The 142,487-nt window shown below is 37.0% G+C and overlaps 6 protein-coding genes across 7 annotated transcripts; 3 read left to right on the top strand and 3 right to left on the bottom strand.

Moving 5' to 3' along the window:
* Nucleotides 1–1,156: 1,156 nt before the first annotated feature.
* Nucleotides 1,157–36,877, bottom strand: ppap2d (phosphatidic acid phosphatase type 2D). Of its 2 annotated transcripts, XM_058769300.1 has the most exons (7): nt 36,221–36,360; nt 32,852–32,976; nt 11,574–11,731; nt 9,509–9,792; nt 5,648–5,705; nt 2,578–2,754; nt 1,157–2,481 (listed from the first exon to the last, which is right to left on the bottom strand). In XM_058769300.1, the coding sequence occupies exons 2-7, from the start codon at nt 32,886–32,888 to the stop codon at nt 2,380–2,382; spliced, it is 816 nt and encodes a 271-aa protein (XP_058625283.1). In that variant the 5' UTR covers nt 32,889–32,976; nt 36,221–36,360; the 3' UTR covers nt 1,157–2,379. The 2 variants fall into 2 exon arrangements, with proteins under 2 accessions (XP_058625283.1, XP_058625282.1); XM_058769299.1 differs by lacking the exon at nt 32,852–32,976 and having other exon boundaries at nt 36,221–36,877.
* A 7,727-nt stretch (nt 36,878–44,604) lies between these two features.
* Nucleotides 44,605–50,729, top strand: tnfsf18 (TNF superfamily member 18). The gene is made up of 3 exons (XM_058765963.1): nt 44,605–45,390; nt 47,733–47,796; nt 48,176–50,729. Exons 1-3 carry the CDS (start codon nt 45,211–45,213, stop codon nt 48,514–48,516), a joined length of 585 nt encoding a protein of 194 aa, XP_058621946.1. The 5' UTR covers nt 44,605–45,210; the 3' UTR covers nt 48,517–50,729.
* Nucleotides 50,730–58,345: 7,616 nt separating this feature from the next.
* Nucleotides 58,346–64,460, bottom strand: tnfsf14 (TNF superfamily member 14). The gene is made up of 4 exons (XM_058765954.1): nt 63,773–64,460; nt 62,051–62,090; nt 61,826–61,903; nt 58,346–61,501 (listed from the first exon to the last, which is right to left on the bottom strand). Exons 1-4 carry the CDS (start codon nt 63,974–63,976, stop codon nt 61,113–61,115), a joined length of 711 nt encoding a protein of 236 aa, XP_058621937.1. The 5' UTR covers nt 63,977–64,460; the 3' UTR covers nt 58,346–61,112.
* Nucleotides 64,461–67,190: 2,730 nt separating this feature from the next.
* tmed1a (transmembrane p24 trafficking protein 1a) lies at nt 67,191–75,497 on the top strand. The gene is made up of 4 exons (XM_058771437.1): nt 67,191–67,668; nt 68,995–69,092; nt 73,652–73,838; nt 74,934–75,497. Exons 1-4 carry the CDS (start codon nt 67,468–67,470, stop codon nt 75,150–75,152), a joined length of 705 nt encoding a protein of 234 aa, XP_058627420.1. The 5' UTR covers nt 67,191–67,467; the 3' UTR covers nt 75,153–75,497.
* Nucleotides 75,498–80,333: 4,836 nt separating this feature from the next.
* dnm2a (dynamin 2a) lies at nt 80,334–135,105 on the bottom strand. Its single transcript, XM_058771435.1, is given in 22 exon segments — nt 80,334–82,612; nt 85,965–86,107; nt 86,110–86,200; nt 87,555–87,778; nt 87,903–88,067; nt 89,484–89,595; nt 89,677–89,786; nt 91,842–91,952; nt 95,873–95,884; nt 97,174–97,222; nt 99,060–99,130; nt 99,221–99,307; nt 104,156–104,294; nt 106,685–106,752; nt 107,144–107,279; nt 107,366–107,508; nt 107,692–107,852; nt 108,728–108,826; nt 109,094–109,297; nt 109,395–109,544; nt 111,712–111,785; nt 134,620–135,105. Coding segments are annotated over 22 exon segments (2,580 nt in total). The 5' UTR covers nt 134,781–135,105; the 3' UTR covers nt 80,334–82,542.
* An 830-nt stretch (nt 135,106–135,935) lies between these two features.
* qtrt1 (queuine tRNA-ribosyltransferase 1) lies at nt 135,936–142,210 on the top strand. The gene is made up of 9 exons (XM_058771436.1): nt 135,936–136,338; nt 136,428–136,496; nt 139,422–139,560; nt 139,651–139,845; nt 140,710–140,848; nt 140,930–141,005; nt 141,364–141,473; nt 141,683–141,767; nt 141,862–142,210. The coding sequence occupies exons 1-9, from the start codon at nt 136,057–136,059 to the stop codon at nt 142,012–142,014; spliced, it is 1,248 nt and encodes a 415-aa protein (XP_058627419.1). The 5' UTR covers nt 135,936–136,056; the 3' UTR covers nt 142,015–142,210.
* The last annotated feature ends 277 nt before the right edge of the window (nt 142,211–142,487 follow it).

The following is a 142,487-nucleotide window of genomic DNA, read 5'->3' as shown; positions in this document are numbered from 1 at the left end:
AAAAAGCATTTTTTTCTCCATTGACAGCCATCCAGGGAGATATAGCCATGTATTCTAGAGAAACAGATTTTACATTTTTGGAATTGATAAGATTTTTGATCTCTGATCCTCACCAAGGCTGCATTTATTTGATCAAAATATATTAAAAACAGTAATACTATTGCAATTTAAAATAACAGCTTTCTATTTTAATATATTTTAAAACATATTTTATTTCTGTGATGCAAAGCGGAATTTTCAACTTCTTTACTCCAGTCTTTACATGAAACTTGAGAAATCATTCTAATATGCTAATTTGCTGCTTAGTATTTTTGTAGAAACTGATGAATTTCTTCCAGGATTCTTTGATAAATAGGAATTTCAAAAGAACTGCATGAATTTTTAATATAGAGTAATATTTTGTAACATTTTTAATGTCTCTACTGTCACTTTTGATCAGTTTAGTGTATTCTTGCTAAAAAAAAAAAGTATAAAAAAAAAAAAAAAGAAGATTCTTAATAATATCGCAAACCAATGCATTATTTTATTTTATTTTATTTTTTTAAATAATTTGGCTCTTAGAATTGAGCAGCAGACTTATGTTTTTCTATGTCAGCTGCCTTTGACGTCACATAAAAATGGTGGAGAACTGTGACCCGGGCGACTCTTGTTATATTTAAGTGCTGTATGTATCAAGACAATTCTTGCTGGTTAAATTGTATTTAATGTTTCCATGGTTGTCATTAGCATCACAGGTCAAATAACATTTCAGTCAAATGCTGGAAAATGTTGGGGAACGTGTTTACGCTGTACACCTGCGTAAACTAAAATGAGATTGAACTCCCAACGGTCGAGAAGTGTGTGCACTTAATGCAAGGCGCAGTACAATGGCGGACACAGCAATATAATAAAAGACACCTAGATTCAATAAATTAACATTTACACAAATGCATTTATTCATAATAATTCTACTGCTAGCTAATATATTTCATTAGCGAATATAGAATATTGTTCTGTAGGTTGCTCCAGCCGCAGAGCAACATAGCAATTCACTGCATTAATATAAAATCCAACTGATGCGCAACCACAGGTGTGTTTATCAGCAGATTTACTCATCAGTGTCTGTGTGGGTGGAAGCGTGGTTTGTTCTGTCATTACAGAAGAGGAGAAAATGAGATACAAAGATTGAACATTCATTTTATTGGTTTGGTTTATTAATACAGTGGTTATTTCAGCCGCATTGGCTTTTCACAGGGGAAACCAACAAATAAAATGAAACTAGATAAGTAGAATATAGCTTTCTGACAATCTGTGGCTCAGTCACTAGTCTCTTTAACAATTAGCAACAATAACTCTGCGTACCTGATCAACACAAACGATAAAAAACATATATAAACACGTAAAACAAGAACCGATGCTAATACTTCTGAAAATCTGGATCGTTTATAAAATGATTTATTTACATTCATTCTGAATAATTATAATTTGGGGGAAAACAAGACAAAACACAAAGACGAACACAAATGGCACTGACCGCAGGAAGGAAAGTAAAACACTGATTAAAGGAGACAAAATATAAAATATTATCTGTAGTAATTCGACGATTCCATAGTGTAGTTCAAGTGCTATGAGTAGTAAAGGGTACACAGGTATAGACCCCCGGTCCGCTGAGCGTTTAGGGCGGGATTCAAGCCCTCATCATGCGGAGGGGGGGTGAGGAGGTTGTCGGCTCAAACCTCCTTTCAGTCTCACTCATGCAGTGAAAGTGGTTAGTACAAACTTAATACAACACAAGCTTAATAGCATTAGCATCAAATCTGTGCTTTCATAAACAGAGGGTGTCTATAATCAGCACCGCTATGATTGTGCAACAGCGCACCAGAACAGTGGTCAAGCCAGGTCCAATAGCAAACACAAGGGGGTGTGGTCTGAGGCCAAAGCGGTGTTGCAATTGGTCCATTTTTGTCCAATGGAAATTCATTAGACTGGGCCTCCAACAGTCAACATGAGCCAAAAAGCTTGACATGTTGAAGTTACTGTGACGCGTGAATCTCTGAGCCTGGACTACAGGTGACAAATTATAAAACAACAATTATTAGCAGCTTCAACTATAACGTATTTCAAAAATATAAAGGATAAACTTTTTATATAAAAATATCATTTATCTATGGAGGGCTGATACATTGCGGACGGGTTTGTTGAAGGGTTAGACGTATATGTGTGTATATATATATATATATATATATATATATATAACTGTTCTTCTCTCAGAGTGCACAGGAAATGGTTCTCTGTGAGGACTTGTCAAGACATGAGCATGTTTCAAAGTTCTTTGTCCCATTCCCGTTCTTCGCTCGATCACTCCCATTTTCACTTTCTCATGTCTCTCAGGTGTCTCTGTTAGCAGACGGTCTGCTGGCTGGACAGGGGACTCTCCAGAGACAAGCTTGTTGGAGACATGTCTGGACGAGACGTCTTAAACATGGACGAAATATAAAAGGCCTGTAAGAAAATGTTAAAGTGAGCACACAAAAAGTACCTTACACTCCCAGCTTTATAATAACGGTAATCTAGAGCATGTGGCGACGTGATTCTTACCACCCAGTATGCGGTCAGTCCTCCCTGCAGGAAGCCGGTCAGGACGTCAGTGGGGTGATGGCGGTAGTCAGAAATGCGAGTGAGTCCTGTGTACACTGCTAACATCACCAACATGAACTGCAGCAACGGTCGCAGGAGCCGTGCCCCTCGCCATGACAAACGCGCCTGCAGGTAAAACTGCGCAAAGACAGGAAGTTTCAAGAATAATTAACATATGAGCTGATAAAAGAGTGTACAGACTGATAAATAAAGCTTACAGAGAGTGTGTGTGTGTGTGTCTGACCTAGCTAAACTTCTGATGACACATTTCCTCAAAAATTGCTCGGATGTTAGCTAAATCTGATAAACCATCCTCAAAAGACTAAATAATGTGCTTATTTTAGTTCAAAGATGCCAATAGTGTAAGTCTGTTATTATAAGTAGCCTAAGAATAAAGTCTGCATTAAAATCCACCCTATCTATTTTAGAAATGTGTGTTATCAATCTTTAATCATCTTTAAATTAGCTCGCGACGCTTGAGGGACGATATTATTTAGGCCTACTACAGTTATCTATTTTCTGTATCTCCAAACTAAAAGTGGAAGATGGTATTAAAATGGTTCTGTTCCCAAATATAGTGAGCATCATGGACACAGTCTTCACATTAAGTCTCTTCCAAAAGTTAAGGAGCAGAATTTTTAAATCATCTTGTCTCTGTCAAATTCAAAGGCAACAGAGTGGACAATGCCAGAATATACTACGACAAGCTTCATCCAAAATTACAGAATTGTTGCAAAAAATGTTCTATGTAATTAAAAATGTAATAACGAATATCAACATTTCTGTATGCTTTGTTTATTATGCTGCCTTCATGTGCTGTCGGAAATTTCCTATTTCACACTTTTGAAATCGTGATTACGAGCTTGTCGCATTCAAGTGCTTTGTTGTCGAAAGAATAAATGCAATATTCCATTGGTTGATAACCATAAACATTCACCGCGCTAGATAGTCAGCTTGCTGACAATTCTGGAATTTCGGTCAAATACATGCTTATTTGATTGTTTATAGTACAACATGCGTCAATGTAAAATTTATATATGTATGTATATATATATATATATATATATGATACATGATTGTTCATATATAAATAGGCACTACTTTAACAATAAGGTGATGTAGTTGTTGTTGAAAAAACTAATAAAGAATAGCACTGTCAGCAACAATCATTGTCCCCTCCACAATGTTGAAAGGTTATGGCCCGCCCAACTGGAAAACTCAAGTATCAAAATAATCTCAGAGTTTCCCAGTAGTAAATACTTGAGAAGCCATTCATGTCCAATTTCTGATTAGGAAGCTAGCATGTGAAGGCAGCATTAGAGTATCCTGTTGTTGGCTAACACCAAATTGAAATGAGTTGTGAGTCAAGTTTTCTTCATCGAAGATATACCATGATGATGCACTCAAATTACCATGACTGGGAGAAGTCCCGCCTTCTAAATAAAAGAGGCAATTGGCAATTGGTTAAGACTTTGCATCACTGCAGCTGTCATTATAAACTCTGGTTGTCCAGAGACTCGCTATGCACATTGGCTAGACCAACCCAAAATATACACTTTTTTAAACGCTATTTGAACATTTATGGGACAGTTGTGTTAGATTTTGTTATTTAGATCTAAGTTTAGCTAGCATTTTTTGAGAATAGACTGAGTTGGTCTTGCATCCTGGAAATAGCTGCCTAGAGGCATTGAAAATATGGACACCAAAGGAAAGGTACTTCAATGCTTGTGTTGCATTACACAGAGTGTTCCAAATCATCACTTTTGAGACTACATATTTCAGTTAGGATGCTGCCTTAGAAGTAAACACTAGCTTTGGGAACAGAGCCATATGGTGAAAAAAATTGTTAACACATGTTAATGATACCACCCTGACAAGCTAGCTTAGCTACACAACAAATATTAGGGAAGATGTATTGGGGTCGGTGTGAATTGGCTGTAGATGAACTTTATGGAAGTTGATGTCACACGAGGGACCGTGAAACATTCCAGAATTTAAGGGGTCTGGTACCCCTCCCATCAGCCCTGTCACAGGTGTTTGGCTTCCTGCAGTAAAGCCTGGAGCAGCTGGCGCTCAGAGCCAAAGCATGTGGCTGCAGGTCAGGCATGCAAGGCAGAGCCGAGCCTGTACAGTGCGGCCATTGGCAGGGACGGAGAGAAAAAACAGGCAGAGAGGACAAAGAGCCTGGCACGGAATTTCTATAGGCTTTTCCCTCACTCTGTTCATGTTCTCTCTCTCGCGCTCTCTAATGAGAGTTGAAGAGCTCTCCCGCTTTTAGAGCAGCCAGAGGTCCGTGAATTGAATCAGATGAATGGTAGAAAATAGCTTGTTTTTACACAGCGGGCGAATTTTCTTCCCTCCGTTCTAAACGTGATTGGCACACAAGGCAGAGTAAATTCTGATAAGGTTTGTGGGGCAGTTGAGTGAAAGAGAAATGTGAATGCTATTGAATGTCATGCTTTATGATCGTTTGCGAGCGTTTTGTCATTTTTTCCCCTTATTGTGCCCCTTCCCTAGGCCATAACAGCGAGTGAGAGAGAGGGGTTTAACTGAAAGAAGTCTGTCTATCTCTCAGCAGGCCAAAGCTCCCCCCCTCCCGGACCCAACCCACAACTAAACAAGGCCTCCTCTGTCTTCAGCTAGCTTTCACTCGCTCTCCCTCTCTCCGCTCATCTATTCATCAGGCCTCTGGAGAACATTCCCTCTTTCACTCAAGCCTTTCTTTTCCGCTTGAAGCAAAATGCCTTTTGGGAGGTTTTTTTTTTTTTGCGTTCTCAGAGCCTTCTTCTTTCAGTATGAGTTTATTTGTGTGCATTTGTGTGAGTTGAAGTTTGAGAGAGTTTCTTGTCAGTAGGAATTTTTTGGCATTTTTCCCACATGGCAGGGATGGGAAGTGAAAGCTGACAACAGAAAAAGCTCCTCACCAGCATCCGACAGCAAGCACAGGCATTCGGTGCTACCCTGACTTGTGTTTGAGTTTGCGTGTTTGAGTGTGCATGTGGTAAATATGGCCACACAAGGCGATACTCACTGCCAGGTAAAGCATGGTGTACATGGCGAAAGATGCATGGCCCGAGAAGAAGGACTTTCTGTTTGAAAAGAGCAGAAGGGAAATATTACCAACTAAATGTCATAATCTCGCAAATCATTAAACCGCTGCACTGCTTTATGGGCCATAACAATGTCTGCATGATGTTATATAAAGCAATCACAAGCATACATGTTATTGTAAGTAAATTCCTTTATATTTCCTTAAAACATACAATGTGATCAGTCAAAAAACATCCAATATTTGCACTTGAAAAACTGTACCTTTTATTAATCATAAACTGTAGCTCTGTTCCAAAATCTAGTGAGACTCCTACCTAGGCAGCATCACTAGATAGGGCTATTTTAAACACCCATTGAAGGGTTTACTCTCCAGAGTGAGAGCTTCAAAGGGTTTAAGGGTGTAGGGGACCAAAAAACCGTGCCTTGGAAGGCACTTCTGTGTCATCTTGCTGTGACAGTTAAGGAGGCGCCATCATCGCACAATTAAACCTCCTCAAGAAATCATGGGAGCGAAGTGTCCATCAGTTTCACGCTTCTAAGTGGCCAGTTTTGAGTAATTCGGTTTGGAATGACCCTCGCTCTGATCTGGCCTTTGGAGGTGGATTCTGTTTGGAACATAGAACAAGGTACCTTCTTTTGGCCAAATATTAAAAAACCATTTGTAAGAGCATTTATCATTCATACCCTTACCAAAAAGTAGTATACTTCAAGTTTATTTTATTAAGTATACTTAAGTAAAGTTCAAGTATATTTTTAAATATACTTTATGTAATAAGTATACAAATATCAGTGTACTAGTAGTATACTTGTAAGTGTACTATTTCCATACTCATTGGGACTAAATTGGCCCACTTTCTAGTATATAAAAGTATACTTTTAAGTATACTTTAAGTATAAAAGTAGTAGAATTTGAGTACACAACTAGTTTACATCAATGTTGTTAGCTTGTACTGCAACTATACTAAAAGTGAACTTATAGGTATACTGATAGTTTACTAATTAAATACTTGTAGTAGCATTTTTAGTACTTTGAAGTATAGTCTCAGTAAACTACTAGTTTAGTAGTTTTATACTGCAAGTATACTCACAAGTTTTCTTTAAGTGAACTTTACATCATACATTAAGTATACTACTATGTCCCTATTTAGGTATTAATTTGTATATATTTTGTTATATGAATATCTGAACATACAAAACATCCAAAGAAAGAACAGGGTATCTGCTTGAAAACAAAAACATTTTATTCTCGCTTCATGCATTCTTTTTTTAAACACTTGACTGGGTAAGTTTCATAAATAAAATTTAAAAATGTAAAAATAAACAACATTTTGAACAAAAAGCTGAAAAAAGACTATGAATTAGATTCAGAATGATAATCAAAATGTAGATGGAGTCGATCAACACCCCAAAGCTTGACAGTCATTATTACCTCTTCATTGGTCAACATTTTATTCCATAACTTTACACAGTTTTGATGCTGTTTTATATCTGATGATCGTGTTAGATTACATGTGGGAGTATCTGTTGTTTCTTTTTCTTCTTCACTTGTGTTTTTTTGGAAATTCTGTACAGAAAATGTGTACTAGCGCCCCCTACCGTATAACAATGAAAACACGGATTCTAGGAGCACAAGTATAGCTCAAATATATTTAGACTTTTTTTAAGTATAAATCAAGTATACTTAAATGTCATTTTAAGTATCTTTCTGAGAAGTACATAAAGCCCATTTCTGAGAAGTACATAAAAAGAAAACTAAAAGTATACTTTCCTATATTTAGTTTAAAAGAAGTATACTAATAGCACACAGACAATCCTAGAATGCATCGCAAGAAGCTGACCCTTGTGACAAAATGTGCTTCGTTGTACTGAATGTGCACTTTTATCATACTTCAAATCTTTTAAAATATAATTTTATTGTGCTGTTAGCTTAGCAACATGCTAACATCGAACTCCATCAGAATCAGTTGCAAGTCGAGTCTTCCATGTGGAGTACTCTTTGTGTCATGCATGTATTATATGTTACAAATAAGTCAGTTGTGAAGATCCATTTTGGTTAGGATGCTGCCTATGTGTATGTAGTATACAGCAAGACATAGTAGGTGAAAAATATTGCAGAAAAATGTAGTATGTTCGAATTCTTAGTATTTATAGCAGACAAGTAGTAAAACCAGTATAAAACCAGGCAGGGTAAACTTCACAGTAGTACTTAACACGGATTACTGTCACACTTTCAAAATCCTTCATCTCTTGAATTAAGATTATATTTCAATTTTAAAGTAGACATTGCATGCAAAATTCACTTTTACATGGTGTTTGCATATAAATGTATCTTAGCAGTGTGTGGAAACAACTACCCTACAAGGATAAAAATCCATTCACTCCTTTTTTTAATCCCCCAAAATCCTAAACAGTCTCAATTATCAAGCCGTTTTGATTTTCTAAGCAGTATGATATCATATTGCTCAGGCCCCGCCTACAACCGCTGAAGTACTGTCCAATATTAGCATATTTTCACCCTCAGCCATTTGTACGAAGTCCATCATTTTCTCCACGTTCCAGCAGCTGTAGCGACAATGTCTTGTAAGCAATGCAGATGTTTTGTAGTTTTGTGATGTAGAAGAACATAAGAATCTTAATTTTCTCCCGACATCAGAGCCACTGAGGATGCTGTGCATTCGTTTTGTTTTGAATGGTAATGTGCCACTGAATACACCTAAAATATACATATACATAAAACCTAAATGTCTGCACATTAATTTTACTCCAGACTGCTTTCTGAACAAGAGATAATTCAAGGCAGGTTTTGTTAAAAAGTTCAAACTTAAGGATAGATCAGTACCCATTATTCGTGATCCCGCTGCACCTCCAGAAGAAGTAAGTCGGACACTTTATATTTTTTATGATTATTTGCAAATTGCCTTTGCTCTTCCATGGAAGAGAGGGGCGGATGAACTGAGCTCATTAGCATTTAAAGGGGCATGACCCAAAATGAGTTGCTGTGAATAGAGCAAGGTAAAAAGGGTGTTGTTTTACATGACCACTGAGGAATTTTAACCTAAGTATGTTGCAGACCGTTCATAAAGACCCTAAAGAATCATACCAACTTGAGGAAGATCAATGTCCCCTTTGAAGCACAGCCACCACAAAATCAGACTTACTTTGAGATCATTCTGAGGTTAAATACATATTTAACTGTAACTGATTACAATTACTTTCATTTTGTAATTAAATAGGGGTTATGCGCAACAGACTTCCGTATTCTGCTAACCAGGTCTCGTTGCTTCCGGTTCACGTGTTTTGCAAATGCCCCGTTAAATATGAAGCTGTTTTACTCAAGATGCCTTCAAAGTAGACACTAAAGATAATCATTACCAATGTGCATCACATATGTGGATTGATATATAAATTATTTTTATTTTTATTCTTTTCAATAACATTTATATATAAAAGTCGAATAAAACGTCAACAATAAAAACAGCTAGCTAATTTAACTGATTACCTTAAAAGTCCATTGATAAGTTCTCCGACAAGCGGAAGCAATGAGACCTGTTTTCCGGGTTTGGTCAGGTGACGTTCGACATATACCCTATTACGTAATTCCGTTACATGTAACTAGTTACTCCCCAACACATGCAGGCAGGTGTGTTGGAGCAGGGTTGGAACTGAAGTCTGCAGGAACTGCAAGTCTCCAGGAGCAGGATTGGAGACCCTTGATATAGAACATACATTTTTAATGATCAATAAGTACTCTTTCAAAAGAAATTTTGTACAGAGCCTAGGTTTTGGAACAGAGCTCATCTCCCCTCTGTACCTCCCATTAAACCCCTTGTACTCCACTTACCTGGCCTCATCCACTATCTTGGAATTGTTGCCGCAGAAGACATTTGAGATGTAGGTTCCGGGTACGCAGTTGAGTGATTCATAGGTCACATTGCACGCTGACAGGAAGTGGGGACGGAGTCGGCCCACACTCAGCTTCGCCATGTTGGTCAAGGATTGCCCCACGCAGCAGCCAAACAGGAAGCTGCCCAGCTCCTTATACAGACAGGACACGTAGAGGTTGCGCACAAACGCCCGTGAGTGCACACTTCTGAATCGTACACGGTAACACTCTCCGACAGCAATCTGAGACAGACAGGGGATACCGCTAAGGTTATAGCCATGCAACACTGAGTTAAATACTACAAGGCTCAGGATGCCTTAAATAATTCACAGCACCTCATACACATGCTCTCTTACACAAAGAGAAACTCTTGTTCAATAGAAAAGTACATGAAAAGAGTAAATCAATAGCCTTCAGTAACAGGAGAACCGTGGGCTAATACTACTATGGACAGGACGTCTCGTAAAAGACGAAAATTAAAATTCTGTCACCAGTTATCCTCATGTTGTTTTAAATCCATGCAGTTTTCATTCTTTCAGGGAACATCAAAGGTCAATTTAAATGTACTGGTCACTCTTTTGCACAGAATTACAGTGAAAATATAACTTGAACGTTTTACATAAACACCATAGAAGTAGTTCTTCAAATAGTTTTTTGAGGGAAACAGAAAAAAAAATTAAGTTATTTTCTTGAACCATCTTGACATTCACCCTAGCTCTCCTTAGTATCTTCATGAGAGAAGTAGAAAGTATGAATTTTTCTTTTAAATCAGGGGTGTCGAGACCTGTTGCTAGAGGGTCACTGTCCTGCAGAGTTTAACTTCAACCCTAAATAAAGCCATCTGAACCAGCTATTCACTGTCTTCAGACTCACTAGAAAATTCCAGGAAAGTATGTTGGCGCTAAACGCTATAGGTCGTTGGACCTCCAGGAGCAGGGTTGGACACCCCTGTTATAAATTCATTAGTTGATCAAGTTCACAAACCCAGTGTAAATGACTGGTTCACAAATCAGCCATGATGCACCAATTCATCCATCATTGAGCCTATGTTGACTGATGAAGAGTGCTATACAAATAAATCATTATTATTATTATATGTTGGACTGGTGTGGTGTGTTCTGTACTACTGGCACTGGTCGGACCCCCATAGGTGGATCTGTAGATGCCTGAGCATGTTGAATCGGCTTTGGGCAGTTAGTGAGAATGATCACTCTGATTGGCTGTTTAGTTTGGCGAAGTAGTGGACGAGAAGAAGTGTCAAAGGCAAGCAATGACAAAGTCGAGGGAACAAACAGAAGACTGGTTGTTCATCTTTATCTCATTTACAATGATATCCGCAGTCCTAGCTCTCCATTTCTCTTTTTGAACGATGAATACAGACTACTGCCTCCTGCTGGTATGGAGAGTTATTTCCTCTCATGTCAGCGCAAAACGTACATGCAGTTTTGCTATTGGCTGTAGTCTATGCACTGTGTTAAAGTGCAAATTGTTCACCTAGATGCAGGTAACACGAGGCAACAACACGGTTTTCGTTACCACTAGTTCTTTGATTTGGTTTGGTGTGTCTGGGCCTTTAACAATTTTTGTTTTGCCATTCTTTCCCTTATTCACGTAGTACAGTTAGAGAGAGGTCAGGAAGCGAAGTGGGAGATAGAGGGAGCCAGGATTGGTAAAGGACCATGAACTGGGATTCAATCTTTGGTCGTCTGAAGTGCAATTGTGCCTACATGACGAAGCGCTGCCCACAAGGCCCATATGTGCTATATTCTTTAGTATTTTAAAGGATTGAGTTATATTGACCACCATTTATCATACTTTAATGTTGCTTTTGCACCCATTTTGATACTTAAAAGATGTTGCAGTTCAATGGAAAACAACAATTCTTGAAAATCTTTTGTGCTTTGAGAAGAAAATAAGTCTGACATGAGGCTGAATAAATGAAGACAGAGTTTACACTCTTGGGTGAGCTATCTCTTTGCAGTCATTCAACAAGTGATATTTCAGTTTATGAGTGCGTTCTCACCGTAAGTCCTGTGATTATGATGCCCCCGGCTATAAGCATGCTGTCAGGAATGGCCTCAATTTCTATGTAAGGGTAAGTGATGCTGGTGTCCCCGCAGAAGAAGCCCCTCATGTATGGTTTCACCGCTTTGAGCTCACAGGCGAAGAACGGAATGGAGGCTGTCAGGAGAGAGACAGAGGGGTTAATGTTTCTGTCGAAACTACCTGGATGAATGTTTTTCTGTGCATGTCAGTGTTTCTCTGGCACCACAAGATCAGACACAGATACGTCTTTAATGCTCTATTATGTGCAATTAGAATCGCAAGTGCGGCTGAGATATTGAGAATGTCACTGTCTTCCTGATGGGAATCGAGATCCAGCCTAAGGAGCTGACATTCCATGCATATCTCTGGCAGAAAGAGAGAAGGAGGGGGTGGGGGTTGAAAGAGAATGACAGCACGGACAGATGAGGCATGTGGAGAAGAAAAGACCCTAAAGAATACAGGATTGAGGTCAGAGACTATGAGGAGGAAGATGGAAAGTTTCTTGCGAGTTGTGCTGGGAATGCGGTAATATGGTTCACTTGGAGTGCGTAGGGGATTTTCTCTTTCAGGAAAATGCAAACAAATCTATTACACACCTGGATGGTTGCAGGCAGGTGTGTTGGACACTGGCTAGACTAAAGTGTAGAAACTAAAACCTGCACACTACTGTAGCTTGCAGAATTCCTTATGGTATTTATGGCAGTGTGTGGGACTTATTCTATGCCCTTGTTAAACAATTATTAATTTAAAAATTAAACATTGTCGGAGTAGGTCACAAGACAAGTTTCCCAGATAAGTAAACCAGGATGTTGTTCCAAATGGATGGGTGAACTCTCAAGGTATAAATCAGTAAGCAAATAGGTCATTTCCAAATAGAAATCAGTTGTGGCTTGGCAGTATGTGCATGTGCTCCAATACATTGCATAGTTTAATATTAATATTACAGTTCTGATAATTAGTTTCATGTTGTGGTCGATGAGTTATAGATATCATTTCTTTTTTTTTTCTTACAGATAAATATATTTTTTGCTTTCTTTGTTGCATTTTCTCCTTGGTACCAACATGTGCAAGTGACATATAAGTAAGCTGTCCTCTCATTGGTCAGAGTTCTCCTGTTTACGCTTTGGGATTCCACTCATTATGGTTATCCATCAAGATGGGTTGACAAATTAGCTCTGCGATCTAGCTCCTTGTTACACATACACATACACATACACATACACATACACATACACGAATGCATATAAGCCTTGATTCAATCAAGACTTTATCGGGACAGCATTCTTGTAATGCACCTGTTTTGTAGAAGAGCAATGACATTTTAAAATAAAGAGGTGCTCTTTTATTTTCAACTCATAAGTAAGATGCTTACCCACAAAATCAGGTAATGCATTACCTTATTAATTATGATACAGACTGACCCTTTAGTCCACTGGGTCGGACTGCTTTCTCACTGCAAGTGAGATGATTTAAGTTTGGCCAAGACCTGGTGTGGATCGGAAAATGCACCAGTTTCTGCTCCAAACATGCCAGGTGTGAAAACACCCTTAATAAATAATTCATTTTAAGTACTAAAAGTGAGTTTAGGCTTCATTATATTATAATGTACATTTTAGCATACAATTTGTTAAATATTACATTTAACACATATTTATTAGCATTTTTAAAGGTTAACCATAAGTGTTCAAGGACGGACAAAGGTCTAAATGAAAAGACAAATAAAATAAAATCAGGACATTACCATGTACAATTAAATATCACTTATGAATTATTAGCTGTTGTAAAGAAAGATATTAATGCTAATTTGCCAGTTTAACCATCTCTTCAAAACCCAAATGATTCCCATTCAGAGAGTGTTTTTGATTGACTAGTTTTCTGATGCTAAAAAAAGCATGGGTTTTTTGCTGTTTACAGAATCTAGTGTTCTCACTCAGGCAGGTGCCATTTCTCAGGACCTCTTTTCAGCGATATCTGTCAGGAAGTAGGAACATTTCATGTGTCAAGCAATCACTTACAACACCTTTAATGGACAGAGAAGTATTGGCTAATTATTCATTATATAATCATTACAGGAAATACATAATAGAATATACACAGTACTGATGTGTAAATATAGATCTGTACCAGGAGTTGAGTATGAATATAGAAGTGATGAGTGATTCAGCTGTTGAGTTCTTGGTTTTTGTTCCCTCTCTCTCTCTCGTTTCCCCCAGGCCCGGGGCCCGTACGGTCCCATGCCCTTGATCCACACAGAGCATGAGACTAATCATTAACCCTCCACTCTCTCCCCCAGCTGGAACGAACCCAGCCACAAACACAGCCTCTGCCAGGGAATCTCTCAGTGTACGTGACCGTTCGGTTTCCAGGGCACATACACATGCTTGCACGCTGCAGGGGGACCAAAACAGATCCAGAGATGGAAAGAAAGTGCAAAGTAGGTCACCGTTGGCTGAAATGTACCAGCAAGTTCACATACACTGATCGTGATCGTTCATCCAGAATATCGGGTATCGCACACTAATAATTTCGTAGTTGTACGTACAGGAGAAATTCTTACAAAAATTTGCAACACAACGCCTTATTCTGTTAATGAATTCTGAGACTTCTAGAATGAGTGACCACTCAAGGTTACTAATTTGCATAAACACACCCATCTCCATATAAGGGCTTTTCGCACAATCTTTCCTTGCAGTACTCCTGTAACGAAAGTAAGAACTTCGTTAGATCCTCAAGCAATGCCAAGTATGCCATTCTCAAAACCACTACAAACACTTTATATACAGTCAGTTTATATTAGCCATTATTATATTATATTATATTATGTACACAGCATATCTGCATTCTCATACAGAAAAAAAAACAAAAAAATAACTCAAGCATAAGCAATAAATCAATTTATCTTAACATGATTATATAAGGCCACCCAAAGTATTTGGTTTTGCGTATGTGTGGTTTCAGTTTAATTTTAGTACAAAAGAAATTGGTGAATCATGGTTGGTTTGTGAAAGCGTTCATACTCACATTTCACATACAAATGTATGCATACACATGAGACTCATTGTGTTAACAAAGGTCTCCCACACACTTCAGTTTTTGCTGCATCAATCAAATCCATTGATTTCAACAAAGATGGTGTGTCACAAACACATAGGAGCAAGAAATGCAAGGGTTTGCAAAAATTTTGTAATTTTGCTGTTGACCACTGAGAATTTCAGACAGGCTGATTTAGTTGCTCATAAATTCAATTCACTGTATTCCCACTTGATTTCCAGCATCTCTTTTTACATTCTTATCGCTCAAATGCCCCATAAGTGCCCTAACAAGCACACATACTGACCTGCATATCGAGATGAATGCTTATGAACGCTCCCCCTGAAAACACTGATAAGTATAATCAGAATTTAACACTAAATTTGTACTGTGCTGACAGCTGCTTTTCTCAGAATAAGTGGAGGCCAAACAAAGATAAGGTGAGACGCAACATCCTGCACTGCTGAATATGTAGAGGTGAAGAAGACATGCTGTTGACGAGATAGCACTGAGTTACACATCAGCACACCCTGATCTGACCCTGATCCCGCTTTCGCTCGGTCTCACCGTAGCACATGCTTGACATTTCATCCATGCTTTGGACAGGCCTGTACACTGTTACCCTTCAGGGTCCTCTCTGGGCCGGTCACATGTGCTTGTGTGTAATCGAGATCTCTATCATTAGCTCTGGTCACCATGCAGAATACAGATATGAAGGGCTGGTTACCAAGCTCCTGTTCAGCAGGCTTTTAAACAGAGTCCCTACATATTCTATGAAGCAGAATATTTTATAAAGCTGAAGATTTTATACATATTTTATACGACACTCCTTCAGAGAATTTATCCTTCCGATTTATTCTTTAAATGGTTATTGGTTACAGGCCACACTTGAGGTAAGTTGGAGGTGGACTGGGACAAAAAAGGATCAACGACATGGCACTCTTTTGTTATGATAATTTTTGGAGAAGCATAAAGTCAAAAATGCAATGATGCAACTGATGTCATAATGAAACAAGCCTCATTCAAAAATTATTGAATAGAAAACATTGAAGTATTATAATAAAACAAAATATTTTAATAAAACTGCTACTGCTTATTCATATTACAGTAATAATGAAAAAATGGTAACATGGTTCAACCAATAAGCAGAAATGATACATTATATCATAGAGACCCTCGTGACCTTGCAGACCCTTGTGACTATTTGTCAGTATCAATAAGTCAAATAATTTAGCCTTTTTATGACAAGGTGAGGTTAATTAAGTTACCCAAACCAAAAAAAGAAAAGAAAAACATAATTATATTTATAAATGAATATAATGCCATTTGTAAGCATTACGTTTTAGCTTGAAAAAATATATATATTCAAAAAATAGTTATTAAGATGTGTGCATTCACTGTATGTATTCAAGATGTAAGCAAAGTAAGTTATTATTTCCATAATTTTGGTGGTTGGACACAGTGTTATTTTAGAATAATTGACATCCTATTATAGTGTTTATTGATGTTTTGAATCAGTTTTTTTTTTTTTTCCAGTTTCAGTTTTTTTTCCAGTTTTAGTAGTTTTTGTTTTTGTATTTTTTTTATCTGTCTACATTGTTTTTATTCATTTTTATTTCAAAATTACTAAATAAAATGAGAAATGTTGCCTTGAAATAAAAAGTTTTTGAACACTTTATTTCAGTTAACGTTTATTTTATTTCAAGTAACAAATATGTTTGTTAATAGTTTTAATTTCAGTTTCAGTTTTAACTGTTGCATGACAGTTCTATCATTTAACATGATGAGTCATTAATTAAACGTTTCTTGAAAATGATAAAAACTTTTTTTTTTTTTCAAAACCATAAATGAATGACTTATGATTTTTTATTTATTTATTTTTTATCATGGACAATAAATATGTCATTGACCCATTATATAATTATATTGATTAAAGAGTCATAATAAATTGATGTTTATTGTTGTCTGATGAAGACAAATTCTCACATTTCAGCATTCTGGAAATCACCTAGGCCTATGACTGCATTTATTTTGTGTTTTTACTTGTTTAATTTGACACACAGTGAATGGTACTGCACTGAACATTCATCCCCCACTATATTTGTCTACTAGACGAAGAGCCAATGAGCGGGCGAGTTGAAATTAAAGCTGGTGCAATCCTGTGAAACTGCTGATAGAGTAGTAGACTGTGCGTCTGGGGACAACCGTGCCATGTTAGTAAGCATTATATCACCTACACCAGAATCTGCCACTGCACTTTAAATGGGCCGGGCTGACAATATTGAAACTTTTACTCTCATTTACTCTTCATCTTTGTAAATTTTCCTAAATCTAAATAAAATTTTGCAAGACACTCCACAAGTCTTCCTCTGGCCAGTTCATCTTTCAGGAAGGTTGGCCAACAACTGTCTGCATGGCAGGGATGGCAACTGTAACTCTGAACAACTTCTCGCTTTCCTGGTTTGCCTGTGCTGAGGAACGAGGCGAGGTTAGCAATAATCTTCCAGGTGTGCTAATCCTCTTATCGTTGCGTGCTCACACTTGGGGTGGGTTGGGAAATCAGTGGAGAAACTGCACCTTAAACTCAGCCTCAGTTGGGCACACTTAACACACGGCGACCTCACAGACCGTGTTCATGGTGGTTCATTAGCTCACACCCCCAAAGGAAGCTCCTTATCACCAAGACAGCATATTAGCCAGCGGCTAGCTGCTGTCAGCTGAGCTAATGATTAGCTAGATCAGTCGTGCTAAACTGGTAACACGTACGCACCTCATGCAGACAGGTCAAGGATTGAAAATCAGTCCAACGGCGCCTGTCCTTAAAAGACCTCCTAAAAAGAAAGACTTCTCAGTTTTTTCGTTTTATTTGGGGCCAGTCAGAATGATGGAAATGAAGCTATAGTTGAAGAAAGTTTTTTTTTTTTTTTAGTTCATGAAACACTTCATCACGTCATGTGGTTTTTCCATCATACCTTGAATACATGTGAGTGTATACAGCTTAATCGTTAAAATAAAAAAATATACCAAAATACATTATTATTTTTAAATGTAATAAGGTAATAAGTGTTTTTACAAATATTATGAATAATTAATTTATAAATATCATTCGTTTTGGGGGAGTTGCACCACATGACATTTTACAACCTGCCTTGTCTTAACATTTTATCTTGCCTTGTCTTAAAAATGTCAAATTATCTGATATTTGAAGAGACTTATTAACTTTTACACACATAGGGTCCATTCTATGACTTCATTCAGTTGGTTGCACCACATGACTTTGTCAGACAAAAGTTTTTCAAATATTAGTAAGAAGTAAATCAGTTTTGTTTAAATATAATTTATTATTTAAAAATAATAAAAGAAATAATAATAAAAGATTGTGCTAAATACAGGGTTCAAACAAGGTCGTTACAATTCTTGAATTTAGCTTTTAGAAATTTAAGATCAGAAATATTTGGAAATTTACCTTGTTTTGTGTTTTAAATTAAATAGAATATGGGTATGAGATTCACATCTATGAGAAACAAATATTTATTTTATAAAAAGTATTAAAAGTCTTTATAATTGAGTCTTTATAACAGTTAATGGATGGAAGACATTGACTTCCACAGTGGCTTAGCGGACGGGCACACACGTTAATGCGTGTGTCGTCAAATGCCGAAAGCGCCGTCAATTTTTACTTTCACTTTCACGGTGAAAAACGTTCACCGGCATAAGTCTTGCACAAAGTTTGCACGTTGCTTGTATGATATCCACTGGCTCGTCTTCGTGGTTTAAAACAGAAATATTTCCAATATTGTGACGCACCCCCTCTACCCCCATAGTATGTAAAAATACTATGGAAGTCAATGGCTACCATCAGCAGTTTGGTTACCATCATTCTTTAAAATATCTTCTTTTGTGTTCAGAATATGAAAGAAACTTATACAGGTTTGGAACAAGTGGAGGGTGAGTAAATTTTAGATTTGTTTGCTGAACTATCCCTTTAACATGAGAAATAGTTCATTAAGAATAACATATTGTATGCAAATCCTGGGGGGGGATTGTTTTGCCTGTATGAACAAATCTTTTTTCTTGATTATGATATCAGAAAAGTTTTACAGTATCAGCCTAACAATTGTGACTTTGTTACAAAACCATTTTAATTCAGAAATGTTCATAAAAGAAGAGGTGTAATGTGTGAATTTTTAAAAATTTAATAAAGCATCACCTCATTGACCAAGATATCAGCTCAAAATTAGTAGTTCTGCAGAACTGCCAAGGCTAAATGAGATAATGTCACAGAACACATATCAGGTGTCTGCTGTCATTAATGCTTCCTGTATCAGTGACACATCTATCGAATTCATTTAAGGAACAAGGCCAGAGGGGCTGGTGTGTAATAAAAATCGATGCCGTTCTGGACTATTGTGTAAAACGCAGCAAAACACTTCCATTAATGCTGAGGGACGATGTCAGGATCAGTGACCCACCCTAGCAGACTCACTTATCTAGAGGACATCGCTAATGGATCCGCACGGTAATGCAATAGCCCATATCCACCGGTCTCTTTACTCTGCGTTTATAACCTAGACCCAGTCGATGCTATTGATTGAGGTACATTCTACATGCTGTTCCATTAATGCGCCAGCGTGCCGGTGGAGTAGCGCATCAACACAAGTCCATTAGCAGATCACATCCAAAAAGCCATAACCCAGAAATCCTGGAATCCCGGAGACAAACACAGCCGTGATTCAGTCCTTACCGAGAAACATGCCTGGCTTTACCCAAGCCCAGAGCAAACACGCTACACACAGTAGACAAGCGCCTAACATGAGTCCAAATGAGTACTGTGAGGTCACTTCAACCACAGCTACAGAGCTTCACAACAAACCTCCAAACCACTAGCTGGCCGCACGTAATCTGTCAAGCAGCTGCGAGCAAACTCCAACACCTGGCTGGAGGAGAGAATGCAGCGAAGATGGATGGAGAACGTGAGAAAGCAGGCCAGAAAAGATAGGAGATAAACAGCACAAACAACTGCGTGGTGTAGCACAATCCGCTCTCGGTCTGGGCCATTTCTCAGTCACAAGAGCGAGGGAACAGAACATTAGATTCAATCCGTGCCTTGCTCGGAAAGAAAGGATCTGTTTCTAATTTACACTTCTGAGCACCACAGCCCAGAATGAGCTCACCGTGAAAGAATAACAATAAAATAAGATGGAACAAGAGACAGAACAACAGCAGAGAAGCAGGGGGCAGAACTGCACAAAAAGCAGCTGGGGCGTGTTTCTTTTTTCCATGTAGCTCATTTGTGTTGGTAATTGATAGAAAACACAAAAAATGCTATGCACTTTCCATCAACTTTTCTGTTACTAAAGTCATTTGAGAAGCTTTTTTTGCGTGTGCATTGTTATGAGGTTGCTAGTGTTCTGGGTGGTTGTTAGTGTGTTGTATGTGGGCACTAAGATGTTCTGTGTTCAACTCACACTTGTGATTTGTTAGCGTGGTCGATTTCTGCTGTCAAGAGTCACAAGAGCCCAATTCTGGTCATGAGATATGACTCTGGTCCCTCCCTGTTTTCACCCGTTTGAGCATCTACCAGACAAAAAGACCGACTGCTTAGAAAAGCAATAGAACATCTCTCTTCATCGAGATGTGATTTGAGATGCCATTCATATAAGTAAAGCACTAAAGTATTTGTATTTCTTTTTGTTATATGAAGGTCACACTAAACCTGTCATGACAACCTTTTATCACGCTTTTATCATTTTATATAATACTATTATTTTATTGTTTTATTTGTCCCAGACCCACAGTTTCAACCTTAAAATATGAATATCCATTATATACTGTATATAACAGTGTCTAGGTAAATCTAGGTAAGTATCACTTGTGTACAGAATATTTTTATTGTATCATTTCCAGTCAAACTTTGAATTGTTAAATGTGTGTGAAAATATTGTTTCATTGTGTGTATTTAGTATACATTAAATGCTAGTGATGCAATTAGCCTTGGCAATATAAAGGCGCTGGCTATTTTATTCCAAATTTATATACTTATAATTATTATATTCCAAATTCCAAAATTACATTTCTTTATATAAAAAAAATAAAAATTAAGAAATACACAAACAAATTACAGAATTCTATTGTGATGCATGTACACCACTTTTCAAGTTTGGGTCTGTAACATTTTTTTTTTTTCTTCTTTAATTCAGAAAGGATGCATTAAAATGATCACAGGTGACAGTAAAGACATTTAACATTATATAAGATTTTTATTCCAAATAAATGCTATTCCTTTGAAATTTATAATAATAAGAAATTATTTTCTGAGCAGCAAATCAGCATATTAGAATGATTTCTGAAGGACCCGTGACAATGAAGACTGAAGTAATGATGTTGAAAATTCAGCTTGTATCACATGAATAAATTACATTTTAAAATATATTCAAATAGAAAAAAGTTATTTTAAATTGTAATAATATTTCACAATTTTACTGTGTTACTGTATTTTTGATCAAATAAATGTAGCCTTGATGAGCATAAAAAAAAAAAAATTCAAAATCATACAAATCTTACCAAACCCAAACTTTTGAACGCTTTTTTTAGAACGCTGTTAAACTTTGTTACTGTATAAACTAAATAAACAACTGAGACATTAAAAAGTGTTTTTACTTTCTAAAGTCCACAAGGCTGAAAGTTTCCATAGTTGAAAAAACTCCCAAATATAAGGAAAAGTAAGCAATGCTTGCCTTAGCAAACACTTGCAATTAGCTAAACAGTCGAAAAAGCCCTCAGTGTTTGAGGGGATGGAGAAAAGAACGAGAAGAATAGTGAGTGTGAGAGATGAGAGAGAGAGTGAGAGTTTGCCAGACGGAGGCGATTATGGCGGTTCTGGAATGTGAGGTCAGTGAACGAAGCTCAGCTAAGACCTACTTCGTAAACAGGGCCCCTCCTCTACATAACAACACACACACACACACACACATCTACACAAACACCTCATTATGACAATATACACTTATTCCCGCAAAAACTACACAAACATCTCATCACCACCAGCCTCTACACATCCATACATTCATTATATAAAACACCTCAACATACGATACAAAACACACACCGCTGACAAACTTCACCATCAAAATCACCACAATACTGAATATCGGCTTACAAAACACGGCTGCAGAAACCACTGGTTCCACATGGACGCACTAGCATGTAGATACACAAACACCTCTCAAAACCACAGCAACCGCAGTGTCAATATACAACCACATGGACATCGACTCTACACAAACGCAGACTAAACCGACTGCGCCGCGCACGTTCACATACACGCAAGCGACCCCAGACGGCCTTGGAGTAGCTATATAAACAAAGAGCAGTGGAAACCCAAGCAGGTAGACAGTTTCTTCTCTGCGTGAAACGATAAAAATCTACAAGCACAAATATGGCTGACTAATTTGTTGAGGCAGACGGCGCTAAAAAAAAAAAGACTGGAAGTTTTCTTTCTGGGAACAAGAAGTAAAACATGTTCTCTTTATCACAGGAAGTGAGTGAGAGGTGGGATGTAATTACCCACCTAATCTTGTTTAATCTCCGTCTTTGTCTACTTTTTGTTTTCTGTGTCTTTCAATCAGATAAAAAGAGCCTTTGTGGAAAAATATGGTCAGGTGTGCATAAACTAGAGTCTGACAAACACACACACAGATGAGACAGAGCCGTACAGACGATATACCCTCTGGCACTGCGGCTGTGTTTTGGATCACAGGACCATCATCCACTAAACATCTAATTGAAGCCATTGTCTGGAAGAGCGTCTGTTTGGGTAGACAGGCAGAGCTGATCTCTGTGAAGAGAGAGATAGCTCAAGGGGTGACATTACTCTTTCTGTTGTTGGTTGGCGTTCTGTTGTGTCTACCCCGATGAGCTCACACTAAAGACAAATCACACCAAGAACAAAGACACAGGCCTGGAGAGGAAGACAGGAGCGACGCACGCACAAACAACCGTTTTCAAAAGAATTATTACCAACACAGCCTGAGGAACCTTTTTAAATTCTTATGATGTCACAGAACCTTTTTAAGTTCCAATGATGCCTTAGAACAGGGATCCAGTTCCTGGAGGTCGCCACAGCCCTGAAGAGTTCAACCCTAGGTTTAACCTAATCGAACACACCTGATCCAGCTAATCAAGTCCTTCAAGCTTATTTGAAAACCACATGGCATGTGTGTTGCAGTAGGGCTGGAACTAAACTCTGCAGGACTGCGACCCTCCAGGAACTCAGTTTTGCATCCCTGCCACAGAACTTGTTTATGTTTCCATGATGCCACAGAAACAAAAGTTCACTTAACTTTTCTTTTACTATTATTATTTACTTAATTTTAAGGCAACGGGTTTCCTCAATTTTTTTAAGTTAAGTCAACTTATCACTTTTTACAGTGTGTGATGTCAAATGACCTTTTTAGGTTCTTATGATGTCACAGAATGTTTTGAATGTACACAATACATGCCACAAGAGAACCTTTTTTAGCAAAAGTAGTGTCACAAGAGAACCTTTACAAAGCCCTGATTGAACAGAACTTAGGTAAATTTGGGTTTCACAGACATACTTTTTAATTCCTTTCTTATACCGCCTCTGTAAAAATGATTAAGCAAATTACTTACTGTGTTTCGACTAACTCAGCGGTCCTCTGAGACAACTAATCCCACCAGCACAGGAATGTCTGTGAATGCAGTTTTTCTGTCACAATGCTTCTCAATTATTTTGACCTTCATTAGATTCCCTAACAAAAGCTAAATTTCCTCTTGTGTTGCCAGGACGGCTTCATCTTTCTTCTGTTACCAAAAAGTACTATGCTTGGCTGTAACACAATTAGCATTGAACCATATGGCCAAGTCAAGAACTCTACACAGCAAAAAATCGTTCGTAATAAGATACTTCTAAACATAAGCTGCTACCAAGAAAGAGTGCACATCTACTTTAACATTTCTGCATCTCTATGAAACACTGCCAACTTTTCCTATATACCCTTCAAGCATTCTTATAAATGCTTTCTTCACACCTAAAAATAATGAATCTGTCAGGCAATTGAGGTGATGGGGAGCAGAACCACAGGGAAAGATGAGTTGAAGCTTGCTTGAGTTTTCCTCTCTGACCCCCACCGCTAGCAATGCTGCGTCTCTGGTGTTACTGTAGCCGAGTCCAGACATGCGTCCTCAGGCTGGGGGGATATACTTTACCCTGTCTTACAACACGCTGTGCACAGGAGACAGTAAACAGCTGAGGGGGTCAGCGGTGCCTCCAGACTCTTTAAGAGTGTGTGTGTTTTTGGGAATGAGGCCATGTTGAGGCAGGTCAGTATAGAAGCTTATTTGCCCCATGGAATAATATAGAAAAGGTAATTGCGATTTTATATCTCATAATTCAGACTTTTTTTCTCACAATTGCAAGTTTATATCTCACAATTGCACAACCCTAACTCAGAATTCTGATGGAAAAAAGTCAGAATTGCAAGTTATAAATTCACAATTTTGACTTTTTTTCTTAGAATTGCAACTTTATATCTTGCAGCTGTGAAATTTAAACTCAAAATTTTGAGAAAAGTCAGAATTGCGAGACGTAAACTCACAATTTGTACTTCTTTCTCAGAATTGTGAATTTATATCCCACAGTTTGGAGTTATCAGCTGCAAGATGTAAACTCACAATTGCGAGTTTACATCTCACAATTTTATAAATTCGCAATTGTGACTTTTTCGAAGAATTGAGAGTTTATTGGTCGCAAGTTTGTGCGAGTTATTAATTGCGAGTTGAAAATAACTTTAAAATTCTAAGAAAATATGTCAGGATTGCGAGACGTAAACTCAGAATTGCAAGTTTATTTTTCAAAATTCTGACTTTTTTCTCCAAATTGCAAGTTTACATGCCACAATTGCGATTTATTAATTGTGAGATGCTAACTTAAAATTTTGACAAAAAAAGTCAGAATTGCAAGGTTTAAACTCACAATTGCGAGTTTATATCTCACAATTTTATAAATTCGCAATTGTGACTTTTTCTAAGAATTGAGAGTTTATTTGTCGCAAGTTTGTGCGAGTTATTAATTGCGAGTTGAAAATAACTTTAAAATTCTAAGAAAATATGTCAGGATTGCGAGACGTAAACTCAGAATTGCAAGTTTATTTTTCAAAATTCAGACTTTTTTCTCCAAATTGCAAGTTTACATGCCACAATTGCGATTTATTAATTGTGAGAAGCTAACTTAAAATTTTGACAAAAAAAAGTCAGAATTGCGAGTTTAAATCTCACAATTGTGTTTTTTTTTTTTCTCAGAATTGAGTTGATATCTCGCAAGCTTATATCAGAACCTAAAAAAAAAGTTTTATAAGTTATTAACTTTGAACTGAAACTCAGAATTCTGAGAAAAAAGTAATAATTGCGATACACAAACTTGCAATTGAGAGTATATCACAACTGTATCTCACAATTGTGAACTGTTAATTGCGAGATGTAAATGCGGGAATGAAAAGTCAAAAATATGAGACAAAAATTCACAATTGTGACTTTATAACTTATGAGATAAAGTCATAATTACCTTTTTTTTTATATTTTTATCCCATGATGGAAATAAGCTCCCATTAATCAGTGAGTGAGATGGCTTGACAAAAGCTGATGTTATATACAGTTATTACAGTTATTATGACACATCTTAAGGGGAAACCCGTCTGTCTGATTCAAAGAGGTGGAGAAGAGCAGGGGGAGTCATTAGTTCATACATTCCTCTGATACGGTTGAGACCACAGTATAGGCAACAAAATCAGACAGGAACAGACAAGGCTGCATATTTTCAGAGCATCATTTTCAGTAATAGAGCTGTGGTAATTGTGCTGCTAACTGCCACTCATTTGCTCCTCTCTTGCAAAAAAAGCAGTGTAATCCTCTAATTTGTTGTGTCTCTCAGCAGGATTCACTCTGGTTTCCTTTCACTCATGAGGGAGACGAGCTGCTATCATAGATCTCAGCAAGCACTGTCCTTTAACCTCTGACCTTTCACCAAATCCATAACAACAGTATTAATCCACCAACAAACTCACACAAACTCTCAGTCTCTGACTGCCTTGGGCGGTTTCCTCATTTAGAGCTGTAACCCTGTGTACAGCTGAGAGTTGGCAGGCTCCAGCAGGCTGCAGTGGATCAGCGTTGAGTAGCTTAGAGCGAGTCTGATGCTAGACTAATGCACTTTAGCCAGAGGGGAGAACACAGACAGAGATAATGGCAGGGTGGTCTCTATGGTCATTTATTGAACAAATGAGGGCAGATAGTACAACTACACTCCCTCTGACAGGATGATTATTTGCTAATAAAACAGGTGTAAAGCTTTATGAAGTGTGTGTGTGTGTGTGTGTGTGAATTATATTGAGCTTTTATTTCATTATTTCTTTTTAAATTATATGAATAAAATAATGAAATAAAAGCACAATATCATTCAATAAAATATGAACAATAATAGTTTAAATATTTAATTGTAATTTATTATACATTCACATAAAACATATAAAGCCTAATATAAATAAAAGGTAACTGAATAAATCTAAAGCTAAATATTTATTTTACAGATAATTATATAATGAATTGCAATTTATTTTAAAATAAATTATATAAACAATCAGATATATTAAGATTAAGAATTATGTATTTAATGTAAAATGTATTTTATTATAGAAATGTAATATACAAAGACTATATCATATTGGGGATTTATATTATGTTTATTAGAGAGAGAGAGAGAGAGAGACAGACAGACAGACAGACAGACAGACAGACAGACAGACAGACAGACAGACAGATAGATAGATAGATAGATAGATAGATAGATAGATAGATAGATAGATAGATAGATAGATAGATAGATAGATAGATAGATAGATAGATAGATAGATTTCTAAATTACATTTACATATAAATTTACATTCATAGATTCAAACCTATATTTTTAGGATTTACTTTTTTACTGATTTATAAAATTGTGTTTATTATGTATCATAACATGTAAAATATTTTCTTATATGTGACCCTGGACCACAAAAACAGTCATAAGGGTAATTTTTTTTAAATTGAGAATTATACATCGTATGAAAGCTGAATACATAAGCTTTCAGTTGGTGTATGGTTTGTTAGGATCGGACAATATTTGGCCGAAATACAACTATTTGGAAATCTGGAATCTGAGGGTGCAAAAAAATCAGAATATTGAGAAAAGTTGTCCAAATGAAGTTCTTAGCCATGCATATTACTAATTAAAAATTAAGTTTTGGTAGATTTACAATAGGAAATTTACAAAATATCTTCATGGAACATGATCTTTATTGATATTGTAATGATTTTTGGAATAAAAGAAAAATCTATAATTTTGACCCATACAATGTATTGTTGGCTATTGCTACAAATATACCCCAGCGACTTAAGACTGGTTTTGTGGTCCAGGGTCACATATTTTATTTTATACTTATATCTATAAAAATATGTATTAGATTATCATTTTCACGTATTTAGTTATTTACAATTATATTTTAGGTTTACATTTATATTTATAAATTCAGATCTATATCTTCATGATGTTTACTTTTAGAGATTTATAATATTATCTTTTATTATAAAATGTGTAAAAAAATGTATCTTATACTTAGATTGTATGTATATTTTACTTACGTTTAGACTTATATACTATATATGCAGTGTTGTGAAGGTTACTTTGGTAATGTAATAGGTTACAGATTACAAGTTACCCTATTTAAAATGTAATAAGTAGTGTAACTTTTCAATTACTTTATTAAAGTAATGTAACTTATTACATTTGATTACTTTTTGATTACTTTTCTAAATTTCTAATATTTTCAACTGTTAATCATTTTCAAACATTTAAACCAGACAGGGTTAACCTTACAGTACTCAACACTGATAACTGTCACACTTTCAAAATCCTTCATCACTTGAATTAAGATTATAATAAGTAAGGGATAATGTACAACTTTATTTTGCAATAGGCCTTTATCACAGTCCGCGTGTCGTCACATCCGGCTCCGATTAGTAGCGTAAAGGAATTTCCGCCCGCTTTATAGTCAATGGACAGACGGCATTTTTGTAACTAATTTAGTTTAGTTGAACATTGATGCAATAAACGTCAATGTTAAAACTGCATATTTATACCGTTTCCATACCATGTATCATGTCATCCTTCATTTTAATGTGTAACATTGCCTATCTGAGCGACGAGACTGTCAGCTGCGGTGTTGCCAGTCAGATTAATGAAGAGCACGCAGCTCAAGTTACTGCCAGAGGAATACTCGGACTGATTTAATTTTAATATTATTTAGTTTATTTTTGAATTATATTTATTGTGATTAACCTCCCGCTCTTTTTCACAGTATATGATATTCAATCGTTGCACGCAATCACAGAGAATAACTCGATTAAGATGATCAAACTTATTTTTAATTATTGTCTATGGGCTGGAAATATTTCTTTATTTGAACAACTTAAATTTGATGCAAATATAGAGGATTGCATCATAAAGTCAGCGCGTGAAATAATATGAGCATGTTTAATACAAGTTTGCCCTAAACCTTTAATTTAATCATACAGCCTATAGTAATGTTTTAAGCTTTGGCTATTTCTAATGCTTAGAAATGTGATATGTTGTTTATATAGTTTTCTCGCTGTTGTGTGTTGAAATAAGGTGATCAGACTATGAAGAATTGCCTGTACACATACAGTATGGCTCGCGCGCTCCTGATTAAGTCACGAAATACGCATCTGGATATATTCCTTCGTTTCATAATACTCAATTAATTGTTGTAAACTGAGATTGGTGTCTTTAGAAGACGTATCTGTGCTGAATTCTACATAAATAATCCACAACAATGCCGTGCTATGGGCACAGCCATTGATAGAGGCTGCAGCTTTACGCTACTATTTGAATCTTCCGCTTTTCGAACGCGGATGTGTGATAAAGGCCTATAACAACTGACTGAATGTATATTATCCAGCTTATTACATGGCTGCTTGCCACAAAAGTAAATAATTACACATGAAATACTGATCTGAGTTGAAATATTTGAACGCAAATTGTATACATAATATTGAATTGAGTTTTAATATTTAACTAGCTAACCAAATGCAAAGCTTCCACCAAGAAAAACTGTTCCTAGCAAGCGTAAAGCACCGACTTAAGTCACCCAGATGAGTCTGTGTTATTTACCAGTTGTTATCGAGGAATAACATACCTTAGAATGTCACGACTGACCAATCAGCATCAAGCATTCCACAGAGCCGTGTAATAATTTAATTTAAAGCACAGCCACCACTTAACACCTCTTATTTACTTTGAGATCATTCTGAGGTTAAATACAGATTTAAAATCATAATAAGAAATAGTTTAATAGCTATGATACTGGTTTTGAAATCAAATGTTTGCATAATTATGACAGGAAACACTGGCATCTAACAATGCCTTGGGAAATAACTATTAATCTTAAAAAATAAAGCATATGCATAAACCCAAATAGGATATAAAACAGTCGAATATGTGTCCTATTCTGTGTCCGAAACTCCTGAAACACTGGTATCTCATTTTGAAGCAGTCGATGCAATTTATGAAAGAAGTCAATTAAATCTGTATGTGTGTGTGTGTATAAATTCAGATGTAACCCCCTTTGTAATCATTAACATTTTCAAAAGTAACTGTAATTTAATTACACATTTTTCTCAGTAACTGTAACTAAGTACAATTACATTTATTTTGTAATTAAATTACGTAATTCCGTTACATGTAACTAGTTACTCCCCAACACTGTATATATGAAATATATATTCAAAATGTATAAAACTATAACAAATATTTATAGTTATTGTTATTAGCATCTTTATTAAATAATGTATACTGTAGATGTGTATGCAGATTTCTAGCAAGAGCATACAGTATTATCCAATACCATATTTGATACTGTCACACTAACATTATAATTGAGCTATTAATGTGAAGAGAACAGAGATCCAATTGCTGTGTGCATTTATCAACATGAAGGAGCATGTGGAAACGGCAGACACCATGTGCTCCTGAGCAGGCCTGAATGTGCTGCCGCCCACATAACTGACATGCTGCAGCGTGCTGCAATCTCACTGTCTCACTTGACAGCTTTCTCTGCCAACTCAGTGGAAACACAAGACGTTTTATACAAACAGACACTTTATACACACACACACACCTACAGGCCTCACACCGACGCACACTCCACTGGCTTTTTGTAAGAGCGCCTTCGATTAGACGCTGTATGTTGTGGCAGAGAAGAAAGGTGAAGGAGAGAGAAGTGATAAACAGGAAGAGGGGCTTCATTCAGGTGCAGCATCACTCCATCTGATAGGATGCCTGTCCTCCCTGAATAAATGCTTTACTCACTCAATGAGATGTTAACACACATACACACTCACTGCCATGTCTGTGTCTTTTTGCTTTGATGTCTCAATCATTTCCTTGAGATCAGAGCTGCGGGTGTCTGACCTGTACAAATCTGGAGAGGCACTCAGGGTTCAAATGAATACTGAATCACCGAAGCAGCGCTGAAACCAAATCATTCACAAAAACACTATCACTGTCAGTGCCATTGTTCACTGATGTGTTCACTGATGTTATCAACGGCACATTTTAAAATATTTATATATCATTAAACCAAAAAAAAAAAAAAGTGTTGTGAGGTATTTGAGAGAAAACCATATGCTTCAAGGTGGTACTGATATATTTTCATGGTACTACCACTTTTTCGGTAACACTTTACAATAAGGTTCCATTTATTAACTATTTTAATGCATTAACTAACAATGACCGATACACTGTTATTACACTGTTGCACTGTACAGTATAATCTTTGTTAACATTACTTAATACAAATCCATACATAAAGTGTTACCAGTTTTTTCTAAGGGACTGCCATTACACTTGATTTGATTTGACAAAACACTTCATAAAAAAACATAGCAGCTACATAAAACCCACAGAAACATCCTAGAAACTGCCTAGCAACCAGACAGAACGATTTAGATTTACATATATGAATTTAAATTTCAGATTTACTTTTTTATATACAAATTGATAAAAATCATAATTTGTATTATATGTGAAAATATATGTACTTATTTAGACTTATTTACTGTATATTCAGGATTTACATATTTACATCTATAAAAAGTATAGACGTAAAAAATATTTATTTATATAAAAAAATAAATATGAGATTTTTTAAATATAATTTAAAGTTCATTTTCTTTTTATAGATTTATAGATTTATAAATTCAAAAATATTTAAATTGTATGTACTTATTTAGACTAATGTACTATATATTCATTATTTATATATCTACATCCATAAAAATCTAAATTATAATTAAACAATTTTAGAAATTCAGATCTATATATTCAGGACTTACATTTTTAAACAGATGTATGAAATAAAATTACATTTTATTATAGGTATTATTATTATTATTATTTTTAAATCAGATCTATCTTATATTTAGATTGTATGTACTTGCCTATATTTAGACTTAACTGAATATTCAGGATTTATATATATATATATATATATACACACTGTAAAAGTGATAAGTTGACTTAACTTAAAACAATTTAGGAAACCTGTTGCCTTAAAATTATTAAGAAAATAATAATTTTTAAAAAAAGTTAAGTGAACTTGACAATTCACTTAACTTATTTTTTAAAATGATTATTTACTTAATAATTTTAAGGCAACGGTTTTCCTCAAGTTAAGTCAACTTATCACTATTTACAGTGTGTCAGTGTGTGTGTGTGTGTGTGTGTGTGTATATATATATATATATATATATATATATATATATATTGGATTGTTTATGTTAAAGCTATTTTATTTAATTAATTGAATTAAAGTATTTAAATGTAAATTTCCAATTATATTATAAATTATAAACCAGCCAGCAGCTACACAGAAATCTATCCGTCCGTCTGTCTGTCTGTAAAGCATATGACCTTCAAACTTCATGACCTTTTAAACTTTGTTGTTTATTTTCAGATGAGGCAAAATGCAATCTTTATCTTGGCAAACTTTCCTTACTAGTTTCAAAGTGAGATCTGGCACAGTGCTGTCCTGCAGCCATTTATGACCATATAAGATGATCCAACATAAAAAAAACTTTTTTGTTTTTTTTCCAATTTCACTGCTATATGAGGATTGTGAAATTGTGGGAGAGGGTGATAGGAAATCAGTAGTGCTTGTTTCAGCAGGCTCTCTCACAACACACACTCAGGTATGCCTGTGACCTTTCTTTCACACTTTCACCTTTGACCCGCTCAAACCACAGGTACTCAAGCATATCTCCAGGGCAAGCATTTCTCCAGAACCTCCTTATGTATCACAGTCTGGCCAAGTGCAATGTACTGACAAAAGAGTTGCAGAGAAGTGGAGCCAAGTGAGTGATCGATCGTCTCAGCATGTCTGAGCGCCTCTGTAAACAATCTACAGTGTTGTTTTCCGCTGTTGATGCAGTCGGCGCTTACTTTCACATGCACAGCAAGAGTTTCTCCGACAGATCCGCCATCAAAGCTGCTCTTATTCCAGCTTTGTTGGCTTATTAAAAGTGGATCAGAATGCCATGGCATGAATACCCTATTCACTGCTGAAAAACAACACACTGAAATCAGTTACAATCCTTCAGCCGGCCATAGTCTCAAGTTTAAACTGCAGTAAGCCAGGAGCAATACGATGAACAATGTTTAAATTCAAATATGCTGGTAATAAAATGCAGAATAACTTTGTGCTAATAAATACTATTCATTAAATGTAGGTTGTTTACTGTTGCCAAACAACAATACAGCAGAATTCAACTGTTGCGCAGTCACAGGTGTGTTTCTATTGGCTGTTTTACAGCACACTTAAGTACACTTTTAAAAAGTACACTTTGGTAAAATTTCTAATTAATAGTCTTAAAATAAATTATTAAATTAATAAAATAATATGTAATTCATATTTTCTGAATGCACAAAATTGAACATTCATCATTATAAATAATGAATAATATATTTAAATATAGATAGAAATGACACTAAAGTACATTTTAGTTTAACACAAGTGCTTGTCAGTACATCCAGCATTTGAATTTAAAGGGATAGTTCGCCCAAAAATGAAAATTCTGTCATTAATTACTCACCCTGATGTCGTTCCAAACCCGAAAAACCTTCATTCATCGTTGGAACACAAATTAAGATATTTTTGATGAAATCCGAGAGCTTTCTGACTCCGCATAGACAGCAATGCAACTACCACATGCAAGGCCTGGAAAGGTAGTAAGGACATTGTTAAAATAGTCCATGTAACATCAGTGGTTCAACTATTATTTTATGAAGCTATGAAGAATACTTTCTGTGCGCAAAGAAAACAAAATGACTTTATTCAACAATTTCTTCTCTTCCGTGTCAGTCGTCCATGCACGTTCACAAGAGTACCATGAAGTGTACTTACTAACTTTTTGAACTTTAAACATGGTAGTTGCGTTGGTGTCTATGCAGGGTCAGAAACCTCTCGGATTTCATCAAAAATATCTTAATTTGTGTTCTGATGATGAATAAAGGTTCTACGTGTTTAGAACGACACGAGGGTGAGTAATTCATAACAGAATTTTTGGGTGAACTATCAAGACAATTGAAGTAATTATGAAATTACATATAAATATGTACTTAAGTCCTACTTAAGTGGTTCAAAACGCACTTTTTTAAATATAAATTAAACTGTAATGCATTTTCATTAAATTGCAATGCAACTGACCCTTCGCAGGGAGTTTGATTGACAGCGATCTGAACAATCATAACACAGAATCCACCATATCAATCAAATCAGACAGGAGAGTATATTAACTTTGGTGGACTTAAACTTGAAAAATGGTGTGTATTGATGTCTTTCTGTGGTTCATTCATGTTTATTTCATGCTTTAAGTAAAGAAAAAAGATGTTCGATTCACGTGCCGCTTGAACTGACGCACTACATTAAAGAGCCACAAAACAGTATTAATTGAACATGACAAAACTTTAAAGCTGAGACTGTTTCATAGCAGAAGTATCCTGCTCTGTCTTGTATGTTGGCGTGTTGTCTGTTTCCTCTTTGCTCCACAATATATTTTTCCCTGCGTGAGAACATGATGTGTGACGTGAGCTCAGCATGGCTTGTCGGACATAGCAACAGTAACTAGGGGGGGGGGGGGGGGGGTCTTTGCGAAGGGTCAGTGAAGTGTCTGAAAAATGCTCAAGTGTACTAAAATGCGCCATTTCAATTCTTCAGATGAATACAGAGAAGCATCATGTGGCTCTGAATCTTTGACAGTTGTCACAAAAAATATTAGGAGGAAGTCACACAAGCTTCATGTATATTAAAAGAGGGAAATGCATGTACAATGTTAACCAAAGTAAGCAATCGTAAATGCCCCCATCCTTTATCACGTCATGCCTCATCCCACAGCATAGTTCCTCTCTGCTTACTCTTGACTTTTTCCAGTCTGTCATCAGAAGGTTATAAGTACTCCTCTTTCTTAATCATGAATTAACCCTGTTAGAGTACACAAAACTGCTGAGTGCGCGGCTATAACGTCATAAGGCAGAAAGTGACAGTCTTCCGAAATCAATGGAGGCCCTTTCCTCTATAAACCTCAAGCAGGAGCCAGACACATTTCTAAAAACAGATTCTGAGGGATGAGGACTTTTATCTGGAGTCCTACAGCAGGTCTCATGTGAGTGATCCACATAGTCAAGTCGGTGAACTGTAACCTGTCTGTCTGCCTGGACAGGTTCTATTTGGCACACCAAAAGCAACGACAAAAAAAAACATAATTGAAGTGTTTATCCCCTCATCCCTGTTGTGAATGTTGTTGTGACACATTAAATCATCTGAAACCAATGGGGTGTGCACTAATTTTACTAGCAGTATGGCAGAAAGCAGTAATTGTGTCAACAAACTAACAGGACAACATTTTGCTAGGATTTGTAGGGATGAAAAATCTTTGGGAAGTGGCAGGGAAAATTTACACTTCATAATAACTTTCATTAATAAGTCATAAACAAACTTATATAATGTGAAACTGAATAGTAGTTCATGCACTGCAAAAAATATATATATATATTTCTTAGCATTTTTGCCTAAACATTTTTTAATCAAGTTGCATTTACTTGAAAAGTAAAATGATTTAAAATATTGTCTTATTTTCTGGAAAATTATTTTTCTTTTCTTAAAACAAGAAAAACTTCTGCCAATGGGGTAAGAAAACAAATGTAATTCAAAGGCAAAACAAGATTATTGTTCTTGTCCCACTGGAACATTGTTTGTTTGTTTGTTTGTTTTAAGCAAAAACTCTCAAAATTGTACTAAGTCTTAATATTTAGTCTATAATATAATATAGTCATTTTGCTTCTCTCAAGTAAATGCATCTTGATTTAAGAATGTTTAGATAATATTTGTAATGGAAAACAAGTCAGAAATACTTAATTTAAACTTTTTCTTCTTCTTCTTTTTTTTCTTTCTGGGAGTCTATGTGCAAATATTTATATGAAAATGTCTGAATGAAAAAAAAAAAAAAGGTTTAGGTCACCTAATCTAAGATCTATATTAACCGGGTTAACTGAAAAATATTTAAAGACCAAAATATTAGTTTATTTGGTATAATTATCTCGACTACAAAAATAAATAAATATGGGTCTAAATATGTGTTGGATCAGGTAGAAGCAGTAACAATTGTACAGTTTCACTTTTTTTTTTTACAGTGAAACTAATACTGTTTTAATGAAAGCTACAATAAAGTATAGCCCAAACAAAGTAAACAACACATGCAGTTCAGGGCATCTGAAAAGGCAGTTTCACTTTTCTCTGGAGAACTGCTCGTTTCCATGGATACGGCTGAATTTCCCAGGACAAACTTTCCTGCCAACTCTAAACTCAAGACACACACACCACGTGCGCAGAGGTTATGAACTTATTATTTTCCTCTCCTAAACTCTGATTTGGCTTTTGAGAGGATTATTTGGATGCAGCAACTCTGTATTTCTCCACTTTTTAAATATTGTTCCCATGTCAAGTTTTGACACAGCAGTAAAACATCAATATCTTTTGTGGAGAACTGTCAAAAAGTTTTTTTTTTTTTGTTGTTATGAGGAAAACAGATGAAGTGGATGTTCCACAACCTGCAAATAAATCTGTTGTGGTGTTTTAAACTTGTTTTCTTTGCACAGGAGGGGAGGGAGTGGAAAAAACACTTCAGCTTGGAAGCATTAAATAACCTTCATTATTAGGCTACTACATTATATAATGCTAAATAAATGATCATGTACGTCCTAATAGAAATGTCATGAAACTTTGTTTTGACTTGCGAAGCATCATATAGCTAATGGTTGTTAATAGCCGACTTATAAAGTTCAACCCAGTTCAAGTTTTGCTGACATTTCATAATATCTTGCAAATAATCTAATAACATAGCATTAGGTCATTAACATCATAATCTAAATTACTACAAAGTGTCACCCAACTTTCTTTCTCTTACCCACGAGCAGACAGAGGACGTCCAGCCCGACCAGCATCTTTCTGCTGGAGCACTGAACCGTATCCACAGGTTCCGCGGGACTCGGGATGTGTTTCGTGCCGTTCTCCCTCGCCGTGTCTCCGGATCCGTCGAGATCCGCCAGCCGCTGCTGGAGCTCCGCGTGACTGTTTACCGAATTCAGCTTCTGCATGATATCCGTTCAATTCAATACTATTACCGGAGATTTTGTCCTTTAGAGCGCCAATAAAGCCAATTTGACAGGTCAGGAATAAAGTTGAGTTGAAGTTTTGAATCTTCTGAATATTTTACATTAAAATCCAGTAAGTGTCACAGCACGTACAAGCGCACGTGTAGATGATAAATACAGAAATATACACAAGTCTTAACTAATAAAGCAAACAGACTCGTACAGGGATCCTGGTCCGCTCTCTCTTACATGAAAACTCCTTTCCCCAGCACTTATGAAAAAGTTTCAGCTGCAGTTTGGCCATCATCTTCTGGACATGATGGAGAAAAATACATTCCTGAAAACATGTGTCAGTCAAAAGTTTGTCATCCTCTATGACTTCTACTATCCATGTCAAACTTCTTTCTTTCTACAACCGAGAGAAAACTTGAAGCGGATCGTGTTTTGATTTGTGGGTATTAGTGTTATTCCTCCGCCCTCTTTGGGGCTGTCTCAAAACCTAGTGAGCTGCCTACCCAGACAGCATTTTGACGTTTAAACTTGCAAGCTGCCTACAGGGAAATATTTTGCGGGTGCGCAATTTGGTGAGGTTCATCTAGCAACCAAAATTATCCTATGACGCGATATTGAACAATTAGACGTTTTAGCTTACATTAAAACAAGCACAGTTTTGTCATATATGTAAAACTATGATAAACTTATTTTGTCAATGTTATCGAGCAATATGTTGCTCAACTTGCCTCCTCATTTGACCGCCATTTTGTTAAAACCGCCAGTTGATTCCTTTTTGTTTTTTTGGACAAATGTGACGGCGCATTCGAAATGAGCGGTCACGTGAACAAAATTTCGCGGGCAAATGTGATAACGCGTTTAAATGTCCATCAGAATCTAAGTCCTGCAAAGTTTATTATATTTAAAAATGTACATTTGTAAAACTATACTTTCTGTACACTGCAGTGTTTCAGCGGCTGAGGGAGTGCGGGAAATTTGACAATGTTTTCTCTCCTGACTGCCATTACCAATCTTTCTGTTTTATTTATTTATTTTTGCTCTTTTTGGAAGTCATGAAAACAGTATCATGGAGTTGTTCTTTTGCTATCTGAGCAACCGGGAACACAAAAAAATATAGTTGATGCAGTCTCCCATTCACCGCTATAGAAGTTTACCCAACTATGACAGCTTCTGAGAAACCCAAACATGTGAAAAGGGTTCAGTAGTGTAGCTATGAATGAAGCACAGCTCACACAGAAGTCACCTTCATAACAGCAGCTTTCTACTCGTCTACGCTCATCACGCAAAAATTCCCAGTGACTAAATTTTACCCACTGAAAATTAAGAAAAAAAAGCTAGGCCTATAAATTGGACCACACCTTTAATTATCAGTTTAGTTACGAAACTGCTATAACTGCTATATTGTTTCTAAATCTTTGAGCCTTTGTATGTGTGTATTCTTCTATTAATGCGACTTGGATGTCATTGAGATGTTAAATAACATAGAACTATTTTCTAGTGCATGTGTCCTTGTAGAATTCTGACGCGAAAGTTCCAAATGTACGTTCGTGAGGAACCTAATCATTCAGTCCTGTCAATCATTATTTTGAACCTATATAAGCAGCACCATATTGTGCCGTACCAGTGACAATTCTTCTGGCATCCCTCCACCTCCCCATCTCCTCCTCTATTTCTGTTATTCTCCTACTATGTAGTACCACAATAGGGGGGTTGAACTCAGAGCTCAAGCCGAGCCTCGGGTTCGAGCCTCTGTTGAGAACAGCAAGCCAAGTTTGTTTACCATTAACAATCAGGACTGGATGGGCAGGCAAACTCGTGAAATGCTGTCTAGGCAGTCCACTAGGAATTGAGGCAGTCTTTCAAATGGTCCTTCTTCCTCTCTTCTTGCCTCCTTTCTCATGAAACCAGCAATTGTTGCCTCTTCCTGTCTTTCAACTCTACAATTCTAAAACACTAATCAGCTGATTTTCTTTTTCTTTTTCATTAAATGGAAGCCATGAAGAAAACCTTTCAGACCTTGTTCTTCACACTCCTTTCACAATGCTTATAATAATATAGGCTAATATTTAATACAAAAAATAAAAAGAGTCACATCACACAAATAGAGTAGTTTTGGGCCTCTCTGCAGGGGCTTCTTGAAGACATTTGTTTGAGGTTTTCAATTATTTGCAGGTCTGGTGAGCTTTGGAGAATTGGGAAATATTGCCATCTGCTGAGTGTTTTAACAATGACATTTCCGATCCAACACAGTCTGTGCAACTCTCAAGCCCCATTCACACCAACAGTGAATAAATGCTGAGGACTGTCTGTTACAGACGACTGTCTGTGATGTCCACAGCTATCTTGAGGTCTTTTCTCAATGAGTGAATTACTCACTGACTAAGGGAATGTTATTTCCTTTGATTTACGGTTGTACGATGAGCTGGTTTTTAAGTCTTTAATATTTCTATTACTTAATCTTAATTGTTCAGTGATTTACTGATGAACTGTGGGCTATTGAATAGCAGAAAATGTAATTATAATAGATGTCCTGCTAATTATAATAAAAGAACAGGTATTAAACAAAGAACTTAAAATAAAATAAAATAAACTATTTTTTGTAAAATGATATCTTTAGACATTATAATTATAAAATTATATAAGACATTCTAATTATATATAATATTCTAATTATATATAAATATATAATAATTATATATAATTAATTATACAGTCATGGCCAAAAATATCGGCACCCTTGGTAAATATGAACAAAGAAGGCTGTGAAAATTAATCTACATTGTTAATCCTTTTGATCTTTTATTTTAAAAATTCACAAAATCTAACCTTTCATTGGATAATAAGAATTTAAAATGGGGGGAAATATCATTATGAAATAAATGTTTTTCTCAAATACACATTGGACAGAATTATTGGCACCCCTAGAAATTCTTATGAATAAAATATCTCTGACGTATATTCCCATTCATATTCACAATTTTCAGCACTGCAGGGTGATTATAAGCATGAAATTATCCAGCCATGGTTTCCTGTTTCACATAAATATAAATAGGAGGGAAACAAAGCCCAAATCCCTTAATCATCCATCACAATGAGAAAAACCAAAGAATGTGTTTCTGATGTTCAGCAAACGATAATTGAGCTTCACAAATTAGTGAAGTGGCTATAAGAAAAGAGCTAGAGCAGTGAAAATTCCCATTTCCACCATCAGGGCAATAATTAAGAATTTCCAATCAACATAAAATGTTACGAAACTGCCTGCCCTTACAGAAAAAACACATGAATTTCACATGTGCAAAAGCACATGTGGTCACATGTGGCCACATATACATGTGATTCTGCACATGTGAAATTTCACTTGTGAAAACATGTGAATATCACATGTGAAGCATGTGCTTTGCACATGGAAAACATGTGCTTTGTACATGGGAAATGTGTGTTTTTCTGCACATGTGAAATGTTGTCTTCATGTGATCACATGTGAAAAATATATGTACACAAGTGGTCACATGTGGAAAATATATGGACACATGTGATCACATGTGAAAAAAAATGTATGGACGTGATAACATGTGGAAAATATATGGACACATGTGATCACATGTGGAAAACATGTGATCACATGTGGAAAACATGTGATCACATGTGGAAAACATGTTAAATTTATGTGGTTTTTCTGTAAGGGTGGAAGAGGACGTGTGTCTATATCGTCCTAATGCACGGTGAGAAGGAGAGTTTGAGTGGCTAAAGACTCTCCAAGGATCACAGCTGGAGAATTGCAGAAAATAGTTGAGTCTCGGGTCAGAAAACCTTAAAAAAAAATTGTCAAACAGCACCTACATCACCACATGTTGTTTGGGAGGGTTTCAAGAAAAATTCTCCTAGCTCCTCCTACCTCATCCAAAAACAAACTCCAGCATATTCAGTTATCAGACACAACTGGAACTTCAAATGGGACTGGCTTCTATGGTCAGATGTAACTAAAAAATGAGCTTTTTAGCAGCAAACACTCAAGATGGGTTTGGTGAACACAGGGGTAAAAAGTACCCCATGTGTACAATGAAATATACTGCTGTATTTTTGATGTCGTGGGCCTATATTTCTGCTGGAGGTCCTGGACATCTTGTTTAGACACACGGCATCATGGATTCTATCAAATACCAACAGATAAAAAATCAATAAGTGACTGACTCTGTTAGAAATCTTATAATGGGCCATGTTTGGATCTTCCAACCGTACAATAATCCAAACACAAACCTCAAAAACAACACAAAAATGGGTCACTGAGCACAAACCAAGCTTCTGCTGGCCATTCCAGTCCTCTGACCTGAACCCTGTAGAAAATGAGTGAACTGAAGAGAAGAAGCACCAACATGGAGCTGGGAATCTAAAGGGTCTGAAGTGATTCTGGATGAAGGAATGGTCTCTGATCTCTTGTCAGGTGTCTCTAACTTCATCAGGCATTATAGGAAAACGTTTAGAGCTGTTAAACTGGCAAATGGAGGTTTCAAAAAGTATTGAATAAAAGGGTGCCGTTAATTGTGGCCAATGTGTATTAGAGAAAAACATTTATTTCATAATGATATTTCCCCCCATTTTAAATTCTTATTATCCAATGAAAGGTTCGATATTTGTGAATGTTTTAAATAAACCATCAAAAGGATTAACAATGCAGATTAATTTTCACAGCCTTCTTTGACCATATTTATCAAGGGTGCCGATATTTTTGGCCATGACTGTATAAGACATTATAATAATTGAAATGAGTTGGTTTGGCTACTTTAAAAATGTAAAGTACTGTTTTTAACTATACTTGACATGGGTACAATTAGAACAAAAGTATTCCTTGTCTTTATGAACTAACTGTAGAAACTATGAAATGCTTAGGTTTTATTGACCATAATTTGTTTAGTAGACAAATGAAAGAAATATCACACAAATAAATTGCATGTTTTTACTTTAGTTTTTGTGTGGTAATGTAAAAAACTAAAACTGTTCCAACTGTACACGGTCTATATCACCAAAGTAAACCAAAGTTATTTCAGTAAACAAAACTGAAATAAATGCTATTTTCTCTCATAAAATAAACAACTTTGTGGTGTGGATCAACTGATGTTTTCATGGAGCTCATCTAGACAGTCACTTTCATTCCAGTAATGTCTGTTTCACTGAACCCTCATAGCACATACAGAACATCACATAATGTGTAGAAATTTAGAAAAAGACCTGTAGGTGGAGACAAACAACCATTTGTCTCATAATCAAAACGAGATGTATTACTAAGCATGCTTGCACACACAACGAGTTTGTCTTGGTGTCAAAAGTTTCCAGTACACAGAAGAAATAATAAGTCACATATAAAAGATTAAATAAATGAAAAACATAAATACAAACTAGGCGAATAATGTACACATTCGCGTTCAACCCCTGCAACCTCCCCTCTCCCAAACTGAACGTGATTTTGCCATCGCTAACTAATTTATATATCCAATATGATAACTGGAAATCATTCACTGAATTAGAGAATGCAACACGATGAGGTTATATCATATTAGCATTGTTATGTCTGTTAAATAATCAGACATGACTTCTGATTACTAAGTCTACGCACATTTTGGTTGATTTTCTTAAGAGTTTTATGAACTGAATTCAGTTAATTGAATGAGTTTCCACATTTTTTTATTATTTCAAGTCTTTTAGAAAATGCACATAAAACATAGTCTCTGTACATAGTCTCAGACTATTCCTGTCCAAGTGGACTGTTGTTGGCCATTATCCTGTAGGCTTTATCCAAAATATGGACAAGATTGTATAATGTCAATCAACAACAACAACAAAGTCTGGTTACAGTGGACCACTTCTGTATTCACCGATGATGTGTGTGTGTGCGTGTTTGTGTGAAAGTGAAAATTATATGTAAACGGGTATTTTGACAAAGGGATGTTTATCTGATACTTGTTAAAAGATTTAGTCCCAGAGTCCAATGAAGTGAATGGATGGTCGTGTCTCTTTATTGTCAGCCGTATTCAAATAGAAGCAAATCCATCCTGAGCGGGATTAATGTAACACTTTGACATCGTACAGTGTCTCACCTTCAAAATCCCCCATGGGCTTTATTTCACTTAATACACATCTTTAGTTGTTCCACTGAAAGCCTTTCAAAGTAGTGATCGGCATCTTTGGTTCCATGAAGAATCTATAACATCCATGGAACTTTTCCATTCCATAAAATTTTCTTTATGGAAGAAGATTCTTAAGATTACTAAAATGTTCTAGAAAAAAAAAAAAACACGATTCGCTCAAGGGTTCTTTGAGGAACCTAAAATGGTTCCTCTGTGGAATCACAACACTTTCTGGACCTTCAAAATCTTATAAGTTATGAAGTTATAGTTATGCTGTCAACACGGTCAGTTGGTAAAGGATGGAAATTGAGTAGGAGAGAGAAATGTCAGTCATAGACATATGACCATGTTCAGCATATATAATTTTCCCATCACGTCCCCACACATCTCAGGTGTTTTTTTTTTGTGTGTGTTTTTTTTTTTTTGAAGCTCTGAACTTCCTCTGGTGAGGCAAAGGATCCACCCACAAGACTGACCAGTCACCAACCTCGCTCGCCCCAGATAGATGACCTAATCTTTGAAATGTGCCTCTGTGTCTCTTTCGGTTCCTCTCAATCAAACACATCTGAAAAGCAAGGATGCTCTTTTGATTTTCTTCTTCATTGATGTATTATCTCACCCAAGGCCTTAAAAGTTGGGAAAATCTCTTGTGGCTTTGGAAAGTGTTGGTATTTCATCATTTCGCACTTTGTGGTTTATTGGTTTATTATTTTTCTGCAGGTGTCATGAAACACTTTATCTGGCTGATGACAAATAGCAAGAGTCATTCGCACAGAGCATGTGTGGCATTAAACTTTCACAGGTAGACCACAGACTGGAGCTTACCATATGTACAGGACATGACATATACAACACAAACACACACACACACACACACACACACACACACTTCATTTTCTGCCACTGAATTTTATACTAATTATATACCTCAAATGTTTTGGATGGTTTGCTTGAATATTCATGATTACATGACATAAATAAATTAATTCTGAAGGGGCGGCAGGAGAGATTCTTTGTTACTAGTCATTTACCATTATTTTTCAGAATTAGGCTTTCTGCATGATTCTGGGTCACATAAGGGAAACCACAACTGGTTCATATCATCAGATGTGTAATCACATACAGGTTACGTGCGCGTTTTTTGCACATATTTTTAATAAAACGGTCATAAGTGTCAAAAGGGCAAATATAGATAGCTTTGTACATAACCATATTAGAGTGGATGTCACAAAACCTGTCAAGAATATATCTAGCTCAACTTACACCTCAAAATAACAAGAAATGAGACAAGAAAAAAAATTAATTGTATTTTTTTTTTAACTATTAACATTTTTAAGTATGATTTTCTCTCTCAATGTAATGCAGAAAAATCTACACTATTTCTCAATAATTAGAAAAATACGTGTAACAAAAGACTTCCATTAAGATTTCCATCTTTTGAACTTTCTATTTATCAAAGAATTCTCAAAATGTACCATGGCATCTAGAAAAATATTAAGCCACACAACCATTTACCACTGATAAAAATAATACATGTTTCATAAGCAGAAAATCAGATCATGTGGCACTGAAGATTGGAGTAATGATGCTGAAAATTCAGCTTAGCATCACAGGAATAAATTACATTTGAATACATATTCAAACAGAAACTAGTTGTTATACATTGTAATAGTATTTCACAATATTACGGTTCTTACTGTATGTTTGATCAAATAAATGCAGCCTTGGTGAACATAGGAGGCTTCTTTCAAGAACACCAAAAAATCTTACTGACCCCCAACAGTATTGTGTATATAATTTCTCTTTATTATTTATTAATTTATTGTTATTTTAAGGTGAAATGTAACTTGGGACATATTTCATCCATTCACATTTTCTACAATGTCTTATTAACTTTACATGGATATCTAAGTTATCTGTTTATTCTTTATACAGATGCATTGATGGTTCAGCATCCTGTTGTTACCACATGTCGGAACATGTTTAATCATAGTAACAACGTATGCAAAAAACAAAAAATACAAAAAAACAAAAAACATGGCACATATAGCTTAGTACTGGTTTGAAGTAGTGTGGTAAATGTGGTGGCTACCACAACACAGGATTCCTTCCTTAGGTTCTGAACATGTCATAACAAGCTCACTTTGGCCACTAAACAAGTTATGGCAAGAAAAAACGAAACCTGCACCTGTACACAACAGCACAGTACATGCTTTAGTACAGGTCTCATGTAGTGCGTCACATGTGGTCTACAGAATGTGATGGTTTTGTAGCGTTAAAAACTCCCAGCAGTCTATTAAAGGGACTGTGACACCTGCTACCCTCCAGTTGACAGCGAGTAGGAGGGCCTGTCCCTGCCCAGATGAGAGGTGTTTCATATATTGCACATCACCCATGCTTTAGGGGAAAGTACACTACAGCACTCCTCTTGGACATCTGCTGAGAAACTCTAAACAGGAACACAGACACTCACTTACACAAACACCAAGCCATCATACAGGAAGCTTGACACACTCTGAGGTTTGTCTACGGGCCAACCAGAAGACGAGAGGTGGAGGCCACGCTCATTCTACATTATCGGTCCCAGGCTTTGTGAACTCACCAGTGTTTTCATCTCAGTTTGCTCACTCGTCTGTCACATTTGACCTGCACTGAGGCTGTCGGGTATCATGTCTCTATCTGCCGAGTACTGCAGTGATAAAACGGGTGACAAGGGTGTTGCTTTGGCCCATCAGAGGAGACTGATCCGGGGATTGCTTGTTTGGGCCACCCTGCTCACTCTAGGCTTGGCCACATCAATAACTCTCCACTTCATCCACAGAGAATCACCAGCTCCTAGTAAACGGCAGGTATGGTTGAGATCTGTAATCTACACTCTTAAAAATAAGGTTCTTTACTGGCATTGATGGTTCCATGAGGAAACTTTAACATCCATGGAACATTTCCATTGGTTCTTCATAGCGAAAATCAAAGGTTGTTTCGAATATTAATGTTCTTCACGCTAAGAAATGGTTCACTTCAATGGTTCACTGAAAGGTTTTTTGAGGAATCCAAAATGGTTCGCTGTGAAAACCCACTTTTGGAATCTTTACTGTGCGAAAACCATTAGTGAAGGTTGCAGCTTTTTTTACTTCATGTACAGTATCCGTATGTTTAAAAATTCCATTCAAATGAAGATAAATTCAAACTAGTATTGTATTGTGTGAACTGGTACATTGTTTTGGGTTCTGTTGTGTATTGCATATCTGTATATTGGTGGGATACAGTCAGACCACAGCGGCTGCTGACTCAAGACCGCAGATGAGGGGAACGCAGATATGCGTAATCACGGCTCTCTTATATTTACAGACAGGGCAGACTGACAGGTTTAGGGTTCCTCAAAGAACCTTTCAGTAAACAGTTCCTAAAAGAACCATTTTTAATTAAGTGTAAAGGACAATTAAATAACCTAAAGAACCTGTTTCCACTATAAAGAACTTTGTGTGGTGTGCAAAGTTTCCATGGATGTTAAAGGTTCTTCATTGAACCACGGATGCCAATAATAAAAAAATATATATACTTTTTAAAGATATATAATAGTATGTATAATGTAATATAAACTCATTAACTGTACTTACTTCAGTTGGCCCACAAATGATGTTTTGGTCATTTTTGGTGGATGCTTTTATATAACAGTTCTATAAAAGTGCTTCATGGTGATATGAACCTTTGACATCCATGGAACCTTTCCAGGTTCTTTATAGTGGAAAAGGTTATCCAGATTTTTAAAATGTTCTTCACACAAAGAGAAAAAAACAGTAGTTATTTTAGGAACTATTGACTAAGAGGTTCCTCTTATGGCATCACGTGGAAGCTTTATTTTTGAGAGTGTGTATGAAGTTCTAGTGGATGTGTATCCTGACTGAGAACTTACCTCGCAAAACTTAATTAGTCATTTTTATCATTTATTTAAAAAAACATTATGATATTTCTATAAAAAAAGAGCAGTTCTCTTACAATAAGTAACCGTGCAATGACCACACAATACAGTGAGTCATTTGTATACAGTAAGAAAACAGCTCATTTAGTGCCAATGTGGAAACTAAGTATCAATATTGCAGATATCACTATCAATCATCACCTCTCTTTCCAGCACAGTGGAGCGATCTGACTTTTTCGAAGATGCTTTTGTTTATCTGAACAGTGTAGAGTAATTAGCCATGATATCATGCCAGTTGGAAGGTTGAATCTTACGGTTACCACAAGAACGTGTCAAAACATGTGCACGCATAATTCAGTGCAATAGAAAATAAGAAATGAAACTCTCTATTGATACAAATCAGCATCTGATGCAATTCCACTTTACCATCATTTTTGAGTAACAGTTTTGTCACAAAATATCATGAAACTACAATTCTAGTTGTACTCAGTGAAAAAAAAAACATAAAGAAATAATACCTTTGGGTAACTTTCTGAAGATTAGGATGTGATAGTGATAGAAAGGTGGTGGTTTCATTCAAAAGTAACACCTATAAGATATGAGAAGTTGATTCTGATGTTTGAAAACGAAATTGGTTTAGGTCTGAAACTATACTTTCTCTTGAAATGTTTTTTTTTTTTTCACATACACGCGCGAAAAAAAGTAGATGTAGACAGATTGGACTGGTGAAGACAAACCAGCAACCACAGAACAGCAAAAGAAGGCATAATGACATCATTCCACTGAGGGGAAATGCCACTACACAACCCCTCCTCTTCCCTGATAATGTTTTTCATTCTGTTTGTCTGACATCACAAACACTGCATATTGCACAGTTTGTTGCATGTTTGAAAAAAACAAAACAAAACAAAAAAAGAACTAAAGGGGACAGATAAATTGAACTGGAATGAGCTTGACAACATACTATCCACCTCTTGGCAGTGCTCTAGTGACCACCAGAGGAACCTAGAAACCACCTAGCGAACTGTCTTGCAATTGAACCACCTTAGTAGCGTTTATCTACAGTATCTATTCACCTATGAAATCTTCAATTCTGTATAAATGCTTAATGCTCAAGGTTTTTACAATGTTCTTGAAATTTCAGGCAACACATTCAAAGTCCTTTCGTTTTTCTTACTATATTTGAACTATATTTGTACTGGGCTTTATTTTACTGTAGACAGCGTGAGAAAGATTAGCCTTGATATTACCTAATTCTTTTTGCTCCAACAGAGTCAAGAAAATGTCAACCAATCTCAGGCCATAGAATTTCCTCTAATGGAATATGTCCCAAACTGTAAGTCAGATTTTTGAACCTTTTAGACTTTTAAGAGTTCATCTTATGTGTATTCAGTTTGTACAGTAGCCACACAAACTATTTGGATACTTAAGTCCAAGTAGTTTAAAATATGTTAATATCATTTCATTATACAGCAAAATCTAAGAAATATACCCCAGTCTTCAGTGTCACATGATCCTTTAGAAATCATTCTAATACGCTGATTTGCTGCTCAAGAAACATTTCTTATGATTATCAATGTTGAAAACAGTGCTGCTTCATATTTTGTAGAAACGGTGACACATATTTTTCAGGATTCTTTGATGAATAGAACATTGAAAAGAACTGCATTTATTTGAATGTTTTTAGCATGACTTTTCTGTCTGCTTGTTCACAGGGAAAGACTCAGATATGGTGGAGAATCTAAATTGGAACACATTGCAAAAGGGTTTTATCGAGGGAACGGAAAAGCTGTTGGTGACCAAGTGTGGCCATTATTTCTTGTACCTGCAGGTTACCCTTGCCTCTCAAGAGAAAGCAAACCATACAATCACTGTGCAAACAGAAAATAGACTGATTTTAAAAGGTCTTATCAATGGATCAAAACTCTCAACTGTCTTCATGGCTAAAGGCATTCCCCTCAATAGCGGAGAAACTCTAACTGTGACCTGCGAGCCAAAAGCCAAAATCCAGGTCTCTCCCACTGAAACCTACCTGGGTGTGATCAAGCTTCATTGAAACTAAATCTAGATCAAAGACTGACATGGATTTGTGACATTAATGAATGTGGACCTCCAGACTGATCTGCTGGGTTTTGAAGTATACACTGAAGGCAGTGTACGACATGTTAGCAGTTTTTATTTTTATTTTTTATTTCTTAAAGTGACATCTCCAAAGCTCTCTGCCTTTATTGCACTATATTTAAGCTTCTCCCCACACAATGGATGAAGCGTCACTGAATGTCCATGTGTGGCCCAATTCTGATTGTTACCAATGTAAAATTGGCACCCTATTGAAGCACTTTATATACATGAATGTATATATATATTTGTGTGAAACTGACCCTTTGCTGAAGCCCTGAACTGCTCCAAATGTTTCTTCAACACACTCACTTTGGTATTGTGAATACCTTAGTCCACACTACAACACCTGAGTCAACAGAAAATTAAATGAGATTAAGTTAGTAACATTCATTTAGCAAATGCAGATCTCTTTACTGATGCTAAACATGTTTATAATTATAATCAACACACCATTTCTGCAGCATGAACATGTCAAGATTTATTTAAAGAGAAAGGGCAAAAAACACTGCTTGTTTTCTCTTTTGGCATCTTGTGTCAGTATTTTAAGCTCCTCAACAACAATACATCTGGATAATTTCTGCAATTTCTTGAAACTAGCCAAACACACAAAACCACCACAGAAATAGGAAATAGCAAGAGCCGATCTCAAATGGCAGATCAGCGACAGCTGCTAGTTGCAGCAAAGGTGGGGACTTAGCAAAGGGTCAAGTGGAGGTATCAGAATACCTCCCTTTAACAAAGCAAAAAACTAAGGCTGAATTCAGAATGGCAGACTTGCATACTACAAGTATTACAAGTGATGGTTCAACCAAAAATGAAAATTCTGTCATCATTTACTTACCCTCAAGTTGTTCCAAACCTGTAAGAGTTTGTATCTTCTGTTGAACATAAAAGATATTTTGAAGAATGTGGGTTGCTGGTCCCCATTGACTTCCACTGTGTTTTATTCCATACTATGGAAGTCAATGGGGACCAAAAAATGTTTGGTTACCCACATTCCTTAAAAAATATCTTCTTTTGTGTTCAACAGAAGACATAAACTCATACAGGTTTCGAACAACCTTGACAGAATTTCCATATTTGGAGTAGTAGTATGCTACTATGCTATTTCCAAGTTTTCGCCAACAAAGATGTCATTGGTCAGGTGGTATATTAAGAGTGGCAAGCCACTGAAAGTGTATATAAAATGTGTATGTGTGTTTGCTTGTTTGTTAGTTTTTTTATTTCTTATTTTGTCATATTTATCTGTATTTATGGCTGTTGATTATACAGCGGCAGCAAAATATTTTTAGCGTACTTAAAAGTCTATGAAAATCATCGGATCATACTAGAGAACAATTATTTAAAAAAATAATAAAAAAGTGGTATTTCTTTAAACAAAACATTTCACAAAAATAACTTTGCTAATTCTAAAACAATAGTATACTCTTTTAGGACAGACATTTATATGAAAAAAGTGCTACTTTATGACAGTCAAATGTAACTGGATCGTGTTAATGTAACGAACAACACTTGTAGATACTCTGACCCATTTGCGTGAAGAGCTGACTTCATACACCCACTAAAACTATCTTGACACCAGCTCAATTCACAAATTGCTCAGAAAAGTGAAAGTAATTCTGAGAAAATCTCTAGGTTCCTTTGTAATGCAGAAACCACTCGTTTGAAAGGTTATTTAATGTAGAGAGTTAAAGACCTTCATCTAAGATTCTCAGCCAACCCAACAATCTGATATAAAAAGCTATATCTTCTGTTTATAACAGCAACACAATTTCAGCTAAAATGATTTACGTCATATGATGCTTATGAGGTCATTAGTTGGACATTCATGGACATTTTAATAATTAGAAATGTCATGAACATTATCAAAAGAAAATTATATGTATATTTATCTTTTCCACAGACCTCTATCTGGAATCTAATGACATTGTACTGACTCATGACATTGTAAAGACCCAAGTCACTTTTTGGACTTGCTAAATATGGCTGAATTGATGTTTTGCTATAGCCTATTATTGTCCTAAGATCTCCTTTCAAATAAAGTTACTCATTTTTTTGAAGGTCTGACTGTATATTATAGCTATATCATGACAACAACAACAACAAAAAAGCTTATACAGTGTAAAGCAATTGTTGGAATAAACAACTACATACTTTCTGCCAATGTCTTATGCATTTGTTTGCTTTGTTTTAATTGCTTTTTGTGATGACTAATTTATACTGGTGGTAGACTGGCTGATATGCTTACAAGAACGAGACAGACAATGATAAGACTTTCCATCGAGGTGGGAGTGAGGGGGCAGAAACACAATTTCACAGCAGTGACTCATTTCCATGAATCCATCAGCAAACATATTTAGTTAGCTGTGGGTTTCAGCATTGACATGTGTTCAATAATTATCTCAAGTTTGTATCTAATTTAATCGTAACCTGGCACTAAACTGAACCATATTTGGTTACCACTGAGCCTTGTGTTATGGTCTTGTCATGCATCTCCTAGATCTGGAAACCATAGTGTCATCATTCTGTTACTGCCACATCATGTTTTGATGAGTCAATAGCGGGACCCTCTTTCTGAAAAGAAAGTGAAAGGGTGTGTAAGCCATAACGTCATCTCATCTGCTGCTTTCGAGGAGCCCCTTATGAGTTAATCAGGGACACACTCTCGTTACCTCACATTACCTCCACAGTTCAAAAGGCCTGAATATGAACTCCACTATAATTGTCTCATCAAAACCTCTTTAGGGATGGGTAAAGATGTTTTGTGTTTAATTTCTGCTGATTTACTCTGACTCTACAAGAAATAGAATGGCTCATTCTTGCTTTTTCGTTGAGGAAATCTCATAAAAGGCCGAATATACTGAAGATATGTAGTCAATATCCAAATTTGAATAAAACATTGCATCCCAATAGTTGACAACCATATAAACATTACCTGTGCTGTTGTATACTTTCTCAGTGCTATCTAGACAGTAAGCTTGCTGATATTTCGGGTATGTTGGTCAAATAAACGCTGTTCTTGCTGTGTAAAATACACCTTATGAAAATTAAGCATAGTTTCATTATAGCAAAAAGTGTAGTAACCATGTTTTGTTTTTTTGTATAACCACAGTTTTTAAACTATGGTTTGTGTAGCAAAACCACATTTAATTTGTGATTACCATGGTTTAACTACAGTAACTATCATGCATCAAATGGTTGTTTTTATGTGAATACACAACACTGTAAGAGTGTTGTGGGGGGATGAATACAACGCTACAGATGGTTTCTCCCTTGCCATGTTTTGTTTATGGTCCAACCAACTCATCTCCAAATTTCAAGAAAATATGTTCATTTTCATTCAGTTCCAATTTCTGACTAAGAAGCTAGCCAGGACACTCACGTGAAAGAGATTTTTAATCTCAGAGAGGCTATCCTGGTTAAAAGGTTAAAAAAAATGTAGTTACGAAAATTCCAATAGCATGTGAGGGCAACATTAGCCATTTTTTCATTAATTAGTTCGGCCACAAGGAGGCAATGCTGGCCCAGGTGGTTGTTTCATAAACAAAAAGAAACGGAAGACAGAGCAACAACAAACGACTGAAGGGAGCAACAATAAAGCGCATTACAAAGACATTTACACAGCAAAGAAAGTTTAATCGGCCATACCTTCTGGAGAGAAATGGCGCAGACACTGGATAAAGATGACTTTCAATTGCGCATGTGTGGACCACGCGTTGGCGCATGGCGTTAAAAGGAAAGATTGAAGTTTGCGTCCAAACTGAGGTAAACTTTAGACATTCGAACAGCAGGCTTACCCACTGATTTACAATACTTATTTTTTTGTTTTCTTTCCAAAAATAGCCAAAAGCTTATTGAATATTTCGCTCCATATTCACTGTGTTGGTAACAACACAACTTTGTTTTCCCTTCACCATACCCTGAAAAAAAAGTAAAAATGCTCTTTAACATAACAGAATGAAAATAAATACATTAATTATACCAACAAACCTTTTTGTGGGTTAAATTAGGTAGAAATAGCTAAGGTAATAATTGCAGGTCACTACTTTTTATAATGTATATCAGACCTTGACTCATACTGCACTCAGACAATGTGCAAAAATTAAAAATACAGTTTTCTAAAGCTAAGTTGGCAAAATTGTGTTTATCAGTTTTTAATGTTGGTCTTTCCATGTGGATAAGAGCTAAAAACTGTGGAATAAATTGTGGAAAACTTAATATTAAACTGAATTAACAGCTTGAATTTGGCTGAGTTCAGATGAGCCTGGCTTCATGACAAGGTCTTTGATAATCCTACGCATTAATAATACAGCATACAGAGATTCGGGGAAACAAATCTACTGGTTCACATCCCATGTTTCCTGAGTGGGTGTTCCTCTTTTCTTTTATTTTATTTTATTTTCTTTACTTCTTTCAAGTTTTTATGTGGCTGTTCCCCCTGAATCGGAAAAGGCCAATCACCCTCATATTAGCCACCAATAGGTCCATGATGCTAATTTTACAGCCCACTCTTGTCAAAATCAGCCGTTATCCACCTCCACAGGACGAGGAAGAAGCACAGAAGCATTTCCGCTGTGTGTGCTTCTGCTGCTGAGGGGAATCTTGTCTTCTTCAGTGACGTCACCCAGACATTCATCAGCTTCTTTTCACATCTCATAATCTTTGTTTTCCTGAGATCACTTTCCTAACTTCTTTCTCACCCTATGTTGCTGAAAATGAAATATGCTAATTTAATGTTTTTGTGTCTCGTTTTGATTGGTGGTGTGCAATTACTCTCAGTATTCATTTCACACATTTCATTTTCTCTCACCAGTCGCTGCGCACTAAAAACAGTAATTCAACAATGCATCTTTGTCATATCACAGACAATAGTCAGGCAGGGGGTGAAGAGGCCCTGTCACTTGAACTCCCATATTTTGGCAGCAGAGGGCACTGTTTTACTTACTGATTAACATTGAGCAGTTGGACACTACTTTATAGTGACGGGCTGTGTTCTATTCTTGAATGCTCACCCTTATATTCTAATCCCTCCAGAGTGAGCACTTCAACGAGATGAAGGGTGTAAGGGAACAAAGAAACTGTTCCTGGGAGACCCCAGGAAAACTGGAAGACCCCTTCGCATCATCTTGCCAATCCAATTAAGGTTTAGCAAATCAAACCTGCACAAAGAGTCATGAGAGTGAAGTGTGCATCAGTTGTAGCCTTCCAAATCCTTCATGCTGATTTTGTCTGGCCAGAGGAGAACCGGCCCCCCGACTGAGCCTGGTTTCTCCCAAGGTTGTTTTTTTGTTTTTCTCCATTTCTGTCACCGATGGAGGTTTTGGTTCCTTGCCACTGTCGCCTTTGGCTTGCTTAGTTGTGGGTCGCTTAATTTCTGGTAATTGTGGACTTGATTGCACAGACGCTGTTTGAACTGAACTGAACTGGACGATGACATCCCTGAATTAGTGATTAACTGACTTTTACTGAAAAATTGAGTGTTCACTGTTGTTCACTGTCGACACCATTTTCCTGTTTTACACTGTGAAGCTGCTTTGACACAATTTGTATTGTGTAAAGCAGTATATAAATAGAGGTGACTTGACTTGACTTCTGACGGGCCTGTTTTTGTAGCAGCCAGGTTTCAGCACTTGTTATGGGTCGACCATTCAATAAAGCGGCCACAATTGTTCTTACTCTAAAGCATCCTTTGGAGGTGGATTTATCCCATTTGGAACGCAGCAATGGACCATCCGTTTGAAATTTTGGTAACACTTTACAATAAGGTTGTATTAGTTAACGTTAGTTAATGCATTAGTTAACATGAACTAACAGTGAACAACACATCTGTTCAGCAATCTTTGTTCATGTTAACTTATTCATATACTAATGTGTTTGTTAATGCATTAGTTAACATGAACTAACAGTGAACAACACATCTGTTCAGCATTACTTAATCTTTGTTCATGTTAACTTATTCATATACTAATGTGTTTATTAATGCATTAGTTAACATGAACTAACAATGAACAACTCGAATGTTCAGGATTACTTAATGATTTGCTAATGTTTACTTACACATTTACTAATGCATCTCTTTACATTAACAGATTAACTAGTTAACGTGGTTAATGCATTAGATAAAATGAACTAAAAATGAACAACACATCTGTTCAGCATTATTTAATCTTTGCTCATGTTGACTTATTCATATACTAATGCTTCTCTTCACATTAACAACTTAATTAGTTAACGCTGATTAATATATTAGTTTACATGAACTAAAAATGAGCAATGCATCTGTTCAGCATTACTTAATCTTTGCTCATGTTAACTTATTCATATACTAATGCATTAGTTCATGCATTAGTTAACATGAACTAACAATGAACTATGCCTGTAAATAGCTTTATTTAATAAGCTTTATTTAATTATACTACGTACATACAGTGTATACACATAAGTTTATTTAGCAGCTAACACACACACAATGGATAAACAATAGCAACTTCCCATTTGGGCACTGATTAGGGCTATTGGTAAACTTGGAAAACATCTAAACATCAACTGATAATGTTTCTCATGTTTGTAGGCTGTTTACCCTGCTGAAAAAAAACAATAGAACCCTGCCCAAAACACAATAGAAAATGTAATGGTTTTAATTGTTTTAATGGGAATTGTATTGGTTTTAATGGAAGCTATAATGGTGTCTACTGGTATGATGGATTCTATTGGTGGGATGTTAAATCCTATTGGAAAAATGCCCAAAACACACTACAAAAAGGAATTTTGTAATGGTTTTACTGGAAAAAGCTAATGGTTTATAATGGTATTTTAATGGAAACCACTGGAATTTCTGTGATGGTTTCTATTGGGCTTCTATTGTTTGTTACTTACCACTAACAAAGTATTTACTAAGGGAATTTGTGAACCTTATTGTAAAGTGCACGCTAGTCCAACATTAACTAACATTTGTAGACTGTTTATTAACATGATTTATACCAATAACAACAAAAAAAAAAACTGATTTAACAGTTTTGTTCTAGTGACAGCACACCACACCACACACTAACAGATTACGTTCACACATCAACATCACAAATCACGACTGTGAACGCGGGTAATCTCGCGCAGACAAATGTGACTTTAGAGTAAACAAATGCCGGACGACGTGCAAGAAGAAAAATGGCGATAATATTTGCATATCTTTTTTTTTTTTTTTTTAAGAAAAAGGGGGAAGAAAAGGTTTGGATGAAGTTGTGGAGACTGTGTGAACGTGAACTTTAAATGTTACAGCGCAAGCTGCTTCCGTTTTCCGTTGGAAATCGTTTCTGTCCACGTGACAATCTACGGAGCGCGCGCACTTTTGTTCTCGGGATTCGGCGGTTTATCGCCGGCAGGAACAGGACGGACTGGACCTATTAAGACAACGTCTGACGGATTTGCTGGCTTGGAAAGCGGGATAGAAATGGTCCTCTTGGAAGACTGTTCATTGACATTCATCGAAAACAGCAGCTTTAAAACGCAAAGGTGATTACCAAGGTTTGTCCATGCTTGCTCTTAGCTAACGTTAGGAGAAACACCTCCTTCTTCTCTCTGTTTGTTTGTTTGTTTATTTAATACATTGATTATAATATAAATGTATATAATGTATACCACTGTTATGCAATAATATAATAAAGTTTCTGAAAATGTAAGTGATGCGTGAATGGCTTTCACTCATTTAAGGTCCAGTAAAATCAATAATGACTGCTTTATAATTAACCCACAAATGTTAGCTAAACATTAGTTAAAGGAACACTCCACTTTTTTTGGAAATAGGCTCATTCTCCAACTCCCCCAGAGTTAATAAGTTGAGTTTTACCATTTTTGAATCCATTCAGCCGATCTCCGGGTCTGGCGATAGCACTTTTAGCATAGCTTAGCATAGATCATTGAATCCTATTAGACCAGTAGCATCGCGTTCAAAAATGACCAAAGAGTTTTGATAGTTTTCCTAATTAAAACTTGACTCTTCTGTAGTTATATCGTGTACTAAGACCGGCGGAAAATGAAAAGTTGCGATTTTCTAGTCCGATTTTGCTAGGAACTATACTCTCAATCCGCATAATAATCAAGGAACTTTGCTGCCGTAACATGGCGCAGCAGGCGCAGTGATACGCGGCGCCTGAAAGTAGTCCCCAGCCAGGCACCTGGTTATAATATGGCTGGGGACTGCTTTCAGGCGCTGCGTATCACTGCGCCTGCCGCAGCAAAGTTCCTTAATTATTACGCCGGACTGAGAGTATAGTTCCTAATCATATCGGCCTAGAAAATCGCAACTTTTCATTTTCCGCCAGTCTTAGTACTCGATATAGCTACAGAAGAGTCAAGTTTTAAATAGGAAAACTATTGGAACTCTTTGGTCATTTTTGAACGTGATGCTACTGGTCTAATAGGATTCAATGATCTATGCTAAGCTATGCTAAAAGTGCTATCGCCAGATCCGGAGATCGGCTGAATGGATTAAAAAACGGTAAAACTCAATTTATTAACTCTGGGGGAGTTGGAGAATGAGCCTATTTCCAAAAAAAGTGGAGTGTTCCTTTAATATTGGACTACTTTACAATAAGGTTCAAATTCCCTTAGTAAATACTTTGTTAATGGTAAGTCATGTTAATAAACAGCCTACAAACATGACAAACATTATCAGTTGATGTTTAGATGGTTTCCAAGTTTACCAATAGTCCTAATCGGTGCCCAAAGTTGGTATTGTTTATCCATTGTGTGTGTTAGCTGCTAAATAAACTTATGTGTATATACTGTATGCAATATAATTAAATAAAGCTTATTAAATAAAGCTATTTACAGGCATAGTTCATTGTTAGTTCATGTTAACTAATGCATGAACTAATGCATTAGTATATGAATGTCAACATGAGCAAAGATTAAGTAATGCTGAACAGATGTGTTGTTCATTTTTAGTTCATTTTATCTAATGCATTAACCACAATGTTAACTAGTTAATCTGTTAATGTAAAGAGATGCATTAGTAAATGTGTAAATTAACATTAACAAAACATTAAGTAATCCTGAACTTTCGAGTTGTTCATTGTTAGTACGTTAACTAATGCATTAACTACATTAGTATATGAATGTTAATATGAACAAAGATTGCTGAACAGATGTGTTGTTCACTGTTAGTTCATGTTAACTAATGCATTGACTAACGTTAACTAATACAACCTTATTGTAAAGTGTTACCAAATTGTTTAAATAAAATGATAGTGCTGTCAAACAATTAATCTTGATTATTCGCATCCAAAATAAAAGTTTTTGTTTACATAGTATGTTTCTTCTGTATTTATTATGAATATATCAATATACACACATACAGTATATATTTTGAAAATATTTACATGTATATATTTTATATAATATAAAAATATATTTAATATATAAACGTAACATTATAATATATCTACAATATATACATGCATATGTTTGTATTTATATATACATAATAAATATACACACAGTACACATACATATATTATGTAAACAAAAACCTTTATTTTGGATGTGATTAATCGTGATTAATCATTTGACAGCACTATAAAATGACAAAAGAAAAACTTTTCTGTTTGTCGAAAGGCACAATATACCTAAATTGTGTGATTTTTTTTCTCACACAGTGCCTTAGTTTTAAGCTGTTAACCTTTTTTTTTGTAAATAAATATTTTAATTTATTATTTACTCTAAAATTCAGTACTTATTGTTGTTTCAACTCTATATACTGTTGTCTGCATCTTATAAAAATATATGATAGCTTTGCGTGATCATAATCTGAAATTTATGTTATGAATCAGGTTTTCCCATTCGCTGCAGCTCTCAATTCTCATTCTTTATTGCACGTTTTGAAACAGACGGTGCAATGATCTCTGCAAAGCCGGCATGTCTTGTTTTAAGGTCCCTGTTTTTTTTATCTGAATTCAGTCAACAATGAGATTTGAGAGTGAAAAATCAGTGAGTAATGACTTCAATTTAATTCTGTTCCTCACACAAAGCTGTCATACGAAGTCTGCTTTTACGATGTTGATTGTGGAGCAAATAGTGACCGAGATGACCTATTCCCTTAAGAGACTCAGTTGTTTTTTTGTATGCTGAATAAGATCAGTAACTTGATATGACATCTGAATTCGAGTAATCATTGTGCTTTATTTTTAATTTGCAAAAATATATATATTTTTCATTAACGCCATCCTTGAAATCAGCAACACTTCTGATCTTAATCGTCAGTCTCTGTAAAGAAAAATCACACCTTTTACAGATACTATATAGTGGAAATTGAAAGGGCAGGAAAATCCAGTCAAATAACTATCGGTTTCACCCTACCAAAACAGAAGAAACATACACATGCACTGGATCATATACACCCACAAAGGAACTATACACAACACATATGCACACATCAACACAAGAAAAGTCTATGGATGTACAAACGCATATGCAAGAAAACCTTCCTATTCAGAATCAGTCCACTCAAAGCGTTTCTAAAATTGCAACATCAAATATCATCTTACTACGCAAAACCACCAAACTCTTTTCTTTTCTGAAAGCGATAATGTCATGAAAGTTTGGGCCTACCAATTCACTTTGTCTAAATTGTGATATGGCACATGTGCTGCTGTTGCTGTGTTGGTTGGAATCTTCCATCAAGCTTGTTAGAGAAGCTTCAGTGTTCAGACAGACAGATCTGAGTCAGCGAAACAGCCAAACTCGTACCTGTGTACACGGGTAGCGTCCCCCACCCCCATTTCCTCTGCAGTTTACTAGCACTGCTAAGAATACACAGCAGCGTAGGCGTTCATGAAGAAAAGCTTCTTAGAATAAGATAAAATAAAACGGGCCCTGATTCAAACGATAAACGCAGCTGTGTGCACAACCAAGCTTTTCTCCAAACTCATTTCACTGAAGTTGTTGAAATGTTCGTGCTGATGTCATATGACAGATGTGAACAGGTTGCATCTCAAAAAACATATGACTCAAGTCTCTCCGCACCGAGGAGATCAAAGGATAAGATGAGTCAGAAAAAAATTTGCATTATGAATTCAAAAAATGCACGTAAAGCAATATTTAAGTGCCACGGTAGTGGACGAGCAGGAAAAGGTCAAACCACAGCATTGTTGATCTGCATGCAAGTGACTAATTAACATAATGCTTATTATCTAACAGCACAATAATGAGCAGACTGAGGTTTGTCGTAGCTTTATTTTGAGTAGGAAATATATTAAAAATAGACAATAAACATTCATTTAATATACCTGAAATAAAGTTTTATGCTGATGATGCAAAAAGATAATGATCAGTCAAATAAATTACTGCCCCTGTGCAGATCCAGAATCATGTACTCCTATACCTAATGTGAGATATATAGGGGTCCAAAAGTCTGAAACACAATCTGTATTGTATTGCATGTTTGTGCTTTTATTTTGCAATTACATATTTGAGTGGGAGTCAATTTTGCTGTATCAGGATGTTCAAACAAACCGAGCAAGTGTTTACTATCATCATTACTAAATCACACACTACAAACTCTATCAATGCTTCCGTTTAATTGCAAATTAAAAAAAAAAAAAAATCAATGTTGTCTCAGACTTTTGGTCCCCACTGTATGTGAGAAATGTCTTCAAAAACGACATATAATTTAATTTAATTTAATTAAATATAATAATAATAATAATAAAAGTAAATTATAATATTTAAGATGTGCAAAGCAACATACAAAAGGAGTTGCAATATATTGCAGCAGTATTATTTTATATATTTTGAGCAAATTAAAGGTGCAATGAAACATTCATCTTCATCTCCCAGAACAAAAAAATATAATTATTATTAATTTAGACACCTGTTGCTCAGAAAACAATGTATGCTAAATATGCCGCACAAACTGTAAAGATCAAATTAAAATCATCAAGGATACTACAACTGTAAAAAGTGATAAGTTGACTTAACTTCTGAAATCTGTTGCCTTAAAATTATTAAGTATATAATATATTTTTTTTAAGTTAAGTGAACTTGACAATTCACTCATCATTTACTTAAAAATTTTAGTTTTCACTTAGAAACTAGTAAGTAAATTTCACAAATAACTTGCAAAGAAACAACAAGTAACACACTGAATTAAACGTGAAAATTATATTCTCTTGTAAAAGTTATTGCAATAATCTTTGGTTAAATTACCAATTCACTTTTCTTTTTTTTTCTTTTTTTAACATAATGTTTCTGCCTGTGTGTAGCACCTGCAACTCTGTTGATCTACACTGTAAAAAAATTATAGTCTACTAGTATATATACTAGTAGACTATAGAGTGAGTGGTAGATATATCAAAATCAAGAAAAGTTTGATTCCTTCTCGCTTGTTTTCAGTTAGAAAAATTACTTGAAAGGCACACTTTTAAAGGAAAACTAAGTATAGTGATTATTAATAGTTTAGTCTTCCATCAGATCTAGCTGTGAACTTATACAACTCGCACATTAGTCGTATGGTAAAAGTCTGTCCCCTGAATCCATCTAAACCATGAACACACCAAAGTAGTTTTCGGCAGCATTGGACAACACAAGTGTACAGTTTTTCACCCTGACAAAGACAGCATCACCTTTGTACAGATGAAACACCCCGCTTAGGTAGCTGTTGTCTGTGGTTCTCAACCACAGTTTGGAATGTAACCTAGAGGACTGGAGAAGCGGAATCTCCATTCCGACATATCGATGTGTTACCCAGAGTACAGAGTGGGTGAATATGATGTTGTCCTCCCTGAAGTTGATCTTAGAGTAGACAAAATAATATCCTTCTTTCTCTATGATGAGTTTGCCCTCATTTGCCTTGTGTTTGACATGGTGAAGAACGGATTGATGATTCTCATGCCACAGCACGACTCCATTAACAGTTTTCTGACCAGCTAAAGGAGAGGACAGCAAGAGCGTCATATACATTAGCTCTCAAATGTTTTTCCACACACTTGAATGAATTTGTTCTTTCGTGATTCCATGTATAAATTTTGTCATTAAAATACAGTGGATAGTGAGACCCGTTAACAGTTGTTCAGCATGCATGCAGATTTTTGGTGACTGAATAATTCCCATACTTCTATTTGCACTAATTCAGTTCTGCTGACTTGGAAAGTATTAACAGTGAATAGACATTGGACTGCTAGTCACCGATTTTCATTGGTGACAAATAAACTAAACCTAACATCTAAAAAATAAATCAGCTGTAAACTCACTTGTCAGTTGTGCCATTGGTTTTGATGGCTTCATTTCTCCAAGCGTTTTTTTTGGGGGGGCTACATCATGTTCTTTCTCTGTGATATTCCAAAAATAAATTAATTAACTAAAATAGGTTTAAGTGCAATATCTAATATTGTTCATATGCCATGTTTACCTAGAATAAAAGGTGCAATACATCAAAGTAAACTTGTGGTAGTTCAGACTAGTAGAGTGATCTTTACCTTGTTTTCTCATGCCAATCTGTGGTTCATCTGGATGTGTCTGTGGAAGATTAAAAAGAAGAATATTACATTTATGAATCTTTCATACTGATTGTTCAAACGCCTAAAGTCTGCAAAGAGTCTGCAAAAACCTTTTGAGGTTTACCACTTAAGAGATATTACAATGATGTATCATGAGCTGCTGTTGCATCACTTGTGGCAAGTTACTGCACTGTGGTTAATGTAAAATAACATAATTTAGTAAGAATCACCTCTACATTTATATAAATTATTCATCTGCCTTGAGTGCCACGTCTAACATCCAACAAACCATCGACTCACAGAACCAAGTCCCCGCCCTTTTTTCTTTTCCGATAATCCGTTTAATTTCGGTGTACGTCACAATACGGAAGAAAAGATCTGTCACTACTTCAGTACAAGTCAAGTCACCTTTATTTATATAGTGCTTTATACAATACAGATAGTGTCAAAGCAAGCGAGGAAATTATTAAGAGCAACCATTATGTTCGCTTGGTTGCGTGTGTACAATAAAAATATGAAAAACAGTAACGTAAAATTATCAAGCTACACTCCGAATACGCAAAGCAATGTAAAGTGTAATAAAAAATTCAATAAAAACATTAGTATGACTATTTGTATTTTAAATAAGACTTGGCATTTGGTCTTGTTTCCCCAGATAGCTTAATTTGTGTCACACTGCTATTTCAGATAAACCTGTTGCAGGTTGGTTAAGACCCATTTTCTCATAGCTGTTTGGTCTAAGTCAGGTAACCACAGCACGCCATGTGGTTTGAGCAGCAGCTGTCCAGCTACATTTCTGCAAATTTCATGTAAAAGGAGGAGCCTGACGGAAACATCTTAATGTACATACACTCTATTTTCACGGATAAATGAGTGAAATTCCGTTTTTTTTTGCATTATATTATCAGCTTTACAATATAAGTGAAAAGTTTTGAAATATGAACATCATTTATGAATTGTGTAATTTCATAATATTTGGAGGGTGTTTACTTCCCATAATGACAGCATATGTTTATGTGTGTGTGTGTGTGTGTGAATGTATGTATGTTTGGAGTAAATAGGATCTTATTTTTTTAAATAATTATTCACTTATGCTTTCTAAGCTGCATTTATTTGATTAAAAATACAGTAAAAACATTAATATTCTTGAAATGTAAAATAACTGTTTTCAATTTGAATATTTTTTTAAAATGTAATTTATTCCTGTGATCAAAGCTGACTTTTCAACATCATTGCTCCAGTCTTCAGTGTCACATGATCCTTCAGAAATCTGTCTTATATGCTGCTTTGCCGCTCAAGAAACATTTCTCATTATTATCAACGTTGAAAACAGTTGCTGCTTATTTTTATTAAAAATAATAATAATAATTTTTTTAGCATTCTTTGATGAATAGAAAGTTCAAAAGAGCATCAGAAATATATATTTACACAGTTCTATGTCATTTGTATCTTATTGATTCAAATATCTGAAAGTAGCATGAAAGTGATAAACCTCGATGAGGTCAACATTCATGTAAAAGAGAAACAGAAGACAGGAAAACAAAGAAAATGATCAAAAAGCTGCAATGAACTAAAAAGAGGAACTGATGAACAAAAGATGAACTGAGATTAGATGAACTGATAGTGTGAGTGAAAGAATTACGCTGAATGAAAGTACACAAGACAGCGATGCTTCAGAAAGTTGGACCAAGTAGTACTTACAGAGTTTTCTTTTGATGTGAACAGATGGTAGATGAAACAGGCCTCCACGGCCATGCCACATAGAGCCACACACACCAGGATCACCAGTAGAGTCTGGATCACATCCTTCCGCTGTCTACGACCCGGCTTGGGGGGCAGCGGAGGGGGCCTCATTTTACTGTCCACCACGAATACTGAAGGATACGAAACTTTACCCGGAGCCATGTGCGCACACCGTCTCTGGCCACTTCAGAGGTGACAACTGCACATCCAGAGAGGTGCAAGAAGACCCACTGAAATGCAGTGAGAGCGAGACCCACAGTGAGAGTGAAAGATAACCATCACTCACAAAGCCCACAGGTGGGCGGACGGTTTGAGAAAGCACACTCCAGTGGGGTCTAAAAAAAAAAAAGTCAGACCACTCAAAATCTCCTGTAATATTACTTCAAATGACAGGCAAAGTAAAATCTGCATGTTTTAGAAATGTGGGACGAAATAAGTGCAACATTTAAGTCTAGTTTTCTAGTTTTTCAAAATGAGAAAAAAATCTTTTGTCTTTCAGAACGTGACATATTCCATTCGAGTAGGTTGGAAGTGGAATCTACATAAATGGGAATCAGAAAACACGTGGAAAACACAAATGCCTACACAAGCAGATAAATGCATGTTCATGACCGTGCAACAGGCCCACCCATTCACACCTTCCTCTCTCCTGTGCATCAGCTCTCAGCCACAGCTTCCCCTACTCTACACAACACACACACTTTTTGAAGTAATTTTAGCTGTAATAAAGTTTTAAGTAACTTTACTGTAGGAAAAAGACAGAAAGTTCATTTTGGAGCAATAAAACAGAGTTGTGATACAGTCTATGCAGGCTGATGCAGTCTTTTTCTTTTTCATCCTTATATTTAGAACAATAACCATAAGTATAGTTCAGCTGACAAAAAATGCAAGCAGACTGAGAGAGAGAGAGAGCTATCTCGCATTCAGAATACTCATTCAGTCCTTATGTACTTTTGACTTAATGCCTTAGCTTGTGACACATGAAACCAATCAAATAGCTAGTGGAAAGCTGACTGTGTTGTCACCTGCGTCTGGGCCAAAAAGTTGCACTTGAACACACATCAAAGACTACATGCAAAGGTCAACTAGCCTGTACGTTCTGCGCCTGCATGAGAGGAAATAACTCTCCGTACCAATAGGGAGCAGTAGTCTGTATTTGTCATTCAAAGAGGGAAAGTGAAACTAGGACTGCAGCTACACAAACCATAAACATCATCGCTTCTGTAGCATTTCAAATGGTTTCCAGTATCTTCATTACAAATGTCCATGTCGTTATTAAGATTTGCATATTGTAATGCTCAGGTGAGCTGAAGATGTATCATTAAAATCATTATATGTTTGCACTTTGACTTGTTTGTTTGCTTGCTTTAGTCGCTTTAGGGTTTTTTTCATAGTTCCTATAACTATAAGTACCTGCTTTTTGGCATGTTCGCACTGCAGGAAGTTGATCATTGATTGGCAGAATGTATGCTATACGAAACACTGGCATCTACCATTTGTGGCCTAATGGTTAGAGAGTCATACTTTGTAACCCAAAAATTGCAGGTTTGAGTCTCGGTATACTGGCAGGAATTGTCATGGGGGGAGTGAATGACCAGTGCTCTCTTCCACCGTCAATGCCACAAAAATGGTTGCCCACTGCTCTGGGAGTGTGTTCATAGTGCATGTGTTTGTTCCCACCATAATTGGCCAAATGTTCTTTCCTTTCCTTTTTAAAATTCTGTGTAAACACACAGTTTTCATATACTTACTCCATCAACTAACTCTATGAACATGAAAAAAAAACTATTGATGGACCGAAGCTGAAGTCCAGACATTTCTGTCCTCCATCCTCCTGCTATTGACGTTTTTGAATGCCACACTTAAATGATGTTGATGACTGCCTGACACCAATTTAAACAACTGCTGATGGTGTGGAACACACAGCAGAAACTGAGTTGACAGAAGCTAAATGACGGCTGACCATCTGTTCAATGTGTCTAGGCCTTGATAGACTACAGTAGTATTTACACACATTTATCTAGCAGGGTCTTACCATGGACTTCTGTTATAGATATACATACACTGTAAAAAAAATTCCATAGTTTTTACAAAATAATTCTGACAGCTGTGGTTGCCAGAATAATTTTGTAAAAAAATACAGAAAAACGGTAAACACATTTACAGAACAAAACTGTAAAATTTACAGTATAAAACTGTAATTTACAAACAGGGAAATTTGAATGTAAACCACTAAATTCAACAACACACACTGCTATTAAAATCTGTTTTGTACCTTTAACATACTGACAACCACCATTATAATGCAGGTGGTAAAAGAAAGCCACATGAAGAATCAAAGCTCATCACAAGTAGCTTGGCCACAAGCAGAAGTATATACTAATATATAGAAGGTGCACAGAGTCATGCAAACACAAAACACCATCATGATAACACACGTGATACTTAAATAATGCAATAAACTTTCATTAAACAACAGAAGATGTAACATAAAGCGCAAATGTACATAACTGATAACAAAAAACTATTAAAAAACATGATTATTTAAACAAAATACCTTCAAATGTGGAGTGTCACGCAGGAATATTCTGGGAATATCAGTTTACAGTTTTTGACTGTAAATTAACCCTTTAAAAAAAAACTTAAATAATTACAATTTGAATATCAGCTCAACATTCTTACTTGACACGCAAGAACAACACTTACTGGTTCTTGTGTGTTAAGCGTGACAAACACTTTGATGATAAAATTTAATCTAGTCATCATATAAAGTGATTGTGTCTCTTCAGAAAAATGAAAATTTTGGCTGTGTGGCCTTTCAAAGGATAGACAAAAATTATGAGAGAATATAACAAATCTTCATTTGTGTTTCAAAGTTGAACAAAAGTCTTATAGGTAGGGACGACGCGTGTAAATGATAACAAAATTTCAATTTTTCTGTGAACTATCCCTTTAATAAGTCCGGCATTGTTGACAAGCTTGACAATTTACTCCAAAGCCAAGCATGCATGGCCTATAATATCAGGATTTGTATAATCATCAAAATTAGTTCCTGGGGTAATTGTTGATCATGATAGATGAAACTAAATAAAAATTGCAACATTTCAATTTAGCCACTTGTTGTAAGGTTCTTCATAAGTTTGTTAGTTTTATAACCATAAATATTTTTCAAAACATTGCAGAGACGTTCTATGTGACAATCAAATTATACCCATACAGAACATTCTACTGGTTCTATCACGGTTACACTGCATTAATTAAGCCCCCATACAACATTTTTATTTATTTTTTTGGTCAGAATTAGCTACTTCTACAAGCATCTCATAGAGTACGATACAAATAGACAAACGTGTCATATTACACGGAACCCTATAAAACATTATGATAGAGCATGCCATGTTTCCTGCACTGCAACGCAACGACACAGACGCGCGTTGAATCTTGACGTCGGAACCCATGGGACAGGCTGTTTGCGCGTTTTACGCGACGCGGGAAAACTACAACGCGTTATCAACGAAGCTATCAAACTTCAAGCGCGCAAGTTCACAAGAGTCCAAACAATGCTCTTGCAGTCAGTGTAGAAGGCAATGATAGCGTTGTCGCGCCGCTCGCAGTGCAGACGGGCTGTTTGAAGCAGCTGTTCTAGTGTGTTTATGAAGAGCAAAGTAATGGAGCGGTGTAAAGAGACGCGTCTCGTTGTGTGTTTGCTGCTCTTTCTGACGCTCAGCGTGGATTTGGGATTCGCTTTCGGACAGAATAAGGATACCGAGTTCACTTTCCTTTTACCTCCCGGAGCAACCGAGTGCTTCTTCCAAACAGCCACTAAGAACGGCAGCATGGAAGTGGAGTACCAGGTCAATAAAATGTTTAAAGTATTTCATTTAACTTAATTAAAATGATAACCTATTCGAAATGACTCGAGAGAGTACACACCAGTCAGCAAATTTGAGCAGAAGTAACTTGTCAAAACTGTCTAGTTGTTTGTGTGTAACCTTTGCTTCATCATAGTTTTTGTTTTTAGTAAGGTTCTTATTAGCTACTGCGTTACATTGCAGTTTTACTTGACAGTAATGACCAGGAAGTAGCAGGACATTTCTTCTCACGGGTGCATGTTTTGGTCAAAGTGCATTTATATGAATGACTGGCTACTTATGAAATCATAAGTCTCCTGTAATCACTAATATAACTTGAACAGTGTGTGTATGGTTTGGGTTCATGTTTGTGGTTCTTCTCTACAGCTCTGGTGGGATGTTCAATATTATTGACATCAAAGTCAATTGAATACTAAGGAGTTAAGCAATCCTGGTGCAGTCCTGTTTACTCACAGAAGCTGCTGTCTTTTAGTTATTCTAGTCCAGCCCTGTGTTGTGACCTTTCTCAGAAGATTCATTGTGCCACATGCCTGGGGTGTGTTTGTGAAGTCATCCCGCTTTACGTTAAAAACAGGCACAGCTGCGGGACAGCTGACCCAGTGTCCTGACATTTTATCCTACCCGTCAGATTATCCTACCGGGGCTTACTGCGCATGCGCAAATCAATATTGTGTCTTTTTTCTCATGCTGAACAACAATATTTAATGTATCTGCATTACGGTATGGGTAGGTTTAGGTTGGGGTAAGTGTAGACATTAATAAAACACAATCTAAAAGGTAGAAAAAGTTATTTATTGTTGGTTTCCGGTAGCTGTATCCCTTCTAGCCGCAACCACGAATATAACACATAATTACTGTATTTGCATTACTGTAAGGGTAGGTTTAGGGTTGTGGTAGGTGTAGACATTAATAAATCATAATTTGACAGGTTGCATTTTTCGTTGTCGAATTGTACTACCTACTGTTTTAATGGGAGGTAGCACAAATCGACAGAACACCGGCCCAAAGCTCATTCCATCTGCAGGAAGGATCACAATGTCTCTAGTGCCACATGGTTACTGTTTGCTACACTTTATCTGTAGTAACAGCACACTGACTCCTCAGTGGGCTGCTTTATCAGTCTGTGGAAGATAGGAGGCCTCTAATTTGAATTTTTATTTATATATGAATTTATATATGTGTATTTTTGTCTTCATTGATTTTCCTGTTGCACTCGGATGCATGTCACGTTACAGAACTAAAACGTGGGTTGTGAATGCTGTTTCATTTATCAATCACCCTGCCTTTAACCCATGTGTGTTTCTGCAGGTCATTGCAGGCTCAGGGCTGGACGTCGGCTTCACTCTGATCTCCCCGCATGGATACAGATTGGTCTCCGACTTCAGAAAATCAGATGGCATACACACGTAAGCTTCACATCCCATAGTGCAAGAAGCTGAAACATTTACTCATAGTTTCGGACTGTTATAACTCACAGTATTTGCATGTCCTCCGCTGCAAAATTGCATGCTGTCTGCTGCTGCAGGGCTTACAGTGACCACAACTGAATTTACAGAAAACATTTGCACGTTTACAGAATTGTTTGAGTCAAATGAAAAGTCAAGTCAAGTCAAGTCACCTTTATTTATATAGCGCTTTTACAATGCAGATTGTGTCAAAGCACTTAACAGTATCAAATTGGAGGATAGAGTGTCAGTAATGTATAATGATAAGATTAAACACTCAATTTTCAGTTAAAGGCATTTCATTATTGAATTCAGAGATGTCATTGTCTAGCTCAGTTTAGTTTAAATAGTAGCTGTGCAATCAAATCGGCGATAATCGCTAGAAATTAAGTGTCCCCAACTGAGCAAGCCAGAGGCGACAGCGGCAAGGAACCAAAACTCCTCTGTGACAGAATGGAGAAAAAAACCTTGGGAGAAACCAGGCTCAGTCGGGGCCAGTTCTCCTCTGACCAGACGAAACCCGCAGTTCAAAAGTTTATATTTCTATTTTAATTTTGTTGCAATTTCTAACAATAGTAGTATTATGTAGTTAGGTATTTTATTATATTTTAGTTATTTTGTTATTTTTGGTTGATATATCTAGGGATATATCTCTGGGGGTCATCTGGTGTCCTGGTCTCCGCTGACGATCAGGGCTGTAGACATCATCTCTTGGTGCTGATCCACCATCTGATCGGATACGGACTGAGAAACAGACTAGGAAAGAAACAAACAAATATTAGCGTAGATGCCATTCAACTGACGATGTAACGAGTACATCGTGTGTTATGGGGAGTGTTCCCGGTTCCGGTTGATCTAATTAATGCAGCCTAACAACTTTAACGGATTTGAATAATAGAAGCGTGACACGCGTTATGTGTAAGCCAGGCTAAAAAGATGGGTCTTTAATCTAGATTTAAACTGACAGAGTGTGTCTGCCTCCCGAACAGTGTTAGGTAGACTGTTCCAGAGTTTGGGTGCTAAATAGGTATAGGATCTGCCGCCCGCAGTCGATTTTGATATTCTAGGTATTATCAAACGGCCAGAGTTTTGAGAACGCAGCGGACGTGGAGGACTATAATGCGATAAGAGCTCGCTCAAGTACTGAGGAGCTAAACCATTCAGGGCTTTATAAGTAATTAACAAGATTTTAAAATCTATCCGATGCTTGATAGGGAGCCAGTGCAGTGTTGACAGAACCGGGCTAATATGGTCATATTTCCTGGTTCTAGTAAGGACTCTAGCTGCTGCATTTTGGACTAACTGTAGTTTGTTGATCAAGCGTGCAGAACAACCACCTAATAAAGCATTACAATAGTCTAGCCTTGAGGTCATAAACGCATGAATTAACATTTCTGCATTTGACGTTGAGAGCATTGGTCGCAATTTAGATATGCTTTTGAGATGAAAAAATGCAGTTTTACAGATGCTAGAAACATGGCTTTCAAATGACAGATTGCTATCGAACAGCACACCTAGGAAAAGTAATGGATTTAAAAGCATACTTTAAGGGTTAGTTCACTCAAAAATGTAAGTTCTGTTATTACTCTTATTTACTTTACTGGAAGCTTATTTCCATCACAGAATAAAACTATTAAAGTAATTGCGACTTTTTATATCACAATTCTGACTTTTTCTCAGAAATGCGAGTTATAGACTTGCACTTGTAATTTTTACTTTTCTGTAGTTCTGATTGTACATCTTTTTGTAGTTTGTAATTTGTAGTTTTTTTCTTGGAAGTTTGAGTTCATAACCTCACAATTTTGACTCTCTGAATTCTGAGTTTACATGTCATAATTTAGACTTTTTTTCTGATAATTTGTAAAAACAAACAAACAAAAATTCTCGGAATTCTGATATTTTGCTCTTTTGAATTTGTTTCTATGGATTCTGAATTTATGTCTTGCAATTCTGACTTTTTTTCTCAGAAATGAGAGGCGTAAAGTCAGAATTCCAAGAAATAAGTCAAAATTACAATATGAGAAATCGGGGTCGACCAATTATCGGCGCCGATATTAAGCATTTTTATCGGTAACGGTCATTTTCAAAACCGATTTGCCGATAAAATAATTAAATTTTGAAACGCGCTATTTGGCTCTGATGCAGCCTGTCGGAACTCACCACTCTGTGGGTGAGCAATCTCCGCCCACCGCTTCATCTGATTTGTTGATTTGTTAGTCACAAGTCCGACCAATCAACGTGGAAGGCTAAAGACATGGAACATTTTGCGCACTCACACCGAAAGCGCTTGCTAACTGGAGTTGCTTGCTTCAGTGATCAGTTGTCTCTCAAAGGCAGTAGCAGACGTTGCTGAAGTTGCAATAAATCATAATCCACTACACTGAAGTTGCAAAACACCTCAATATTATCTATTTATGGTTTACGCGATGGGGAAAATGCAGACAGAATCGCGGAATCCAGTCATATAAATGGAATTTACTGTTTAATGCGGAATGTCACGGAATCTGTCAAAGTTTGGATGAATTAATCAAAAGTAGGTCAGTACACTTAGATTGACTCGTGCTATGGACTAGTATCTGTAAATATTAAGCCGCAAAAAGACTATTTAAATATGGATCCTGCATGTTCTGCGTGTCTCTGTATGTGAATGGCACAGACGCGCGGTTTTGTTTACTACACACATAGTGTACTCATAACTATCAAATATGATATAAATGGCATAATAAAACAAAATGCTGAATAAATATTATAAAATATATAATGAAAACACTGGTCCCCTGGAGTTGTCACTAGTGTTACCGTTTAACAAAAATCTGTTACTTTGAAATAAAAATCCCACTGATGAAATCACTTGACTTCTTCCTTCCTATTTTCTAAATCTCTATGAAAAAAGGCCCTATGTCCACTGTTTCTTTTCAGTTATGAGAAATTTTCTCATTTATCTCATGATTTCATATGAAGCTTTTAGCTGACATCACTGGTATGACCTATTTATTGTTAGGGTCTTGAAATAATTGCACAAAAAAAAGCTGTCATTTATATGTATTCACAAAGGCAAAGGTAATCTAATAATGTGGTCTAAGTTTAAATGTTAGAAAAAGAAATACATTTTAAGACATCTTGCCATACCAAAAGTGGACATTTCTGTAGAATGACCCAGTTACTGAAGTGCGTGACGCTCGGGGAATTTTCAGCATCTGCCGTCTCACTAATCGTCATATCATATACATAGGCTACAGAAACTTAAAAGGTCCTCGTGGCAACCTGTCAAAATTAAAGTTCGGTTTAGCTACTTCAACAATTATTACAACTTTTAATTAAAAGAATAATCACACAATACGCTATTTATTCCATGTTTTAATTTTAATAGTAAACCCCTTTGTTTTCCAAAAAAATAGGGTTTAACTCTCATATGATTAAAAGATAAATTAATGTTTTATGCCTTTATTTGCAGTGCACTGTAAATTAAAACTAATGGAAATTACTGTCACATAGGCCAAGATTAAGCTACTGGCACATAGGACAAGATTAGGATGACAAAAACAAAGACAAAGACATTTAATAGGCTATTGAACTGAGTGTGCCTATAACAGGCTATTAGTGTTATAGTTTCATTAAAATAGTTGCGGTCTTCTTAACAACTTCTACAATGAAGCCATGAAGACAATTAAATTATTTACACTTATATACATTGTGTTTTTATAAATTAATCAATTGATGTGCATTAGATGATGAATTGAATAGTCACCTAGTGTAGGTTATGATTTAGTCATCAGAAAAGAATGAATGAAGAATTATGAGAGGTTATTCTATTACACATACATTTCTAACATGTAGATTATTGAAGGCAAATACTTTCATTTCCCCAAGCTGTTTAGCTGTAGTACACTATTCATGTATGTATGGCTTAATCATGTAGCATACAGTGGCCCCACTTTTAACTCTGTCTTTATTTTACCCTTATTGAAGATGGATGCACGGAGAAAGACAAGAATAAGAAGTGCAACCAACGCCAGGGAAGGCAGTTTTTGTCAGAGCCCTTGTTATTCTTAATTTTGACATTAATTTTCATTTTTACACCAGAGATGTATATTGGTTCAAGATATCGGTTATCGGTCTACTTCGTCTGTAATAATTGGTATCGGCCCTGAAAAAGACACATCGGTCAACCCCCTAATGAGAAAATTGCTTTGGGATGTCAACTTGGGATGTCTCAACTGTCCAACTCGAGATAAAAAACTTGCAATTCTGAGAAAAAAAGTATTAACTCGTAATTGTGAGAATTGTTATAAAAAAAAATGTTGCAATTCTCATTTTTATTCCATTTATTTTGGAAATAAGCTTCCATAGGTTTGAATATGAAAACATTTAGAAATATATTCGTTACAGTTTAAGTTTGTGACCATTGATTTATATTGTATGGATTTTATTTTTTGATCTAATATTTCATCATATTTCTGAAGTCGTGACTTATGCATTATATTAATTTTGCTTTGTGTGTGTTGGGGGTTTGCTGTCAGGGTGGACTCCACTGAGGAGGGCGACTACAGGATTTGCTTTGACAACAGCTTCAGCCGTATTTCAGAGAAGATGGTGTACGTGGAGGTGATCGTGGATGGACCAGATGAGGATGATGAGGATGATGAAGATTGGGCCGCACTGGCTGAACCGGAGGACTCACTGGAGTACAAACTAGAGGATATCAGGGTACACAAATCTCAGCACTTCCTTCAACTGCCCAGTTTACAGTTCATATTATTGTAGGATGTGGTTCATGTGCATGATAAATATCAAATCAAATCAGTTCTAGAACCCAGCAAGCACAGCTGCTTTGTGAAAACATTTTTTAGGTTCAAAAAAGGTTCTGATACCATTTTTATCCCACATACTGTACATAAAATGACAGATACGCTTTTGTAGTAAACAAACCGTACATTATATTGGTGCTATAAGGTTTCTTAACTCGGTAGGACCTAACATATGAAATAATAGTCAGCAAAATCAAATTTTTTTTTTAACAGTAGAAAAAAAAAAAAGTATTATTTGATATACCAAGCCTTTATGGCTCATATTATATGACATAGGAGAATATGGAGCTCAAACTAAGCAACAATATGTAATTTGGTCCAGTTGCTAATATTTATATGGCCAAAAAGATGAAATTCGGATAGCTTGTAATGTAAATCAATGAGAGCTTTTCAACAACATAAGAGACCAGTTGCATAAAATGCATATAAATATTAGGCCTACTCGTCAATCTGTATCTCCTAATAAAATGTCTTAGTTAAATGGTATTAATGCTTTAGTTTTTCCCCCAAATTTCCCCATGGTTTTTCAAAAAAAATTAAACTAAGCTGCTTCAGTAAGTGTTCATCTTGAAATATTACTAACAATATAAAAGTTATTCTCAAGTTCCCCTGATTAAAAAAAATCGTCAAATATTATCACAACCTGAAAGTGGACGATTTTACAATTACAGTAAAAAGGTCTTTTGCTTGCTAAAGTATAAGCTATCAGTCAGGCAACAGAAAGCATGTTGTAGATTGTGCACTACAGGTTTTTCAGGTTCTGTTTTGATTATATACAGTAGGCTTTATTAAGGTTAAAGAAAAGCTACTAGGCTGGTATTTTCACATTGTTTCCAGAACATTTTTTTTTTAAATGGTTGAATACAGTTAAGACAATTATTTGCAGTTAAAATTTTCCTTAAAGCTCTAGTTTTGGCACTGATCATCTGCAACCAAAATGCAATGTTTCAAAACGTTTTGTGGGAAACTTCACTCATGTTTTCTCTCCACACAGGACACAATGGATGCTGTGCACAAGAACCTGGAGCGAAGCCGTCAGCTACAGACGACGCTGCGGGCGTTCGAAGCTCGTGACCGTTACCTGCTGGAAGATAACCTGTGGCGGGTTTCCTTCTGGTCCAGTGTCAGTCTGCTGGTCATGGTCAGCGTGGCCCTCACCCAGATCTACACGTTACGCAGATTATTCAGTGACAAACACAGAGTTTGTACATAGCAGAGATGAACTGGAGGGAAGCTGCTGGAATAATGGATTCTGTAAATGAAGACATGTGGAAACTCTCAGGTCCAAAAAATATCCCTCTAGTTTATGCTAGAATTGAAGTGTTTGGCCATTGACCATTTCTCAGAGTTTTAATTATAAGAGTTTTCTGTAGAGTGCTAACACTGCTGAACACTAAATTTACTTGAAGTACTGTAGAAACATTTGAATGTAATTTTGTACTTGACTTTTAAAACACTGTGGTTCAAATAATATATAAGACTTTTGAAATAAATAACATTGCAATTAACATTTCTTATGGATTTATACAGCAGGAAAATAAAAATCCAAGGAAACGTTTTGCTTTGAATGGTTTATTATACAGCACATTAGCATCTCATTTGGAACAATGTGTGTGTCCTATATGGCATAGCAAGGGCAAATGCAAAATGAATTTGAAACTCATCTGAGTTATGTTACATTTCAAGTCAATTGCTGACTGCAATGAATTGAGTTATTACTGTACTGTGGGAATCAGAATCACATTGTTTCATAACAATACTTTCAAGATTGTTGCCATTAATCTCTGTAGGTTAGTGTTTCTTTTATTCTTCCATCATCCTGCAATAATATACAAATATTCTCATTAAACCACATGCCTAGTAAAAATTATGTACAACCATATTCATTACAAACTACCTATAAATAAGAGTCGCTAGAGTTCATTCATCTTACATCATTTATTCAGTAGACATTTGGCACTCACAACTTTTGCAAGTTTTTTCACGTTCCTTGTCAAGCAATCATATTCTGGTCCTGATCTGGCAGCAGCCACCCACTCCTATAATCTGCAAATGACATGTTTATCTCCCTGGATGCATTCGACTTTGCTTTCTTATGCCCTTCCCTAGCTAACTTCTCTCCATCTTGTTGACTCGGATGTATGTTATTGCTCGCAAGAGTGCTCACTACTGGTGGGAACTTTGCAATTGGTTGAATTGGAACATCCGAAGCTGTTGATTATTTGAATTTCTTAGAATCAATACAGTAAACTGTGTATCATGTTGGGGCGACAGCCTGTCCATGCAAACTTTCCTCGGCCACTTTACGAAGTGGAACGCACTTCAAAATGGCAGCATGGATTCCCCTGAGAGGAAGTGCTTAGGAAAGTTTGCAAATGGGTGTCTAAAAGTCAAGTGGAACGCACCTCCTGTAGTTCCCTGATGTATTTTTGCAGACCAAAACCTGGAAATAAGTTTGCATTTTACACCTCCTGGTTCCATCGTACTGAAGGTTTTTTTGAATGGGTTTTTGGTTGAAATAAGGTCTGCGGTGAACACAAGCTCATGTTCACACGTTTTATTCAACGCCTTAAAAATACATAAATACACAAGTGGTTAAATGGTTTTTGGGGACATTAAATGTCATCATGCCAACTCCGCTATTCACTAGCTTAATGGCGGTGATGCTGAAGTCATGTGACCCTGGTGTAGTTAGTTTAGTTTTCTACATGTCGTGATTGTGTTTAGACTTTAACATTCAGTTGTGTTCATGTGTGATAGGTTTCATGATGAACCAAATGTGTAAGAATCAGCTTTTGTTGGTAACAGGGCTTATTTTCTGCAGTAATCCAAAAGCCAATGGGAAAAATATATATATTTGGTTTTTGTCGAAGGAACCAGGGTAATGCAAACTTATGGGTTGGCCTACATAAATAGAGTATGTCATCAATGCAGCACTCTTTTTCTTCTATTCCTCAGTAAATATTTCAAAGTTTTGAAAAAAGGTTAATTATATTGTTTTTAATATATAAAATCAATGACTCCAAGTCAATAGTTTTACATTGTAACATTATTTCAGATTCACCATCATTCGCAGTGATTCATACCTGGTTTTTGTTTAAAATCAAAGTTTGTAATGTTGCAATTCTGAGCTGGTTTGATTTGGTTCAACATTTTTATTCAATCTATGGAGAAACCGAATGGGAAAAACCAACTCTAGAACCAAGACTGCTAAAAAAGAAAAACGGTAGGTCAGCACCGTTTCAGATCAAGATGAGATTAAAGTTCAAACAAGACTCTGTAATACCTAGAAGAATCTCATTTTTGGTCAGTTTTTAAATCACAGGGAAATTTAAGTTTACTTTTTTCCAATCCAATTGATTGGTCCTTTGATATCCTATTGATATCCTTTGGAAACAGGCATCATGTCCTCATGGTGCAGTAGAGTAGCTGTATGGTGATCCTCCTCCAGAGCAGCTTCACCACTGGTTCTCTGGCCGCCGGGGAGGTGGACGTCTGTTCAACAACCGCAACCAAAAGCACAGATCAGCAGTGAGAATTTCATTTGTGTGCTGTACAGAGTGAAACATGTATGTTTACAGTAACTCAACAGGCTCTGATGAGCTATGAAATACTGAGGTTTTCATTATGACCGTGTACGCTGTGAATCTCAAAAGTTGTGAAACCATTTATTATGTAGAAACGGCTGATTTTGATAGAAAATATGAGCCTTGCATTACTCATCAGGTCACATGCTGATAATAAAACCACACTCAGTAGTCAGATGTGGTCTTCCATGATGATATAGGACTTCTCTTTCTCTCTCTCTTTTTTATTTCCACTAAGGAAACGTGCTCATGAGTCATACGTAAAAGGTCAGCTTTACAGAAGAAGCGGTAACGAAGCCATGTAGTTCTTATTCCTGTTCTTGAGACCCTCGACTCAGCAAATGTGACTCATCAGCTCATTACATGCTCTTGTGCTCCATTCCGACTGACATTATATCTATTTAAAACAGTACCCATGAATTATTAATTAGTGCATGCTAAAAAATAAATACTTGGATGGATGTTTAAGTAGCTATGCATCAGTGCACAATTTTCAGCTAAGTCCTTGTGCTATGACTTTCGTGGGTTTGTGGAGGATCCCTTTCAATATTTTCAGTTGAAAAGTGAGGGTAATGGGACTAACCTGTATACCAGCCTAGAAATAGTAACTAATGGATTACCTCTATTTAGCTTCTTGTTAACCCTTACAACCCGAATTCCGGGAATGTTGGGAAGTTTTTAAAATTTGAATAAAACGAAAACTAAAAGACTTTCAAATCACATGAGCCAATATTTTATTTACAATAGAACATAACATAAATGTTTAAACAGAAATTTTACACTTTTATCCACTAAATGAGCTCATTTCAAATTTGATGCCCCTGTGCCAACTTTTTTGAGACCTGTAGCAGGCAACAAAGGGCTGAAAAAGCAAGAAATTTTGAAAAGATTCAGCTGGGAGAGCATGCAGCAACTAAGTTAATTGACATCAGGTCTGTAACATGATTAACTATAAAAGGGATGTCTTAGACAGAGGCAGAGTCTCTCAGAAGTAAAGATGGGCAGAGGCTCTCCAATCTGTGAAAGAGTGCGTAAAAAGATTGTGGAATACTTTAAAAACAACGTTCCCCAACGTCAAATTGCAAAGGCTTTGCAAATCTCATCATCGGTTTTAGAGCAACATATGCTCCCCTCCAGACGATGTGTATTTCAGCAGGACAATGCAAAACCACATACTGCAGCTATTTCAACAGCATGGCTTCGTAGTAGAAGAGTCCAGGTACTGAATTGGCCTGCCTGCAGTCCAGATCTTTCACCTATAGAGAACTTTTGGCACATCAGTAAACAAAAAATACATCCAAGGTGACCATGAACTCTTCAGCAGCTGGAAACCTATATCAGGCAAGAATGGGACCAAATTCCAACATCAAAACTCCACAAACTCATACCTCGATGCCCAGATGTCTTCAAACTGTTTTGAAAAGGAGATGCTATACCATGGAAAACATGCCCCCGTCCCGACTATTTTGAGACCTGTAGCAGGCATCAAATTTGAAATGAGCTCATTTTGTGCATAAAATTGTTTTAAACATTTATGTTATCTATGTTCTATTGTGAATAAAATATTGGCTCGTGATTTTAAATTCTTTTTAGTTTTCATTTTATTCAAGTTTAAAAAAACGTCCCAACATTTCCGGAATTCAGGTTATATGCATATTTATCATGCAATAGAAATAACACAAAAGTATGGACTTTCTCACTAGGTGGGAAATCGTTTGGAACCTCACAATATGATTCAGTTAACGGCTCGATTCAAAGCCATCAATGAGTTTACGATGCACAAAAACACATATTCAATGGTACTGCATGTATATACCACTGACTTAACCTTTGACTAATGCGTTCACACTCACTTCCAAAACATGTTTGCTATGAACAAGAGCTGCAATCACGCCATGTCATAATTACGGTAATTCTGAGATGAGAACACGTGACATTCTACTCTGAGCTTTTCCTCGGACACGGAAGTAGCGCCTGTGGTTCCAATGAATCTGGCATCTGTCAGGTGGTATTGGTACAGCATTCACATGGTCGAAGCGCTCAGAATGTTTCCAGTTGAGAAGTTAAAATTACGAGTTCTTCGAACACGTGAACACTTTGGCATTGATAGTGTTGCCACAGAAACGCATGAATCGAGTCTGAGTAGAACATCACATGCAGTCATCTCGAAATTACAGTAACGGATAACTATACCGTGAAGGCAACTAAACAGTAGTTTTGAATGGTTCTAAGTGGATGCGCTAACTTTTAACACCTATAATTGGCCATTGCGTTCACATTCTCAATTGGTTACTATCTTAGGCGCTTCAAAAACACATTTGCCATGAACAATGAGCCCAACTGACTAAAAAATGCAGGAGTGTTCATATATCAGTGTATACCAAATTTACCTTGTAGCTACCAAGTTTTGCTTGTATGTCCGGAAAACTATAATTTATATTTAAAAAAAATTTGATAAAGGGCTTTTTTCAGAAATTATCACGTCATCTAATATGTAGAAAATCTTTTTTTTTTTTTTTATATGTAGGCCTAAATCAATTAGAACCAGTAGAAGACAGAATTACCCACACTCCTTATAAAATAATATAAGAAACACCTGTTTGGAATATGCAATAACTGGAAACGAAAGTAAGTAGCCTACTTATTCAAAAGAATGGCATGTGGTTTCACAGATTAGTCACAGATTAGTGAGACTACATTTGATTTATTTCCATGAGAACACTGAGAGGAAGAGATGCATGCTGGGAGAGACATGCCATGGAAAATCAAGCAGACAGCGAGGAGACGTGACACAAGGAAACACCGACCACCAGAGCACCAGATCTTTATTATACACAACACCTTTTATTATCATCTCACTTCCAATTCTCATTGTGCATTTTGCTCCAAGTCCATTTTAACTGCTACACAGGCACTTGACAATGATTTGTTATTCCAAAAGCATAAAAAAGGATGCTAAATATGTCCTCAGTCCCTCACTCCATAAAAAGGACACAATTATTAGAGGGAGAGACGGGGATCGGGTCACCATAACCAAAGGCCAGAGGAAAAGTTATGGCTGCAGTGATCTGGGCTTCATCCAGTTCTTAACAGATGTTGAAGTAATTTTAAATCGGAAAAGATATGGCTGGATACGATTTTAATTCAAGCCTTGAAGAAGCCTGAAGGAGGAGCAGCGGTTGCCATCACTGTAGCCATAACACACAGGAGTGAATAAAGAGCATTCGGCCCTGAAATCTGCAGCTAATTTTTATGTTTCATCTCAAGTCCGACTCCATGCCTTCGATTATTTACAGACGAATCGACGCTAAAATCAAAGACCCGCTCCCGCTTACACCAAATCCCTATTCTTATCCTCAAGTTAATCAAGAAAACAAAATTCATCACGGCTCATTTCCTTGCAAACACATCAATAAAAGCAAACGTCAAAGATTCTGCAATCAAAACAGGATCAACAGAAAACCAGCTGGACCGTGTTCACTCTGAATTCTGTTCAACCATTGTTAACGCAACTGAAGGGGCATAAATCTGTCGATGGCAAAGAATATCTGTCGTTCTACTCAGAAGCAAACAGTTTGTGAAAAATGCAAATCAACACAAAGACAAATGCCCAGGTTATAAATAATACACTCAGAAATACGCGTGTTAGTACATCTACTATGATCTCTACGTTAAAGGTTCACTGTTTTTTGTGTTCAGAAAGTTCCCTGTGTCTTTGTAGGCAAGAGCGGACTGGTTCCATAAAGCAAACGCCCCCAGACCTCAAATACACCTGCATGTACCATGTTCAGCGACTCTGTGTTTGAGTGCATTCCCACATCCCACTTGTAGCGTCCTGATGTTTTTCCCGCTCGTAAACCCTCCCCCGACCCTCACTATCCCTGAATGCGAAAATAAAAGCGCCTTGCAGATTAATTTAATTTACAATGATCAGAACGCTAAGCTAGCGTAAACTGTTACAAGATTTGGAGTCGGATGTTACCTGAGCTCTGAGCTCTGACGGTTCGGCCCGTCGTGAGTGATTACCGTGCTTTCCTGGATTATAGTCATATACACAAATTATTATTTGTATAAACAGATCATTACAGAGATTTACATACAAACTGCACCTCCTCTTCTGACTATCTAAGAAATTCCCATCACTCAAGAACTAGAAGTGCTTTTCAAGAACCAAATTTCCCGACACAACAGAAAGAGGATGTTGCTTGTCAACTCCAAATATGAGTGTCAACATCTATTTTTTTGACTTGTGAACTTGTATGTTTGCATTTCTCAGTCGGTTAACTGCTATTGAGTCATAATTAACAGTCGCTTGGTACTAAGTGCCGTTTTGAAGGATATCAAACATAAATGGTCAACTGAACATGAAAAACAAAATAATCAGATCAAAATCAATCCCACATAGCAATAACAACAACGGTCATGGTGTCTTATTTCAGCATATCAAGTTAAAGAGTCAAGAAAACACAGAATGAAAACAAAAAAAAAAACAACACATGAAGAAGTGTGTCTATAACAAGAAACAGTCTTCAACCACCCTTAAGTTACCCAAGAACCGGAAGAAGACAGGCTAGTTTAACAGCAACTAGCCTGCACAGTGCTTGTATACATCTTATCCCACATTAAACCACTAGTCAGAGAGGAGGCATAATGAGTCTAATGTTGGTTCATCTACACAAGTTGAGTAGGATACCCCCTGGTGGTCACCTGACCTATGTGAGTGATGAAATGACTGAAAGTTGGAGGCCACTACACCCTTTAGTTCACTCTACATTTGAACAAAATAATAACAACAATAATAATTTTATTTGAATATTTATGTGCTTAATTTAGACCTCTGGGCTTTAAAAGTAAGGATGTGATTAGCAGCGCTGATCAGAGGACAGTTTGAGTGGATTATTTAGGTCTATTGGTCAGGCTGTATGTGTAGACACACGTGCACATGTTTCAGTGCAGTTCTCCAGCCCTTCCTCTCTCTCTTTCTTTCTGTCAGCCTATGGTGGCCAGCGCATGGGTCTAGTCTAGCAGGGAGGGCTCGGCGGGGCGGATAATGGTGGGCCGGTTGGGAGCGCCAGGGGGTCTTCTGCTGTAGGAGGAGAAATAGTGAGAAACAAAGGTGAGACATACCCACAACCACAGGGAAATGATGAAGGAGAAGGGATAAGCAAGTAGGCTAGATGAGATGAGATGAGATGAGAAAAGACAAAAAAGAGAAGAGATGAAAAGAGACAAGAGTACATGAGCGGAAATGAACAGGGCTGGGAAGGTTACTTTTAAAGTGTATTTCACCACAGATTACAAAATACATGCTTTAAAAAGTAATCAGTAATGTATTTCGTTAGATTACTCAGGTTTAGTAACTTAATCTAAATACTTTAGAATACTTTGAATTACTTAAGCTATGTAAAACAAAGGAACACTTGATGTCTTGTTTTTATGTTTTCCAACTCTAAATAAAAGTGGCATCTTCCAGTCATAAGATGTGTGTTTTCATTTGCATTTTTTAACATCAGTTTTCCACAGCATTTCTGTGAAAAAATCTACCAATCAATATTATGTGCTGTTTCATGCTGCATTCCAAGCTTCAAAACGAATCCAAACACACCAAACATATAACAGTAGCCAACTGGCTAACAACTGGCACAGTTCTCCAAGTTATACAACAGATTTGTTTAATGAATGGACCAAACTTTAAGTGATTCCTTCATAATCCTCTCTATGGAGAAGCGATCGTCGCAAAAGAATTGCTGAGTCAAATCTGACAGGGCTCATTTCCCAAAGCAACTACGGTCGCAAGTAATGTCGTTACAGTTCAATGAAATTTAACAACCACAGTTCGCTAACGATGCTTTTGGGAAACATACCCCAGATCTATCCAGTGAACCATTCACACTGGTTTCGTTAAACAAAAGAAATGATTCATTTAAAAGACTGATTCAAAAGAATCATCTGTTCACGAATCGAATCATCGCATTACCGTGCCAAAGATGATCTATTATTGAACATTTCGAATGAATAAAGACTTCAAGTTCATCTGTAAAGCACACGAAGCTATCGTTTGACTTTATAAACTTTTATTTCATGCATGATTCGTATGGATCTGTTACCTGAATGCAAAGTGTGAATTATAGGAGAATTCGGTGTCATTTGTCAATTCAATTCTTAGAAATATTAAACGTAATGATAACCATTCAACACTCAAAATATGAGAAAATAGAAAAACGAGTTACTGGATAACATTTTTCAAAGATCAAGAACAACTTCCTTCAAGATGCTTTTTCAGATGTTCAGACGTTGTATCCTTCGATGCTGATTGAAGTTTTGTTGCAGGTAGGCATTGCACTGCACTGAGATGTTACGTTACCTTTTTCAGATTTATAAAATATTCTTTGTATTTCCACGAATGACTTTATGTTGTGTCGTCCATTTTTGTGTTTTTACATTAAAATTCAAAGTAATCACTTTGGTAATCTAAAATACTTTTCGGATGTAACTGTAATTTGATTACAACCTATTTAAAATGTAATTATAACGAAATACAGTTACTCAAATTTTGTATTTTAAATACGTAACGCCGTTACATGTATTTCGTTAATCCCCAGCCCTGGAAATGAGACTAGATGAGACAAAAGTAAAAGAGACGAGGCAAGAGGAGGTGACAAGGTGAGACAAGAATTGATAAGACTAGATGAGACAAGATGACAAGAGACAAAACATGAGGAGAGACAAGACTAGATAAGACCACATAAGGAGGACTAGATGAGAAGAAATGAGAAAAGACACAAGGAGATGAGAGCCAAGACTTAAAGGGATAGTTCACCCAAAAATGAAAATTCTGTCATTAATTACTCACCCTCATGTCATTCCAAACCCGTAAGACCTTCGTTCATCTTCAAAACACAAATTAAGATATTTTTGATGAAACCCGAGAGCTTTCTACCCTCCATAGACAGCAAGGATATTACCACAATAATATCAACATAATCAGCGTTGTTTTCGTTCAGTAGACAGCACGCGCATGCTGAACGTACACAACGCTGATTACGTTCAGTGGATACTCTCCAAAATGGCGGAAGACGGTAATTTTATTATTGTTTTCTTTGCGCACAAAAAGTATTCTCGTAGCTTCGTAAAATTACGGTTGAACCACTGATGTCACATGGACTATTTTACCGATGTCCTTGCTACGTTTCTGTGCGTTGATTGTGGTAATATCATTGCTGATTTGGAGGGTCTGAGAGCTCTCAGATTCCATCAAAAATATCTTCATTTGTGTTCCGAAGATGAACGAAGAAGGTCTTACAGGTTTGGAATGATATGAGAGTGAGTAATTAATAACAGAATTTTCATTTTTGGGTGAACTATCCCTTTAATGAGACTAGATGAGAGGAGAAGAGACAAAAGATGAAGAAACAAGATTAGATAAGATAAGAGAAGACTAGATGCGATGAGATGAGAAAAGACAAAAGCTGAGGAGAAACGAGAATAGATGAGACTAAAAGAGAGGAAAAGAGATGAGACAGAAGACGAGGAAGGACAGAACTAGATGAGGCTAGATAAAAAGAGATGAGAAAAGACAAGATGAGGAGAGATGAGACTACATGAGATGAGATATAAAAAAGAAGAGGTGAGGAGCAGGCGAGAAGACGCTAGATGAGAGCAATCACGAATAGACAAGAACAGAAGAGGAGGCTAGATGAGGAAATTTGAAGAAATAAGACAAGAAGAGAAGAGATGAAAAGATATGTGACAAGACGGGATGGCATGAGATGAGAAGTTAAGTGAGACTGCAAGACAAGAAGTGGCTAGATGAGGCCACACAAAAGCAGAAGAGAAAAAATTTGATAAATCAAGATAAGAAAAGACAGGAAGAGACAAGACAAAAGAGGCTAGATAAGACTAAATGAGAAAAGAGGAGAGGCAAGAAGAAAAGAAACAAGATGACATTAAAAGAAACAAGGCAGAAAGGACAGGAAGAGTTAAGAAAATACCAGATGAGAAAGTGAGAAAGCACAATAAGATATAAGAAAAAATAGATAAAAATTAGAATAGAAAAGAGCTGAGAATAGAAGTGATGAGGAGAGATGAGAACAGATGAGGCTAGATTAGTAGAAACAAGACGACGACAAAAAGAGATGAGAGGAGATCGAAAAAGGAAAATGATATCACTGGAAGGATTAGAAAGAATATGCTGAGAAGTAAATGAAGGAAAACTTGTTTGCATTAATACTATTAGTAGTAGTATGTGACAGGAGAAAATATCTGCATTCATTATCTAGGGAGAGAAGAATAAGAGCTGAAGAAACAGTACAACAGTCAAACCTTGTTCAAACGGTATTTTCCTCAGTCCACTGAGCTTCAGATACAAGATGCTCATTCTCACATGCACAGCGAGAATACACATCTACATGGAGGTGACAGACGGTTTAGTGTCTTACCTGGGGATGCCCGGAGGGACGCGAGCGGGGCGGGAGGGGATCTGAGGGGGCGCACTGAAAGGATCCTGGCTGCTGTTGCTGAAGGCATTAATGGGCTGGCCTGGGCGAGAGGGAATGGGTGGAGCTGCAAAGGAGGGGAGGGGTTAAGAGGGGGCGGGCCTGGTGTTGGACCTCTCACTGCTGGAGGCCTGCTGGGGGGCGGGGCTGATGTAGGCGGTCTGCGCTGGGGGGTGGGGCTACACAGGGCAGGAAAAGAAGAAATATAGTATTAAAACAGTTATGAAGGTCACTAAAACAAGTTTATTAGGTACACTACACTTAAGGCCCAGTATATTCATGGTGAAGTTCTTCAGGTAAAACTCCTGAAACAAGTTCCAAACTAATTTGTTCAAAATTATGAAATTACAGCAGTTGGAGTACCCACATTTGGGCCTCGGCTACTTGAGAGCGCTTGTTTGCGACAGGAAAAGATTGTCCTAAGTCTGACAAATGCCAAAGATCAGTGCATTTGTTGCACACTACACTGTAAAAAATAACCGTGAATTTAACGGTAAAAGACTGTAAAAATACTACAGCAAAAACCTGTTAAATGGTTAACGGTAAGTTTCCCTACTATATAAGGTCAAAAACTGTTTTGGACATTACATTACACAATTTTACGGTAGTATACCGCTTTTTTGCTGAAATAACTGTTTCTTCTTATCAGTTTTGTACATTAGAGTTGTATGTTACACCTAATGTTGTTAAATTAATTTTTATTGCATTATTTCAGTTTCATGTGTGTTACCATGATGGTGTTTAGTGCTTGTGTGAATGACACTGTGCACCTTCTATATATGTTAATGTTTAAAAGCTGCTTGTGATGGGCTTTGTTTCATCATGTGACTTTCTCATCACCACCTGCTTTTGGTGGTTATGTGTTACAAAGGTACAAAACAGATTTCAGTACTTCAATAGGTTGGTATATTAACACTATATCAGTTAATGAATGTACTGTATTTAAATGTAAATTTAAGTTAAAACCGTAAAATCCTACCGTATTGTTTCCGGTAAAATTCTGGCAACCACAGCTGCCGTTTTTTTTTACCATAATTTTACGGATTTATTTTTACAGTGTACAGTATTTTTATGGTGGGATGTCAAGAACAACCTTCCAGCGTAAGAAAAATTTATTGGATTTTATTTTAATTTATTTTAAAGTAAGAGCCAAGTACTGAAAACAAAAACTTCCCATCCAATAATTAAAAGTTCTATGCACATTTGTGGTCTTCACACTCACTTGAACACTTGGGCCAAATACAGGAAATACAGGGGTTGGGGACCCGTTTAGCAGGAGTGTCTGTAACCTTATCAGCCCAATTTTTTTAAGAACAACAGTCTTTACGTCACCATCTACGTCAGCATATACTCTGGCCAGTCAAATTATGCAACCGAGTATTGGGATAGGCCATAGTATCCCAAAAAAGAAAATTAGATTTTTATTTAGTAGTAGTCTATGCTGTATATAGGCAATTCATTCTGAACACAGAAAACCACAAGAACGGGAATGTAATTCTTTCCCAGACAGCAGAATGCTGTTAATTTTCTAACCTAGTCTCTGGAATCCAGGTATCGTTGACGGGCGGAGGCACAGGAGTGGACACAGTGCTGGTGCTGATGTCACCGATGATGCTGAGGGCCTCTTTTATGGCGTGGTACATACGCAGCATCTCGTCTCTGCGCTGGGCCTGGTCAGCAGACTCCTCCATCAGACTGTTCTGATCTCCTGAGGAGTACAGGTACGCCAGCAGCTCTGAGTGGATGAAGTCTTTAGCCTAAGGACAGAAAGACAACAGAACAGGAAAGAAAGGTTAATGAAGAGGTGAGGATGTTTGAAATATGTTAGAATTAAAATGTTTCAAGATGAACTGCTTAAAACACAAGCAGTTGTAAACTTACGCTGTTGATCATGAGGTGCATGATAGTCTTGGGCATGAGGTCTCTGATGGTCTTGTTGACGATACCAGTGTAAGAGTCCACCAGGTTACGGATGGTCTCCACCTGCCTCTCCAGCTGAGGGTCCATGGAGAAGGTGTCGGCTGGAGCGGCCTCATCTGAATCCACCTACGCACACACACACACCAGTTTCTTTACAACCACTTCTTATTCGCGCAAGAGTTATGCCAGTGAACATCTTAATCTTAGTCAATTCACTATGCAGAAAGTGAAAGTAAAAACTGAATGACGGAGTAATGATGTAGCTTTCGGCATCTGATGCCGCATATTCCGCAATTTCATTGATTTTTATTGATGACTGCAGTTAACATTTTAATTTTAGGCATATAATTCAGTGTATAATAGACCTGTTTTAAAATACCTTTTTTAAAACATTTTAATTGAGGAATAAATGGGCTAATCTTATCCTCACAGCGCGTCAGTTATGCCTAATATTATATAGGTATATAAGTAGCCTAATATTGCGTGACAAATTAATTGTAATTTTAATTTAATAACAAAAGTGTAACTTCATAATAATAATAAGCCTAACAAAAATAATGATGTAACAGGCCAACACTAATTGGAAATGCCAAATCCTCTTAATATTGTCAATAATTGATGTTTTTGACAATATCTCTGGCTATCGTCGATACAAGATCATCATCTTTCGACACACCCCAGCAAGGAGAGGTTATCACTGGGCAGACAGGACACTGCCTTTTACGTTGTTTGGGCTGTCTTGTTGAGCGCAGTGGCACTGAGAACATTATATTTCACACAATTTAAGCTCTTTTATTTTCCAAATTGAATAGTATTAGTCCAACGGACCGTTCGGTTTGTAATGCGTAACGAACCGAAAGCCTCGTACCGAACAGTTCAATACGAATACATGCATAGTTACACATCGTTACATTATACTAGAAAACAGGAGTGATGTGTGTCCACGTAAAAGCTGTGTAAAAGCTGTCGCTAAGATGATTTAAGCGATTTTTTTTTTTTTACATGTTGCTAAGTAGTTGCTGTAATTTGAGGATTTTTAGCATGTTGCAGTGTAAGTGTTTCTGGCTGGTTGCTTACACAGATTGCTTAGTAATAACAGTAAGAACAATGTAATGTAAAACACCCATCTTCAACAAACTGCATAATTCCAGGTACTATGTCAATAACAAATGAATGTGCTGCTAATATATTTTCAACTGCCTAACCCTAAGTATTTATGATAATAATAGAAATGCTTGCCTTAGATGCACCGCCACCACTACTACTAGTACTATTACTATTAATTTCATAACTATATTACCGTTTTGCATCAGTAATGTTTTTTAAAGAAATATATATATTTTTATTCAGCAAGGATGTTTTTTGCAATAAACACAGTCTTGGTGAACGTAAGTGACCTGTAGTGGTTCTAATAGTGTAACATGTCGACAGTCAAATTAAATCCTGATACAAAAAAAGTCTTAAATGTGTAGACTTTAAACTCTCAATAATGGAATGCGGAGTGTTTTAGATTGTACTTGTGTTCAAACTGAACATTAGTACCTGATCTTTCTCAGGATAAACGCCTGCTCGGAGAAAAGAGGCTTTCCAGCTGTCCATGTCCTCTTGCGTATCACAGGCCAGCTCAATCTGACGCAAGTCCTTATACACGTTCCTGTGAGGGGGATCGAACACATGAAGCAGCCGAACGCCAAACAAAAATACACAAACACAGAGAGTTGCAGTCAGCCCTGACCTTTGCTCAGTGTTGAAGATTGCAAAAATATGCTTAGTGGACATGAAGCCTTTCTCCACGTCTCTGAGTTTTAGGTTGTCCAGAGGAAGCATGTATTTCTTCTCTTTCTCCTATTAGAGTGAGAAGAGAGAGGAAGAGTTTCAACAACCTTATAAACCACTTCACAGTGGTATCAAAACCTGCAGCGATTCTAAAAACAATATATAACAATGGATGTATAGAAAAGTGCTACTTGAAGATTTTTCGAAACATCTTTAGTGATCATATGGATTTGGAACGACATGACAGCGACATGACCGCATCTTCATTTTGAAGTGAACTGTCCCTTTAAAGAAGGACCACCAGGTTGCCAAGCCAGAGAGGGGGATGTGAGACAGAGAGAAAAGAAAAAGAAGAGGAGGAGTCTGGATGAGGACTAATGCTGCCAACTCGTTCTGTTGAGTTGAGAAGCAGCATCTGGAAACGTTTATGTCTGCACAGCTACGGCCCCAACAGTTACATCACTCAGAGGAACACTTCCCTGCCCCCAACACACACACACACACACACACACACACACACACACACACTTATACATACACACACAACAACCCCCCAGTAACCCAGTACGATTTCCTGCAAATTCCAAAGTCAGATCCCGGCTGGAACATTTCAGTGCGCTTGCCACGTCACTTTGCCTCCCCTTTCGTCCCTTTTCTACTTTCGTCCCGCACCTCGCCTCTCTTTTCTCCATTTATCGCTTTCTCTTTACTTTGAAAACCACTGCTAAAGGAACATTTCTCAGCGTTATTCATAAAACAATGGTAAAGAGCGAAAACTGCACATGGTCCAGAATGCGAAAATGTAGCCATGATGGCAAAAAAGGTCCGTATTACTCTTGGAAGAAACTACAGAGGCCTGGAATATGCATTTGCCACGCAGCAGCGGACATGTGAGTATACCGAATATATACATTTGAAAATAATTTTTAATGTAAACATTCTCAATAAGTAATGTCGGGATATTCAGTAATGTTATGTCAACCGATTTCATTATGTTTAGATTCATAATATATTCAATATAGACTTTTTTTGCATATGTGGACCAGCTTTAATTACTTGATTCTTTGTGTGCCTTCATTATTCGGTACAAAAAGCTATTTAGAAGTAAATATCTAAACATAAAACGTCACATTTCACCCAAAAATCAAAAGAGGTTATACTTTGCATTAAGAAAATGAAACCTATTTCATCGCAACATTATTTTCATGAGAATTAAGCTTTTTCGCCTTCAAATGATCATTAACGTAGCATGCCCGAATCTTTTACTTTTCCACCTTTTTTGAATTGTTTTGTAACTCCCAATTTATTCACAATGATTTTCATTAGACTTTTTTTAAAATAAAAAAGTTATTTTATTGTTTTACAGTAAACTACGTAAATTATACTTTACAATTAAAATATCAATACATTTGACAGTACTACAGTATTGAGAATCAAATTTATGGAGATTTTGTTAACTAAACGTGCTGCTGAATCCAAACAAAGGTTATATAACAACCTTAATTCGCTTTATTTTAGATAAGCAAGCAAGCTGAACATGTTCTCGACGGGTTAAGTAAGATCGACGCTTTATCAGTGTGTCTGTCTGAACTGTTTACTCTCCTCTGCAGTCGTGTGCGGTCCTCGGGGCAGTGACCTGCGGTCCAGCCGCCCTCTTTCCTCCCCCCCGCCTGCCCAGTGTTCAGACTACCTGTTCATCATGCTGCAGCTGAACAGTAGTCCGCACATTGGTTAGGCTGGGCAGGGACACACACACCCGTGGCTCGAGCGAAAGGACTCTACCATTCACTGCTGGACGGGGGGGGGATTTTACATATACACACTCTCTCTTGGGGAATAAAGTGAGACGTTTACATTGAAGTTGCTTTGGATGAAAGCGTCTGCCAAATGCATTAAAGTACACATTCATAAATTTATGTTCTCCCTGGGAATGAAACCCAAGGCCTTGATGTTCCTCGCACCGCACTCTACCAGTCAAGCCACAGGAACTCTGGAAAACAGCTAACGTTTGCACTAATTTCAAACACACATGGAGTTCGAGCCCAACTTGAGTGGAACTAGTTTTAAGCTTAAGCGAAAGGGGGAGGGACTGTAAATGAGAAATGAAGAACAGATGAATCTCACCTCCTCGTCCTTGTACCAGGACAGCGATTCGGCCGTCAGAACGAACCAGTACTCCTTGGAGCCGCCCTTCATAATGCTGATGTTGAGGGTTAGCCAACCTTTACGGATCACCTGTGGGACAGAGGGTGGAGGGGGGTGGGGTGGGGTGGGTGGAGGGTGTAGGGCATGCCACAAGAGTGGGGAAACATTTATGAGATTTACACAGTCTTTGTTCTGGAAGCTTGTGTCCTATGCTGAACAAACCTGAAAACCCTATTGTGCAAACCTGTGCTTACCTGCTGTGGAAATATTTTGTTAAGTTTGGTTGCCTTCTATCATGGCTAACGTGATTAAATAAATAACTCTGCTTTGTACATTACAGCAGTGGTTCTCAACTGGTTTTGAAAATTCATTGAAATTTTTCAGGCAAAATGGTCCATTGTTTTTAAATTTTGTTAAAATTTTTGCAGGCCAAAAAGGTCCATTGTTGGTAAGTTTCATTGCCAATCCCTAACAAAAATTAACCAAGGTTTTATTATAGTAAAAATGTAGTAACCATGTTTTTTTTTGGTGTATTGATTACTAATTGTATAACAGTTTACTACAAATACAATGGTTAAACAATGGTTAGTGTAGCGAAACCATGGTCAATTTGTTGTTACTATGGTTTAACTATAGAAACCATGTTTTTTTTTTTTGGTTTTAACTGTAGTAAAAACCATGGCTAATTTTCGTAAGGGATATTACAAAAATCACTTATTAAAACAAAAAGCATTATGTTTGTCAATATAGCGAATCTGCGTGTGGAAATCTTCCGCCCTTGCGTGAAATTTCCCAATTGAAATGACTACATTTCGTATGTGAAAATTTGCCAAACTATGGAAAATGTGCCATCAATATGCAAAAATATTAACATACAAATAAATATTTATAAGTTAAACAGAAAAGCGATGACTGTAACCTCATGAAAAACAGCAATAGTGTGATTTACCAACATAAACGCATATGTTGTATCAGTATTAGCATATTAGCAAAAATTCCATTATATTTGCACTTTATTAATCGTATTTAGCTTTAGGTTGCGATTCACCAGTTGGGAACCACTAGACTACAGTATCTACTCTGCATGGAGTCAGAACATAAGGCAGCAATTAAAGCTTAGTCACAAATAAATGCTCTAGAAACTCTGAATATACACTAAAAAACCACTGGGGAGTGTCTTTAAGTCTTGAAATAGAGCAACAATAAAAGAACAAAGGAACAATTTTGTTGTGCTTGTGGATTTTTTTTCCCCTCTACAGGAGTTCTAAAGCACCGGGCAACATGACGGCAGATGCCATCCAGACCCACTGGCCTGTCACAGGAACAGGGGTCAGAGGTCGGCAGTGGTATGTTAGGGTCAAATTAGTGAGTAAAATCAAGCCTACAAGCTGGTAGACAAAGGAGAACGCTTTTAGTGGTGTTAAATGGAGAAAGACGTACACTCAAGTGTGAAAACCTATTGAACGGGAAGGAATAGTAAGAGAAGATACAGGTAAGTGTACTGGTAAACAGACAAGGTACAGGAGCTGGAGAAATAAAGGGTTAGTCAAGGAAATAGGAGGGAAAGGGCTTCCAGATTTCAGTGGTAAAGGAATCTGTGTTATTTTTGAGGATTAAAAGGTGTCTGTAACTCAAGGATTGTGGAACACCGCTTCATAAAGTCAACATGGAATCAAAATGAATCTTATTTACATTATTAATGCACATTCCAGCTCCGTTCTGGTACTACATCTTACGTCATAATACCACACGGCATCAATGACACTGATCTTTTTCCAATAAAGAAAGAAATGTACTGCAAGCATTTCTACGGTACTATCCCTTTTCTTCCTTTCCGTTTTGCTTTGTTCTCCGTAAAAACGGAGTGAAACTGAGAGGAGGGGGTTAGAGTTAGAGTGCCAACAGAAACAAAGCAGACATAAAGCTATGGCAGACTATATAGATTGTTTGCCTTGGTGGGGAAATGCCATCAACCTTCTTAAGAAACCTGATAACCATTTCTGAGAGGGGAAAAAGACAGAAGAGACCGATGAGAAGAAAAAACACCAGGACAGTATGGCTCAGGCGGCTCATGCTAGGATGTACTGTAGCGACCCGAACAAACGACCACAAAAACGCTCTCGAATATCTTTTCATTAGACAGAAACCCAGCAAATATCTGTGGTCAGAGTCTGGCTCGGGCTCTGTATTCTCTAACATGGATCCAATTTCCCTTTGCCGCCCACAACTGAAAGAAATGAGAGCATGACCCTATTTTCCGTTGTGTTAGGATTTCACCGTTCTTCCACGTTGCACATTCTGACTGCTGTCTCTAAATTACACCAACTAATCCTAATATTATGTACATTTAAAATGCATAATTATCAACAAGTTAATCAAAGAGTCGGCAAAATGCGATCGGAAATTTCATTAAACAGAAATCTGTTGATAGAAGGGATGATTTTGAATTAAAGAGGAGATGATTAGATGATTACCTGTGAGAGGCGACTTTTAATTACCCCAACAGAAATCCCCCAATTAACTTTGCCCTAGAAAGGATTTCTCTAAGGTTGAGCAGTTAATTTATTAAATTAGTAAATTGATTAGCAAAAGGAACCCGATACTGCCACATTCTGGACATTACTGGCACACCAAGGGGAAAAGAAAAGAAAAAAACCCCCAGCTAAATGCTAACTAACTGTTATGGTAGGGTTGGGCAATACTTAGATAATCTAAAATAAGTTTAGTGTAGATCTAAAATGAATCAAGTTATTATTGTGATGACTAAGACACTTTCATTTGGCCATTAAGTTTTCTAAAAGGTTTAGTTTTGTGATTAAGATTCAATTAAATTAAATGTAATTGGAACTCCAATTCTATTCACTCTGCCCATTTCATTTAATGGTTTCAAAACTATGATTCAATGATTTATCACCTTAAACATGTTCATGCCCTGTGTGGCACTTTGCATTTATTAAAAGCAAATAAACAAATCTAAAGGTAAATGCTTATTTATTACTCTGAATTGTTACACAGAATATGAATTTAAATTCTTAATTAGCTACTCTTCATTTAGTGAAAAACAGAAAACATGCCTTACATTAATTAGATGATTATTGTTTTACTTTTGAACCTACTTGACAAAAATGGCTATTTGGATGTAATGATATTAAATATAGTTAAAGGTTCAATTTTTTTTTTTTTTTTGTGATATAGCCCAGTCCTAACTAAGACGTATTGTTAGCATAAAGAAATCATCATAATTTAGTGGAAAATAATTGTGATTAGCTCTTCATGGCAAATTTATTTTAAAATCTATGAATTAATTAAAAATTCACAGACATGTATAGAAAACCCAAACACACTCTACATGTTATGTTGGGTTTGAGTTTTGCTCTCTAGTATGATTGGATGTTTTCTTGGCCCCACCCACCCACCATATCCCCATGGTGACGTAGTGGCTGATTCTCCACAAGGCAAACTCTGCTCACCCAGCCTGGGCCGCCAGGACTCACATCCAGCAACAGGACAACCGAGGCCTCCATTTCTCTCCATTTTCTCATTAAAAAAAAAAAAAAAGGTTCTTTCAAGCATAAAAATACACTGATATATGAAATTAAGGGTGCACTGTGACATTTTCTCAAAGGAATGGTTAGTAATGTTCTCTCGGTTTAATTACTATAATTACGGAATGTTAGGTGATGCCACTAATTACAGTGGGCATTTTATGGTGGATTTGACGTCAGTTACTGATTACTCGTAACTGAAATTGAAGCCTTGATTAAAATTTTTATTCCGGGTTCCACCATTTTGGTTTTTCCACCAGACTATACCTTCTCGGCTTCGCCTTCTCTCAGGCCACCTAGCTGCAGAGTGAAAGAAAAACCATCAACTTTATAATTCTCGCCAGCAAGTTTACACACCACATTGGTAATTAGGAGTTAGTTGACCTATTACGGCCTCAGTTCTCCTGACTGGATGAGCGCTGGTGACCTCTAACTGGGCGTGAGTTGTAGCTTTGTCGTACTTACCAGTATTTCACCCTGCAGTGATAAGGAGGGACGGGGGTGGGGGCAAGTTTGGGGAGAAGAAATGAGAGAGACCGAAAACAAGCAAAGCAAGAAAGGGAAGACAGTGCAGGAGGATGGTTAAGAAAGACACGTTTTTCAAATGGAAATGAAATGGTTTGAAGGGGACAAGGGTGATGGAGTGAGTCAAAGAACAGAGAACAGTCACAGTGAGAAAAAAAAAAGTTGGAAGCAGACAGAGAGAGAGAGAGAGAGAGAGAGAGCAACAGAACAAAGTTACATGCAATTAGATTAACTGACAGTACCACAAATCAGAATTATCTACTAGGTTGTGTCATTGTCACGGCTGGATCCATGCACATTCTGAATTACATTTCCAACAGATAAAGGAAGTTTGCATTAAATTAGGGCAAGACTGAAACAAAAAACAATGCATTGATTACTCATTTGTCATGCGTCAGTGTTACTAGCAGCTAGTACTGCTGTGATGCTAGTGAAAGCAGAGTTTCTCAAAAGCGGGAGGAAATGAAAGGGAATGTCCCTGTCTAATAACACCGCGTACTTTCAAGTTGCTTATGTCATTTCCACTGAAACCTTCATAAATAATAAGCCCATTTCAGGCTCTTTTATTTCTCTGACTGGTAGAAAAATACTCTTTAGTGGCAAGCAATGTTCATTCAAATGAAACAGTCCACAAAAATACTAACACTGTGTCCTAACCAGGCGTGAAGGGACAGAATTCCAGCTGTCAACACAAACTATAGCATGATGCTTCACAACATCAGCCATTCAAAACATAGAGCTGCTCAGTCATTATGTCAGTTATGTCATTTGTGTTGCAGAACAAAAACGTGAAAGGATTTTTTAATTATCCAAATCTTGAAAATGATTGTTAAAATCCAGGATTTAGTACTACAAGCTAAACAACTTTATATAAAGTTACACTGATTACTCTAGATGGGGATGCAAAAACTTTTTGTGGTCAGTAAAGGCAAAATTCAGGTTTAAATGGAAGCCTCAGGTTTTATTGCTCATTGCATTATGTCGCACCTGGTAAGGACACTGTGTAAAAGGGTTATCAAGGGCACATTGATAACATTTATAAGTGATAGAGACCTTGGGGAAACATACTTTTCAGTTTTTAATCACAGGGGTAGATTAAAAGGGGTGATATGGAAGGGGTCCCTCAGGGTTCAAGGTTAAGCCCTTTCGTGTTTAATTGGAATAGTGAACGGCGTGATGGTGTTGGAACGAAGGAGTGTCAACTTGGATTGAAGAGCATGTGAAAGCAGAGAAAAGTGTACCTGGTTGGGAATGGCCCTCTTCTTGTTGACAATATTCCTTTGCTGGGCGCTGCAGGTGGGGAAAACGGACAGAAAATACTTATTACTCACTGATTGCACACCGTTGTCTGTATTGTTAGAATAGCACAACAGTAAAATCATGATTTGTGTAAACCTCCTTGGCACTCTGGGTGGGAGCAATCCTGCTCTGAGGCAGGAAGGAGGAATGGGGCAGGAGAAAAAAGAGGAGATGGGTGGTCTGATTAACATCTATCTAAGATGACTGGGTGATTAAGGCGGCGCTAGCGCACCTGTTGTTGCCGTACCCTGGTATGGTACCGTCATCCATCCGTCTGAAGTCAAGACTGAAAGTGACGGCATGAGAACCGTTAAAAGAGGTGCCCTGACAAACTCACGGCATGCGCATGGGGACACACGCGGGGCGAGCAGGGTCAGACAGGCTTGATGCTGTAGGCGACCTTTGTCTCAACTTTTGAATGCTCTACAGTAACCAACTGAGCATGCAAACATTTTACATGCAATAAGTCTTCAGTTGTACACTAGTTTTCTGAGAGATCAAAGACATGCACTAATAATTTTAGTGCATTTACGTTACGTCCAATGCATTAGCCATAATGCACAGGCATATGGATCTAATCTGAACTTTTTAGTCCACTGCACTGACAGTAAACAGGAGACACAGTCCAAACGTGACTTCTAGAGATTCTTTAACAGGTTTAAAACATCTTGAAAGTACCAACAAAATATTGCTGTTGATGCCCCAAGAGCATTATAGAGATGATAATATAGGATGGGATTGTCAGAAAAAATAAAATTGCAAAGAGGGAAGTGGGATTTTTAATGTTTTTGAAAAAGAAAAAGAAAAAACTCTTATGCTCACCAAGCTGCATTTATTTGATAAAAATACAGCTAAAACTGTAATATTGTTTAAATTGTTATTATGAAATGTTGTTACAATTTAAAATAGATATTTTCTATTTTAATATATTTTAAAATGTTATTTATTCCTGTGATGCAAAGCTGAATTTTCAGCATCATTACATTACAATGGCATCTTCAATGTCACAGGATCCTTCAGAAATAATTGTAATATGCTGATTTTAGGGCTGCACGATAAATCGTATGCGATTGTCATGCGCATCTCATCAGTAAAGTCAGTTCTGTGATTAGTAGTAAATCTCCATCACGTGCTACTGACAAGCTACGCAATATCGCGTTCATAATCGAAGGCGATTCATCTGCGATTATAAACGCGATATTGCGAAGCTTCTCAGTGAACTATGGCTCTGTGTAGTAAATGCCGCTTCATCCGAAAGGACGTGATGGAGATTTACTACTAATCACAGAACCAGCTTTACTGACGAGATGTGCATGACTATCGCATGCGATTTATCGTGCAGCCCTAGCTGACTTGCTGCTCAAGCATTTCTTATTATTAGCAATTATGAAAAGTTTTCGCTGCCTAGTACTTTTGTGGAAACCATGATACATGTTTTCAAAATTCTTTGATTAATAGTAATTAAAAAAATAAAATTGAAGTCTTTTGTAATGTGTCACTTTTGAACAAATAAAATACATTTATACTAAACTAAACTAAATAAAATAAAACTAAATTAAAATAAAGTAAAAATATTTGTGAAGTCTGACCTGAACCTGACCATAATTGTGAAATTTTTGATGGCTACATACCATTTTATTTTAACTTTGCTTTACATGTTGGCCACATGGCCACTTCCTTTCTAAATTAGTCAGAATAAATTGCACTGCAGACCAGTCTTGCAGACAGTCAAAAGTCCAAAATCACAAGAAGCATTGCTAAGGTTAGGGGTCAAGCTTTGAAGTGAGAAATTAAACTCAGAATGTGCCACACTGGATGCTACACATACTTTGCAAATCCAATGAAGTCCTCATGGTTGGTGTTTATGTATGACAGCTCAATGTCAATCAGCAAAAGGACCTGTAAAAAAAATTTAAAAATTTGCACATTAAGAGAATTTATGAAAAAACCTATGTTGTCAAAGCGGATCTTCTCTCGCCAGTCTCGCACCTGGTCCTTGGTCTTGCCTTCTCTCTCTCTGACGTAAGTAGTGACAATCCTCTCAGTCTCTTCTCGCAGTCTGGGGTAAGAGCCTAGCTGTGGGGAAAAACACCAGATAGATGCAGGCTACGGCATGTAAACAGCCACGTGCACATGTGCGTAAACACACATACACATTCTGCGATGTGAAAGCGGTAGGAGCTAACCACGATCAGACCTTTTCACACAGGTCGATGTGAGGACTAGTTTTCGCTAAGCCACCATGCACAAGACGAACCAATGCAAGAGAGAGCAGGCATGCACACACTCACACACACATATGCAGATTTGAGTATTTCAGCAAGTTGTGCAGGTAAGACAGCATTCACTCCCAGCCAGGAATGGACAGTGAATCAATAAATGAACTTCTAACTGGAGTAAACCAAATTTAAGGGATGCTAGGGTTGGGAATCGAGAGCCGGTTACAAATATCATTGTAAAATACTACAGCCAAATGATGATGATAAATGTTACTATGGCTGCATTTACACTGCAGGTCTTGATGACCAATTCCGATTTCGTGACTATATCCGATTTTTTGGACCATGTGCTTACATTTCTTTTAAAAGTGACCCGTATCCGATGTGTGCCTTTTACACTGCACTTGGTGAAACAAGCCTAAAATAGCATATATGACATCACAAATCAATTTGAATAGTAAATTGAGTTTAATTTATTGACATGGAATTCACATAGAAACGTTTTTTAATGCAATAGTTATATCTATACATCAAAATAATTATATAGCCGAGTACAAATTCTTGAGGACAGTGATGTAGCTCCTCTGAAAGCTTGCGAGTGGAATAATACTCAGGTGGTAGATATTGTTAAGCATGTCACATCGTCTGTGTTTTTTAGTTATTAAAACCAAATGCGTTCATCAGTGATTGTATATCAAAGGCTTCAATGGAACGGACGGGACTGAAGCGCTCGTCTGTGCACGAGCTGCCGTCACTGACAACAGCAACAACAAGCACTCAGCGGGCTTTCAAAAGCAACACATTTCAGCGTCAGATCGCCTTTTATTTATTTATTTTTTAAAGTTATATTTTTGGGCTTTTTATGCCTTCATTAGATAGGACAGTAGTAGAGAGCAGACAGGAAAGCATTGGGTGGAGAGAGGGGGCGGGATCGGCAAAGGACCTCGAGACGGGAATCGAACTCGGGTCGCCGTGAGCACAGTTACGCTATATGTCGCCTTTTATTTAACACAAACTAACGAAATTAATACTCTGCTACTCAACTAGAGATGTTTTATTTGTTACAGGTATGTCTGTACTGTGAAATGTTTAACAAAAACCTCACTTTTCAATGACGTAGGCGTCTCATTTACAGGGGAATATCCGATTTGTCCGCTTACACAGCAGGCGCAAATGCACGTCTCCGATTCATATCTGATTTATTTCCACATATGAATGAGGCCTGAAACCGATCGGAGAATATCGGAATCCATGTGATTTTTTCCTGCTTACACGGTCGTGGACAATATCCGATCTGTGCCACATGGGAGGAAAAAATCGGAATTGGGTCACTTGAACCATGCAGTGTAAATGCGGCCTATATGACTTCTTCCACTGAAACGGTCTGCGCTGTTGAATCTACAGCACCAAGCAAAAGACGTTATGTTTAAGTGATATCTTTAGAATTTTCTTGCGAATCAAACTCATTGACCTTAAATGGCTCACTCACTTACTGAAGGAATGGAAAGTCATTATTTTTTGGACCTATTAGACTTAAACCAAGAACTGTATGTCAATAGCAGCAATACAATATCAACACAATAATTAACAATTGTATCTAATAAATAATCTTTTTTGATAATTTGGTAATTGAAGAGACCAAATTGGACCTATTGGACTTAAACCAAGAACTGTATGTCAATAGCAGCAATACAATATCAACACAATAATTAACAATTGTATCTAATAAATAATCTTTTTTGATAATTTGGTAATTGAAGAGACCAAATTGGACCTATTGGACTTAAGAGACAATAAATCAGTATTTATTTTGGCCTTCCGTCCACACTGAGATGGTGTTTTTTCCGAGGAAAACTGAGCTTTTTGAAAACGCCCTCCAAAGTGGATAAATTTGAAAACGCCGTTTTCGCCTTCTAGTGTGGACTGTGAAAACGGAGGCTTTTGAAAACGATGACGCACGTTTAGTCATGTGACTTATATAGTACCAATAGATATCTATGTTCATACCGGTAATGTGCCTGTTATGTGCTATTCACTTTCACACCATTGCTACAGATGTGTTATTTTGTACACTCTTTTAACACATCACAGTCCTGCAAAATTGACAGAAAATTTATTCGCGATTGCGGTTTGCTGCAAAAAGTGAGGACAGTTGCATTTTATACCAGACATACAATCGTGAGTGAGTGCAACCTGAACACGTCAGTGAATGGTCAGATATTTTCTTAAATAAAACGTACAAATAGTACATTTAGTTGTGATAAAGAATAATTTTACAAATGTTACCGGCATAGCACTGTTTAGTATTTTAATTTGTAAGAATTATTTATTATTTTTTTTGTAAGTATATATAGTATAATGGTAGAATATGGTATAATATCATTAGGATCAATAATTTGGTGCTTGCTTAAATGTACTAAAAGAATAATTTTTTCGATCAAGTAGAATTTGAAATGGAGCAAAAATTGGTAAACTCCTTACGATCCCCATCCGTAGTTATTAAAACATATAAATCTGAAGTGATAATTTCATGTGAAATGCAAGAAATATTTGCACTTTTTTGATATTATATTCCCACCAATACTCTTCCAAAACTGAGAGTGAAATAGTGATTTAAGAAAGGAAAGAATGTTTCAAAAGAAAATTTCAAAAAGAATGTGACATTCGAGAGGGAAGACAGAATCAAGTATTGCACTGCAGTTCCACATATGACCACAAGATGGCAGGTGACGGGTTCTTTGTTGCTATGACAACAGCAGCAGCCTTTTGTGCCTGGGGCAGGAAGCGAAGCGCCTGTTTCTGTATGTCTTTTACTTCTACAGTCAGTGGTTCAGGCTCACTGATGCTCTACTCAAGCAACAAAGAATGAAAGGAGGTGATGTGCCACTGACAAACACTGGAACTGGGGCTCTAAAGCTGACTCAGCTTGGAAACACCCAATTTTTCCCAACAATCTGGATGGTTTTTATTGGATTCACATGGGATATGAAAATGTAAGACTCATTATGAAACAGAACTTTGGACAAGTCACACGGACACATTCCAGACACACACTATGCGTGTGGTGGAGAGGACGTGGCTGATTGATAAAGGTGGAAAGCTGGGTGGGTGGCAGCGCGTGGAAATGAAGGAATGGGGGAGGTTTTTTTTTTTTACTCCGCCTTTTCTCGAGCCGCTCCTGGTTACCTTGTTGGCACTTTTCCTGACGAGGGTGGTGAGTTCGGACACCACCAGGTCCACACATTTCAGGCTGGGCTCTTTCAGTTTGCGGATCTGTTTTTTCACTATAGTCTCAAAGGCCAGATCAGGGGTGAACAACCCCGTTCTGAGGGGTTCAGGGTGATGCCAGTGGGCAGGGGGAGAAGAAGTGTTGAGGTGTTAAAAAAGGACAGAAAAAGAGAAAAAAGGGGAAGAATAAAAAGAGAAGAAACTTTTAGTTGATTAATCATTGCTTATCTATGAACAGATACAAACTAGGTCCAAAAGGGGGAGCCGCAGGTTTTCACATCCATTAATTATGTATTTTTTGGCACTGCAATAAACAGACCCTAGAAAAGCTTGTTCACTCAACGTCCAATAGAACTAGTCTAAAATATTTTAATTTTTCCACACCAAAAATATTTGAAAAACAACTGAGAAAAAAAAAAGGTGACAGATTCATTGTATTTTTGGAAGTACTGGAATCAAATGGTCTGCATGACGCTTGGTTCTGTGAAAGTCGCAATTAAACAGAAGTATTTCTATAATAGATAGGGTGTATTTTTATGTCATGCTGACTTTAATAGTTCTTCTACATCTGAATTCTTCAGCCAATTTGAAGAAAACACCGCCCCACAGCAAAATAAGTTAGACTTGGAAAAAAAAAGTTAGCGACACAAATATGCGGACGCAAAATAGATCTACTACACAACCAGTGCAATTTTTGAAAATGTGACTCTAATAAACTCTGACTCTTTTAATGAATCTCTCAAAACTCTTGAATCTTAGAGACCTTCAACCCAATGAGTTGTTCATTTAAATTGACGCCTTTTCAGCGCGAATTCGTCACTACACTTACTGTCTCAAATTAACTAAAAGAAATGTCACTCTGTTGGCGCCGATAGCCTTGTGGGCAGCGCGCCGACATACAGTGCCTGTTGTGCTACGGGCGTCACGAGTTCGAATCCCAACTCGAGGACCTTTCCCGATCCCGCCCCCTCTCTCTCTCCCACTTCGCTTCCTGTTAGCGCTGATCTATCCTATCACAATAAAGGCGAAAATGCAAAAAAATAAATCAATTGTCACTGGAATCATTAAGAAGCTGAACGATCCCAACCTTTACTTAACATGCAAGCATCAATTTCAGACTTGGTGTGAACTGACCTCAAAAAGCCCTTACATTTTATTTTGACCACATTTTGGCTACAGAGGTGCTCAGGATGTTGCAAGACCCCTGGCTCATCCCTTTTAGACCACAGATGACCAGAGAGTGAAATTCTCCGCTCATCTCTTTATCACAAGACCGTCACAACACCCCAACACACGACAGCAGAGCCAGCGCACGTGGCAGCCGGGGGGGCCGAGGGGGTCACACCGCCACACAAACACGTTCAACCTCTGACTCTCCCTCTGTGCTTTCCACTGAAAGCCCCATCTGTTTGTCTCAGGTGTAGTGTGATCCCCTCACAGGAAGCCCCCCTGTGGCCAGACTGGGGTACTGCAGTACCTTGTTGGTGCACTTTCTGACTGTGTTGATGAGCTCCTGAATAACCAGATCGATACATTTCAGACAGGGCTCTTTCAGCTTAATGACCTGCTTTTTCACGATGGCTTCAAACGCCAGATCTGGAGTGAACAGCCCAGTTCTGAGAACGCACAGGACAGACAGACAACAGGACGTAAGAGGACAGTGACGAACAGTGAGGAGAAAAAAAAACAACAACAAAAGTGCCAAAAAATAACTCAGACAGATATTTGTGACAATGACATTAAAAAAAAGAAATGAAACTGTATGAAATTAGGATACTTGAAAGTGAAGTGGAGGGAAAGAAGAGGATAAAGACAACAGTTTAGCTCACAAAGACAAAAAATAAAAAAATGTAAAAAAAAGTTGGTTCTACATAATAAACAGACAGATGAGCGTGGTTCACTGTGGGGAAAAAGAAGTCAATTAGACATTTCAGAGACAAGGTTTCTCTTAAAATCTCTTTAGGCCATGCCTCATGACACCGTTTTTGCGGTCGCAGACAAATATTTGAGGGTCTCACTAGAGAGATAAATCACAGCCTAACCGGTGCTCACATTGGTTGTCGACACATAGTAAGCAACTCAGTCGAGTCTGGGTCAAAACCAAGAGCAGAGAAGGGTCGAGCTCGACACGACAGAGTCCACATTTTCCAGACATCACATTATTTGTCCTCAAGTTCGAGTTCAAGATCATATTTTCTTGCTCCTGGTCTTTGATTCTGAGTCAAAGATCCCATTTTCATTGTCTTGATCCCAGAGTCTGAGTTCAAGACCATATTTTCATGGTCTTGGTTTTGGTCCTCGAGTCCAAGATCAGAATTTAATTGTCTTGGTCTTGGTCCTCAAATCAGTTCTTTAAGACCATATTTTCATGCTCTTGGTCCTAGGGCCTGTTTACACCTGGTCACTTCATGTGTTTTCGGATAGCTATCCAATTGTGAAAAGACCAGGTATAAATGCTCTCTGAAACGCTATTGAGACTGATTTAAGTCCGATCGCACAAATTACTTCAGGAGGTCATTCCAGACAAAACTGGACAAATGCAAATGCATCTGGTTGTTGAAACCACATATGTAAATTTTACTACTCACAAAATGGTAAAAAAAATAAACACATGAGAGCGTGTAACGTTGACGTTATAGTCAGATATAACAGCGCTAACACACATCGCATGAGTCACAGAAGCTCAACACATAATCATTTATTAAAAGTAGTAAGACTAACTTATCTTTCCAGTGCTGATGTCGCTCTTTTTCCTGTTGCGGTCTTTGATCTTGAAATTAGCTCATGATGAATAAAATGCAGCACATATCTGTTGATTTCATTGACATGAGCTCCATGTCTTTTTTAACAAAACAGATAGACAGCCGATCAGAGAAAACGCATGAAGTGACCGAATGTAAAAAGGCCCCTAAAAACCAAGTTCAAGACCATATTTTCATGGTGTTGGTCTTGTCATGGACTCAGGAGCATGTGGACTCTGTCTCCATCTTCACTAGAACTTTTTTATGTTATCAGCACAATCTTGTAGTATGAGCAACTACATTATGTGCTGCAAACAACGATAGAACAAAAGATGGTGAGAACAAGCAATATTTTCTTTAAATATTTTTGAAAAACGAGCACAAAATTTGGAGGTGCAAAAATATATGTCCACAATTGATTTTGCATGTATGAAACCTGCATTTTGTTATTGTATTCTGCGCATATCTAGTTATAAAAGACATCACACAAATTTGAAGTTTAAAGCCTCAGAATGTGGAGCGGTTCTTGATTAAAAAATAAATAAATAAAAAATAACTGATCAAATGTTCCTATTAAAATGTACTAACATGTATAAATAAATATTATATTTTCTATATAATGAGATTTTCCAGAATATAAGTCTTACGCATTTTTTTTTTCATCTGACATATATTCCGATGATTTTTCCATTCCTGTTCTGTTCTGAACAGTTAAATTTAAAGGATTTGATTAAGGGAAACTAAAATACATGTTTGTATATAATTCTATGTTTGCAAACTCTTCAATGTGTTTTTTAAATTTTTTTTTATGATTTCTGAATGTAAAAAAAAAAAAAAAAAAAAAAAGACTTCTAAAAGACTGGACATTTTTTATCTGTATAATGCAATTTTCACCCGATGCAACTTATAGTCAAGTATAACTTATTTTCTGGAAAATATGGTATTGTGAAAACGGTGGTGACATGCAGAAAATACTTAAAAATGCCACTATTACTGATATATACATCTACTGACAGATGCAATATGTATTTTAATTCTATTTAAAACAAAAAAAAAACGTGAGCAGTAAAGTGATTCTGGTAGCTGTGTTGTGAAAGCATGGCCTTACTATAACACACAAGAGAGAAAGAAAGAAAGTGTGTGACTGGAGTGAAAGAGTGAGATATTAGTCAGTGAACAGAGGACATAAGAAGTGGTGTGGCTTTCATGCCGCCATATGGCCTGCAGGGTTGACAAGTGCTTGCCGTCAATGGGACACCACTTGCCTGACACCATGGACGTTCTTAATGGCGTGACTGATTTCTCGCCGGAGCTCCTTCTCGTCAAACACAATCTGAAAGAGAAAGAGAAAGAGAGACTTCATAACAGGGACTTGCCACTGCACCTGTGTGGTTTCCTGAGAACTTGTTGGGACGTGTTATCTAAAGATCGAAGTAGTATTTCCAGACATTCAGACAAACTTTATCAGCTTAAAAGCAGACAAAACTAAGGGTAGCACTTTATTTTACAGTCCTGTTCCTCATGTACATACTACGTTCTTATTACAGTAATTACAATAACTAGGTAACAACTAGGTACTAACCCTGAACCTACCACTAAACAATACCCCATGTAGTTACCTTATATTACAAGTACTTTCTTAGGTAAGTACACTGTAAGAACATGTAAGTACACATACTGTAAAATAAACCAAACTAAGTGTTCTGTTCAAACAAAGCATTTACCTTGACCAGCTCGAAAGGGAAGCGCTCATGGAAAATTCGGTTAATCCTGGCACCTCCGGACAGCTCTGCCGTGTCCACCTGGTCTCCGGACCCCTCGATGCACTTCTCAAAGTCCACTCCAAACTGCTGGACCATCCTGAAAGAGGCACTCGGAGTTTATAGCCTAGAAACTGCTTGAGTTAGAGATGCTAGTCACGTCAGTGACCTGCCGTAAACACTCACTGAAGCAGGGCCTTGGTTTTTCGCGTAGGGTCATCCGGGCGGAAGTTCTTATACTCTTCCACCTCTTTTTCCAGAGAGAGAAGCTGAGACTGGAGTTTGCTGCGCAAGCCAGGTAGCGTGTCCCGGATGTGGTTGGTCAATTGCTAAAATAAAAAGAAGAGGAAGTGATATGCAGAGAGGCACAAAACAGAAGGTGGCCTTGACTAAATGAAGTGATTTTCAGGCATTAGCTTCATTTACATGACCGTACACAAATCTTTTCTAAAATTGTCAGTTATTTATGCAAATCCATAAATGCAGTTTGTGTGAAAGCGATTTGGTCCCACCTGGTTGAGGGCCTTCTGCAAGTGTGGTGTTCCCATTCGTTCAGCCATGTGTCTGTAACTGGGGTGGGACAAGAAGAACTTCCTTTCTGCTGCCAGTGCAACACGAATGTCCTTCCTGCCATCTATATCTTTCTGACTTCGGTTCACTACGCCAATATAACCTGGGACAGGGAAAGCGGCAATAAGCGCTGGGCTGGATGATTTGACAATATATACCATGCAATGACAGAAACGTGTGAACTGAAATTTTGAAATATATGTTTATACTGCGACTGATATATGCACTAGTATCAGTGGGTATGAATGCTTCATGTTATTTACATGTGAGAATAACAAAGAAACAGTAAGGAATGTAAAAATCCAGGACAGGACATGTCCAAAACAAGTCAGGACAAGAAGAAAGAACCGTCAAATTAAATACTATAGAGTAGGTCAACAAAAATATATGGGGAGCTTCTTTATTATTATATTAAATATTATATTATATTATATATAATTTCAAATTACATAATAAGATGCACTGCTGGTCAAAAGCTTGGTCAGTCAGTATTATATTTGTTTTTATTTTATTTTTTTAAAGAAATTAATACTTTTATTCAGCAAGGATGCATTAAATTGATCAGAATCAACATACATTTATAATGCTTATACAGATTTCTATTTCAGATTAATGTTGTTCTTTTTAACTTTCTATTCATCAAAGACATGATTTCTGAAGGATCATGCGACACTGAAGACTGGAGTAATGACTGCTGAAAATTCAGCTTTGTATCACAGGAATATATTAAATATAATAAACTTTAACAGCCCTTATTTTAAATTGTAATATGTCACAATTTTACTGTATTTTTGATCCTTGGTCAAGCATAAGAGACTTTTTTCTTTTTTCCCAAAACAGGAAATTCTTACCGACCCCAACCTTTTGAATAGCAGTGTAGTGTATGGTTACTGTGACGTAAAATGGCTCATAAATAATAAGAAATTGTCCATAAATGACACTGCTGTAAAGTGATTGTGTTAAGTACAAACTGCCCACCTCTCCGCAGTGGCAAGAGTTTATTTTCCAGGATATCCCGGGCGTCTGTTCCCTCATCCATTAGATCCAGTTTAGTAATTACACCGATGGTACGCAGTCCTGTTGAAACAAACAAAAACACATTAACAACATCATCAGGGTTTGTGTTCAATCCACAGGGCTACTCTTTTCACCAACAAATATCCATAACATTTCCAGTCATTTATTATTACTGGACCAAAATTCAAAGTCAGGTTGATTCACTAATGAATCAATCATCCCATCTGTGATTCACTAAGAAACTCCTCAAAAGGCTTTATTCACTTATTAAATCTGACCTCACGATGGTTTGCTGTAGTTGATATATACCCTCCCAGCAATCCTCACCTTGAGGGTCCACTTCCTTAGCCACCTTGAGAGCGTCTGAGTTGGCCAAGTCAGTGTTGGCCGGGGTGACGGCGAGGATCAGGCAGCTTTCCCTAGTGATGAACTGCATAATCATGTCTCGAATCTGGTGCTCGATGTCTGGCGGCTGGTCGCCCACAGCAACCTTAGTCATACCGGGCAAATCGATGAGAGTCAGATTCAATACTGTTGAACAGAGAAAGAGACGAGTGACATTTTAACAATGGCTGCCGAGTGTGGACTGAGGAAAGCTGTGGTCTTAGGGAGCCTTGTGCTGTATTACCGTGTGGCGAGTAAACCCTCAGGTTGATGGGAATAGGAGAGATGCCCTTATTGGACCCCGTAATCCTGTCGGTCTCTGCTTCAATTTCCTGCCGGACTTCATCAAAGTCCACGAACTTCCTCCCTTTGCAGTGCAAGAATTCCGCATATTCTACAAACAGAGCGATGGAGTGTGTGGGCTAGAGCGATGACATTTCAGCATCAAGGCAAAAAAGACATGAAAACCATACAGTAATATCATCACCTAAAGGCGAATCCATATCACTGTCATAAAGCATGAGAGACAGCATTACACAAGTAACTTGAATTAAAATAAATGTAACCTGAAAACCCTTTTTTAGTTGCCAAAAGATCATTACTGATTTTCTTTAAGTTACATTTTATGTAGTAATATAACTAAAACTGAAATTCATAAAATCATATTATTATATTGACATTAAAAATTTATAAAAAAATGGCAAAAACACCACAAAATTACTAATACTTTACCGGAAATGAAAATGTGAAATGTAAAAATAAAAAATGATTCAAAATATTAATAATAAAAAAAAAATACAGTAACATTTCAGTGCGACTAAAATAACACTGTTCTACATAGCCTACATTTTCAATACAAAGGTCCAAAAACTTAATGAGGTACATGGGTCAAATGCAAATGCATTACATTACTACATACACACACGTGTTTGTTTTTGTGAAAGTGGGGACATCCCATAGGCGTAATGGTTTTTATACTGTACAAACTGTATGTGCTATTGCCCTACACCTAACCCTACACCTAACCCTACCCCTTACAGGAAACTTTGTGCTATTTCAGATTTTCCGTACACTCCATTCTGTGTGATTTATAAGCGTTTTGAAAGGTGGGGAGATGGGGTAATGTCCTGAAAAGTCACCTTCTCCTTGTAATGCCTTTGTCATACCCTTGTCATTATACAAATTTATGTCCTCATTTGTCACAAAAACGCGCACGCACACACACATTATATTATACATAATACTATATATTAAAAAGCCTTTTTACATTTTAATTAGTTCTGTTTCAGTTTTAATTCACTTACATTTTTATATCAATGTATAAATAAAACAAAAATCTAAAATTACAAGTGAAGAGATGCTTCAATTAATTTGTTTTTTCCCTTTTCCTATTTCCCCTCCTCTGCATTAACAGAACCAAACTTCATTTCGTTCTATTATTAATTCAAAATGGAACTGGCCTGGAATAAAAACTGATTTTCAATTTCCAATGATGTGAATGATCCACAGATAATGTGCATATACAAGCAGACAACATCAGTTCAGCTTTGTTATGTTCAACTTTATGGTCAATTGCACTCATTTGGAAGATAATTTGTTCGGTAATGTCTTTCTGTCTGAATTAATTCTCCATCTGCACTTCCTTGTTCTCGCCACATTACAGTGCCTCGTGCTGAAAACAATATAAATGATAATTGCTTTAAAGCGGCTGAGAGATGTAAATGTTAGAAGGGGAATTTTCAGAGGGGAACTTTCTTTATGTACGGAAACAGAATAAGATGACGTTATTATAGTGTCATTTTTGTGCCACTAGTAAGAGGAATTGCAATAAATATGTAAATAGCCTATATTTTGACTGATATAGATGCAATGCAGAAAATGTGGATGAACCACAGGATCCAGTCATAAAACTACAATTGATTTACTTTATAACACAGAATGTCACAGAATTTGACCAAATTTGGATGAATAAATAAAATAATAAAAACTCTATTATATATATACACATATTATATGTATAACACTTTGTCAAAAAAGAAAGAAAGAAAGAAAGGAATTGTTCCAATTTCATTTGATTACATTTTAAGATGTATTTAAGGTTTTCAGCATTCATTTGGTAACCACCATTTTTGATTATAAATTCATATTAAAATCATATAACACTGGCTGCTGAAAAAAATAAAACAGACAACAAAACATTTAAAACGGCACAATTATTAAGATTGCAATCAATTATTAAATGATTAAAGTTTTATGAATTCAACTGATAGGAAATCCTTTAAATTAAAATGTATTCAAACCATTAAAATGTTAAAACAACTAAACAAAAAATATATATACATATGCTGTACATATATTATTTCAAAGGGCCCTCGATGTGTCATTTGATGTAACATTTTCTGACACCCAATTTAATGTCACACCTCTTTAGCTCCAGCACAAACACTATGGACACCGTGTATGAATACACATGAAAGCATGTGGTTTCAACCATCCGCATACATGCTAAAAATACCTGAGAAGGCTTTGTTCAGTAGTGCCGTGCTCATCAACACACTCACCAGCTTTGTTGTTAACTAGCTGCAGAATGAGAGGCCTGCGCGTGACGATGCCGGAGCCTCGGGGAAGGAAATCCCTATAGAAAGAGAGAAAGAGAAAGTGAATATGGGTGGAGGAGTGACAAACACTCTTGAGTCGTTCATAGCAATCAAGCTCAATTTTCAGGGGTGACAAGACTGATCAAATTATTCATGAGTAAGGGGGCGAATGTTTAGGAGCAACCTCTTTGCATTCATATCAGAACACACACACACACACACACACACACACACAAACCAAGACGCTATCTGGCCCCTTGTAGCAATGAATATTAAAACATGGTGGCATCTTTTGAAGGCCCGCGATTCCTAAGAGGCTGCAGCGCTTTTGCAAATGAATGGCCACTGCCGTATCTCGCAGCCAAATCAGGGTGCATTTAATAACACTGTGGCGCATTATAAACACCCTCTGAGATCAAACTGTGAGCTGAGAGCAATTTCAGCCCTTATACTCCAATATATTCGCAGATCTAATAAGCAGGACAGAGGACAGAAAAGGCACATTTTTAATAATGTCAGCAAAAATGAGGAAGACTTTTAATCAAAAACGTACTCTTGCCAAGTATGTAAAAACAGACACAAATACACGGACAAAACATTGTGAACACACGGCCCGTTGTACACAAGCAATGTTCTTGACTCCAGTACTCAAGGGAGCGATAGAGCTACCTTCAAATACGTGCTATATGTTATTATTTAATTAGCTAGCTATAAACATAAAATAATAGTGTTATTGTATAGAGCATTAAAATGACTCAACACATTTTTAGTGGATTTGAGTCGACGTATTTTTCCAATTAATTCTCTTCATGATTAAAAAAAAAAAAAAAACGCTTAGTCACCTTAAAGTCAGTTAAATATAAATAGATACCAAACCAGCCCTGAGATTTATCACAACATTACAAACTTAGATTTGAAACAAAAAATAGGCCATTTGAAAATAAGACAAAGTTACAAGTTAAAAAATTTTTTTTTTAAATTTGTTCGTGAATTGAACTACGCTGGTCATGATGTGTTGGTTTGAAAAGCGGTTTACTTTAAAAAGAACTTGTTCATGATAATCATTTGTTCTGGAATCAGACTACACTGGTTGTGCTGTAGACTCACTCAGTATCAGTGTTGCAAAATAAAAAAAAAAAATAAATAAATAAAAAATACAATAAAATAAAATAATTCTATTAGAATTGTGAAGTCTACACCACAACTGTAATAATAATTTTAGAGAAGAATTATATTGTTGGAAACGGAATGATTTTTCACAGCATATGATAAAACACAGACAACCAATCAAAATCCATCTGACTTTAAAGAGCTCAAGCCTTTAAAGAAACAGACGACAAAAACCTGCAGCGCACACTTATGAAAAACAGAACATTACTGTTCGTTGCTGTGGACACTGATATAGTTTTTTACGATACTTTACGATTATTTGGATAACGGATTAATCTGTTTCTTTGATTAATCTGAAAGAAAAAAAAATCTAAATATTATTATTTAAATATAAACATTTGAATACAAAAATAATTCATTTCAGTCCATTATTAAAAATATTAGTCCACACCCCGGCCAATGTCTTACTCCAAATAATGTGCAATTTGAAGTCTATGAAAACAAATACAGAAATTTATCTATGTAGGCTATGCCAGTGTTTTTCCATCCTGATCCTGGGGACCCACTGCTCTGCCCAATTTGTGTGTCTCCCTTTTCTGATACACTCAGTTCAGTACATGGATCTCTCTCTTAACGAGCTGATGATTTGAATCAGGTGTATCAAATAAGGGAGAGACACAAAATGTGCAGAACAGTGGGTCCCCAGGGCCAGGATTGAAAACCACTGGGGTATACATAGTGCAAAAAAATGGTTAAATATAAACATTAAATTCTAGAATTTACCCTGCAGTATCCACCTTATTTTTCACATAAGAACGGCCACGGACATTTGCAAATTTAATGTTTCTGGCTTCCAGTGTCATTCACTTCCAGTTATTTTTATCTGTACACAACAGCTCGTTATTCTGCTTGAAACTGCAAACTGGTATTAGAATTTTCATATATTGTCTTAATTATAAACACACTGGTTTGTAGCGCAAACACTTTTACCATTTACTGCACTTTACTGAGAAAGTGTTTTTATTATCCACACAATGGAAGTCAGTAGTTAACAATACTGTTTGGTTACCAAGATTCTACAAAATATCTTCTTAGAAAGAAAAAAACTGGAAAAACATGCAAGAGCAAATGATGCCAAGACTTCTATTTTTGGTTGAACTAAGTATTTATCAACTCCTGAGATGATAGCAGCTGTGTCTTATATGTTATCGTAACAAAAACCTGGGATTTTACCTTCTCAATAAACTGTCATCAACCATGACAACAGTCAGCCAGAAATATAAAACTGGCCACAGACAACATTGTTTAAACTATGAACATTTGCATTCATTTACTTGTGTCCGGTATGTTTCAGACTTTTGGGACAGTTTAAAAACACATGATGAAATGCCAATGATGTGTCTTTTTCCACATGAGAAGCTTTGATGGCATCCCACATGCTGTGGGTGGGTTGAAAGCGTGTCTGCGGGTTTGAGAGGAGTCCAATCACAGTCTGTCTTAATGAGTAAGCCTGTCTCTCCAGGAGATCCTGCTCTACATCTGGTCCTGATCAAAGCTGGTGCAGTCAGCTGTGAATCCAGCCGCCCTTTCCCCGAAATCACCGGCCCACCTAATGCACAATGCAGCAGAGCCCGAGGGGAAAGACTAGGGATGGGTACCGAGAACCGGTATTTTTTTGGACCGGTATGTAATTGGGTCAATACCATACTATCGATAAGCTTCATGACAAACATGTGCAAGCGCTGTGTGTGTTTGTGTGCAATCAGTCATCGCGAAACATTCGAAAGTGTGGGCTCGCGATACAAAACTAAGCGACAGCAGTGTCAGATGCAGTAGTGTAATAGTGAACAAAGGAGGCAACACCAGTAGTATAATGAAACATTTGCTGACAAAACACAACATCTACCTCAAGCAATGCGCTGTATTTACTATGTCTCCCGGCTCCAGCTCCAACTGCAACTCGCAAGACACATTCACATCAAATGTTGATTCAGCGGTAGAGTTACACTCATGAGACACTGCACTTATTCGCAATCACAAAAGTACATTATTTGCGTGTGCTTTAGTTTAAAGCCTTGCCGGTTAAACATTTTATTCACGTACACTAAAAGGCCGGTCAAACAGCACACGATTACTTAGTTATCGTCTGATTGCGCTAATACTGTCAAAAACACAAGGTTCACATATAAACACAGTCATGTCTAAAGTGAAAGTAAACAGTTGAGAGAGAAACAGATGTGTGCAGGTCTTAAAGGGACAGAACTAAACATGCTGCCGATTGTCATTAAAGGGACAGTTCACTCCAAAATTTACATTTTGTCATTATTTACTCACTGTCATGTTGTACCAAACCTGTATGAATGAATGTGGGTAACCAAAGATTTGTTGCATGGTCCCCACTGACTTTGATAATAGGAAAAAAAGAAATATGGAAGTCACTGCGGACCAGCAACTGTTTGGTTACCCACATTCTTCAAAATATCTTCTTTTGTGTGCGTTCAGCACAAGAATACAAATTAATACATTCTTCAAAATAACTTTTATGTTTAACAGAAGAAAGAAACTCATTCAGGTTTAAACAACTTGAGAGTGAGTAAATGACGACAATTTTCATTTATAGGTGAACTATTCCTTTAATGTTAATAAAATAAAACACAAAGAGAAAAATAACTCCCAGCTCCTGACTGAAGAACTTTAATACAGTTGCTTAAAGTTCAGCAGTAATAAAATAACTTTTCACATCATATCTTTTTGCACCAAATAGTATCGTTAACAGTATCGATAAGTACCGGTATCGATAAGCAGTATTGGTATCGATAAAATGTAAACGATACCCATCCCTAGGAAACACAGACCATGCTTTAAAAACACACACACAGCTAGCTACACAATAAAAGAAGGCCCATACACAAAGAGATGCTAAGCTCGGCCTGTGTGTTCATTTCAAATGGTTCGATTCACAGTAAATGAACCAAGCCGTTCTCAGACAATTGAACATTGTGCCACAAACTATAATGTGTGTTAAAACTATGCTTGAAGCCATGTATATGTATATGTATATATATATATATATATTTAAATTGCAGCCTGCACTATCATTTGACAGTCACCTTACGCCATACCACAATATTTTATTTTAATATATCATGCAGCCATATGCAAAACTAAGCTAGAGCTTTAAAGTGTGGCCTATGAAGATGGCACCGTCTGGCTGCATGAAGCACGTGGATGTATGACAACGGCCAAAGCCTGGAGGGGGAGAAGGGCGAATGAAAACAGGCCATAGAGAGCCGTGTGCCGGCCTAACCTCACATGCATGCATCGCCCCCTCTTCATTAACACCCACTCTGCCAGCAAAGCCCAACACCTACACAAACACACACGCGCTCATTTAAATGGAAAAAGATAGCCGGTAAATATGTATTCATTTGACTGCTTCATTTGACTACTATTTATATCATTTTTCATTACTACTATAATTTGTAATATATTATTTTTATATATTTACACTGAGGGTCAACAGTTTGGAATAATTAAAATGTTTAATGTTTGCAAAAGTAGTCTCTTATGCTCACCAAGGCTGCATTTACTTGATCAAAAATACAGAAAAAACAGCAATATTGTAAAATATTATTACAATTTAAAATAACTGTTTTCTGTTTGAATAGATTTTAGAAATGTGATTTTTTTTCCCCCTAATATCAAAAGCTAAATTTTCAGCATAATTACTCCAGTCTTCAGTGTCACATGATCCTTCAGAAATCATTATAATATTCTGATTTGCTGTGCAAGATACAATTATTATTATTACAATTATCTATGAATATATAGCCCAACATCCAGTTAAACAGTGGAAAACTCTTTCATATTTGTGTGGAAACCGTAAACATACCATATATTTTTTCCAGGTTTCTTGGAGGAGAGCAGCATATATATATTGCATATCTATATCTATATATATATTGCTTATACATACTGTATGTACTCCATATATTATTTAATTTTCTTTTCTTTTAATTTCCTAATTCTCCATGTATATTATAAATTGCATTGTATGATGGATCCAGTATTGTATAACCTTGGCATACTTTACTTGGAAATAACCTTGTTCTGTTTTGCTTGCTGCAATCCTTTCATTAATAAGAGATACAGAATACATATTAATGGTAATATCTGTATATACAGCTAATAATGATATCAATAAATAGTATATTTAACTATATAATCCAATCTGTTCATCTTTAGAAAATCAAAATAATTGAAGGGGAAAAAAAGATGGCTTGTGAATACAAACATGTGCAGTGGACTGAAGCACTTTGCAAATAAGAAGAAATATCCACATGAGTGCTTTGGAAGACTCATGGCTTCGTTTCCCACTTCTTTCCAGTGCAAACAGGCAGGTGGGCTGCTGTCCATTATTCATGGCCTTTAAATGATAGAGGAGGCTGAGCAGATTGTGTATCATTTCATCCATTATGCATGCAAAACCGCAGAGCGGCACAGAGAGAGTGGAAAGAGAGCGGGAGAGACAGACTTCAGCTACACCAAGTGTGAGTCTCACTCCACCAGCGGGAGAAGCGGCCTAATCGCCTGCTCTCATTAGCCAAAATGCAAGCATACCTCAGCGGAGTTCACTCATTAAAGACGATGGAACACAAAAAAACTGGATTTTGCTTGTTTATTTGAAAAAGGGCCGTGTGAATCACACAAAACCTGTTGAGAATGTGTCATATTCAGCTCAAAATCAAAAGAAAAGGAGGATTCCTTTTTAGACTATGATGTTTAAAGTTGTTGTAATCATTTTTTGGAACACCTGGGATGAAATGTACCTGCCACCTGACGAATATATCACTGAAACAGATTTGCTGAGTAATCACATCTGTCTTTGTGACAGCATGGGTTAAGTTGGGAGTTAGCCAATCAGAAAATTCGGTCTAGAAATGGGTCAGTGTGTAGCAGGGGTGCTTTATAGGGGATAAATTTAAAGATGGGAGTGTTTTACCAGTGTTAGTCAAGCTAAAGCATGGTTATTTGCGAAAAAACAAAAACCATGAATTTCTGTGCAAAAGCTTCGGGTTGGCAAGATTTTTCTGAAAAAAGTCTCATGCTCAACAAGGATGCATATATTTGATTAAAAGTACAGTAAAAACTGTAATATTGTGAAATATTAGTACAATTAAAATGAACAGTTTTCTACTGTAATATTTTTTCAAATGTAATTTATTCCGGTGATTCAAAGCTGAATTTTCAGCATCATTACTCCAGTCTTCAGTCTAAGTCAAACATCTCTGACGGCATTAAAAACAGAACTGAAAACAAAAAGAGGATAAAACATTGTGCTATTTTTTTTAGGTGTTATTAATATTATTACAGTTGCAACTAGTGTTGTCAAAAGACCCGGTACTTCGGTACCAAGTCAGTACAAAAAAAATGAACACGTCACGGTACCAGGTTTTTTTAAGTACCTGTGGTACAGAGTACCCGGTCAAACCGGTTCTTGACGCGTACGGCCATATGATTTCCGCGATGCAGAAAACGCGGACGGAATCTCGGAATCCAGTTATAAAAACGGAATTTACAGTTTAGCACGGAATGTCACGGAATTTTTCAAAGTTTGGATGAATTAATCAAAAGTAGGTCATTACACAAATCAAATCGCGACATGGACTAGTATCTGTAAATATTAAGCCGCAAAAGTCGATTCAGATATGAATCCCACATGTTCTGCGAGTCTCTGTGTGAATGAATGAAAGGCAGAGAAGTGCGTTTTTTTTTTAAACTACACACACTGAAGCGCGCGACGCTCGCGGTGATTTCAGCATCTGCCGTCTCAATGAGGACATAAATACATAAACAACATCTACAGAACTGCTCTGAGAGTCCCTTCACGAGCATTTTACCGTTTCATTTGAGTAAAACTTGCGTCATATTCACTGCAACCCGTCAAAATAAAAGTTTATCTTAAAGACATTGTGCCAAAAATATATTTCTATTGTTTAGTAGAATGTATGTGATACTATTACTACTGTTGAAATTTTTTTTTATTTTTAAAGAAATAATCACACATTTGTTCCATATTTTAATAGTACATCCCCTTTATTTACCAAAAAAATTAAATGTTTAAATTTCATTAATTAAAAGACAAATTAAATTTGGGTGAAACTTTACTGTTTTTCATACTTTTTTTACTTGCGGAAAAAATTGAATCAATTTAAATAAGTATAAAGAACGGCATTGATTTTTGTACATTTTATTTTTGTTTGACTTTATTATTAAAAATAGTGTGTTTTTTAATTAGCATGTGGTACCGAAATTGGTACCGAGAACCGTGGATTTTCACTGGTATCGATACCGAATACTGAAATTTTGGTACCGTGACAACACTAGTTGCAACCAACAGTAATAACTGTGGTAGTAAGGGCAATAGGTTATAGACTCATGTTAAATTATCTGTTAAGGGAGTGAAAAAGTATAGAAAATTTCAAACAAATTTTGTTAGCAACCAAAATTATTGACCTAACAATGGTAATGAAGAGCCATTGGTACCCTGGCTGTGGTCTTATTACTAAAAATGATACACTTAAACTATAGAGGAAATATGTTAAATATTCATAAGAGCAAGTGCACAGTAGAATCAAGAGCTTTAGAGCTCGATCTCCATGAATTATGGACCAAACTATCAGTTTCCTCCTGTGTATGCTCTCTGATTGAAGGGAACAAATCAGGCCTTGTGTGCCTTTAGATATTCCACGAGATGACTTAAATCATTAAAAGCCAAATGAAAACACAGCTATATTAGTGAGGAAGGAGGAAACACACTGAAGTGAGCTGCAGTCAGAATATTTTTACTAGACCTTTATAAAACAGCATGGCTGCAACTAATGATTCTTTTGATCATTAAATTATTAATTGTGTGTATATATATATTGTATTGTATATATATATATATAATATAAATTATTTTTGTGTGTGTGTGTATATATATATATATATATATATATATATATATATATATATATATATATATATATATATATATATATATATATATATATATATATATATATATATATTCATTCCATATTCTGCCCATTGACATCCTCAAACAATGTGCAACTGAATATGAAAACAAATATAGTGAATATATCTATGTAAGTCATACTTTTTATGATATATTTATTCATCTTATTATTATATATTCTATTTATTATACATTTATTAGAAGAAAAGGGTTAAAAACCTAACCTGTATTTTCTAAAAAACAAACAAAAAAAAAAAACAATAAAAAACCCTGCTTAACTATCATCTTAAAGCAGAAGTTAAAATAACTACAAATTAAAAAATATAAAACAGAAAAAAAAATTACAGACTTGATGTACAATGAACCTAATAGTTATGGAAACATTATATTTTGAAAAATATGACCATTGACTTCCTTTGTATGGACTAAATAAATAAATGAATAAATAAATAAAAATAACTGCCACTTTTTCAAAATATTTTCTTATGTTCTGCAGAAGAAATTATGGCTGCACGATTAATTGAATGCGATTTCCATGCGCATTTTGCCAGTAAAGCCGGTTTTGTAATCAGTAGTAAATCTCCATCAGCTGCTTTCAGATGGAGCAGCATGTAGTTCACTGACAAGTCACGCCAAAAAAAAGTGCAGACAATATTATTGCACGATTATGAAATCGAAGAAATCGTTTGCGATAATGACAAGCTACCCATTTCCTGGGTTTTTTCTGCGGGGTGTATTTGGAGTTTCCGCGCGAGAGCGCCCTCTGGCCTTCGGATGGAGATTTACTACTAATCACAGAACCGTGCTTCACTTAAAGAGACGCATGACAATCGCAGCTTCTGCCTAATTGCGATTTCGATTTAATTTCGATTTATCGTGCAGCCCTAGAAGATATAAAGTCATACAGGTCTGGAATGACATGAATGAAGGAGAGTAAATGATGACATAATTTTCATTTTTAGGACCTTGTAATAATTTATAAATTGGAACATCTACCCAACCCAAGATGACGTAGCAATACATATTTAGTGCTCAGTACCCACATGATGAACAACCGCATAAACTACTGTTACGTCCTGTATTGTTCTGGGAGGGGTGTTTTCTCCTTTGTCTTTCTCTCTTTTCCCTCTTACCTCGTAGGACCTGTGATTGGACCATGCGTCCGTCAGTCATCAATTCTACGTCACCTTTTGAGGACCAATGAGATGTCAGTGGGCGCTTATAAAGACCCGGATGTGACGCGAGTCCGGGAGGGGCGTTTGCTTTTCATTTGGTTGCTCTCCTGCGATTACTTTTGTGTTTGCTCCCTGTTTTGTTGTTGTTTTTCTGAAATTGAGTTATTGTGTGTTTGAGTTTTCTCCTGTGGAATATTACTGTTCATCGGTTATTTAACTGCGGTTACGCTGTGACTCGACTCTCGGTGTTTTCCGAGTTTATTTAAGTCCTGTTTCGACACATAGTGATGGGACCAGTTCAGCATGTCACGTGACTTACATCTTATTACACGCAGGGTAAAGTTGTCTAAACACACTAGTTTATGAGCGGATGCCAAATTTTGTATTTATGTTTGTCAGTCAGCGTAGTTAGTGGCGTTCTACGCTGAAGATGTTATTTTCTTTAATTCCTATGGTTTAGCTTAGTTTTGATCGGTGTTAGTTAGAGTGATTATGTTTTGTTATTTTCTTTTCTTTAGCATCGCTCTTGTCCCTCACTTTGGTTGTCTTTAATTCATTATTTGTACATAATTTGTAAATAGATATTTGTTGGTTTTGGAAGGTATGTTGGGTTATTAGTTATTAGTTGGGTTATTAGTACTAAAATGCAGAACTTTAATTCCGGGTTGCCTCTGTCTGTTTTTTTAAATGCACACTCCGCACTTCCATAGCAGGGAAAAGTGTTTTAGCTTAATATATTTTATGTATTAATGGTCTTGTGTTACCTCCTAAAATCCCTAGACGCCAAATAATTAGGGAGACGTAACACTACATAACTACAGAGGTCAGCCAATCAAAACAAAGACATTTACAAATAGTAGTCTTAAAGGTATAGATAGTTGCAAAATCAGGCTGTTCACTTATAAGTGTCAGTGAGAGGCTGGAAAATGGTCATGTAAACTGCAATATTATATCTTTTGGACATGGGATTTTGGACAGGGTTCCGTACTAGTTTGCAATGGTAAGCTGTTTGTTTGTGAAGCGTCTCTCACTATAAACAACATATGGAACAACAAAAACAACAACTTCCTTTGTCTCCTCCAATTCATAATTAATAGCCTAACTGACGGGTTCAGCTTCCTCAACACATTTGTCACAAAACAGCCCGTGGCATTAGCTGCACGATCTGCCTGCCTTTCACAAGGTTCATGCTGTGTTCTCGCACCAGTTTTATACTCCTCCCATAGTGAGCACAGCAAACTGAACAACAGCCCCTCCTAAAGCAGCCGGCGGAGCCAGATAGCAGAAGTCACGCAGAACAATGACATCAGCCCTGCAATAAACACCCAAGATGGAGGCGCTGGCCTGCGATTGGATCAAACCACCAGATCTGGAGAAAGATCCTGAAAATCCAGTTCGGCAGGATGAAATTTTACCAAGAACCTCAACGTTGGTCTCGTTCTACTTGGCATGTCGCATAACGGCAGATGCGACGTAGATTGGGCTAATTAATATGTGCAACTTACTAATGTTTACTGAGCTCTGATTGTGTCCGTGAGATGAATAGTGCTTTTGTTTGTTAATTCCCAGCTGTCTAAATGTTAGTATGGTGGATAAAAGCCTGACAGAAGGTCAGAGAGTGTGCTAAAGCACTAAGGTATCACTAATGACGTGTTATGCGGTTTTTATCATTATATTTGAACAGCCACTGTTTATCAGACTTGTTATCTGTGTTCCAGTGGCAATTTATTTAAATATGGTTCCCAAGCGAGCTCTCGCTTCCTCTCTACACATTCAGCAGGCTCTGCGTGGGGCTAGTGTGAGAGTTTCAAGCTGACAGAACTGTCACTTTACTTACTGGTAGGGCTGTGACGGTCGCCGTGACAACCGCGTCACTGTGGTGGTCGGTTGTCACCGCGGTTGTCTACTGCCACCGGCGGTAGTGCACGTGACGTCACACACTCTATAACAAGCATAATACAAAGATTGTATACAAGTGTAATAATAGTAACAGTTGCAGATTGTTTTATTTAGACTATAAATCTATGCTAATTCACAAATTACCTCAAATGCCATACACGGCATTTCCTTTACATTGGAAGGTTTGAGCGCAGGAAAATACAGTTTATTCTGCATTCAGCAAATTTATTTCGTGATGAGCGATGGACCTTGTTGGGAAACCAAATACTACATCGCCGATCTGGAATAATTTCCATTCATGTCACCCATCCGCGTTTGTACAAGTGTCTTCAAGTTCACGTGATTGCAATTAAACGCCCGGCTGGTCAGGTTTGTATTGGTGAGGCTTTCTCCAAACTGGCCAAATACAAACGAGACAGCAGTAAATGGAAGATGCTAACAAGAAATGTGGCAACATACGCGCGATTCCTATTCCACAGAGCGCGCGTGCAGACGAGGAGTTAACGCACCCGCTTGCTTGGTGGGGGAACAGTAAACCGTGTCTAAACCGGACACCGCGTCGCAACATAACAGGTTGAGTCTGTCTACACAGGACATTTGAACTTTGTGTCAGTACGTCATAAATAGGATGAGGCAGTTTACTGTGAGGGATTTGTCGTGTCGTATTGCACCGCATCTAGTGTAGACAGCATCACTGATTATAATGGGTACTTGCCGCGCTGCTCGCGTGAGGTAGACCAGGTGTATTTAACTTTCATATTTAAGGCTACTTTCCTATTTAACTGTATTATTTCTTTGATATTTATTTTAGTGTTTTGCAGGCTCAGTGTTCATTGGCGGAAGTGCTAAAATAAACACGCACGTTTGTTAATAGATGATTGAGCCCCATTTATTTATTTTTGCCTTTCAGAATATATATATATATATATATATATATATACACACACACACACAACACCGCGCCACTGGCGGTAGTTGGTCCATTACCACCATGGTGGTAAAAATCTGCCACTGTCACAGCCCTACTTACTGGGCCAATAGGTAATTGCATGGGCATCTCCAAGTGATTTTATGATACAAAATTCATGTAAACACAGTCAGTTACAGAATGTTTGAAGGATGGGACAAAACATCTGATGCAGGGATGCACAATATTATCGGAACGTTATCGAAATTGGCTGATAAAGTCTTAAAATGTAAACATCAGCATCAGCTGATTTGAAAAAAATTAAACCATTATGCCTTACCGATAAGACAAATAACTCAAGTGTGCAAGATGTGTTAGTAGTAGTAGTAGTATATATTTTTTAAAGGGTTACTCCACCACAAAATGAAAATTGTGTCACCCATAAAAGCTTCGTTCATCTTCATTCATCAGAAAAGTATGAATGACATCGTCAAAGTAGTCCATCTGCCATCAGTGGTTCAACTGTAATTTTATGAAGCTACTAGAATACTTTTTGTATGCATTTTTCGTTCAAATCAAAGTGTAAATAAACGTAGAAAACGTATCCGTGTGGTGCGGCTGACACAGAACAGCATACGCTGTTTTTGTTTTCTTTTCGTACAAAAAGTATTCTCGTAGCTTCGTAAAATTACGGTTGAACCACTGACGGCAGATGGACTATTTTGACGAGGTCTTTCATACTTTTTCTGGGCCTTGACATTGGTATTTACTTGGCAGTCAATGGGACAGTCACAAGCCTCCCGTTTTTTTTCCCCCGGAAATTGTGTTCCGAAGATGAACGAAGCTTTTACGGGTTTGGAACGACATGGGGGTAAGTGATTAATGACAAAATTTACATTTTGGGGTGGAGTAACCCTTTAATGCCATGTCAGCATCTTAGGCTATTTTGATGGCAAAAACAATTAAAAAAATTCAAGTATAACAAAAACACAAGATGTGTTAGCGATATGATCATGTCAGCAAAGTGGTCATTCTTGAAGCGAACTTTTGCCTGAATGATTGGATCTCCGCATTTAATTTGAGAATCTACGTACAGTCAACAGAGAGTCAACAGTCACTAGCGTGTGCAGTATCAGCAGTGGCAGCATCCCCCGGATCCTAACACCCATCCTGTAAGGCATTTTTTATTAATATAGGGGGCGCTGTTGGCCTAATACTAATTTGTTTATCATTTCTGTACAGGAGAGACTTGGCAATGTTTCGAAACAACTCATATTGGTATTGGCATCAGCTAACAAGCAAATATCGGCATATCGGATATCGGCAAAAATCAAATATTGTGCATCCCTAATCAGGGAATTGTTGTGAATGCAGGCTATTTGACCTGTCACTGTTTTACAGTTAATAACACTTATTATAGAATTCTTTAGATTTTTTTTATTAATTTGTAATTATTATTAAAAAGAAATAATTTAAAAAGTTAAAAAAGCATAAATTTGATATTCAAAACTGGTAAAAGCCAAGTAATCTAGCTGATTTTTGTTGAAATTGTGAGAATTATTTGTGATAATCTTTGAAACATCCCTTTGATTGGGTTGAAAATCATAAAAAATAAATGTGTACTAATTGTATTTATAAAGAAGGTATATGAATTAGCAGTAGGGCTGGGGGTATTGACACAAATTTCAAAACAACAAAATAAGTCAGTCGATTTGTACAGCTGCAGTGCTGGTGCTTAAAGGGGACACACTTAAATATATACATTTTATATATTGATTACATTGATAATAATAAGAAACGTTTCTTGAGCAGCAATTCAGCATATTAGAATGATTTCTGAAAGATCATGTGACTCTGAAGACTGGAGTAACGATGCTGACAATTCAGCTTTGCATCAAAGGAATAAATTACATTTTATATTATATTAAAATAGAAAACAGTTCTTTTAAATTGCAATAAAATTCCACAAAATTCATATTTTTACTGCATTTTTCAATAAATAAATATATCCTTAGTGAACATAAACTTCTGAAACCTTTGAATGGCACTATATATAGCCATTAAATAGCTAGCTATATAATAAATGTGTCATCAATTTTTGTGAGTCACTGGAAATGTTGACTAGAAATTGTAACTGCAATCCTTATTGTTGAGTCATGAGAAGTCGCAGTATAATAACATCAGAAACATGGTTTAAAAACCAAAAAAACCCTCTTTTTCATAGTTCAGGCAGTGCTACTGCATGTAAACTAAGTTAAATCCATGAAACAGCCCACGCTTTGAGTAAACTCAATAAACTGGAGCGAGTGAATTCAAATAACACCACCTGTGAGACACAGCCCATTCCAGGAAATTATTCCTCTGAGCCTTATAGTCTTACAACTAAAGACTCATAAACAATGACCAATTAAGTTTACTAAACTCTCACAGCAGCATAGCACATAACCACGAGTGCAATGCAAACAACATTTGAGTCACAATAGCCTTTTAGATGAAATAGATGAATACTGGAACGCTTGACAATGTCTGTGAATAGAAACAAGAGCATCCAGAAATTCCTGATGAGCAGACAGGTGTCAGGTGAACGCTAGCGGTGAGACTCCATTTGGCCTCCCTGGAGCACGGCCCAGCCCTGCCCTGCCTCCATCACAACCACCGCAGTCACACACACACATACACAAACATAAACATGTTATTTGTGCATGTTTGACTAAGCTTACAAAAACTAAATTTATCCAAAACCCCTTATTAGGTGATTGAAACCTCATAAAACTTCCTTACTGGGACGTCCCCAAAAAGAAAACGGTTAAAAATGGGTCAAATAATGTCCTGATTAAAATGTAAAAACAGGGTTATTATTTAAAATTATAATTCTTTACCCAATGAATTTGTATAAATTTTCATCAGTTTTCTTTGGTTGGAGAGTATTTCTAAATCTTTATATTTCAGACAGATTTCACTAATTAACCATTTGTGAGTCTGTCCAACTAATTCATTCAAAATTTGCAACAAAAAAAAAAAAAGCTGATCACTTAGCTATTTAAATGTTTTAGAGCAAAGAATTACTCTAAAACCATACTTTATGGTCAGGAAAACCTTGTATTCCCTGGTATTTCCATGTTTTCCATGGCCATATGAACCTGTTTATTAAGGACAGTGGATGTAAATGGAAAGTCTTTCAGGACATGTATCCTACACAAGCGTGTGGGTGTGACAAGCACATATCAAACAATGATTCATCCATCTATGCAATACATAAAGCCCTTTAACTCTATCATAAAAGCACAACAGAGCGACTGTTACAGTCACATGACTGCCAGAGATTTGTGATGGACGTAGATACAGCAAGAAACTGGGTAACAATTATTAAACTAAGTCATGTTTGCTTTACCAGATTAAAGCTCAAAAAGTATTTTTAAAGATTCTGTAAGTGACTTCATCCATTTAGTTCGAAACTTGTCCTCCAAAGACATGTCAGTCAACCTGTCAAAGACAGACAGGGTTTCTAATTTGATTTGAAAAAAAAAAAAAAATTATATATATATATATATATATATATATATATATATATATATATATATATAGTGAGGAAAATAAGTATTTGAACACCCTGCTATTTTGCAAGTTCTCCCACTTAGAAATCATGGAGGAGTCTGAAATTGTCATCGAGGTGCATGTCCACTGTGAGAGACATAATCTAAAAACAAATCCAGAAATCACAATGTATGATTTTTAACTATTTATTTGTATGATACAGCTGCAAATAAGTATTTGAACACCTGAGAAAATCAATGTTAATATTTGGTACAGTAGCCTTTGTTTGCAATTACAGAGGTCAAACGTTTCCTGTAGTTTTTCACCAGGTTTGCACACACTGCAGGAGAGATTTTGGCCCACTCCTCCACACAGATCTTGAATGAATGAATGAATGAATGAGGCATTTATATAGCGATTTCATGTGTATTGCAATACACCCAAAGCGCTTACAATCGGGGGTCTCTCCTCAACCACCACCAGTGTGCAGCATCCACTTGGATGATGCGACGGCAGCCACAGGACAACGGCGCCAGTGCGCTCACCACACACCAGCTACAGGTGGAGAGGAGAGAGTGTCGTAGAGCCAATCAAGTGGATGGGGATTATTGGGAAGCCATGATTGACAAGGGCCAGTGGAGGGAATTTGGCCAGGACACCGGGGTTACACCCCTACTCTTTACGATGAGTGTCATGGGATTTTTAATGACCACAGGGAGTCAGGACCTCAGTTTAACGTCTCATCCGAAAGACGGTGCTTTTTTACAGTATAGAGTCCCCATCACTATACTGGGGCGTTAGGACCCACACAGACTACAGGGTGAGCACCCCCTGCTGGCCTCACTAACACCTCTTCCAACAGCAACCTAGTTTTCCCAGGAGGTCTCCCATCCAGGTACTGACCAGGCTCAGCCCTGCTTAGCTTCCATGGGCAACCGGTCTTGGGCTGCAGGGTGATATGGCTTCATATCAGATCTTCTAGATCTTCTCTAGATCAGTCAGGTTTCTGGCCTGTCGCTGAGAAACACGGAGTTTGAGCTCCCTCCAAAGATTCTCTATTGGGTTTAGGTCTGGAGACTGGCTAGGCCACGCCAGAACCTTGATATGCTTCTTACAGAGCCACTCCTTGGTTATCCTGGCTGTGTGCTTCGGGTCATTGTCATGTTGGAAGACCCAGCCTCGACCCATCTTCAATGCTCTAACTGAGGGAAGGAGGTTGTTCCCCAAAATCTCGCAATACATGGCCCCGGTCATCCTCTCCTTAATACAGTGCAGTCGCCCTGTCCCATGTGCAGAAAAACACCCCCATGCTTCACAGTAGGGATGGTGTTCTTGGGATGGTACTCATCATTCTTCTTCCTCCAAACACTTTTAGTGGAATTATGACCAAAAAGTTATATTTTGGTCTCATCTGACCACATGGCTTTCTCCCATGACTCCTCTGGATCATCCAAATGGTCATTGGCAAACTTAAGTCGGGCCTGGACATGTGCTGGTTTAAGCAGGGGAACCTTCCGTGCCATGCATGATTTCAAACCATGACGTCTTAGTGTATTACCAACAGTAACCTTGGAAGCGTGGTCCCAGCTCTTTTCAGGTCATTGACCAGCTCCTCCCGTGTAGTTCTGGGCTGATTTCTCACCTTTCTTAGGATCATTGAGACCCCACGAGGTGAGATCTTGCATGGAGCCCCAGTCCGAGGGAGATTGACAGTCATGTTTAGCTTCTTCCATTTTCTAATGATTGCTCCAACAGTGGACCTTTTTTCACCAAGCTGCTTGGCAATTTCCCCGTAGCCCTTTCCAGCCTTGTGGAGGTGTACAATTTTGTCTCTAGTGTCTTTGGACAGCTCTTTGGTCTTGGCCATGTTAGTAGTTGGATTCTTACTGATTGTATGGGGTGGACAGGTGTCTTTATGCAGCTAACGACCTCAAACAGGTGCATCTAATTTAGGATAATAAATGGAGTGGAGGTGGACATTTTAAAGGCAGACTAACAGGTCTTTGAGGGTCAGAATTCTAGCTGATAGACAGGTGTTCAAATACTTATTTGCAGCTGTATCATACAAATAAATAGTTAAAAAATCATACATTGTGATTTCTGGATTTTTTTTTTAGATTATGTCTCTCACAGTGGACATGCACCTACGATGACAATTTCAGACCCTCCATGATTTCTAAGTGGGAGAACTTGCAAAATAGCAGGGTGTTCAAATACTTATTTTCCTCACTGTATATAAGCCTATCAGTGTTTTTTTACTATTTGCTGTTTAAAAAGCTTTGGTGGTGCAGTTTTATATCATCCATGGACCCTTTTTACATTTCAAGAAGCAGAAGTCATCTTAGTTGGGTAAACTTCTATAGCGGTCAACAGAAACTACAACGTACAGAATTTCTGCATTCCAAATTGAATTTTTGTATGACTTTACAAAAGTGAAAAAAAAAAAAAAAAAAAGCACGCAAATGATTATGTGAGAAAGTTGTCAAATTTGCTGTCACTCCATCAGTCATTTTCTGTCATTTAATCCCAAGGAAATTAGACACACAACAAGTGGTGTTTTCAAAATAAAAAAGCCAAAAAAAAAAGCACACAATATAAATATTAGGAACTGGAAACACATCAAGTCTGTTAAAAGGGTCCACAGTGAATGTGACGTGTTTATTTGCTTTTCATATTCTACAAAAATTTCAAAATCCAAATGTAATTCCACACATTTCTAGCCACTACAGGTTTCTACAGAAATATACAACACTGAGGAGATGACTCAGGCTTATGAAATTTATGAAATGAGAGGAATATTGATAATAATATTGGAAACTATTACAGAACTTCACCCTCAGTGAAAGTGAAGGCTTGTGGGTTTGCCATATGAAAGAGAACAAATTAGCACAGAAATATTAGCTACAAATGCACAACAAAATGCCAATATTTTCCACACTTAAGTGTGGAAATAATAATAATAATACAAAAACTTAATACATATACATATATAAATACACATATATACACACACACATATATATATATATATATATATATATATATATATATATATATTAGGTGTCAACGTTAACGCGTTAACGCATGCGATTAATCCAAAAAATTTAACGCGTTAATATTTTTTTAACGCAAATTAATCGCTTGATAAGGTTTGTCCCTAACTTCTTCCTGTCATCGCAGCGCGGAAGATTATCTATCATTGTGTGATGAGGGTACAGCGAACCGGTGTTGCCAGGGCAGCGGCACAAGTGGGCTATTTTGAAAATACAGTCGCGGGAAAAATTACAGAGCCGTGGTTTGCGTTTTTTTGGGCTACTTTTATAATGTGCCACGACCGCCCCAAAGTGAATACATCACAAACAACGTGAGTTTCAGCAGAGCAGCAGAAATAAACATGACAACAGCCTCTATAGATTATAAGAGATAATAAACACACGATTACGATAGGATATGGTCTGTATGTGATTTTTTCTGAATGTGTACATCTGAAATGCTAATTTGTGCAGTGATATAAAAGGTTATAAATAGCATATTTTAACAACAGTAAATGACCAAGTTCCACATGTGACCGCAAAAGGAAGTTATTACAAACACTCGATGGTGGTTTGAAGTGAGTTCTGAGTAAAAGTGTATTATTAATCTCATAAATTGTCTTATGTAGCATGATGCTAATATTAGCTCTAATGCAGCTGCAGAACAGGTCCAATTCTTCTTCATAATGCATTTTGTCATAATACTTCACGTAAGGTCGCAAGCAATGTTTTGTTGTATTTATTTAGAAATACTCTTGATAATAGTTGGGTAAATGTATACTGGGATTGAAGCGATGTGGCTCGGTAAACGTTTTATTGCCAGTTTAAAGGCTGATAATGGCTGAATAAAAACAAAAGAATAATGATAAAAGAATAATAAGGATCATGTCTCATACCTGGCGGAAGTGTGAAAGGTTCTGTTTCCTTAAACTAGTTTGTCATGCATTTCTTTATTTCAACACATTTACAGGTAAATCCTAGTATTTTAAATTTGCGATTAATCATGATTAAACACAGTCCATGACTGTGATTAACGCGATTACATTTTTTCATCGATTGACAGCACTAATATATATATACACACACATACATATACATATATACACACACACATACTGTATATATACACACACACACACACACACACACATATATATGTAATGTATTGTTGTATAGGTGATCTAATATGTGACCCTGCACCACAAAACCAGTCTTAAGTCGCTGGGGAATATTTGTAGCAATAGCCAAAAATACATTGTATGGGTCAAAATGATAAATTTTTCTTTTAAATCATTAGGATATTAAGTAAAGATCATGTTCCATGAAGATATTTTGTAAATTTCTTACCGCAAATGTATAAAAACCTTTTTTGATTAGTAATATGCATTGCTAAGAACTTCATTTGGACAACTTTAAAGGCGATTTTCTCAATATTTTGATTTTTTTGCACCCTCAGATTCCAGATTTTCAAATAGTTGTATCTCAGTATCTAAATCGTCATTTAGAAAAAAAATTGAAATATTTACACTTAAGACTAGTTTTGTGGTCCAGGGTCACATGTATGGTTTATGTCTCATTTCTACTGTCCGTCAGAGCAGTTCTAACACTGATTGCTATTCTTTAATGGACAAACCTGCTCAACCTGATTATGAAATCCAAGGTAATGTTGCTATGCATCCTTTACCACAAGGAAAAAAATAAATAAATAAAAAACACTCTAGAGATGGTAATGCATGATAATACCAATGAGAAAGAACAATACTGTAGCTTATTTCGCAAGAACATCATACAAAACCTGCTTTTATCATGTGTTCTAAACAACAGACCTGAATAGGCTTGACAGCATTTACTAATTACTGCATTTTTACCATTGCAATTTCTGAAATGAAATTCACCAAAAAAAATTATAATCCATCAACAAGGCTATCGGTAGATTTCAGAACGACAAACAGGAGGAATTTTATGTTAATAATCTCAAAATGGAGACATATTCTGGTCAACAAAATGTCTAATCAGCTTCACTGATGAATACTGATACATGCATTCACAAGCTCTTCAGCGATGAACATCCGCATCCATGGGAAATTTCAGCCAATCAGTCTGATTCATACTTCTTCCTCTGCTAAACATCAAGACAAAATTCATTCAAATTGGACCGGAGACAGAGCAGCCACATCAAGAAGACTGTGGTGAGGAAATGAATGCAGGGAGGTACAGGTCACAAACTAATCTGATGCCAAAGGAAAACTGACAGTAACAAACATCATTTGTCCAAGCATGACTTCCTCTCCTAGATGAGGCTGAACAGGGTTTCATGAGAGGCCTGTCAGTGCTGGAGTCTGCTGTGTGACACAGGTGTGGCACTGACCTATGAATACTGCAAAACAGGTGGTTACAGCAACCTGTGCAAGGTCAAGTGGAACAGGACAGGGAAATCACTCTCACCTGTATACATAATACAGTTCATTCAACTTATTTTTCAGAAGATAAGTACCTGTACACAGTACTGAGTACTGACTTGAAATGTGCAGATATTACTAAAGGATATTTCATGTACATTAAAAATAATAGTATGTATTCCTTTAAATCTAAAGTATTATACTATGTAGTTGGACAATTTATGAACTGTTCATATACAGTTTTTTTTAATCAGTTTACAGTATTTTTACAGTAAAATATTTTTACAGTATTGGTATTATTGTAATGTGGAAATAATAATATTTCATTTAAGTTGCAAAAGGTCTTTACATATGAGTGTACAGCCTCCAAATTATTCTGGCGTGTGTGTGTGTGTGTGTGTGTAAACAGAGAGAAAGAGAAACTAATGCATTATTGCAATGTTTTTTAAGTTATATTTTTTATTGTAAAACACTTATTTTGATTTAAGTAGAAAAAAAGACTAATTTAATAATCTTCAAAAGTGAGCATTACCATGCATTACAGGATTGTAGATGGGGGGAGTGAATGTCCAGCGCTCTCTCCACCTCAATACCACGACTGAGGTGCCCTTGAGCAAGGCACCGACCGAACCCCCAACTGCTCCCCGGACGCCGCAGCATAAATGGCTGCCCACTGCTCTGTGTGTGTGTTCACTGCTGTGTGTGTGTTCACTGCTGTGTGTGTGTTCACTGCTGTGTGTGTGTTCACTGCTGTGTGTGTGTTCACTGCTGTGTGTGTGCATGTTGGATGGGTTAAATGCAGAGCACGAATTCCGAGTATGGGTCACCATACTTGGCCGTATGTCACTTCACTTCAATATATGTGGTCTATTTAGGACATAATGCACATTTGAAATTAATGTTTTTTTTTTTTATTAAAATAGCAAACTATTTATATGTGATTGCACTGCCTCAAAATTACGCTGCTTTTAATAGACAAAACAAAAAGAACCTTATTTAAGGTATTACAAGAACCTTATTTAAATACTTTCAAAAGAAAACATTCTGATGTTTTAGAAATAATAACTTGGGGGTAAATGTGCTTAATTCTCATGAAAATAATCATAAACAAAAACTAACACAAATACCATGGAACTACTTTTTTAGACATATACCTTGGCACGGTTCCTCGAGGCCCGTTTGAGGATTATGCAAGTATCTCCATACATGCATTTAGTAATCATTTTATATATTAAACTGCAGTGCTATTACCACACGAAACAAGTCCACTACCATGGCAGATTTTTTCTATAAGGATATGTACACAAAAAGCATGACGTCAACGTCCAGAGAAGTGACAGGGTCGCAGGATCCGTGTGTTCGCGGTTTGAACGAGGAAATGACTTAACCGCCTTAATCACAGCAAATGGATATCTTAAAGGTTTTGATTCCCCTATATGGCACAATACAGCTCCCAAGGACACAACGACTATAACTTCATCTGTCTGTCTGTGTCTCTCTGTGTATGTATGTGTGTAGTGCACTGTGCCGCCAACTTCCCCATTTTGCGCTGCGCTCTCACTTACGCCCATTACACTTCAATGAATGACGGCGAGCGGCGGCTTACGTCAACTGCGTAACTCCCGTTTGTGAATGACAACCCGACCGAGTGAATCGATCGAGCAGCGAGTATTAAAAACACAGCTGGAAAGTAACAAATGAGACGTTTGTCTTCTTACTAAGTTAGATAAACATAAAAACAGCGAGCTGGGCTTTTGTACGCGATCGAAGAGAAATGAGTAACATAGTAACCGACCTGCCGACGAAATTTTCCAGCACCGAGCTTTTTCCGGCGCTCTGTCCTCCAACCACGGCTATCTGCGGCAGATCCAAGTTACAACTTTGGCCAATGGAACTGAAAGCATCTTGGAGTTTATTGATCAGGGGGATCAAATCCTCCATCCCCCGGTTGCCCATGGTTTCTGACCGTCTCTCAGCGCGCAGGAACGGGCTCGCGGCAGCAGGGCGCTCGGGTTACTTCCAAGTGTTCAGTTTCCACCCTTCAAACACTTCCAGATCAGTCTGTCAAAGACAAATAACTGATAAAACACTCGCTGACGGGCAGACGACGCGTATTAGGGCGCGTTCGTTAAGATCCGTGCACTGATATGAGGATCAATCATTCGTAAACTCACAAAACAAAACTTCTCGCTATCATCCGGTCAGGCGACATCCGACCTCCACCGGTGACGCGAGTCCCGCCTCCTGTCAACCGATGTCGTGAAATCCGATTGGTCCGACAGAACGCTTCCTGGTGTGTTCTGTCTTTTGATTGGCTCGATCCTCGTTTCTGCCTCTAACGACAGTTTCAATGAAAAGACTTGAACGTAGGGATATATACAATACAAATTATAATTCTGATTTTAATAAAATATACATGTATAATTACTGCAAGATCACCACGTATAAATTAAACGTATTACTGTTTATTACAAAAATTGAATCATATTTTCTACGTATTAGAGCATATTAAGAGATTGTTGGGGCTCTCCAGTTTGTTATACTGTATATCGACTAGTAGAAGAATGCGATATTTGAGCAGAATTCACACTATCATGCAACATTACACCTATTTTGGAATGATGAACTGGTTTCAGGCATACTGAGAGACTCTTGAGTCATTGCTTGAGACGGGAAGTCCGACTCATTTCCGCGAATCGGTTCTTTTAAACAATTCGTTCAAAACAGCCATTCAGAAATTATTTTACCTCGTTACTTTTGTCCCTGATATCTCGACGTGACTTATTAAGAACATATTCTGTTTATAACGCATTTACTGTTTGGTTTTTTGTTTGGTTTTTTTTTCATTATTATTCATTAAGTTTTATTACCAACGTGTTTGTGGTCATTTCTTGCACGATTCAGCTTATAAAACTAACTAACTAACAATTTGAAATCTTAATGCCTGATACATACAAATTATAAATTTGAAATCGTTGTGTTGAATGCATCAGACATTTATGAAAGAGATGGCTACTGTTCAATGAGTCAGAGACGGGAGAATCAGGGGTGCGTTTCCCAAAAGCATCGTTAGCTATATATGGTCGTAAGTTCCATTGAACTCTACTGGTATCGACGGAACTTGCGACCATAGTTGCTTTTGGGAGACGCACCCCTGAGCGGTTTTTGAATTAGTTCATCCAATTAATCAAAAAGATCCGACTCCCAAGTGAATCGGACACCGTTTTTCAAAATGGCTGCGCCCATACCCAGCAGCACACATGAGAGTGAAGGCAGTATGGCATCAGTGAGGGCTGTGTCCTCTGCTGCTCCTCTCGCTCTTCGTATCGTGGCGGAGTGCCCCGTGAGTAAGGCGAGAGCCTGCACTCTGACTCTCCCGCACTGCGCTGTCTACACCCCGGTGTTCATGCCCGTGGGCACTCAGGGTACCCTGAAAGGCATCACTGTGGACCAGCTGGAGGATCTGGACTGTCAGATATGCCTGGGAAACACGTATCATCTGGGCATGAGGCCGGTATGAGCGAAGAAACGCTTTGAATTGTCAGAGTGTTTCATCAGTGCACAATGTTTTAAACTTACTTAACTGTTATTGTTTCCTAACAGGGTCCTGAGTTAATACAGAAAGCCAATGGATTGCATGGATTTATGAAGTGGAATAGAAATCTCTTGACGGTAATTCTTCTTGTCCTTCTTTTTTCTTCTTTTCAAACTATTCAAGTAGTAGGCGTAATAGTAAAATGTAGGATACCATGATTTGTGTTATTCACATTCTTATGCAGATGTTGCAGTGTCAGTTTGTTCAAGGTTCTTTATTATTTGTCACATACACAATCATACAGGGTATAATCAGTAGTGAAATGTAGGTCAGGACAGGTCCGCTCAATGGACATTGCAGAAAAAATATGAAACATAACACGAGAATATATGTATATATATAAATAGGAAGAATTAGATAAAAACTAAGAAAAAAATAAATTAAAATAAGGAATAAAATGTGCAATGAAATAAAATGTGCAATACAGTCTACTGTGGATTTAATAAATATTAATATATAAACAGGGATGTGCAATAGGAATGTGCAAACAGGTAGTACCGGGTAAGTACACATAGCAGCAGTGCGGATGATGGAGAATAATGAATGGATTTACAGTTTATTAAATTAGATTGAGTCCTGTAGATGTTATGAAACTGAGTTTAGGAGTCTGATGGCCTGAGGGAAGAAGCTCCTCCTTAGTCTCTCAGTTTTTGCCATCACGCTCCTGAAGCGCTTGCCAGATGGCAGTGTGATGAAGAGGTGGTTACCGGGGTGATTTGAGTCCTTGATTATTTTTGCAGCTCTGCTTTTGCAGCGTTTGGGGTAGATGTCCTGCAGAGAGGGGAGGGCAGACCCTGAGATGCGTTCGGCTGAGCGCACGACTCTCTGCAGAGCTTTGCAGTCTTGATTTGTGGCATTACTATACCACACTGAGATGCAATACACTTTCTATGGCCCCTGAATAGAAAGTTTTCAGGATTGTTGGTGAGACCCTGAATTTCCTCAGCTGCCGCAGATGGTACAGTCTTTGCCTGGCTTTCTTGACCTGTGTTTGAATGTGTGCAGTCCAAGTCAGGTCCTCTGAGATGTTTACACCGAGGTACTTGAAGTTGCTCACCCTCTCCACAGGGGTCCCGCTGATCATAAGAGGAGTATAGGGCCGCTGCTGTCTCTTCCTGAAGTCTACAATCAGCTCTTTAGTTTTGCTCACATTCATAGTGAGACAGTTGATGTAACAGTTGATGTAAGTCTCTCTACCTCACCCAAGTATGCGGTCTCATCATTGTTGGAAATGAGGCCCAGAACCACAGTGTCATCAGCAAATTTAACAATGGAAGTGGAGCTGTGAGAGGACACAGTCGTGTGTGTAGAGAGAATAGAGCAGGGGACTCAGGACACAGCCCTGCGGGGCACCTACGTTCAGGGTGATGGAGTTGGAGGTGAACTGGCCTACTTTCACCACTTGTGGTCTGCCGGTGAGGAAGTCTTGAATCCAGTCACAGAGTGAAGTGTTTAGGCCGAGGTCTGAGAGTTTGACAGCTAGTTTGGTGGGGACTATAGTGTTGAAAGCTGAGCTATAGTCAATGAATAGCAGCCTGACATAGTTGCCATTTTTGCTGTCAATATGTGCAGTACCTGAGAGATGGCATCATCAGTAGACCTGTTTGGGCGATAGGCAAACTGAAGAGGGTCCAAAGTAGCAGGAATGGAGGAGCATATGTGTTTCTTTAAAAGTCTCTCAAAAACCTTCATGACTGTTGATGTGAGGGCAACTGGGCGATAGTCATTCAGGCAAGAGGGTTTACTGTTCTTGGGCACAGGGATGATGACAGATTTCTTAAATGAGGTGGGAACCAAAGAGGTTGCAAGGGACTCATTAAAGATAGAAGTGAACAAACCAGCAAGCTGGTCGGCGCAGGATCTCAGAACGCGGCCAGTAATCCCATCAGGTCCAGCGGCTTTCCTGACGTTCACTCTCCTTAGTTCTCTCCGAATCTCGTCCTCCGACACGGTGATGACATGATCATCATCGCTGCTCTGCCTGCTGCTTCCTGACGCGCTGATCGGCAGAGTTGCGTCGCCATTACTTTCAAAGCGTTTGATGGATAGAGCAGATTGGAAAAGTTATGGAAATGAGTATAGTCTTTAAAAATATTGTCAATTTTTTTTGTAAATATAATCTAGCCAGCATGACACCCCAGTCTGTCCAGTTGAAGTCTTATTGGAAATAGTTACATACTACTACAATACTAATACTAATAATACAAATAAAATGCATTTGCCCCAACAGTTTCTGTAAATGATAAAATAATGTAAAAATATATTCTCTAGCAATGACTTCCCGGAAAGGTCTTGGAAATTAAGAAAACCAGTAGTTATCAACTTTCTGATGTGATGACCACAGTATTTCTCATGTAATTGTGACAATTATTATTATTATTTTTTAATGAGCAGGAACAGAGGATTGATATTTTAATTTAATGAGCTTTGATTAATTTTCATTGCTGAAAAGTAACTGATTACATGTAATCTGGATTAGGTAATCAGATTCCAAAAATTAAATCCTTGTAATTAGATTACATTTTAAAATGCGATAATCATGTTTATATATATATATATATATATAAAATATTCTCATTAAAACAAGTTATGTCAAAAGTAATTTAAAAGTAGTCAGAATACATTACCTAAATTATGTAATCTAATAGATTAGGTTACTAACTCAAATTCTCATCATGTAATCTGTAATCAGTAACAGACTACAATTTGTAAGTAATATACCCAGCACTGTTCATTTTGTCCAGGAATTTCAAGAACCGCAAGTTCTTCAAGATGAACAATATTTATGGAAGTGGATGAGTTGATGTGTGTGTGTGTGTGTGTGTTTAAGCATTAAATTTTAATAGATTAATAATAATTTATTTCTTTGAGTACTTATAAATCATCCTTCAGCCCCTCTAGAAGTTTGCTGAGACCCACTGGTTGAAAATCACTTCTGTTTACCTTTATGAATTAATTTTGTCTTGCTCATCAAAGTGTTTCACTTGTGTTTCTTTTAATAGGACAGTGGTGGGTTTCAGATGGTGTCTCTAGTGGAGCTGTCGGAGGTGACTGAGGAGGGCGTCAAGTTCCGTTCCCCTTATGATGGAAAGGAAATCCTGCTCACTCCTGAGCAGTCCATCACCATACAGAACAGCCTGGGTATGAATGATGTTACAGATCATCATCAGTGCTCACCAGAACATTCAACAGATGCTTATTGAAATCTTTGTGACTCTGCAATGTGTGCAGGTTCAGACATCATGATGCAGCTGGATGACGTGGTCAGCAGTACGGTGAAAGGGCCGCGGGTGGAGGAGGCCATGCACCGTTCTGTGCGCTGGCTGGACCGCTGCATCGCAGCAAATAAGAATCCAGATCGACAGAACCTGTTCGCCATTATTCAAGGGGGGCTTGATGCCAAACTGCGCAAGGCCTGTTTAGATGGTAAGCGCTGTGTGACTGCATGTGACCACTGGACATCAAAAGTGCGTCTATTGTGATGTGGCAATATTGCGTTAGCAGTGTAAAATCCTATTAAAATTCCATTAACATCAAAACTTTCAGGTCAGTACGATTTTTTATTGATTTATTTTTTAAAGAAATTAATACTTTTATTTAAGACATTTATAATGTTACAAAAGATTTCCATTTCAAATAAATGCTGCTCTTTTGAACTTTCTATTCATAAAAGAATACTGACCGATTGTATCATCAAAAAATATTAGGCCACAAAACTGTTCAACATAAGATAATAATAATGAGAAATGTTTCTTGAGCAGCAAATCAGCATATTACAATGATTTCTGAAGGATCGTGTGACACTGGAGTAATGATGCTAAAAATTCAGCTTTGCATCACAAGAAGAAATTTCAATATATGCAAACAGACAACAGCTTAAAGCGTAATATTTCACAGAATTACTGTTTTACTCTATTTATTTATTTTTTTTTAAATGCAGCTTTGGTGAGAATAAAAACATTTTTAATAAAACATTAAAAATCCCCAAACTTAAGTCACGCTTCAGAATATCATTACGACATTATTACAGACAAAATATCAAACTAAGTGGAATATGTAAAAAAAAAAAAAAATGTTCAATGTTTCTGAACCCTTTTTGCAATGACTTTTAACCAGCTGGTGTCGCAGTGATTTGTAGTGGATGTATGAAGTCAGTTCTCCTCACAGATGTAGTTATCACATTAATGATGAAAATGATCCATTAATAGGTGACAAACGCAAACCTGAAGCCTATTAATCATATTTACGATACACCTTACTAGAATCTTTCTGCTCTGTTTCTTCACTCAGAAATGACAAAGCGTGATGTGCCAGGGTTCGCCATTGGAGGCTTGAGTGGGGGAGAAGAAAAGGATGATTTCTGGAAGATGGTGACTCTGAGCACAGACCACCTCCCCAGAGAAAAGCCCCGCTACCTCATGGGAGTAGGGTAAGCCTCACTTCCTCTGAAACTGTGCTTTTTCATTCTTCGCAAGTAGTGGTTGTTGATTGTCTGTTTAATGTGTTTTAGCTATGCGCTAGACCTGGTGGTCTGTGTTGCCTTGGGCTGTGATATGTTTGACTGTGTTTTCCCGACTCGAACAGCAGTAAGTGATGGATTTCTGTTGATGTCCCTTTCTATAGATCTACCATTCAAAGGTTTGGGTCAGTAAGATTTTGAAAGAACTCTCTTGTGCTCACTATGGCTGCATTTATTTGATCAAAATACAGTAAAACAGTAATATTGTGAAATATTATTATGATTTAATGTAATTTTTGTACATTTCATGCAAAAAGCTGAAATGAGCTCTATCACCTAACCCTGCTTATGCCTGTCAGGATAAACCTACAAGAGTTTGAACAGTTTTTCAAAGAAACTGTGCTTAACATTTGGATAAAACCAGTGATGCTTATTGTAATCTTGTATTTTGCCATTTTTAATGAGGCTGTATGTGATTATTTCAGAGATTTGGCTCAGCTTTAGTTCCCTGGGGATCTCTGCAGCTCAAACAGAAACAATATGCTAAAGACTTTCAGCCGATTGATCCTGACTGCCAGTGTCCCACCTGCAGGAGGTACAGACATCTGTCTGGAGTTTAACTGGCTAAATTACTGCTTCAGTATGCTGATGTTCAGCCGCCTGCTGTGCTTAAAAGAATAATTCGCCCCCCAAAACTGAATATTTTGCCATTTACTCTGCAACCAGCAGAGGATTTTCAGAAACTCATCTTATCCCATAAACCTAAAGATGATTATTCTTTTTTCTTTGCCTTGACAATGACAGACACAGTCGGGCTTACCTTCACGCGCTGTTCAAGAGCGACACCGCAGCCATGCATCACATCACCATCCATAACATCTCTTACCAGGTAACTATATCAATCAACTACGTGTTTTGAATACAGTATTTATTATTGTTGTTGTCACTTCATCCCTTCCTGTCCTCGCCGTATCGTTCCTCAGCTCACCCTCATGCGGTCAGTGCGTCAGAGCATCATAGAGCAGAGGTTTCCTGAGTTTGTGAAAGCGTTCATGAAGAGGATGTTCGTGTCCAGGGAGCAGTACCCCAGCTGGGCTGTAGAGGCACTACAATCAGTGAACATCGACGTCAGCTGAGTGTCCTACGTGAGGAAGAGAAGAGAAGAGAAGAAAAAGACATACTGTTTTTTACGGAGTTTTGTTTCTTTCTTTTTTTACATACTAACATTTTTATATCCCTGTTTTGTAAATAAAATCGTCTTTTCATATTTAATTGCGCATTGCAACATTATTTCACCAGAATTATCAGAGTAATGTGATATGGCGATGTTGAAAAAAGTTTTTTGTCTTCATTTTGAATACATTTACATTTACATTTATGCATTTAGCAGACGCTTTTATCCAAAGCGACTTACAGTGCATTCAGGCTATACATTTTTTTTTTTTTTTTTTTTAATCGGTATGTGTGTTCCCTGGGAATTGAACCCACAACCTTTTGCGCTGCTAACGCAATGCTCTACCACTGAGCCACAGGAACACTATGAATAGCATATTTGTTTTCATCTTTTTTTTTTTTCTTTTCAGGATTTATGATTTTTTTTTAATTATTG

The sequence above is a fragment of the Onychostoma macrolepis genome, chromosome 03 (assembly GCF_012432095.1).
Source record: "Onychostoma macrolepis isolate SWU-2019 chromosome 03, ASM1243209v1, whole genome shotgun sequence".
NCBI lineage: Eukaryota > Metazoa > Chordata > Actinopteri > Cypriniformes > Cyprinidae > Onychostoma > Onychostoma macrolepis.
This window is presented reverse-complemented; position numbering and strand designations above follow the sequence as displayed.

Excerpts from the sequence above, each read along its gene's own strand:
- ppap2d (XM_058769299.1), bottom strand. The coding sequence starts at position 36,410 with ATGCAGAAGCTGAATTCGGTAAACAGTCACGCGGAGCTCCAGCAGCGG. Across the intron at positions 11,732-36,220 it reads CGTCCTCTGTCTGCTCGTGG|CCTCCATTCCGTTCTTCGCC; the intron begins GTAAGAGAAAGA and ends CTCTCCTGACAG. Across the intron at positions 2,755-5,647 it reads ACACCATGCTTTACCTGGCA|TTTTACCTGCAGGCGCGTTT; the intron begins GTGAGTATCGCC and ends GTCTTTGCGCAG.
- tnfsf18 (XM_058765963.1), top strand. The coding sequence starts at position 45,211 with ATGTCTCTATCTGCCGAGTACTGCAGTGATAAAACGGGTGACAAGGGT. Across the intron at positions 45,391-47,732 it reads CAGCTCCTAGTAAACGGCAG|AGTCAAGAAAATGTCAACCA; the intron begins GTATGGTTGAGA and ends TTGCTCCAACAG. Across the intron at positions 47,797-48,175 it reads AATGGAATATGTCCCAAACT|GGAAAGACTCAGATATGGTG; the intron begins GTAAGTCAGATT and ends GCTTGTTCACAG.
- tnfsf14 (XM_058765954.1), bottom strand. The coding sequence starts at position 63,976 with ATGGCTCCGGGTAAAGTTTCGTATCCTTCAGTATTCGTGGTGGACAGT. Across the intron at positions 61,904-62,050 it reads GATTGGCATGAGAAAACAAG|AGAAAGAACATGATGTAGCC; the intron begins GTAAAGATCACT and ends GGAATATCACAG. Across the intron at positions 61,502-61,825 it reads ACCAATGGCACAACTGACAA|CTGGTCAGAAAACTGTTAAT; the intron begins GTGAGTTTACAG and ends CCTCTCCTTTAG.
- tmed1a (XM_058771437.1), top strand. The coding sequence starts at position 67,468 with ATGAAGAGCAAAGTAATGGAGCGGTGTAAAGAGACGCGTCTCGTTGTG. Across the intron at positions 69,093-73,651 it reads AAATCAGATGGCATACACAC|GGTGGACTCCACTGAGGAGG; the intron begins GTAAGCTTCACA and ends GTTTGCTGTCAG. Across the intron at positions 73,839-74,933 it reads ACAAACTAGAGGATATCAGG|GACACAATGGATGCTGTGCA; the intron begins GTACACAAATCT and ends CTCTCCACACAG.
- qtrt1 (XM_058771436.1), top strand. The coding sequence starts at position 136,057 with ATGGCTGCGCCCATACCCAGCAGCACACATGAGAGTGAAGGCAGTATG. Across the intron at positions 140,849-140,929 it reads CGCTACCTCATGGGAGTAGG|CTATGCGCTAGACCTGGTGG; the intron begins GTAAGCCTCACT and ends AATGTGTTTTAG. Across the intron at positions 141,768-141,861 it reads TCCATAACATCTCTTACCAG|CTCACCCTCATGCGGTCAGT; the intron begins GTAACTATATCA and ends ATCGTTCCTCAG.